The 144,179-nt window shown below is 39.3% G+C and overlaps 1 long non-coding RNA gene across 1 annotated transcript; it reads left to right on the plus strand.

Annotated features, from left to right (window-relative positions):
- Positions 1-5,193: 5,193 nt before the first annotated feature.
- LOC143443971 (uncharacterized) lies at positions 5,194-88,730 on the plus strand. Its single transcript, XR_013113429.1, has 3 exons — positions 5,194-5,243; positions 63,514-63,583; positions 86,487-88,730. It is a non-coding gene; the product is annotated as an uncharacterized LOC143443971 (long non-coding RNA).
- Positions 88,731-144,179: the final 55,449 nt, after the last annotated feature.

The following is a 144,179-nucleotide window of genomic DNA, read 5'->3' on the forward strand; positions in this document are numbered from 1 at the left end:
CTCAGGTCTTTTTTAGTGTGTGTGATGGATACTTATATAGACTAAGTCATTTTCTAAGGCCCAAGACTGTTTTTTGTTTTGTTTATTTTGAGTTATATGTTGGAAAGTAAAAATGTTGCCTTCTTATACAGTCTTGTCTTACTTCTATCCTGCCAGGCATACAATGACACTGTATAATGTTTACTTTTGTGTATTATTTTCCTCTTGAGAGTGAGGGCATGTGAGAAAGCAGTCCTAGTGACAGCAGAAGTTTCAGTCCTTGGGGTACATGTTTTCCTTTTTTTTTTCTTTTAGTCCTTTGATCCCATGTCACAAGTGTGCCTTGTACACCTCCTTTATTATATTGTAGCATTAAGAGGCAAGATCAAGATTTGGGTTTGGAAATAGAGAAGGTAGAAATTTTTAGCTGGCTAAAAAGTTTTCCTGACATACAAATTCTTTTCTCTTGCTTACCAGAGTCATAGATCAGGGCTTGAGACCAAATAACAACTAAAAGCATTATTATCTGTTAGGATTTGTCTTCTCTGGGTACCAACTGTACCTGGAGACCTTTTACATTGCAGTGCTCTAGACAGGGTGGGTGGAATTTAAGTATTGATCCAATGCCATCCTCATCTCAGCAGAACTTTTCTCTGTCTCATCTCTCCCCATCTCTCTAGGGTGATTTTATAAATGGACTGTGGTTAGGCCACACACAAACACAAAAATAGAACTCCGATTCATGATCCAGGGAATGAGTCTAAGAGGACAAACCCTAACATCTATAGCAATCAGGTCCTAAAAGTCAGGACATAATCAATAACCATTTCCAGTTTGGAAGAAATTGGAGAAAGTGAAATTTCACCCTCCTACTAAATAGTGTACTTCCAGCTTCTCCTGGACTGACACTATCCAATGGAGGCACGTGAGAACCTTGACGTACTTTTTTTAATTACAAAATTTTATCTTTCCCTGTGTGCTTTTGAGGGCCCATGAAAGGTAAGTTATGGTGGCTTAGTTTCTTTATTAAGTGATATTTATTTATCTTCATTTGAGTGGTTTCTACTTTCTCACACACTTTGTATATTTTTCTTTAGATATGAGTATATACAGAAAAGCATATGCCCTAAAAGGAAAACCGCTCAGCCCCACTCCATCTTGGGTATTTGTGTGTGTGTGTGTTCTGTTTCTATGGATAATCCTCACCACATGAAAATGTGATACTCACAGGGTATCTATATATTCTATATGTAGTAGGAAATTCTATGTAACTGGTGGGAATTATTTTAAGACTTTTATTGGGCTAAATGCCAGACCTGGTAAATGAAAAAACAGGAGTTAGCTCCTTTAGCTAAGGAATGCTATTGACAGATGCAGGGGAATAAAAAAAAAGACAAAGAATGGAATGTGGTGGAGAAAGAGGAACTTAATCGATTCACTTCAAAATAGGTTGAGTTTCAAAGAACAGCAGGGTCACCAACAGCTCATTTAATGCCCTCAGAAGTGTTCTTGGGAAGGGAAAAGCATCAGTAGGCTATAAAAATCTAATGAATTATAGAGAGGTTTGTTTTATGAAACAATTCCCTCCAGCTTGGAAACAACAGGTTTTTTTTTTTTTGTTTTTTTGTTTTTTTTTAAAGGAATGCCAGCAATTTTTAATCTAAAACAATTTTAGTTTATTTTGCCCAATAATTGTGGTCTGGAGCAGCCCACACTACTGGGAATGATGTGGAGTTGAAGTGAGCAGTTTCTTCTATATTGCTAATATTTTGCCACTGAAAGCAAGATGTAATTGTTATGCAAAACTATCCCAATTGCCAGTCTACCCTGAACTCAGTAGGTGACCCCTTCCCTCTGCAACTCTCTGGCTTGCACATCATCAGCTTCAATAGTGTACAGAGGGATTGCTCAAAAATGTTGACTGTCAAATGCGTCAACATGAACCAGGGTTAGAAAAACAGGATTAATGCCGCCTGCTTAATGAGTCTTCTCTGCTGAGTGACTCCTTGGCAAGAAGGCAGGCGTCCAAGAGCCTCGAGAATGTAACTGGAGCAGTAAGAACAGGTCCACTGGTGGCATCTCTCTCCAAGCTGTCTGATGCCCTGCCTTGCGCGGCAGTCCCTGCACACTGAATCGTTAACCTTTGGCACTGAATAGGGTTCAGCCCTTCAGAAGTGTCTTGATTATGAAAAATCTGCCAGCACTAATGGGGAACCTCTGACCCAGATGCCAGCCCAGCCTTCCAGCTCCTCAGCTGCTGTGAGTTTGATTGAAAAATGGGTCTCTGGTGTCAGGAACAAAGTAACTGGGAATTGGGCCACCTGTAATAGTTACACTTTTATGCAGACCATGAAGATTTTTCTTTTCTCTTTCTTTGCTGTCAAAGGACTGATTTCTTATATTGTCTGAACACAAAACATACAAATCACCATTGTCAACTGCCTTTTAACCATCTATTTCAGTTAGGGACCACTGCATACCAATTCCTGCTAGTTACATGGTCCTTCTGAATGAGAGAATCACAGGAACACATGTATACAAACACACACACACACACACACACACACACACACACACAGATATGCACACACATATTGATTTCATGTCTTACATGTCATATGCCTACTGCTTAGTGTCAGATAAAAGGCTGACAGAGTAAACTTGAGCAGCATGGAAGGCTTTGTAGACAAGAGAAAGGGGCTTGGAAGGTGATTAGAATAAACGGAGAACATAATGTGAGGATTTTTAAAGCTGAGGAATGATGCCTGCTGTATGGGTTAAGCCAGAATACCCACTTGAGACAAACATGGAGGTTGTCTCTGCATCCCTAAGATTATGGGTTCCCCAGAGGCATGTGTGTTTGAGTGTGTGAACTCTAGATGATGGCACTGCTTTGGGATGTTATAGGACTTTTAGAACATGGGATCTAGCTGGAAAACATGGGCTAGTAGAAGTGGCCTTTGTAGATTACAGCCCAGACCTGCTATTGGTCCTGTTCTTTGCTTTGCATTTCATGAAGATGTGAACAAGTTATGTCATAAGGTTCTTCCTCCCTAGACAAAGTCACTATAGTTGAAATAGTGAGCTAAAATAAGTCTTTCTCTACTTAGGTCATTTCTATTAGGTACTTCTTCACAGTGCTGGAAAAAAAAGTAATACTATATCTAGTAATTAGCATATGGCATACAATAAGGCTGATTAAACATCAGCATACTTGTAAATTCACAGGGTAGTAGTCAGATTGCCCTGAACCATAGAGAAAATTTTAATCCAGCAACATGAATGCTATGATCACTTCCAAAGACCTTCTAGGTCTGTATGATCTGACAGGAATGCAGACATGCCTTTAATACTATTAGTACACACCTTTAATCCCAAGCAACGACATCTAATTGAGGGGAGGATAAAATGATGATAAAATGATAAAATGAGTAATATTTGACAGAATGAGTTAGAGATAGGATATGCCCAACTCTCAGGAGAAAAGCTATTTAAGAGCAGTATAGGGTGAAGGCAGCTCAGTAAGTTGGGTCAATTGGGAGTCAGCGTAGTGAGTGCTGTGGAGTTGAGTTCTTTTGTGAGTTCATGCAATTCAGTGAAGGCAGCTGAAGCCAGAGTGAGAAGCCAAGAGAGGCCAAATTGAATCAGTTGGCTTAGAGAGACGTTTGAGCCAAAACAGCTGAACTGAACCAGCCAGCCGGAGTTCAGAAAGAGACAGGTGAGCTTATTCAGCAGTAAGCCTCTGACATGATAATTATATCAGGTGAATAAAAGTTACTTTTCCACTGAACTATTTAAACCCACACCACCACCAGTTAGAATGAGACTCAATTAACAAAACCTTTAAGAACTCTCCTAACACATTTTTATAGCTTGGAATTTGTCTAGGGGAACCTGATCACTGTAGTTTTCTCCTGAGTGAAGCCAAGATTAAAGTTTGAACAAAGCTAACTCATCAGGAGCATTTCTTAGCGCCACTCAGTGCTCTAAGCACTGATTATACAGAAGTGACAGAGACACAAAGATCCCCATTCTTGCCTAGCTTTCTTTACAGTTAAAATGATTGAGAGAAACAATATTTAAACAGAATTCATAAATGATTTATGTACTATGTTAACATGAGATGTGTTATACAGGAAGTGCAATGTATACTAGTTAATGGAGAAAATATTGTAAAGGTATAGAAGTTCAACTGTTTTCACTGGTGAGACTTAAGTTCTTAGCATACAATCTTATTGACAAATACGTGTAATAAAATTTACTTGTTCAAATGAATGATTGATCATTGCTATCCAGAGCATTTTATGACTCCATTCTCTTCAAAGAACTCCTTAGCACTGAGTAGCCAGTAACTAAGTCCTCAGACTCCTAATTCACAGGAACCACTAGCCATACTTGTATACCCTGAATATTGTGATTAATGAAACAACATAACATATAACCTGCTATAGTTGGCTTTTCCATTTTAATATGGCTTTCAAGGTTAATCCATATTATAACTTTTAACAGATGTATAATGGTGGACATTTTGTTCATCCTTCCACCAACTGATTAACATATGGACAGTTATTCTTTTTGACTACTTTGAATAAGTCTTCTAAAACATATTTCACATGGCTATTCCTTTTCTGTTTTCTTGGGTTCACAGAAAAGAGTGGAAAAATGGAATTGGTAAAACAAGAGGCAAGAGGTAACCTATATTTTAGCTTTATTTGTATATTTAGCTGTCAAAGTATTTTCTAAAATGATTTTCAGAATTTTTGTTTGTTTTTCACATTTTTATCAATATCTGTTATGGTTGCTGTGGTTGTGGTAGTCACCCTAATAATACATTCAGGTGCTATTGTAAATGAGATGGTTTCTTTAATTTTATTTTTAGACCATTAATTGTTTTTGTATAGAAGTAAAATTGAACTCATTTGTTCTCTGAAAGATTTCTGTGGATTTCAGAAGTTTGGAACCTCCAATACAATGTGAACTGAAATGGAAAGTTTAAATGCCTGTCCTAATTATTTTTCCTGCTGGTGTGACAAAATATCATGACTAAAGGACCATATGGGAGGATTTTATTTTGGCTCATAGTTTGGGGTACAATCCATTATGTCAGGAAAGTTAAAGTAGCAGGGGCTTGAAGACATTGGGCATGTTGAATCTGTAGTCAGGAAGAAGAAAGCAATGAATTCCTGTTTTCACTTCACTTTTTCCATTTTATACAGTTCAGAACCCTGCCCAAGGAGTCACCTGCAGTAAGCAAGCATTCCAAGGTAAAGTAACCTCATCAAGATAATCCCCAACAGGCTTTGACTGGAGGTGATTCTTGATTTTCATCAAGGTAACCATTGAGATTTGTCACCCCAGTGTTTTCATCTTCATTCTGATATGTGAGGACAGCAGGAGGAACGTAATTTTTGAAGTTGATAGTGTAAACTTGCATGAGGAACGGACATTTAAAGACAATTTTAAAGGAAATTAAAGCAGCGTTTTTTGGCGGTAGGGTAGGAGTCATACAACTTGGAGTAATATCCACATTGAAAATGTAAGTTTAAGAGCTATTTATGTAAAAATGGTATTTGAAGCCAGAAGACTAATGAGATCACCATGGGGGTAGTAAATATAAAGGGAGAAAACAAGAAAAGAATCAAGTAAGGAGCCATGTGGCATTGACATGAGGATTCCAGGGAGAAAAAGCACTCAAGAAAACACATATGCCATGCTTTGAAAGCTAAGTATAGATGAATTTTCCTTTTGTATGTATGTATGTATGTATGTATGTATGTATGTATGTATGTATGTATGCATGCATATATTTAATGTTTAGTTGGCATGCACAAGTAGTTGATTTTATTGTGACCTTTTCTTTTAGCTATCAGCTGTATATACTCTCCCTCTGCCCCCTGCCTCTGGTCCCCTTTCTGCTATTTAAATAAAAACATATTCTAATTACTGTTTTGAGGACCTATGTTCCTTTCTTCAGCTTCTGAAAGATATGTGATATTTGGGTACCCTTCTTTGCCAGATGAAAATCACGTGACTTGCTATTTGGGAATTTGGCTTCATTGAAATATGTCAAGGTAGGGGACAGAGCTTGAGTGGGTTGGAGGCTGACTACAGCCGAAGTTTTCTCAGTCCTCTCTCTGTGGTTCCCTTTGCCTGGAGCTTTCCCCTGGCCTCCACAGTTCTTTTGAGCCACAAATCAAGTGTGCCAGATTTTCAGCTTCTGGTTTGCAATCTCAGATCCTGTCAGTGTTATCCCATTGGAGCAAAAGTTAATTAAAGCAAGATTAAAATGTTAATAATTTTGGGGGCAATATGGCAAAAGCTGGGAATCTCTGGAGGCTGTGTGAGAAGGCTTTTCATGGAAACTGAAAGCGTGGGGCAATGAAAAAATTCATCTAAATTGTCAAGCAAGTCTAATTTCAGAGCTGAATATTTGCTTTGGAGAACAATTATGATCTTTCTCATTTGAAAGAAAGTTTATGATTTGTTGTAGCTCATTGAGTATGCAGGCTATTAAATTCATGAACACAGGACCAAATATGGCACAGGGATTTGGGGGACAATATAAATGGCATCTCTCTGAGCTGTTTCCCTAGGTTCTCTTGTAGGTAAGAGGAATTTTTCATATCATTAATCATTAAGTAGGTACCTTTCCTGCGTGATTTAGAGCTCATGTGAAGATAGCAATAAAACTACTGGCCATCTTAGTCCATATAGCTCTTTATCAGCTCCCTTCAAATACCTGCTTATATCACTAAAATGGTTTCATTGTCGATGCATAAGTAGTGGAGTCAGCTGGTTTACTGAAAGAACCTCTGTTGGGTTCTGGAGGTCAGCATCACCTTTCAATCTTATCTTCCTAGGTGCTGTACATGGCCTTAGAGAAGGCTGGGGCTTTATTTTTCCCCTTGCTATGTACTATACAGATTTAATTTCTGTAGGTAACCTTCTATCAGTTCAACAGTGGACTTGATTTCCACTCCTTGTTATCTCCTATGAGTGCCATATTCACATGACAGGACCAGCCAATCTGTCATTGACCTCTGGGGACTTTGTGTGCTGAAACATATTGTTTAGAGTTGTGAATTTGAGAAGAAAAGTCTAGATCAGATTTTTCTTGTGCCTGAGTGAGAAAATACATTATCCACCAAGGTAGCTGTTATTCGGCAGTTTGAAGAGCTGTCCTGCACCTTAGAGCTTGTGTTATGGACTGTGTTTACTGCAGTCTGATATCCTACAGACATTCTTTTCTATGAAATGTTCACCTCTGGTGTGTGGCTGCATTTCTTCTGCCTGATAAATATGTGGGCCCAGGTATTGAAGGCTCTAACCTACTTTAGGGAAGACTAAATCTGCTAAGAAGATGGTGAAAGCTCAGCCGTATGAGCATGGAAAATTGAGTTAATATGTGTACAATACTTAGCTTAAGCCTTGGGTTATCCTTGTGTCTTAGTGGCTTTTCTTGTTGCTGTGATATAAAACATTCTGACAAAAACGTCTTAAGAGATAAAAGGTTTATTTTGGTTCACAATTTAAGATGCAGTCTGTGTTAACTAATTTCCTGTCAACTTGACACAGACTAGAGTCATCTGAGAGGAGGGAACCCCAGTTGAAAAAAAAATGTCTCTATAAAGTTGGGCTGGAGTCGAGCTAGTAAAGCAAAGTTGTGGGTCACGACTCCTTTGGGGGTCGAATATCAGAAAGCTTGCACATCATATATCTACATTAGAATTCATAACGGTAGCATAATTACAGTTATAAAATAGCAAGAAAATAATTTTATGGTTGGGGGTCACCACAACATGGGGAACTATATTAAAAGGTCATAGCATTAGAAAAATTGAGAGCCACTTTGGTAGAGCATTTTCTAGATCAGTGGTTGAGGTGGGAGGGCCCAGCCCATTGTGGGTGGTACTTTTCCTGAGCAGGCAGAGTAAGCAGTGGAGAATGACCTAGTTCCATGGCCTCTGCATCAGCTCCTGTCTCCATGTTCTTTTCCTGTTTGAATTCCTGTCCTAACTTCATTCAGTGTTGGGCTACGGATGTGGAATTATTAAGTCACATAAACGGTTTTGTCACCAAGTTTGCTTTGGGTCATGGTGTTTGATTTTAGCAACAGTAATTCTAGCTGAGACAGCCCAACATGGTGGAGAAGTCATCCAGTAGAAGTTTGAAGCAGCTGCACATTGCATCTGCAGTCAGGAAGAAGAGAACAATGAATGCTTTTGCTCAGCCCACGTCGTTCTTTTTACACAGTCCAGCCCCCCAAAACAAGTGATGTCACCCATGGTGGGTATATTTTCTCATCTAAATTAATCAGACTAAGATAATACCCCATAGCTGTGCCCAGAGGCATGAATATAGATCCTATCAAGTTGACAATGGAGATTAGCTATCACACCTCATTGTTGAGATTGTCACGATGATGATGATGTAGGTGCTTTCACACATGGTCTTTCCATAATGTGTAGGCTTAATATCCTCCATACTCTTAGAGGTGCAACCTTTTCCTCACCTCTTCTTTGTATTTCTGGGAGAATTCTGCAAGAAAAAAGGCAAGTGTGTTTTAGCTAGCATTTACCTTGTATCTTCTGGAGTTACCTTGGGTTAGTTGATCTTGAGTAAAAAGGTCTTGGCCACACTGACAACTCTCTCCACACAGGTTGTTGTTGTTGTTGTTGTTGTTGTTGTTGTTGTTGTTGTTGTTGAGGGTTCCCTGTGCCTAATCTCCTTCATTGCTGATGTGGGACTAGGAGTGGAAAGTCTCACTTTCAGTCCCATGGTACTGCACTGTCCAGTGTATCTTCCTTACATTCCTATATTCTGCCTATCTTCTTGCAGACCACCTTTATTTAAAAATATATTGTTTATTTGTGCATTTTGGAGGGTATATAACAGGGTGGTGTGGAGGTCAGATAGCCTGCAGGAGTTGATTTTTTCCTTCTCCAATGCGGTTTTCAGGCATTAAACTCAGGTGTTAAGCAATCATCTTTCCCTACTGAGCCATTTCACCAGCCCTCACTCTTTTATTAATTACTTATTTTGTTACTGAGCTTGAACATGTCATCTACTGCAGGGTGGGACCCTGACAAACATGAATTCCTACTTTGGCTCTCCACTAATAAGATACAACCTGCATCCCCTTATCCCCTTTGTCAGTTCCAGATATCCTATAGATGTCTGTTCCCCTCAAAGAAAATTATTTGATGGGGCAAGTGATATGCTTGTTCTTGTTTTGAATACATTACCTATTCTTGCATTTTACCTTGAAGCACAGCCCAGATGATAAGCCATATCTTGACAAGACTGTACCTGCCATTTTGAGCCGTGATCACCAGACATTTCAGAGCTCTGTCGTTTCCAGGCTGCACACTTACCCTCTCCCCCATTTTTTGAATATGCCTTAGACAGCATTTCCTTGCACTGATGAGATCTAGCTCAAATTTTGGTGGATATATTTAGAGAATCATATTAAAATAGACTGTTTAGAGTCTTAGGTAACTCTGGGAGCCCTAGACACTTGCTATAAGGACTACAAACAGATAACCTTGCTACTCACAGGCATGAGACATGGAACCCATGGGTGATTTAATTGCCTCATGTATACCTCCCTTCCTCCTACTTCCTCTCTAAATTTCCTCACATACTTTGAGATACAAAGATGGAAGCTGTATTGTATCCTCAATTATGAGATTTGAGCAGCCAAGCTTGTCACTAACACATGGCATTATCTTCCCATAAGTATCCTGAGCGCATTCCAAAGCAATGGCTATGTCACATGGTAGTGGAGAACTCATTGAGGACACCAAGAGGTCAATCTGGGTTATCTAATGAGCATTTTCAAGACCTCATGCATTTTGAGTAGGACTAAGATGATGTTCCACATGTCTCCTGGTTGCTTCGGCATCATCACTCTGTGAAAGGAAACAAGCCTTCTTGATTATATTCAATGGGATTTTGAATATACATTGTTTTCTATATCTGAATAGGCCTTGTTCTCTGTCTGCCATGACAGACAATGTACTTCCTAGGCAAACAATGGCCAGTGATGAAGGGTGTTTGTCAAAGAGAAAGTTAAGACTCAGGAGAATTAAAAATAATCTTCCCAGTGCAGATTTTTCTCTGGGATGGAACTGAGATCTGCCTTTTTTAAATGTGAGGCTTGGCAAGAGATCTAGCCTTCTCATGGGGGAGGCAACAACCAATTCAGCATGTTAAGTAGGAAAAATCCATACACAAGTCTCTTTATAAAAGATTTTAGCCTCTATAGCATGAATAGATCTTTATTTTACATATAATATTGCTATCTGTTATACTAGCTGGGGAAGGGAATAGCAGACTGATCCTTTTATATGTGGACTTTTCTGGGCAACTGAAAGTCTTCAGCTCCTTTCTTTGTCTCTTAACTAGTTTTAATTGTCAACTTGACACAACATAGGATAACCTAGGAAGAGAGTCTTGATGATGGCTTATCTATATCAGGTTGGTGTAGGCTTATATTGTTCAAAACCTACTTTAATAAGGGTTCTTAAACACTTCAACCTCCCTCATAGCTCACCAAACAAAGTTAGGGGAAGAAGATGGCTAATAGGACAGGGGGAATGTGGACCTGTTTAGAAGTAGTTGTCAGGGAAACTCCACTTTCAGGTAGGTGTACAAACATGTCTGTATGGGATTGACTTGATTGCCTTAATTGCAGTGGAATGGCTCACACCAAGCCAGGGATGTACCATTCCCTGGGCTTGAGTCTTAGACTGTAAAAGCAGAGAAAGTGGGCATTCATTTTCTTTCTATTCTTTATTCTTGGCTGTGGCTATGACTAGCTTCTGGAGTTCCTGCTTTGACTTCCAGTAATGATGGAGGATAACCTGGAACAAACCCATTCTCAATTAATGCTGCTCTCATCAGGGTATTTTATCATGGTAACAGAAGTGAAACTAAGGCGCTCTGCTGTGATTTTGTTTGCTGTGATTTCTCTGTGTTTTTGTGTCTCTAATGTATTAATAGCAAGCATCAATGTCCAAGGGTGACTGCTTCGGGCACTTGAAATGAACAGGGGTATAGTTTCTATTTTTATTTCAAGTCCTTTTGTGACACTGTCTAACATTTGGTCAATCATTTCCCCTAGAGTTCTCTATAAGGCTAAGGATCTCCCAAGCAACCCTCCATCTTCAGTTGTATTCCATGATAATTTTCATGCTGAATTTGCTTGTTAGTGTTGTGTTTACTCCTGCAACTCACAAGTATTTACTCTTTCTAATTAGGTTGGCTTTAGAACCAAAAGACTTGCTGCTAAATGAAACACAGGGATATAACTGAATTTACTTTAGTATTGTCCATAGGCTGCTAAACAAGATTCACACTCTATCTAGCTTCTCTGTCTAAACCCTTTGTCCACTCACTCACACTCTGTGTTTCTTTCTTAAATCTAGCCTTTGATTCCTGACAAATAATTCTTTTAAATGCAAGGTTAAACCGTTTTCTATGGCCTTTGATATGAACACATCTAAGTGGCTTTAGCAATGTCTTTCTATTCATTCCTCCTTATTTACCTCATGCCAGGGTGATTTGCCTTGGAGTCCTCATTTCCAATGAAAGTGATGGAGGCTCTGCAAAGACCTGGGGACTTAAGTGAGGAGTCTGCAAAGCTAGGCTCCTTTCTGGCCTTTCCTCTAGGTTAAAGTAATAATAATAATTCGAGCATCCATTTGCTATTTTTTTGAGTCACAGTTAATTTGTGATTTTGAAAACCCAAAGTATACTTTTAAAACTTGTACAATTCATAAACTTGTTTAAAATAGAATGTATAATTTAGGATGTTAAAGCTCAAAGAAAATTGTCTTCATTTATGACATTTTAGAGCTACCTTGCTCTCCAGAGATGTCTGCATCTGTGTTTTGTGTGTCATGTGTTTTGACCATGTTCATCTGCCCATTCCTGTGTTTCAAAGGGCAATATTCCTTTGACTTAAAAGTCCTTGCCAGTTGCAGCAGTTGGCAGTAGATCCTTAGTGTGCAGATGGCCTTTGTATTGAAGACAGAGAGCTTACACTCTGCTTTATGACTCTCAGATCTTTCCTATAGCAGAGCCAGGTCATATGTTGGTTCATCAGGATTCTCACATCAAACATTCACTACAGAATCATTCTATTATTGACTTCCCTTTAAAATATGAGTGAGTGGTAACTTGTGGTGTATGTTAGGTGTTATCTATTTGGCCAGATCACCAGCATGTTTTACACAATAGCCATTCTGACTGTTGGTAGCACTATTTTTTTTTTTTTCTTTTTTCTGGCCACTCAGATTACTCTTGACTAGAAGCAATTGAGTAAGATGATTAATGCTTTTGAAAGTGTAGCTTGATTACATTCATTGTGCTCACAAGTGTTGACTGTGCTCACTGTGGGAATCCACTAAGGAAATGTAGGTGCTGAGCACAATGAGAGGCAAAGTGGTAGGCAAATGCAAGCCCTTTTCATTAATTTGGAGGCATAATAGTTGCTCCCTATCTGAAAACATGAAATCTAGCTGGTGGGGTGCCTGGAATAGATAGCTTAAAGGTGTTAACATTGGTGGTACAGTAGAGTAGGAGGAGGGAGGCCATTTCATGGTGGCTTTGTTGGGATTGTCTTCAGATAGAAAATGGAATAACAAATGAGATTTCAGGATGGGGAAAGAAGTCATAGAAGCATCATTCATGCTAGATACTACATCTGGAGCTTTACATACATATACATATACACATGCATCATACATACATACTACAATCTTGTTAGTTTCATCAGGCAAGAAATAATGACTCAGGCTGGGTGTGAAAGCATTTGGTACACTTAGAAGAACCAAGTATTGAGAGTTCTTGTCTGTCCTAGGCCTTTGCTACATGGTTTGGCTCTCTCTCTCTCTCTCTCTCTCTCTCTCTCTCTCTCTCTCTCCGTCTCCTTCTCTCCCTCCCTCCCTCTCTTTCTCTTTCTCCCTCTCTTTCTCTCTCTCTCCTTCTCTCCCTCTCTCTCTCTCTCTCTCTTTCTCTCTCTCTCTGTGTGAGAGAGACAGACAGACAGACAGACAGACAGACATAAAGACAAAGGGAGACAGAGTAACATGGATCATGGATGCACATTAAAACAATTACAGAGTTAATATACACATCCATAACCAATTCCCAAATGCCTAAGAAAATAATTTTTAAATATTAATCATAAAGGAAGAATTTAATTTTTTCTTTTATTTTGCTCACTAGCTGTTCTCTTGTCAGATTTGACAGTCATATAAAATAAATCTAGCATGATGTGTAAGCAAAGAAAGTTCCATAGGACCCTCAAGAATCTAGAATTCTGCATTAGGTGTTGGTGTTTATTTGACATTCAAGAAGAGAAACAGAACCATCAGAAACAATAGAAGATTTGTTCCCCACTCCACTACTTCTTCATCTCCATCAGTTATCAACCTGTGAATTTAACATGAGGGATAACTGTGTGGCTCGATAAACAGTTCTCAGAGACTGCCATCACTTCTGTGGCCGAAACTTGAAGCCTGTGGGAAGACAGATAGGAAGAGAAGGTTGCAAGCAGGCTGGAATTGCATGCACATACCTGAAACCCTACAAATATAAGCTGCATCTTCACAGTGATGTAATGAAACCTGCCTACTGCTTCTGCCTTTTATGAAGAAGGCATCCTACTGCACCTAAGACCTTTATTGTGGATATAAAAACATATATGTGCTCTTAATTCTGTTTTACATGACAGGGACAAATAAGCACAACAGAGACCATATGTGCATACAACAAAAGGCATTTCCCTTCCAGCACCCATCCCCAGAATTTCCTCAGTGTCTCTCTTTGGGCTTATTCAGCCACATGTATTAAAGAGGGTCAGTGGAACTGTGGCTGAGCCTACCCTAGTCAATATACCTAGAAGCCTTCATGCGTTTTAAAATGTGTTTCCTAAATAGAAGAATTTTCATTCTGCCAATGCCTGCATCTACCATTATAGGAACAGATATAACAGCACAAAAGTAAGCTAGATTTGGGGGAATCATTCAGTTTAGGGAGTGTAGATAATTAATCTTAGTAGTTTCAGGGCAGAAAAAGTCAGAGTCATCATTTGCACAAATGAAGACATTGCAGTCTATGGAGAGGCAGTTTTCAATTACCATTCTAATCACAGTGAGAATAAAGCAGGAATTATGTGCCTTGTGCCATTTGATTTGCCTGTCAGGCTAAGACCCTGGCTCCTGGGTACATTCACACTTAACTTTGCCCATAGAAAAGTGATCAGAATGATTTTCTGATGATTTGTGTGCATGCTTCTGGGTTAGAAACATAGATTTAAACCTTTATCTCGAGTCATTTCATTCTCGAGAAGACTTTGTCCATGACATTTTCCAGATCTTAGTATATAAAGAATTATAATAGCATCCTAGATGGAGACAGAGAATGGAAAGTGGGAAATTAGGTGACCCAGTCCAGGTACCCCATGGCAGTCTGTATATATCAAGCTAGAATGTAGGTTAGAAGCATTCAATACAAAGGAAAATGATGGAAATATCATGAAAGCTCTTCTACACAATACAGTCTGAGATATATACTAAACACATTTATGTATCCTTGAGTCTCATGAAATTGTCATGGCTTTTTTTTTTCAAATTCAATTCATCTATAGTCATCATAGAGAAATTAGTAAGCTGAAATCACTATTGCTGGTGCTAAAATGATGGTGATATCATAGACATTGGCAGAAAAGTGCAGGTGGAAGAAATAAAACAGATTACAATGAAAATATAAGTATCTTTGTTAAGACACAAGAAAAACACTGTGGTGCCATGGATGGAAGATGCCTTACAATGGAAAGAGATGAAGAAGCTGTCTGAACTAGGTCTTGAAGGCTCTGTGAGCTCATTGAGGGGTGGAGAGCACTTTACACATTGTTTAATCTGACTTTGTCTGGTTTAAGAGGCCAGGTGAAGATAGAAGATATGAAATTTTAAAAGGGTACTTAACTCTTGATTTTTCAATTTATCCTTCCATTACAATGATTGGGACTTAAAGTGTTTACAATTAAAGTTAATGAACATTTTATTGCTCCTGTCCCATTGTAGCAAATTAGACTCTTGCTTTTCCTTCTCAAAGTGGGAGAAGGCCCCAGGCAACCTCTCCCCAAAGCCAGTGCTACACAGTGACAGGCTCTACAGAATAGTCTATGGGCATGAAATTTGGAGTAGGTGATGTGCAGGAAGGAATCTGCTGAGAAACAAGCACGAGCTATGTGGAGGCTGATTTCTGAGAAAGACTTGGTACACATAAGGAGATGGGAGGAGGAATGCTGAGTCCCCTGGTGGTAGCCAGGGCATCTTGTAAATTCTGAACTCACTTTGTGATATAGTTCTGGAAGAACAGCAATAGAAGGCCAGAGTTCTTGCCATTGCTTGTAACTCCTGCCTCCAAAGATAAGCTCCTCTTTCCCCTTTACTTCCCCCCAACACCGTGTGTGTGTGTGTGTGTGTGTGTGTGTGTGTGTGTGTGTGTGAAGGATAGTGTATCACCCTGGAATGGTGCAGTGCCAAGAAGAATAGATAGAATAGAGAATCCCTCCTCTTTTCTGGGAGAAGTCTGGCTATCCTGGCTGGGAACTTTCAGCTCAGTGTCCTAGTCCCAACCTGGTTGTATTCTAGTCTCCCAGGTATGGGCTCCAGTATTACTATGTAAGAATTAAAGTATCTGTGTTAGCACACATGGTGTTTTGTAGATATCTCCTGGGTTCTAGCGGACCCCTTTGACTCTAACTCCAATTTTTCAAATTTAAAATATGCCTATAGTTTTTTTTTTTTTTAACCACTGTATTGAGTTTTCTTAAAAGGTCCTCTAACTCTCAAATTCCAAGATTGCATTCATTGCAAATCAACTTCAGAGACCCCCAAAGCTACCTTTTTCTCATCATACTGTCTGATGGATTTACTCTATAGAACATTAACAGGACTGACTCTATATATGCCTCTTTGTGCCCCCTATGACTAGATGCTACCATCCTTTTTTAATGTCTTCTGTTTGTTCAGACTGAGGGCTGCATAATAAAGAAGGGCTAAATAAAGAACATCTAGCTGCACAGTTCTTGGGAGACTTGTTGCAGAAGTGGTGTCAAGGAAAATGCATGTCATGCATGCCAAGACGATCATTGTCTGTCTATACTCCAGAATGACAACTTGGTGCCCACTATTGACCCACAACTGTGGGTTGTAACTGTGTAACAGCTTCCTCTTCTGGATATTTTCATTCTTTATGGGACAGTGGCTTTCTGGTTAGAGTAGAAGATAGATCCAGTCTTATTTCTATTACCTCCTCCTTTCACTTCATATTTCTACCTAATCCATAGATTATGGTAATTCTCCATCCCAGCAATTCAGTCTCTCATCAAGAATACATAGTAGGTCTCTAGGTTTGATCTCCCTTCAATCATTCTCAGTACATGATTGGAACCCAAATTTCAGAAGAATCATGTAGAGTGTCAGTAACCTGACTTGTCACCTCTGTGTTTCTGTATTAATGTCATGCTCATCACATATAGACCTTATGCCTTCCTTTCCCCTTTCCTCCAGTGGAGCCCCATCTGATCATTATGAACAAAATTCTCTCACTGTCACCATGCTGATATATTTCCCAAATATCATCCCATGATCAAAGGACTCCCTGCATCTCAGTCCTAATATGTATCAGTTCACTGGGCACTGTCAGGTTCTACTCTGTTGTGTTACTTTAAAACATTTTTGTTTTGTGGTCACCTATGACATCTGAGCAGTCTTGTGTGCAGGGCAGTGACCCAGTAAATTTTCTTGCATCCATTTCATGCCATATATATATATATATATATATATATATATATATACATATATACATATATATACATATATGTGTGTATATAAACATACTCATTTGTACTAGTGTGAAATGATTAGAAAGATACTGGAAGTGTCATAACTCACAAAGCACCTTTGCTGAGACCAAATATTACATTAACAAATGATAAATATCTCCAACCGTGTTTGCTTTTTTTTCTATTTTATTAAGTGCATTTTCTGAGAAAGTTGAAATCTGTCACAGAAAGGAATCACTCATCCTGGTGTTTTCCTAGGACCTATCATTTTGAGTTTCTTTTTAATTAGAGCACAGGAGTTATGGATGTAACATTTTGTGTGTTTTTACAGAATTCACACTTTGCTCACATAATTTATGTTTTCCTTAGTAACTGGTAGAAACATTTGAAGGGTCAGCCTAGGAGTAGCATAATCACTGGGAACAACTTTTCTAAACCTCTCTTCCTTGTGTCATTAATCAAAAGAAACACACGTAGTAACCCAGCCTGTCAGATTCACTCACAAAAGTTGCAATTTATCTCCAAGCCATTCTTGCCCCTTGAACCTGCTAGCTGATTGGGTAATGAGTAATTACACACCTTCAGTTATTACTCTGACTTAGAATTTTTCAGCTTCCATTCTCTGTCAGCAAATGGGACTAAACTGCATGCATGTTGGCTTGAGTACACAATGAATCAGAATTAATGAAATGTCATATCCATTAAAGCGAACTCAGAAAATTGCATGCAAATATGGATAAGAGGGCTCTTGGTTCCAACTTTGCAACTATAAGCAAAATTTGCAGGTCATTTCTATATGATTTGTCCACTATAGTCATTCTGCAGGTGGCAGGTCCTGGGAACAATAAGGATTAAGCAGGTGCCAAAGGCCTCTATGAAAAATACATGGGAAGGAAGGAATGTGTACTATGATGGTTTGAGTCTTTATCTTGGCACAGTGTAGAATCACTTGAGGAACGGGTCTCAATAAAAGAGAACAGATTGGTCTGTAGGCATGTTTGTGGGAAATTGTCTTTTATTTTGTCAGGAAGAGGGTGTTCATTGTAAACCAGACACAATAAACAATGAAGAACAATGCAAAACCTGATGATTTAGCATTAGAAATGAATTCTTGCATAGCAAAATATACCTTTTGACTGAGAATTTCATATGTGACATAATGTGTTGTGATCAAGACTACCCCTGATTTCTTTCTTTCAATCTTCTCTTTTTCCCCTTGCCATTTCCCCCTCTAAACTTTGTGTGTTCTCATTTGTTTTGTTTTTAAACCATCACATTCACTTAGCTCTGGCTTTGTATCCTAGAGCTTGGGTAGGCTCTTAAGGACCATATCCTTGAAATACACTGACTCTTTTGCCCCCAGCACTATCAGTTGCCAGTAGCTTCTTAATCAGGGATGGTACTTCATGAACTACTGCTCAAGCCAGGCTGGGGTTTTATCTGGCTTGATCTTGTATAGATCTTATATACACCATCAGAGCTGCTCTGAGTTCATGTGTGCAATTGCCCTATCATGTCTGGAAAATACTGTTTCTCTTCAGACTTCAGCTACCTTTAGCTCTTATCAGCTTCTCATCCTCTCCTCCATAATGATCACTGAGCCTTATGAGAACAGGTGTGATGCAGACATCCCATTTAGAGCTGAGCCTGTCACAGTCTTCTGTTCTCTCCACATTGACCTTGGTTAGATTCATGTGGGAAGATCCAGGCTCCTGCAGGTGGTCTTATTGCCTGGGTCTGTGTTCTGAGCTATATAAAACTAGAGGCAATGAAGTGAGCAATAGGCAGGTGTGTATCTACTTTTCTCTTTCCTCTTGATTGTGGCTGGAGTTAGATACTTTCAGGTCCCTGCTTTGATTTCTCTACAGTGATGGACTATAACTTGGAATTGTGAGTCAAATAAACACATTCTCGTTTCAAGTTACTTTTGACGGGGCATTTTATCATAGCAACAGGAAATGAAACCAAGACACCTGCCTATTAAGAACAGCTGTGTTTCTGAAATTCGTACTTCTTTACCTACACTGTAGGGGAGCATCCCTCTCAGTGAAAAGTAGTAATGTTGTAGGGATCCAATGGCATTGGCTCTGTCATTGCTGGCTGCTATAACGTTGAAGCCAAAGATGGGCTGACAAGCTGGCAACAGGATTTACTAGTTTGGTTTTGTAGAGTCTACATGATCTGTTTCTAATGCCAAACGCTTTAAAACTTGTAGGGAACAATATTGACTCTGCTGCCTCTTTGGCACATATAAATTGGTGTGCACCTTTTAGACTGAAGTAATGTTGGGGCAATGTGTCTGCATATACCAGAAGAGAGCAATGCGTTCTTTCATTTCTAGGTAATAATCAATATGACATTGTCAATAGCCTGCAGACTGTCCTTGTGGCTTGTAGTTGACTTCAAACCTAGCCATGTGTTATCATATACCTGGGCAGATTGATAAATGACTGGCAACCCTTTAGTTCTGCAGATTTTGAAAAATTACCCAATCAAGTAACTGTAGTGAACCATATGTCACCTTTCTATGGACCAGCAGCCTCTGGCAATTCCTGGTTTGGGCTGCATTCAGGAGACTATACTATCAGTGCTATGCCTTAGCACAACTAAACATCATTAGCTAGAGGCCCTTCTGCTAATATGTATATCTGTTGCTATAAAATTATTTATGTCAAAATAGTGCACTTTCTCTTTTTAAAGTGATGAATTCTCTCTCTGTCTCTCTCTCTGTCTTTCTCTGTCTTTCTCTCTGTCTTTCTCTCTCTCTGTCTTTCTCTCTCTGTCTTTCTCTCTCTGTCTTTCTCTCTGTCTCTGTCTCTGTCTCTCTCTCTCTTTCTCTCCCTCTCTCTCTGTGTGTGTGTCTGTACACATGCCCTAATAGATTTACAAAGAGAGAACTGGAGCTACATGACCAGATGTTTAAGTCACAAAGAAACTCGAGATTTCACTCCTAAATGGCTGCAGAGGTTGTAGCAATTTATAAGTGGAAAATCTACTCACAGATTCTCAGGGAATTCCAAAAAGCTATGTAGAAGAGCAGTTCATTAATTAAGCAGGTAGGTGCAGATCCCTCAGTAGGCCAGCCTCTCAGGATAAGCCTGGCTATTGGTCATCCCATGTTTATGTGCACTAATGACTTAGTTTCCTTCCAAGAATATTCAGGCTCTTGACCTACACAAAGATGCAGGATTTGGAGGAAACAAAGTGTCCAGGAATAAATCAGTTCCATCTAGCTTTCCAGCTTCTCCTTTGAGGTTTCTAGGCCATTCAAGTGGCATCTCATGACCCCATCTTCGATGTAAGGGAAGTCAGCCATGTATGATGGTGTCACTGTTGCTTTTTAGGCAGCAATGGTGAGAGCAAAGTGAATGATGTGCAATTATCAGATCTTCTGTAACATCCCTTTCCTAAGAAATGTAACCTCTGTGAACACTAGTTGTTGCTCTCAAATGTGTCATTGGAGTCTCCTTCACCTACCTTTCCCTGGAATTAACTGAAGCAGGAAGAAATATGGTCACACTAAGCAGCATTACATGATAGGGGATCATGCAGGAAGCATGATTTTGGCATAGGCTAGGGGAGGGCACCTGGAGTAAGAGCTAAACAGTCTGATTTGCAGGACTAATAGAACCCACACCTAATTCTTTCAGACCTCCAGTCACCTAAATGGCTGTGTTTCAACAACTGAAGACAGAGCAGAACAGATTGAGTGATCTTCGAGAATCTTCATAGCTTGTAATTTGCTTCCTTTCAGCTCTGAAAACAGTTGAGTTTTCTCTTGTTCTTCCAGCCAGGACCAGTGCATCTCTCATTTGTGCTTCTTTGGTTCTCCTTGGCCTCCTCTCTGTCTTCCTCCTGAGGCTTCTTGACATCTCACAGCTGCCTTGCTTTGTTCTGGTCACACCAGGATGCAGCAGCAGGCAGGAGCCAGAGACCAATCAGTGTCTGATAAAGACAAATCTGTGCCCACAGCCAGAACAGATGTTTCACCTATTAGGAAAGGAGTCTGTTGTTGAATCTGTTGAAGTAGTTTAGTTTTCATGTGAGGATTCAGGATTTTGTTTTAAAGTGCATTACTCCCTCTTTTCCTTCCTTCATTTCTTTTGAGAATTTGATGCATGACTATTGTATTTATTTATTTTCATCCCACTGTCTTCTTCCTCATACCCCCTAACTTGCTCTCAAATTCATACCGTCTTCTTTAATGATTATCGTTACATATATAAATATATTGATTTATACATAGGCATGTAAATACAACCTGTGGCACCTACTTTATGTTGATTATATGGATGTGAAATGGCGACCAACCACTTGGCATTAGATAACCTATAGGGAAGTTCAATCCCTAGAGAAGACTAATCTCTCTCTCTTAGCAGTATTAACTGTCTCTAGCTCTTCATCTAAGGGTGAGGCCTTCAGTAATTTCCTCCATCCACACTGGCATGCCAGCTAATTTTATTATTGTATTGGCTTTGTTTAAGTGACCATATAATTAAGATTCTATCGATGCAGCTTCCCTGCCCTGTAAAGAAGGAAGTATATTGTCACAGATGTTCTCGTCTTCAGTCTCTTAAAAATTATTCCACTCTCTTTTCTGTGATGTTCTCTGAGCCTTAGGTGTAGGGTGCGTAATTAACAATGGAAGGGTAAGAGGTTATATCATTTGCTGTAGACAACTCAGTTATAATGTACTTCAGCATGATTATCTTTCACAAATTATAACATTATAGGGTCTTGTTGCTGTAGAATGGCAGAGACCCAGGGCCTTCTATGATACTCAAAGCAGGGCTTCTACATAGTCTGATCATTTAGTCTACTGCACCTAGAAAAGTAGCCTTGCCTGCTGGGAGTCTGTTAGGAATGTACTGCAGTTCCATACCCTGGGTCTTATCTGCTGAGCCAGAACACACATTTTAATTAGACACAAATTGTACTATTTGCATGGACATAAATTTCCTGCTACAGCATTCTTGACCAGTGAATAGCCCTTCGGATATGTGATGCCATCTGCTGCACTACAAGGTATTCTATCTGCAGGTATTTCTAAGCACCACAATGTGCTTTTTTATAATGATGACATTGAGGAATATTTATCCATATCCCTGGGGAAGTTTATTCACCTTTGTGTGTGTGACTTTTAAATGCTCTACAAGTGTGTATTGCCTTGATTGATCTTCACAGCAGCTGGGTAAAATCGGCATCATTTGTTTTAACTAAACAGAATTGCAACAGCAAATCTACAAGGGAGATATTTTTTACTTTTCTTGCTTTGTTCATGAGATGAAGCAGGAAGGATTGAGTAACTTTCTCAAAGTCATATGGCTAGGAAGTGGATCATGAACTCAAACAGAAGGAGTTTGCTCAGAGGGAGCTTAGTATACTCCAGAAGTAGCTATGCATTGTATATGTACACATATATATAATATTATTTAAGTGATTATATATATTTTGTATATATTATATATATAATATATACGTAATGAATTCTATTTTTAGCCATGAAAACTATCTAATTATTATGTATATGTGATTTTACATGCAAGTTTATGTGTGTGAGTAACAAGTGTATGCAGATTTCATTCATGTGTGCACATGTGTGTGGAGGTCAGAGTCCAACCTTTGGCATTAGCTCCAACAATGCACACTCATCATTTTTGAGACTGGGTCTCTCGTTGGCCTACGTCTTACCAATTAGGCTACATATGTTAGGCAGCAAGCCCCAGGGACCCTCCTAGTCTTTCTAGTTCTGGGATCACAAATGTTTTACACTTTGCCTGATATTTTTACAAGGATGCTCAGGATTGAATGTGGGTCTTCATATTTGTAGGGAAAATATTCCATTGTAGGAAAAAATATTCTATTGAGTAAGTTATCTTCCTATTGTAAAATGTTGCTCATTATCTGTCTCTTTAGCGTGTTCTACACAGGACTTTATCATATTTCCTTACTAAGTTATCAAGCTATAGTTAACAACTAAAGTGTGGTCTTTACCATTTCAGTTCAAATCTTAACTATGTGCTTTCAATCTGGAAACATTGTAAGTATTATCTAATCTGTACTGAATAATACAACCAAAGCCCTTAATGAATACTTAAACATAGTTAGAGTGCTGGCTGATATTGAACTCAATGCCTTTCCCCTCAAAGATTGCTGTCAAGCCAACTCTTTCATAATGTATATTTGTGGAGATGACTTTTGAACTGAAAAGTAAGCATCTTGGGCTTCTGCCCACATGGAGTTCACGTGATAGCCAGCGCCATCCTCCAGGGTAGTGAGAACTCTTGGCACAGGCATCGTTTTCCAGGCCAGGGCTGAGTAGGGTGAAACTTGATATCTGTCTCTGCTAAATTTCATCTTGTTAGCTGTACCTCATTATTCATCCTGTCAAATCGTTCAGATTCTTGGTTCTATCCCTCAGCATATTTGCTAGCTAGCCCACCCTTGTGTCATCTGAAAATTTGATCAACACACCTTCTCTCTTTATTATGCAATTTACAGCCGAAAGTGCTGAGTGGGCTGAAGTTGAAGGAAGCCCATGGGATGATACAAGCTCCCAGAGACCTCCCCTGTAGGCTGACTCCAGTTCATTAATCTGCACATTTGGACAAGGCATTCAATCATGGTTCTATTTCAGCACTCCTTATAGAGTCTATATTTCTCCATTTCCTTAAGGAATGTGATAGGTAACACCCTGATGTAACTGTCAACACCCTCTAGTTAGATGACCTTGAATTACTGTGACGGAGGCAGTATTGTTTAGTTGAAGGCACCTGGAATCAGTAGTAGAAAGGAGCCACATAGGAGCATTAGATATGTCATTTACATTCAGCATGTCCTGTATTTAGAGTGGATTGGAGAAGCAGAAATGCTAGAAGAAGTGAATGTATACAAATGTGTGTGTGTGTGTGTGTGTGTGTATAAAATTTGTTTTCCCTCTCACTTATATACTCTAGATGACTTTGTTCATGTGATTTAATTTAGGGAATGGAATATGTGGGTACATGACACCTGAGTAGATAGATCTTGATATTGTATGCTGGATAGTTGAGAAGAACTAATTACAAAGAGAGCAAGAAAAGAATGAGAATCCATGATGATGTGCTAGACCAAAATAAAGTCAGTATCTTCATTTCCATGGTTTCAGTCTTAATGATGTAATTAACTAGTAGGAGAATCTGGCATCTCCACCGCATATATAAACATATATTGACTGTATGGCTCTATCTAGTATTAGAACCCCTTTCCATTATCCTCAAAGCATTATTTGTAGAGGAAGCCTCCCTTCTTTGGAATTGGGTCTTACAGATCAGAAGATGCAAAATCATGAGTGAAGCACAATCTTCTTTTGTATATTCAGTAGGAGTGACTGTAGATAAAAAAAAAAAACACATCTTCTAAGTTGTTGATTCTGGAACATACAATTTTGGGGCAGAAAATAGACAGATCTGGGGTGAGGCACTGAATTATCACAAACACAGGGAGGCAATGACTCCAATTTCAGTTGCTGATCAGTGTCATTTTATGGCTAAGACAAGACAAAACACTTCCTTGTACCTAGAATGTAGCTATCACTGTAGCTACCACATAACCTAGTAGCTGCCACACATACCATTTTTAGATGATTCTAAAGATCCTCATTGTTTAACTTCTACCTGGCAGGACCAGCACTGTACCTTCACTGTTTTGTGTCCAGGGATCGTCAACTCTGCAGCCATTTGTTACAATGTAACACTGGGTAGAAGCCTGGATCTTAACATGAATGATAACATATTGTTGGAAACTTTTGAGTTATATGTAGCAATAATGCATTTAAGAAGAACATTGGGAAATGTGTACCAGAGGGTGAAGAATAAGGTCAGTGGCAAAACAACTTCAGGCCATTGTTTTACTGTTAGGGTCAAAAGTAACTCACCTAAAAACTAGTTCTTCTAGCTCCCATGTTGTCATGTTCTATTGGAGTGTAGAACCTAGTTAAACGCTATTCAATTCCCCCCCCCCAGCTTTGATCTATTACAAGAGGAACAACAGTAGTATAGTAGTAGTAGAACCTGGAGTCTTGTTAGAAATGAGCTAACTTTGCAACCAAGTGTTGCTGCTTACATCTGCATGTTTCCTTAGGCAGCTTAGTTTCTTCCATTTTAAGATAGAAACAGCAAAGATCCAACTCCTGTTCTTATGGCAGTTACATGGGATCATCCTACAATGGATGCCCTGTTCGTATTCAGATACTTTATGAACTTGACTGTGTTTATTCTGCAGGTAATTTTATCACTTGTTAGCAGATGCGCACCAAGGTTTGAAGTGGTCTAACGTGCCCAGGCACACTGGTGGTTGGGTATAGAGACAGGGTTGAAACTCTAGTTGTTTTGTTTGTAAGCCAGCGTGCATCCATTTGGCATGTCTTCCCTGTGCCATGGCGCTGTGCAAGCTCTAAAACACCTGCAGGGTAGAACTACAGGTCTGAGCTCTTATTTCATTTGAGAAGAAGTTCACTGACTCCCTACTTCCCCATTTGCCTAGAAATTCTTTGGTCTAGCCATCTGTGAACTTTGCCTTGAATTCCTGGGATCTATCACGCTTTGCTTTCTTTTGAAAATTTACTTCCTTGGTTGTATTTTTTTCCTCTGAATATTTATACTTTACAAAGTACTTTTCTCTCTGTTTTGTCATTTAACAATCTGTGGAATAGAACACACTGTATGTCTGAGAGCCAGAAGCCATGTAGCTTAATGATATGTGAAAGCTGATCACTCACAGGCCTTCACCTAGCCCCAGGGCTTTTGTCCAGCCCTACACGCTGTTACAGAAGCTCTAAGTTCCTGGTAACTGTGAAGCCACCATTTCTCCTTCTGACTTTATAGTAGGCATGTTCTTACAGAAGTTTATGTCAGTGGGTGGATCTCACGATGTTAATAGACATTAACTCAACAATGCACCAAAGAATACCTAAAATTTCTCAGCCAAACATTATTTTATAATTTCTTCAGAAAGAATATCATGCTCAAGGCCAGAACCATTAAAACTAAACAAATTCCAGTTGACTAGGGGTAATCATATTGGCAGTAATAGAATAATGAAGTTTCTGGTTTAAGAAAACATATTTGGCTTTGTATATTATTAAGCCAGTCTCATGTCAAATATCCTGTTAAAAATGACTCAAACTCTTAATCACAGAATGCTGAATGGTATAGAAATCCATCACCATACCAGTAAGAAAGTGAACATTTATCATACATCAAAAAAGTAAGCAAAAGCAGAAACAAGTGGTAGGAAATTCCCTACACACAGCTTCTTTGTAGGGTGTTGCTGAGTTCTTTGGATACTGATCTTCAGTATTATAGGTGGAACAGGAGTCAAGAATTGTCCTCTGTTGGACTGACTCCATGTGGCCATTGTCCTAAGAGCTAAGATCTCAGGAGGGTGCATTTCAGATGTCGAGATTCTTACCAGTAATAGTTTTGTACCCTAACACTAGGTGAACCATAATGAGCCTGTTGAAAATTGTTTCCTAATGAAACTAGCAATGGCATATGATTTGAGACAATAGAAAAATGACCATTTGCTCACAATTCTGTGTTTAGTGCCTTGAATAGTATTTGGTACACTGCAGGTACTGAGTGAATATTTTGAATGAATAAAATCGAAGAGTAAGTGCAAAAGCGTACGTCTAAACAACCGTAGTAAAAGAATTCACAATGAAAATGAAGGGGAGCCTACATTTATCATCTGCCGGAACCAGAAGGGAGAACTAGGAAGCAAGGAGTGGTCTATCAGAGTGTCCATGAGTGGGATCCGACCAGACACTTGAGTACACGCCCAGATGTCTGTCGTCTGCCCACATCCTTCCTGGATTTTGTTGGTTTATTTAAATTTCTTAGTTTCCTACTCATTTGAATGGCATAGATATTAAAAAAAATTAATGACTTGGCTTTTCCTATGCTTATAACCAAATGTAATTTTCTTGAGTAATATGCAACTTCATATTTATAAGAGAAACATAGACTCCCAATTAAGAGCCCTGTGATGGGAGCTTAGCTTTTTTCCTTACAAGAGTTACTCTAGATTGCGTGATGGTTTCTCGCCAGCCCCCCTTTCTAATATTTAATCAGATTTCAAGATTAGAGATCCAATTTCCTTTTGTGTCTAGAGGTTTATTAGAATGCTGCATAGTATTGTTTCCACGCTGCTCCTCCCCAACCCCTGGTTATAGAACTAAACTCTCTGTCATACAATTACTTATTAAAAAGAAAATTATTTACTTTCCTGACTTAATGAACAAAAATAGTGTGAACTCACATCTCATGTAGGTGCTAGATTCAGAAATTAGTGAATTAGGTGAAAATCACATAAGGCTAAGACTACACAGGGAAATCTTTTTCTATTATCTATAACTTAAAATAGCCAAGGCTTTAAACGTACAGTCTTGTGAGCATTTATGTTTTATCTAATGTTCCAGGAGGAAGTACGCTAAAAGTTAAAGAGGAGCATTATCAGTAGATCTTCATTCAGTTTTATAAATACCCTCCCTTTGTGAGTGTGTGTGTGTGTGTGTGTGTGTGTGTGTATACCTGTGATGTGTGTGAATGTGTGGAGCCAGAAGTCAATGTGGGTTGTCTTTCTTCATCACTTTCTTCACATTGCTTTTTGAGATGAGGTCTCTCAAGGAACCTGGAGCTCACTGATTTGCCATCCTGTGAGCCCCAGCATCCTCCTTTCATTCCAGTGCTTCAGTTACGGGCACACGCTGCCCCACCTGGCTTTTTACATTGATTCTGAAGGTTCAAACTCAGGGCATCGCACTTGTCCTTTGTCCACTGAGTTGCTTCCATACCTCCAAGTTCTCTGTTTTAAATAAAGGTAAAAGCTCATGAGGATAAACATCAGGGTAGGCTGAGGATTCTAAAGCACCTCTGTATTCCTGAAGGGTTCATTTTGTTCTGTTGCAATATCTTTCTGTTGTATTACATATCTACATATTTCTTCATATGAAACACAATCACTTGCATAGAATGTAGGGGTAATGGCTTGTGTTAGGGTTGAGGCTTACGAACATGCAAATCTTTCATATACGGCTGGAATCACCCATTACAACGAAGAGATTTGAAGTTCAATCTAACCCCCTTACATAGTAAACCAGATGACCTCCTTCCTAAAGAAACCAGGGTTTCAGGAGAGGCAGACAGACTTATTGGGTACTGAACATGAGAGTGAATTCCAGGCTCTAGGCACTTCAGAAACAATCCTGTGCAGCACATTTCTGCTGTGAGGAGGTCAGTGTGTTCTTCCAGACAGCCCCAAGTCAGTTTCCAATTGAGATATGATTCGAGTCTAAGCATTAAAGTAATCTCAGATGTGCCAGACATAGTTTCTCCATGTGCACTCCACAGTTTCTACTTCTGAGACCAAGACTCAGAAGTGGTTTTATCATAAAGACAATGAGGCTTAAGAAAAAAAAAAAAAGGTTTTACATTGCACAGTCATTTTCAAAGTCCAGAAAGACTTGTGGCTTTGATGATCAAATGCTCACTCTTTTAAAATTGAAAAATGAAGTTATTTTAAATATAATCAACTAAAAATCTCAGTTTCTCTTTAACTACTTCTTAACACTTTCTTTTGTTTTGTTGATAATGCAACAGCTACTGAAGTTTGTGCAGTCCTGCTAAGTGGAAACTACATTTGGATCACAGGAAGTTGGAGTTTGTGGATCAGTCATCCTACTGTAGGAATGACTTATAGGAATGCTTTTGTATCTGCTGGCATGATCCACCTGGTGCTGGTAGGAACATAAACCCATAGGTGTGCTATCTTACATATTTATTCCATGCATCTCACATCAGATGTATGTGGGCAGTGGATGAGAAACCTTCGCAATGTCTGAGTTGTGGATCTTTTTTGTGTCTTCAAAGGATGATACAAAATTGTTTGTATAAACAACTAAGGATGTAAGCGACAAGAAGTGTGTTAGTCAATGAGTTAATATAATTATGTTATTTGTCTTGATTTCATGTTTATAGTACTTGTCTGTTTTTAGAACTCTACATTGTATTTTTTTTTATAAATATTCACTTACAGTCAATCAACATTGACTGTATCTCTATCTTCTTTCCATGAATAGACCAGTAAGTTGTATATAAGTTCTAGCCTTAGTAACTCTAGTCCTCTGAAAGTTGTGTTCTTGGACAATGAATTTGTTTTCACATATCCACGGAGTTCCTTGTTTAGTTGGTCTCTCTTGTGGCAAGGATTATGTTCTGTGGACTTCAGAGAACACCAAATTGGAAACAGGCAGAAGTGTTCAGAGATGGGCACCATATGAAGTCTGCTGTGAACTTGTGTATTTTTATGTAGTTGTGTGTGTGTGTGTATGTGTGTGTGTGTGCATGCGTGCGTGTGTGCGTGCATGTGTGTGTGTGTGTGTGTGTGTGTGTGTGTGTGTGTGTGTGTGTGTATTTGTACATATGGGTATGGAGACCAGAGGTCAATGTCAGGTGGTTTCCTTTACCACTCTGCATATTATTTTTGAGACACGTCTCTCACTAAACACAGAGCTTGCCAGTTTGACAAATCTGGCTGGCCTGGAGCACCGAGATGCATGCCTCCTTTCCTGCTTTTTACGTCGTCACTGGGCATCTGAACTCAGGTCCTCATGCCTATGTATCAAGGGTGTCACCAAATGAGCCACCTCTCATCCCCTGACCTCTGATCCTTGACAGTAAACCTTCCCTGTACATAGAAGTAAAAAGCAATGTCAGGGTCTTAATTTTCTACTGCTGTGAAGAGACACTATGACCAATGCAACTGTTATAAAAGAAAGCGTTTAGCTGGGGGGGCTTGCGTACTCTTTTAAAGGGTTAGACAATGATCATCATGCTGGAAAGCAGACAAACATGGCATTGGAGATTTACAACTTTATCCATAAACATCACACACAGAGATTTTGCCTGGCATGGGCTTTTGAAACCTCAAAGCCCACTCCAGTAACACATCTTATCCATCAAAATTACACTTTTTAAATCCTTCCGAACAGTTCCACCAACTATGGATTAAACATTCAAGCATATGAGGCTATGGAATCCACCTTTATTCAAACCACCATGGCCAGTATGTCACCTGTGTGTCATAAAGAGAAGCCTGCTTCTTTGTTATGATTCAGGAGACAAGACCAGGTAACTTTTCCTTCACTCTGGTTAGCTCTGTGCTTGTGTAACCCAGAGGCTAACAGAGCCAGATAGAAGCTCTTCCCCTAAACAGATGTTTTCTTCATAGCCACTAAAGCAGTGTTTCTCAACGTGTGGTTCACAACCCCATTGTCAAACCTCTATCTCCAAAAATATTTACATTACAATTCATAAGAGTAGCAACATTACAGTTAGGAATTAGCAGTAAAAATAATTTTATAGTTGTTCCCACAGCATGAGAAACTGTGTTAAAGTGTCACAGCATTAGGAAGCTTGGGAACCACTGTACTAAAGGAAATACATCTCATCTATGAGAGACAAGGTCAGGTTCTCATTCATTGGTAAAGGTATTTGTCTGAGCTTAGACTGCTGTATATAAAATGAGAATCATAGTACTTTGCTTGCTTGCATTAAAGACTAGGTTATATAACGCATATTACATAGAGGTGTGCTGACATTCAAAAGTGTGAATAAGAATTAGAAGATAGTAAGGGTAAAACCACACTATTTTGCCACTCAACTCACCGAAATCCTGTCCTGGAGAAGCTGTAGATTTCAACAGGAGGATCCTGACCGTAATGGTGAGGGGCAGTCCAAAGGTCTGGATTCTTGTATTAATGCAACCTGATTCACAGAAACCAATTGTTTCTGGCCATGTTTATCAATATAATTTAAAGGGATATAATGGGATCCCAGGACTCAGCTAGTAGCAGACCCAGGGGACAGACAGTGTACTGCCTGAGGGCCTTGGCTGGGTACTTGTTCCAGCTTGGCTGGGTACTTGTTCCAGGGATGACAGGGAGACAGAAGGGAGGAAGCTGTCTCTCTAGCTTTTGGACTGCCTATTAATCAACATCACTTTTCTCATTAATACAAAAGCATTCTTGGAGACACTTCCAACAATTCGTTTTTTCCTCGGGTTACAGCAGAATCAGCTTTCGTAATGAGGGCAGATCTGTGTTTTCCATAGAGCTACATATTAATTCTTCGTTCAGTTTGTCATTTACATACTCTTCAAATTAGATTTATTTCTTTGCAACTTATACTGTCAGAACTCCACAGCTTGAAGATTATACAATTAACACTTTTTCCTCCATGAGGGCCAGCAGGTCTACTTTGCCAGCTCAGGCTTTGTTTAGGATATTGATGAATGAAATTTAATTGGCATGAACAGCAGGCATTGGTTGTCAGACTGAGAGTAAGAGGAGCATGCCTGTTCTCCTCAGTCAGCCATTTCTACTCCCGTTTTGACCAAGGCTTTCCTATTCTGGTACCTCGTCTTCACTCAGAAGGGAACGCCTAACCTCTTTGCTGTGGAACTTTAAGAAATGATATGCTCTTTCCAATCTTTTGCTACCGGATCCAGGGACCATTTAAAATGTTCCCTCCATCCAGATGTGGTGACGACCAGACAGAATTGATGACTAGAAGTTGTCAACCAGATTTTCACTAGTGTGAGATGGCCAGTGTGCTCAGAATTCTCCCTGCTATTAAGGACTATGGACCAAGTGTTTTCTCCTGCAAGCAGGCTATACTGATCTCACAAGAAACTGCCTCTCCTTCTCTCTCCTCTGTTCCTTTTCCTATATTTTGTTCCTTTCCCACCTCCTTCACATCCTTTCTTTTCTTCTTTTTGCTTTTTTCTCTGTTCTCCTTTATTCATGTTCCTTCCTTCCTTGTTTGTTGCTCCCTTTTTCTTCCTCTCTTCTTTACCTCATTCCTCCATTCCTCTCTTCTCCCTTTCTCTTTGTCTTTTTTTCCTTTCACATCTTTCTTTCTCTCCCCCTTCCCTCCTTCTCCTTTTCACTTTCACTGTAAGTACCTGCTGGGCTGTAGCACAATAGATACCTTACTGCCTACTAGCAATACCATAAAGATGAAGACACAACCTAAAGGCGGGAGGGAAAAACAAAAGCTTCAGTGCAATCTGACAATCACTTCCATGGGAGAGAAGATAAGATTCCGTGACACAAAGAGGAGTTAGGCAGGTGGCGGTGGGTTGTCCCTGTGAAATCGGTCAGCCCTGACTGTCCCACACCCTGGGATTTCTCATTTTTTATTACATTGTTATTTACTTGAAACATGTCAGTGAATCTGCACTTAGAGAGACCAAATCCAAGATTCCTGTGTCCATTGTTCTCACCTATAAAATAGAAATGGCAACAAAACCTGAGTTTGGTTCTACAACGTGTTTAGAATCCAAACACAGCAAATTTCTTTCAGAGGCATGAATGGCATCAACGCAGGGGCTAGGAAGCTATTTAACCTTTCACTGCAATGACAGTTTATGTCATGAAATTATGTCCTGGATTCTTAGGGACTTAAAAGACCTCCTTTTAAAAGTGAAGGCAAAAATCAAGGTTCATGGAGTTGGCGCATTCTCCAGACTGCTGAGCAGCTGCATTTCTGTCCTGAATGCTTTCTGAGGTCATTTGAAGTTAATAAGGTGGAGGGGAGTTTCAGCTCTTCATTTTGAGTGGGTGAGATGAATCGGGACAAAATATTGTATCTGCGGAGCTGGTAGTTCTATTTTAGGTTTTTTTTCCTGTTTCTTTTAATCACCTGGATTGGGCATTTGGAAAATCTCCACTTTTTCTCAATTAAAGAGAGAGTGTTTCAGTGTCAAAGAGTGCTGACTCTAAGGTCAGAAAGAGCCATGTTCAACACCTCAGATTGCAATTTGCTAGCTCCATCCACTTGTGCAGGCTGTTCTATCTAGTCTCTTAAACTCAGTTTCTTTTTTTTTAAATAGAGAAATTAAACTACCCTCTACAGATCTGCTGGGACGACCCAAAGATAACAGTAGATACTAAATGTGTATGTGATATTATAGGATACAAGTGTATAATGCTAGGCACATCTTATTCAAAGGGCATGCAAATGTCTTCACATTGCACAGCATAAGGCTTCTTGGCATCCCTGATCTTGGGAAGGGGGATCTACAAGGAACATTAATTGGCAGAGTGAATGAGAGTGGTACTTAACATTGAGGATGAGAGGAATAGAAAAGACAGCCTCAAATTTCTTGCTTGGAAGAAGATTTCACCTTTTCCTTATCCAGTATCTCACTTATAATAGTCTTGACATACAACTGTCAAACATATCTTCACATACTTTTCAGTAGGGAACATACTTCCTGAAGCAAATCAAAGCGAGCATAAAGAAAAGCTGGATCAGGTGCCAGGTTCTGAAGACAGGAAACTGAAAGTCCATTTCTATATTTTCTTCTCCTTGTCTCATTTGTCTGTTCCTTATTTGGCTACCAAATCTTCCTAATTTCCCCTACTCCCCACCCACATGGAAGATACTTTGCACATACTGGAAAGAAATGTTTCCTGCAGGTTGTGCATAGCTGAAAACTTACAGGAGATTAAACCTATAACAAGCAGTTGGTAGTTTCTACCTAGACTATTCTTGTGCATAGTAAAAAGCAAACAACAAAACCAAACCAAAACATCAATTCATCTGACCTAGTTGTTTCAAAAAGAATTGCTGCTTCCCCCATTTTTCCCTGGGAGGTTATTGTTGTATAAAAATTCCCTACACATACTACTATGCTTTGATCAAATGCACCCTCTATTCTCTCCTCTCCAATTTCTCTGCTATTCCTACTATCACTTTCCCCTCCTTGCTTCATGTGCTTTTAAAAACAAATTATCATTTTGTGATAATTTTATACAATGTATTTTGATCATATTCATCTCTCCCCAAATCTTCCTGTGTCCACCCTCCCTTTATTACCCACCCAACTTTGTGTCCATTTTTAAAATCACCAAACCAAATCCAATTTGTTGTATATATGTGTATGTGTATGTATATTCTTGGGTGTGTGGTCTCCCTACAGTATGTTTCTCTTATTAGAGTCTACATCAGGATGGAGATGGGACTTAGACACCCCTTTCTATGGAATTATTATTATTATAATTATTATTATTAATTTCAGCTATGGGAGAGATAGGTTTTTTTAAAGGCATACATCAAATAGAATCAAAACATTATATAAAATTTTAAAGGAAACAATTTTTAAACCAGGCAGTGGTGACACATGCCTTTAATCCCAGCATTTGAGAGGGAGAGGCAGATGGATCTCTGAGTTTGTGTACAGCCTTGTCTACAGAGTGAATTCCAGGACATCCAGGACTACACAGAGAAGCCCTGTCTCAAAAAAATAAAATAAAAATAACCACTTAAAACAAATACTGAAGAAAGAAAGAAAGAAAGGAAGAAAGAAAGAAAGAAAGAAAAAAGAAAGAAAGAAAAGTGACTCTCCCTCTCTCACCAGCTATAATTTACTAATAGCTCCTCGGATAGGGTGGAGTACTATTCCCACTTCTCCTCCATGCAGGGATTTTTGGTCTGGCTTGAGCTTGTACAGTTCTTGTGCATGCTGACACAATCACTGTGAGTTCATATGTTTAGATTCTCGCTGTGACGAGAAGAGAAGATTTTTGTTTGTTTCCTTATAGTCATCTACCACCTCTGGTTTTTGCACTATTTCTGCACTCTCTTTCACAGTGGTCCATGAGCCTTGGGTGTGGGGGGTATATACATTTGCCACTTAGGGAAGAATATTCTACAGCCTTTTATTCTCTGCATCTTGAACATTTTGTGGTCTCTGTGTTAATCACCATCTGATTCAAATAGGATTTCTCTGGTGAGGGGTGAGAAATTTCTTAATCTATGAGAATAACCATCAGTTATTAGGAGATGTTTGATATTATGTCAATTTAACAGAATAATAGTAGTAGGTTCTCTATTAGTACCTAAACCATAGGTTCTTGACCCAATAAGGGTTCCAAGTATGAGTTTCATCTTGTGGAGTTCAAATTAATTGGTTGTTTCTGTGATTTTTCATGTTACTGTTGTGATTAGTTGTTTCTATAATTTTTTCATGCTACTATTGTACTGGTTGAGCATATCTTTCTAGAACAGTCATTATTATATCTCATTAGGCTTACAAATGGGTAATATTTATCCTTAGTTTTCTCCTCAGGTAGATTGCATAGCACCATCTATCACTATGAAAACTATGTAGTATGAAGCTTCCAGGTTGGTACTAACTTGATTTCTACATGTTCTACAGCTTATTTATATAATATCTTCAGCAATGAGGCCTTGCCATCAAGTTGTGAAGGATAAACAATAGGATTGGCAATAGCCTCCAATTTTGATGAGTATATGAGACCTCACAATCCACCAAGTCCCAAAGAGATATGTGGGCTTACATGTTTGTCCTCAATTCTGCTCCATTGATCAATGAGTCTGCTTTTTAATGCTAGTACCGTGCTGTTCATATGAAAACAAAGATATCTAGAAAACTGAAAACAATCCTGAATGGAGCTTTCCCTGATTTCAGGTTTACTGCAGAGCTATAGTAGTAAATATGACATCTTTAACTAATGGTACTGGTAAAACTCTACAGCTGCACATAGAAGAATGGACATGGATTTTTTTTGTTCTTTGGATTCTTTATTATTAAGCGATGCTGTAACTTTTATTAATCGTTATATTCTTGTATTTTATTACTTCCCATTCTTTCTTTTATTTTACTATATTTACAGCTGTTACCCTTCCGTATTTCTTACCCTGCTCTAAAGTCAACTCCAAAGAGATCAACCACCTCAACATAAGATCTAGTATTCTGAATATGACAGAAGAGAAATTAGGAAATATATTTAAATTTATGGGCACAGGAAGACAGGAAGACATCAATAGTGAAAATGCTAAAAAAAAAAAAAAAAAAAAAAGGTACAAGTTAAAAAATTGGACCTCATGACACTTAACAACTCTGTATAGCAAAGACCCCATCATTTGAGTGAAAAGGCAGCCTGCAGAATTGTAAATGTTTTTTTCCTCTATGCTTCTGAAAGAAAGTTAGCATCTAGAATGTACAAAGAAGTAAACGTGTAAAACGTTAAGAAAACAAACAATACAAATAAACATTGGGTTATAAAACTAACCAGAGAATTCTAAGAAAGAGACATACAAATGATGAATACATGTATTTTTAAAATTATTCAATATCCTTAGCTATCACTGCAAATTAGAACTACTTTGAGACTTCACCTTACCCTGAACAGAAGAGCTAAGACTTCTTTTTTAGATGACAATAAATGTTAGTGTGGATGTGAGGGAAGGGGAGCAACATTTACTCACTGTTAATGGGGATACAAACTGCTACAACCACAATGAAAATCAGGATGGAGACTCTTCTAAAGCTAGGAAGAGACCCTCTGAATGTATTCTCTAATGATTCTATATACTTCTACAGAGACACATGCTCATTTCTGTTCATTGCCACTCTATTCACAACGGCTAGAAAATGGAAACAACTTAGATGCCCATCAACTGATGGATAGATAATGAAAATGTGGCATAATTGGACTTGGGAGTGTTATGTCGCTGTAAGAAAAAAATGAAATCTATAGGTAAACAGAGCTGGAAACAATCATTCTGAATGAGGTAAAGTAGAGACCAAGAGAGATAAATGCCTCTCATCCTCTTTCATATGCAGGTGCTAGGCCTCACTCTTGCAGTGTCCAGAGAAGTGAAGAAATTAGTAAGAGGGCATAAGGTGGGAGACTTCAAGGGGAGAGAGGTGGTATGGAGGGAGAAAGAGAAATAATGGAGAAAAAAGGGTAAAGTGGCATGGAGGATGGGGGAGCATGGTAGAAGAGAAAGTATGGGAAGTACAACAAATTAAAAATACTGTACAGTTAATATAAAAGCTTTCTAAAAATATGTACCTACACATAGATAAGAGGAGTTTAAATGGAAGTTCTCTACAGTGGTGGACGTGATGTCTTTCCAAGACACTACTGGATATTAAGTAAAAAGCCCACTAACGGGTATGGATTACACCTCTTCTGTTTCTCAGTAAGAGTCCCTTACAATCCCCCATACAAAAACTGTATCTTAATAAACTTGACTTTCAAGGAGTGTCCTTTATTTCAATTATCTGTTTAAAACACAAACACACCAATATTTTAGATTACAGTTTGAAATCTGTATTCTTGTTTGTTTGGGTTTTTTTGAGACATGATTTCATGGGTTTCTTTTTTTTTTGTTTGTTTGGTTTTGTTGTTGTTGTTGTTGTTGTTTTGTTTTGTTTTTTTTTTTGAGACACAGACAGCTGTGTATCTCTGGCTGTCCTTGAACTCACTCTGTAGACCAGGCTGGCCTTGAACCAAAAGATCCTCCTGCTTCTGCCTTCTTGAGTGCTGGAATTAAAGGCAAGTGTCACCATCACCCAGATAAAATCTGTATTATTTTAACATACATTTCTTAAATCATTTCCTTTGTCTCCATCTTTTCTGCCTCTGCTTTAAGCCACTCATCATCTCTTCCTGGAGTATTACATTTGAATTTTTACATGATGACTATAAAGTTAGTTTACATATCTGCATCTTCATCAGTCTGTAAACTGCAGAGAACAGTCTCCAGGTATGTTTTTCTATATTCTCTTTCTTACCCCTCTCTCTCTCTCTCTCTCTCTCTCTCTCTCTGCATAGTCTCCTAATGCGCATACATGATCTCTGAAAATATTACCTCATTCAATCTTCTCAGCCATTCTAGGAGACAGGTAGATATTATCTTCATTTTTCAAATTAACAAATATAGTTCGAGGAGGTTAATAAAATTGTATAAAGGTCACAGAATGTATCCATGGTAGAGCCATCATTTCCTTCGAAGCCTGTCTGACTCCAAAGTCTGTAGTCTTCTTACTACACCATCTGCACTCTACTCTCAATTTTTACCTACTTACTTAAATGCTTTGGAGGACAAGCACTGGCATTTCTTGGTGTCTTTCTTTATTTGGGGCAAGTGTAGCATGTAATCCACAGCCACACAAATTGGCATTCATGAATTTTTTTGTCATTTGTGAAGCTAAATGTAATGGGTGGGATGAAGGCTGTATAGAAGCGATGTCATCGCATTTTCAAGCATGTTCTGTCAAAACTCAGCTCTGCTGAGCCCAAACCTTACCCTTCACTCTCTGAAGTGACATCAACCAGACTACAATGACCTTAAGATCTAGCAGTGACTTTGATGTTTGCTCAGTTACCTGTGTAGTTGCTGGCCTTAGTAAAAGATTTGGGGTGATTGATCAAAGGGAAGAAAAAGAAATCAAAACCAGCAGCCATGGGCTATGCCTAGAGGAGACATCTCCTCTACCTCTTGACTCCCACTTCTTGTCTTAGGGTGATTACATTCACACCTAATAACTGCTGGTCTCAAGAGCTTCTGCCTATGAAGATCTTACTCTTCCTCCTTTTTCCCTCCCTTTCTTTCTGTAAGGATATTCCTGTGGTTGTTTAAGAGGAGACTGTCAAGTTGATGAATCACTGGAAAGATAGAGGACCAAGCTGGAGAGAGAAGGAAGCTTTGTGTCTTTGGGATAGGGAAGGCCTAGAGTGGAAGTGCAAAGAATGGCTGTTGGCTTTCTTTTTTATGGAAATCTTGACTTCACCTTTCCCCTACTTGTCTTGTTTAGATAGCTATTGCCTAGGCCAGTGGGTCTCAACCTGTGGGTTGTAACCCCTGTGGGAGGATGAACAAAAACCACTTTCATAGAGGTCACATAAAACCATCCAAAACCACTGATATTTATGTTACAAATCATAACAGTAGCAAAACTAAAGTTATGAAATAGCAATGAAATAGTTTTATGGTTGAGGCTCAAAGCAACTTGAAGAAGTGTATTAAAGGGTCATAGCACTAGGAAGGTTGAAAGCTGCTTTCCTAGGTCTTCTTGACACTTCTCTGCATAGAGTTTAATGGAAACCCAAAGCAGCTACCTCTGGAAGCCACTTTTGCTTTTCTAGCCTACCTGTGTCCCTCTAACTTTTCCTCTTTCCTCTCTCTTCCTCTCCCTTCCTATCTCTCCATTCTTTCATTTTTTTCTACCCAATTCCTATCCACATTTTGTATGTCATCTTCAATATCTCCTTGAGACTTGTATTTGTTACTTTTCTTGTTGTTGTGAGCAAACACCCGACAAGAGGCAACTTAAGGGAGGAAAAGACTTGGGGCTTATGGTTATGGAGAGTGTGCTCCATTGTGACCAAGAAGGCACCGAAGCATGAGCCCGTGGCTCCTCGTTCACATCTGCATGCAGTCTTTACTCACATCTTAGTGTATCAGGGAGCAGAGAGATGGATGCTAACACCCACCTGATTCTCTACTTTTTACTCTTTTATTCACTCTGGGCTTCTAACCCATGAGATAATGCCACCCACATCAGGGTTTGTCTTCCATCCTTAGTTCCTTATAGTATACTCAGAAGTTTGCCTCTTAGGTAGTTCTAAGTGTAGTCAACTTGGGTAACATACATTAGTATGCTGTGTAGTACAGGTTAAAAAATTCTGTCAAGCTCTTATTAAAATAGTCTTTTAGTTAACACCTAAGATCAACTACATCATTCTTTATAGAGACACATATGGTTTACTGGGCATAAGATACTTTTGGGTTCAGAGACTATGTCCATTCACTCATGATTCATCTATGTCATGAAGTACAATGCTCTGTTCATAATAGGTGTTTCAAATTATTGACAGAAAGGTTTATGAATAGATGGAAGATAATAGAGCTATCTTCCTGTCTTTTCTATCTGAAAGAGGGAGATAAAAGAGCCAGATTTTTGTTTGGTGTGGGAAACAATGGTTCAATAAGAAACAAGGGATATAGTCTTGCCCTCTGGATTGCTGTTTTTAGAAATTTGGCATCTATTTGTTCACTTTATTTGACCATACTACTTATATTCCTGAAAGAACAAAGTAGAATAAATGAATTTCCAAGTGAAAATGTTAAACTGGGAGGCCAGGCAGCTTGAGGCTCTTCTATTTTCAGGAGTCAGGTAAGACAGGGTAATCTATCTTTCTTTGAACTGGCAGTGTGTTATTGAATTTTCTATTACTATTATGAATACCCAATATAGTGAACTTATAAAGAATAAAGTGTTGTTTGGCTCACAATTTGAGAGGTTTCCACTCATGATTGGGTGGCTTGTTGCTCTGAGTGTGTTATTGATAAGATAGCACATAATATTAGGAATATATGGTAGAACAAGACGCTTACCCCAAGGACCAGAGGCAAAACAGAAAGTGAGCAGAGACCAGCAATACATATCTCCCTTGAGGATACATCACCAATTAACATCCCGCTTCCCTGGGTACCACCTCTTTAAGTTTCTGCCACTTTCCAATACTTCCAGGTCTTGGATGCCAAGTTTATAGCACATGAATTTTTGGAGGACAATTCTTTGAACTGTTATCAGTATTTTCTTGTTTGTATTTCATTTTAATTTATTTAATTTTATTTATATTGACATTTATTTATATAGGTGTTTTATATGGGTGGGTATATCTAAACATCTGCTGTGTACCTCTGAAGGCCAGAAAAGGGCATTGTATTCCATGGAACTAGAGTTATTTATGGTTGTAAGCCAACATGCGAGTGTTAGGAATTGAACCTAGGTCCTGGGGAAGAGCAGCCAGTGTCCTTAACACTGAGCAATCTCTCTAGTCCCATTTATCTTATTGCTTGTAAAGATTCATAAGGTGATCTTTAAAAGTCAGATGCAGATTTTGGAATAACACTTATCTTAAGTTAGGGAATAAGGTGAGTTTTGGATCATATAAAAAACAGTGAAGGCTTATTTATATTCAATAGGCTCACAGTGTTTTGACTTTGTGCATTTTCTATATTTTAAAATGAAAAGGGCACTTCACACTCACAATATCAACATTGGGCATCATGTGTAAGGCTCTCGGCTGGTATGAAGTGTGACAGTGGCCCAAGGAGCTTTTAGATTATCATTACAGTTCAGCATGACATAGAATTTAACATTTAAATACTATAACTGAATTATTTATCCTTTTAAACCAAGACATCAGTGAGAGTAAAATATGTTGATAATTGTGAATCTGGATAAAGCTACATAAATAAGAATTATTTGGGCTGAGCCTGGACATAGGCCCATCCTATATGTAATGATATTTTGCAATGACAATGAACTTGTCTGGATACATGAGGGTTCTTGCTAAGTTAATTTCACAGCTGACAATTACTCCAGAAATTCTTACAAGCATTGACTACTTAATGTTAAGTGATTAGTGATCGCTAAAGTGAAGGGTGCTCTGAGCTGTCTTTGAAGGTAGTCTGAGCTGGTAGGCTGAAAGGGAGAACAGATGTGTGGATGAGAACATAAGCATGTATTTTAGTATTTAACTGGTTTTGGCTAGTTAATCTAGAGTAAAAATTGAAAAAGTTATTATTTGATAGGGAAGAAGTAAGTATGTGGTAAATTCTTTCTTGATCTCAGTATGTTTGTCCAGCCCCATAGCAATGCTAAATTCTCCAAAGATTAGGTTAGAACTGCTGAAGACAGTATTCCTATGACACCCTTTTCATCTTCTGTTTTGTCTTTCTTGTCTCTTCTTTCTCTCCATTCTCCTTCTCATCATCTTACTATCATTTCTATAGATTTGCTCCATTGTGCTTCAGACTCCATTCTGTTCTCCACACTGTGTATGAGAACCAGGCCGTAGGAACAAGACCTAAGACATGCTAGACACTTAGGACTGTCATTCTAGAACAAGAATGCAGCTATTCTACAGATTAAGGCTGAATGTCAGCTTCCTGTCAAGGGAGTCTGATTTCCTCTCCTCTGTGCTCAGAAGCAGTACTCCCTTCTCTATGCTCAGTAGCAGTACTCCCTTCTCTATGCTCAGTAGCAGTACTCCCTTCTCTATGCTCAGTAGCAGTACTCCCTTCTCTATGCTCAGTAGAAGCACTGCCTTCTCTATGCTCAGTAGCAGCACTGCCTTCTCTATACTCAGTAGCAGCACTGCCTTCTCTATACTCAGTAGCAGCACTCCCTTCTCTATGCTCAGTAGCAGCACTCCCTTCTCTATGCTCAGTAGCAGTACTTCCTTCTCTATGCTCAGTAGCAGCACTGCCTTCTCTATACTCAGTAGCAGCACTGCCTTCTCTATGCTCAGTAGCAGCACTGCCTTCTCTATACTCAGTAGCAGCACTGCCTTCTCTATACTCAGTAGCAGCACTGCCTTCTCTATGCTCAGAAGCAGCACTCCCTTCTCTATGCTCAGTAGCAGTACTCCCTTCTCTATGCTCAGTAGCAGTACTCCCTTCTCTATGCTCAGTAGCAGCATTGCCTTCTCTATGCTCAGTGGCAGTACTCCCTTCCCTATGCTCAGTAGCAGTACTCCCTTCTCTATGCTCAGTAGCAGCACTGCCTTCTCTATGCTCAGTAGCAGCACTGCCTTCTCTATGCTCAGTAGCAGCACTGCCTTCTCTATGCTCAGTAGCAGCACTGCCTTCTCTATGCTCAGTAGCAGCACTGCCTTCTCTATGCTCAGTAGCAGCACTGCCTTCTCTATGCTCAGTAGCAGCACTGCCTTCTCTATGCTCAGTGGCAGTACTCCCTTCTCTATGCTCAGTAGCAGTACTCCCTTCTCTGTGCTCAGTAGCAGTACTCCCTTCTCTATGCTCAGTAGCAGCACTGCCTTCTCTGTGCTCAGTAGCAGCACTCCCTTCTCTATGCTCAGTAGCAGCACTCCCTTCTCTATGCTCAGTAGCAGCACTCCCTTCTCTATGCTCAGTGGCAGTACTCCCTTCTCTATGCTCAGTAGCAGTACTCCCTTCTCTGTGCTCAGTAGCAGCACTCCCTTCTCTATGCTCAGTAGCAGCACTGCCTTCTCTATGCTCAGTAGCAGTACTCCAGTCTCTATGCTCAGTGGCAGTACTACCTTCTCTATGCTCAGTAGCAGCACTGCCTTCTCTATGCTCAGTAGCAGCACTGCCTTCTCTATGCTCAGTAGCAGCACTGCCTTCTCTATGCTCAGTAGCAGCACTGCCTTCTCTATGCTCAGTAGCAGCACTACTTTCCTCAGAAGTGTAAACTTCTGGAGCTGAAGATGAAGCTGGAGATGTCCTTTAAAAAGTCACATTCTTTATTGCTCCTTCATCTCTGAGTCTGATACTCATTCTAGAAGAGAATGTTATCATCATCTTCCAAGACATTTTAAGACAACAAATTGTTGAACATTGTTATTCTGGTCCTGCTTGGACAGTCCATTCACTTACACCTATGAACTGCAGGCTCTAATACACCAGGCCAGATCAGATAGAGTTGTATGTTCCCAGAGGAACTCAGTAGGCTTCCACTGTGCCTCCAGGATTCTATATTGATCACACAACAGAGAGGAGAAATTTTTAAAGATCTTAACCCAATGAAAAAATACTATTTTAAAGTCCAGATGATGCTCTCACAATTTGCAAGCATCTTTGTGTGCTTGTTCTAGTACTATGCTTGCAAGCCCGCCTCCACTCCCACTCCTACCTATAGACTGCCTTTACTGGGGAATCATTTGCAACCCCCTGCCTTTAGCTGTACTGATTCTGGCTTCTCTGATGAAGCTTTCCAGAGGGTCTGCCCATCACTACACTCTGCAGGGAAGTGTGAGAAACAAGGAAGTTGTCTGGGTAGTTCAATAAGAGACAGAAAAGAAATAACCAATTTTAAAACCAAAGTTTTAAGCAGCCAAATATTCTAGAGTGGAGGAGTAGAAACATCTATATATGCACATTTTGGTGATTCTAATGGAGCTCCCAGGTGATTTCAAGGAGACTGGGATGCACTATATGGCTGATGCAGAGGGTTCTTGTAAGGCAGTGTAACTGGTTTTTGTCTTAGGGAACTCCTATTATACAGGGAATATTCAATGTGTCCAGATTGACACTGAATCTAGATTGTCATTGTGATGTAAACTTTAGAGAGTTTAGAGAGTTATCCAGCGTTGATAAAATCTAGAAGACTAAGAATTCCTTTATACTTCAGTTTTCAGCTATTTGCTCCAGGCTCTGCATGACTACATGGTAGTGGACAGGACATCAACAATGGGGGAAGGGCTCCCCAGTTGCCTCAAAAATGACAATGTGATATATATATATATATATATATATATATATATATATATATATATATATCCCATTTTATTTTGGAATGGAGGAGGATCTTGCTTCTCTTGAGAATATGCACAGGATATGAACATTAAACTAGAAAATTAAGTAAGTATCAAACCCAAATTGATGCCTGGTTATAGAAGGTCCCCATTCCTGAGAGACAGGAAGGCTGGAGCATGAGGGTGATTGGAAACCCAGAGTACTAAGAACTAATTTTTAAAAAGATAAACTTTATTCTTTCCTACAGTGATGGGTCCCAGTCAGTACTTTTAAACTGTCCATTCACAAATCAGACTTTCAACACATGCTACTACACTTTTCCCACCAGGCTGAGAGCATTCTGTTTCCCCCACACTGGAGTTTTCTCAGCCCCAGCTTGGACAAGCAGACTGTGCTACATCCAAGTTCCCACTCCATATCCAATCACTGTGCAATGCTAAAACAATGTGGCTTCAAACCACGTTCTTAAATGTAGGAGATCCCTATTAGCAGATTACTGATCACTGTTCCCCACAGCAAAGGCACCTCTGCTGGAGCACAGTGCACTTTGTTACTGGAACAGGAGTAATCTCTGGAGCAGGGAATACTCACTTGCTTCCAGTTCCCTTACATAAAACTGATTAAGCCTTTAGGGATATCATGTGACTATAAAGTCTGCTGCCTTGACACATCCATGTTCTTTTTCCCTGGAAAAATCCTGGACAGTTGTGTTTTGCAAAATATTTTCAAGTCTGCTCCCAGACCTTGACATTTTGAAACAACTAACCTGCTTTGTTTGAGAAATGCATTTAAATAAATTAATGAAACTTCTGCTCCAAATGAATCCTTTCAAGCTGCTTACTGAGAACATTTGAAAGGGCAATAGTATCAAACAGAAAAAAACAGCATCTGAGCAATTTGATAGCCAGAAAGCTGAGTGGAGAGATATACCACAATAACTGGGTTTTACCTATAGCAAAACCATTAACAATTGCTAAGCAAAAGAACAGATGAACTCGAATATGCTTTCAAATGATAATAAGATCAAAGAATGTTCCTTAAAGAAACTATTAGTAGACAGTGTCAAAAGAAGAAGATGCAAATGGTTGGAAGATGCAGTGGCTGCTAAGATATACTTCTTTCTCTGGTGCTGGACCACTACTTCTCACTGGCTCAGTGGATTGGGTAGGTTGAAGAAATTAGCCAGAGCTAGTCTTCCCATGCAAAGCCTTGTCCCACTGTGAGTCCCATTTCCTTCTTATCTTGTAGGGAACATAGTTGCCTGAAACTTGAAAAACCATGTGGAGGAGTGAAGGGGGCTGTTGTTAATGTTGCCCATTGGAGAGACAATATTAATTTTTTTTTCAAAATGAAGGGGGTAATTTTGAGGTTCCACCTCATTAGACAGGTTTATGACTTGTCCATTTGTGAGGGAGCTGATGGAGCTTTCCATGCAGCCATTTGCTTAAAATTGGCTCATCTCTCACGAGGCATTTCCATAGTCCTTTCTTCACCCTCTCCTCTGCCCGGAACTCCTCTGGTGTAGATAAAATACACTTGGAAGACACACGGAAAGGATGCCCTGTCCCTCCACAGCACCATTTTGCTGAAAGTGCCAGCACATTGACAAGGCTCTGCATGACTCTTTGCAATGAGCTAGTTTCATGAAATAGAAGCACACTCCACTGCCACTGCAATATGTGTCCTGTCTTACTTCCTCACTAATACTGGTTCAGAGTGAGCATGTGTGTCCTGCCTGAGGGATAACCAAAAGGGAACAATAAACAGGCTTCACAAATTTCCAAAATATTTGAATACTGTCTCTTAAAACACAACTTTATGGTTTTATGTACAAGATTTTCTGTCGTGGACACAGTTTGCTGCAACTCAAAATAGAGCAGAGCTAAGAAATTATAAGTTGACTCTGTAATATAATAAATAGCATGCTGTTTTGATGTAGTTATAATAATGTAGCACTTTTAAATATATTATCATGACATTCTCCCTTATTTAAATGTCAGCTTCATATAGCAATGCGTCTCCCATGGCCACCAATCATCTTTTGTAGCTATGTCTATCTGTACTAGCTGAGTTCCTGCTGCTGTCCACAAATGGCATCTCTCTTTGGAACTTGCTCACACCACATTCTTCATCCACGCTTGACAGTTAAGGAATCATTATAAAAAAAAAATTACCGATTATCTAGACTCAAAGTTAGTTTACTTTGTGGCCAGAGACTGGCTGGCACCAAGAATGGATGAATGTCTTGCTCTTCCCTCTACTATTGTGGCTAAAAGACCATACAACTAATTATTGTATTCAGAGGCTTCTGGGAAGTCCCTGTTCCTGGAACCAATGTCTCAGATTTTGTTTCTCAGCCCAGGGAGTGTGGTACTAGCTGCTGTAGTATTCTCCCAGGGACATAGGTGGGTTTCTCAAACATCTCCTCATTCTATTCCAATCAATATGAACTTAAAGAATTACTCAGCCAAGCTCCTTGAACTCTTCTGGGGCTGGGTTCTCATCACCTATGATCAGATTTCTTTTTAGATTCTCATATTTCTGTCCCATTTACATTCCTCCTTTCATTCTAGTCTCATTCAGCATGGATTTTACCATGACAGTACCATTTCCAGGAAATACATTCTATGTCATGTGTATCCCAGTGAATAGATAGAACTATGGTTCTATATTTCTTTGCTTGCCATTTTAGGCCACCTTCCTTTGCATGAATTTAAAATTCACTAAGAAAATCCATAAGAGAATCAGAGAAATGGTAAAAAAAAATATTGAAAAATGAGTTTATTGATCATAAATCTAAATTTGAGAATATATATTAAATAGTCATCTATAAATTGCACCTTCTAATCATTCATGTTTATACTTTGAATCTACTCAGTACATGGATTAGATGGACATGAATAGCATAGACATGCCAAAACAAATGATACTTTCACATTGATTGTCTTGTTTCTATAACTTTATGAGGAAGGTTTTCTCTCTAAGTCATTTTTAATATACATACTGACTTTCAGAGACTGCTACAGCATGTATAAGACCTACACATGTTTAAGGTAAACAAAGCCCCAGCATGGTGTGAGGAAGTGAACAGAAAGTCTTACTCCAAGAAGCTAATGAAATTAATAGCTTATGGGAAAAGGAAAATCATGTTTCTCCAATAGAGTCTCTTAGTATATCTGCCAAATGCCAGGATAGATCTCCTGCAAAGGAATATTTGGTCAATATAAAATGGATTCCATGTTTTTGTGTGTAAATTTTTCATCATGTTTTGGCTTATTTTTGTCTTATTGATGTTTTTTAGTTTGTTTATTTTGATTTCCACTATTTGTTTGCTTTTCTATTTTGAGAGGAGAGAGCAAACATGATGTTGTGTGGATACGGAGGTTGGGAGAGGGTCTGGAAAGAGTTGTGAAAGGGGAAGAATATAATCCAAATATGTTTATGAGAAATATAAATCAAAATAAATTAATCATATAAGCAGTATGAAATAACAATAGCCATTGCTTACAAACAGTTTATATCTTAGTGGGAAGAGATGACAAGCAGAGAGTTTAAAATACAATGAGATAAACTAAATAAAAATGTAGCAAATAGAAAAGACATGGATAGATTAACTCATCTTGACTAACTTGGACCTAGAGAAATACATAAAGATATGGGATGCTATTGCTCCATCTGATGCATGGTAGTTGTATCATATATAGCCATCTTCTCTTCCTTATCAACCCATGGTTATGTACTTGATTTGGAGACACACTGAAATATTAATTACCATGGTTTGGATCATTGTATTTCTGAGATTTATTAATACCATAATGAAAATCACAGTAGACCAGACCTTTTCCTAGGAAACCTGACTATATAAGAGTAAATATAATTGTAGGACAGAGATACCAGGGGTTACTTTGCCTCTTGCCCATAAGGGAGAGATTTCCAAAAACCTGATTGGTCACTGTTACTGACAAGCCAATTGAGCATGATGATTCTTTAGGTGACATTCAGGATAATAACCATGGATATAGTTAGTTACATTCCCTGGAGAAGTGTAGACATTTGTCCTACAAACATTTTAAGGACCTTGCTGACTGTGTATAATAATTTGGATAGATGGGTAGATGGATAGATAGATGGATGGATGGATAGATAGATGAATGGCTTGTCTTTGTTCCTATCATTATATTTCTATTAAAGAACAACCAATCTATCCTGACACAGGTGTAGTTTTGTGTTTAATAATACATTTTCCAGCACCGAAACTGGAAACCTCTTAGAATAGTAGTGGAGGTTACCTGTTGATGGCTACACAACTTCTCAATTTGTTTGGAAGTTCCTTTACAATCCATCTACAGCATCTTCCATATTCTATAGAAACCATGGGAAATACTCCAGGAGACAAGCTAGATTTAAAAGCCATAAGTAAGAAAACTCCTTTTACATATTGGAATTTTTGTTGAAGAGTTTATGTTTCTATTATATTTTGTTTGTTTTGTATGTTGGGAATAAAGGTGGGGCTGCACATATGCTTGTTGAGTCAGAGGGAAGCTTTGGGGGATCAATTCCGTCTTCCTACCTACCAATACAGGGGTGGAGGGCAAACTCAGGTCATCAACTTTGGTAGCACATGTCATTTACCCACTGAGCTGGCTCTCTAGCCTTATCCAAAATTTAGTTGAAGTGAATGATTTAGAATCAGGTTTGATGGCACTAGCCCTCAAGCTGATCACCTGGGAGGCAGAGGCAGGGGGATCTTTATGAGTTTAAGGCTAACCAAAGCTACCATAGTGGGGCTTTGTTTCAAAATACCAGATAAATAAATATAAAAAAAATAACCACACATTTTTGCTACCTCATGAACTCTCCCTAACATTAGACAATATAGAGATTTTCTTTTTCTATGTCTATCTATAGAAAATAAATAAAAATGATCTCTAGAATTGGGCCAATTTTGAGGGACTTGATTCTTTTAAGGATTTTCTCAGTATATCAATAAGAAATAACCCTATGAAGATGTTGGTGAAGACTTGAGAAGTTTTAGAATGCCTTTTCAAAAAAGTTATTCTTATTTCTATTTCTGGTTCTAATTATTTCTTCTGAAAACTTGTTTACTCACTGGTATCATATCATGCTATGAGAATCTGTTTTCACTTCCACAAATGAAGAATTCTGTGGCGAAGGACCTGAGTTTTCTAGAGGACAGCCAATTACTGTAAATTGTCTACAGTTGTGTTGTAGATGTATCATCTGAAGATACACAAGACCACTCATTCTCTGCATTTTGATCAATGATGGTTTTCAGTAATTCTCTCTCTCTCTCTCTCTCTCTCTCTCTCTCTCTCTCACACACACACACACACATATGGCAGCAATTAAAATTTAGAGGCTATGAATTTGAGAACAAGCGAGGAATGCATAGGATGGGTTAAATTGAGAAAATGGATTGAGAAAATGATTAAATTATTTTTGGATAGGATCTGAGCAAGTTTCAGATAGCTATGCTAAAAGATTTTCATTCGTTGGCCGACAAGTTCAAAATAAAAGCATTGGTATGTATCAGCCTTTTAGAGAGCCTCAGGAAAACAGAGTGTTATTTAGGATGGTATTCTACAGTCTCTTCAATAATTGTTAGCATTAAAATTAATAAAACCAATAACCTCTCCTCTCCTCAAGACATGAGGGTGTGGGCACATATTTCTAGGTAACTGATGAATTTCAACTCTCCCTAAAGGTGCAGCGGATCCTAACAGTTTGATCCCTTTACTGCTTTTCCATGGAGTAATCATCAGCCTATGCTTGGGCTGGGCAACAGAACTATTTCATTAAGTAGGTGCAAATATATACCAGTGAAAATAACTCAACTTTGTTATGAACTTTTCAAGTATCATTTCAGGGTCTCAATTTTATAGTTTTGAATACAGAGTCATGCATGCATGAACTAATGTATGGTTGGTTATATTTGCATTTTACAGAGTTGCCTAAATGCTAACCCACTGTACCAAAACTTGAGAAACTCATAATTAGGTTTTATATAGACAAGGAGATGGATGGAACACTTCATTCCATAAACACATTACATTTGGTTCATGGCCCATTACTCTGCTTTCCAGCGTTTTGCTACAACAAGCATCTTTTGTATGTCTTCTGATTCACATGGGCACAAGTTCCTTGGGCTAACTAGAAACCCGTTTTTGGGGTAATAGGATGGGTTCAGTTTCAAATCTACTAGTATCAGATGTCTATCTAAGGTGATTTTTACTAAATTAAAGACTTTCTGGCAATATAGGAGAACCCTTATATGTGTACATCTTTACCAACATGTATTAACTGTTGAGGCTTGACCACATAAAATTCCTGAACAGTGTCTGTCACTTACAATAAGCTTGCCTAAAACTCTTCCTGTGACAGCTACTATTACTATTGACCTGTGTCTTGGCATTGGATGCTGAATTATGCCCATCCTTAGAGCCACTACAGCAAGTAACATTAGGAGATAGATGATCTGATAGGCAGTGATTTGGCCAGGGGACAGGGCTGTGATGAGGATTTATCCTTATTTGACTCCAGTCTGAGTATAATTTCTATGAAGATATTCCTCCACCATGTCAACTACATTTTTTGGTATCTTATTCTCTATAAAAGTCTGAATGATTGAAGCATCCACTAACTGGTCTTTCGTCCTCCTAAGCTCCATATGGTCTGTGGGTTGTATTGTAGGCATGTGAGTTTTGGGGCTAATATCCACTTATCAGTGAGTACATACCATGTGTGTTATTTTGTGTCTGGGTCACCTCACTCAGGAGGATATTTTCTAGTTTCATTCACTTGCCTGTAAATTTCATGAAGTCATTGTTTTTAATAGCTAAGTAGTACTCCATTGTGTAAATGTATCACATTTTCTGCATTCATTCTTCTGTTGAGGAATATCTGGGTTGTTTCCAGCTTCTGGCTATAATAAATAAAGCTGCTATAAACATAGTGGAGGATGTGTCCTTGTTATATGTTGGAGCATCTTTTGGGTATATGCCCAATAGTGGTATACCTGAGTCTTCAGGTAGAACTATTTCCATTTTCTGAGGAATTGCTAGACTGATTTTCAGAGTGATTTTAGCAGCTTGCAATCCCACTAGCAATGGAGGAGTGTTCCTCTTTCTCTACATCCTTGCCAGCATCTGCTGTCACCTGAGTTTTTGATCTTAGCCATTCTGACTGGTGTGAGGTAGAATCTCAGGGTTGTTTTGATTTGCATTTACCTGATGACTAAGGGGATCCATCCTGTCTTCAGATACTAAACACAACACTGTTGCTGTGGTCAAGGGGTACTTGCTGACAGGAACCTGGTATGGCTGCCCCTTGGGAGATTCAGCCAGCAGCTGACCAAAGCAGATGTGGATGCTTGGAGTCAATCATCAGACTGAGCTCAGGGACCTGGTGGGGAAGCTGGCAGAAGGACTGGAGGAGCTGAGGGGGATTGCAACCCCATAGAAAGAACAACATCAGCTGACCAGACCACCCAGTACTCCTAGGGACTAGACCACCAACCAAGGAGTGTACAGGGAGGGACCCATGGCTCCAGATACATAGGTAGCAGAGGATGCTCTTATCTGACATCAATGGGAAAAGAGGTCCTTGGTTCTGTGGAGATTTGATGCCTCACAAAAAAAGTGTAGGAAGATGCTAGAGGAGTGGAGCAGGAGAGAATAAGTGGGTGAGAGAGAACCCTCATAAAGGGGGGGGGAAGAGAGGGGAATTGTTGGATAGGGGGCTTATAGAGGGGTAACTGGGAAGTGGGATATGATTTGAGATGTAAACAAATGAAATGATCAATAAAAAAAAAGTCTGAAAGAGTAATAGTTAAAGTGCTTGCTGTCCAGCTGAAATTTCAAATCAGCACTCATGTAAAAGCTGGACATGGCATCGCACAGCTGCCATGCCTAAAGCTGGAGGCAGAGAGAGATAGACAGAAAGAAGAATCCCACAGGCTCCCTGGCCAGCCATTGCAGCAGAAATTTGAGTTACAGTTTTAGTGAAACTCTCTCTCAAAAATCCAAAAGGCAAGTCAAAGAAGAACATTCCGAACACTAACCTCTGACCTCTACATGGTCAAACATAGGTAAATTCACACACACACACACATAGAAATGTGAATGTCTGTATGTGTGAGCGCACACATTCACATGCATGAGGATGCATGTGTGTCCCATATGAGTGCATATACTTCATACACCAGACACACAAGACAGAAAACGCTGAGAAGAAGAAGAGAAAGAAAGACATTAAGGGAGGAAAATGAGAACTTATTTTAATCAGTCTGTTTCACAGAAGCATTAGTTGCTACATGACCTTTCCTAAAAGGTGACTGCTAAACAGGCTATATATGCCATGCCCTTCCCCAGCTTATCCCTGGTCCATCCTTGTGGTTTCCCAGGAAGAGCTGAACAACCTTTACAGTTACAGAATAGGGAAGCAGATGTTTACAGCTGGACTGTGGAGCCCAGGCTTCCACCTCCCACAGGCTACCCAGAAGCCCATTTCTTTTCTCACCTACTCTGTGAGCCAAGCAAGCTGCAGTAGACTCCCTGGGCCAAGCACTGCCTCATCTGACAGGCCATAATTTGGGTCATTACACTCTCCCATGGGCAGTAATGACATTTTTTCTTTTCTAGACACGACCGCTGTGCAGTTGCCTCATGGGAGGGAAAGTTGATTACTCCATCTCCTTGGCAGTCCCCCCGCAGGCCTGTAAGCACACTGGACTGCATCTGGGGGCTGCTGCCTGGGACAGGTCTAGTGGCCTGTTCTGTGGTGCTTGTCTTGTCTGCACTAGGTGGTGGTGGGTTCTCTCCAAGGGGTCACATTCTGAAAGATTGTGGCTTGAGAATAGTGTGGGAATTGCCCAGGGCCACAGGGAAGGCGTGTTCACTCAAATGAAGATGTTTGCTTTGCCTAGAGAGACGCTTGTGTGAACAGGTGCAAAGGGCTGTCATTGAGACCATTCTGCAATAGAGGAGTTGTAAAATGACCTGACTTGGGCCAGTTGTCTTCAAAACCTCATTTGGATGAACACTGGAGGAAGAGAGAGGGGGAGAAGGAGGGAGGGAGGGAGGGAGGGAGGGAGGGAGGGAGGGAGGGAGGGAGGGAGGGAGGGACGGAGGGAGGGAGAGAGGGAGGGAGGGAGAAAGAAAGGGAGGGAGGGAGGAAGGAAGGAAGGAAGGAAGGAAGGAAAAAGCTCATCTTCAGGAAAAATTACAGCATGGGCAAGCTGGAGGGTGCAGCCAGCATCGAAGGCACAAAGGTTCTAGAGAGAGAGGCAGGCTGGTGACAGATACATATAATTCTGCCTTTGCCTTCAAGTCCTGTTAGACTGTCAGCTTCCCCCTAGAGCAGTACTTAAAAGACATGGTGTGGCTCAATGGATTAATCATGCTGACCTGGAGGTCAGATAAAATGGGATCCAGTGATTATCTGCCAATTGCTTCCTTAGAAATGTTGGCAAGATGTCATATTGTGAAGCCAGTGCCTTATTTGTCAAATGAGGAACTGCTCTTGGAGTTTTTCACAACATGGTGTTTTATGACTCTAAGAAGGAGCCATATTTTTATAAAACTGCCAGAAGGGTGTGGCTGGCTGTGGCAAATACTGCTTTCTTCTTGGCCCAAGAGTCCTGAGCTACAAATGACCCTTGGTCATACTTGCATTGCTCTAAGCCCTGGTTATGGGCCTGCCATTGTTATTTCTGGCTGGTGTACAAATATTTTATAAATCATGTGATTTAAACAGCAGGTTTTATTTCTCATGGATCTGGAGGCTGGAAATGTTAGACTAGCCACTGCCATAATAGGATTCTAGGTGGCTATCCTGCTGCTGCCTCCCCGTGTGGCAGAAGACAGCAGAAGTTCTTCAGGTCCCTTTAACAGGGCTATGAATCCCATTTGTGAGGAATCCACTACACCTTCCAGTGATCTCCTTAAAGCCTAATCTGTCATTCTCTCTCTCTCTCTCTCTCTCTCTCTCTCTCTCTCTCTCTCTCTCTCTCTCTCTCTCTCTCTCTGTGTGTGTGTGTGTGTCTTGGGAATAGGGTAATTAGGATTTAACTAGGAGTTTTGGAGGTTGGAAGGACACATACATTAAGTCTGTTGCAGAAGTGACATTATGTCAACACCAGAAATCTTATATGCCATAAACCAACCAGACCCTGCTCATCCTTGCTCTGCTTGGTATAAGGTATTGAACCTGGGTCCTAGTTAGGCACATGGTCTACCATTGTGCTATATCCTCAGATCCTGTTTCTACCCTTCCTTTTGAGATAGAATCCTACTAAGGTGACCAGGTTGCTATCCTTCTCTCTCACCTTCCAGAGTAGCCAATATTGTAGGCTTGGACCCTCTATCTCTTCTCACAAACTTGGTTTTCAAACTCTTAGTAGTTTAACTAATTTAAATAACTAGTTTTTTTTTTTAATAGCATAATGTTTGGAAGCCATTGCTATTTTTTTCCTAGAGTGATTTCTCTGTAAGTCGGAAACATGGATGCAAGTGCCTTTAATATGGCTAAATCCATCTTCACTTGAGCACTAACTGGGAGGCCTTGGACACTGGGCTGGCCTCAAGGTATTCTCTCTCTCTCTCTCTCTCTCTCTCTCTCTCTCTCTCTCTCTCTCTCTCTCTCTCTCTCCATACTCATAATTGTCTAATCTCTTAAATGAATGTTTTCAACATGTTACTCTCTTAAAATCTGATCTCCAAATTTTTGCTGTTATTGGCTGAAGTTACATGATGGGTTGGATTTGGGGGAGATCATAATAGGGTACCAAATGACACCTTCCATTCCTGAGCATTGTTATGTGAGGAAGCCTACTCTGATACCATGGTTGTTTGGGCTGCTTCTATGAGATGGAATGACTCAAAGAAAAGGGGCAACTCCAGGAATGCTGGCAGATGTTCAAACATGCATGTGCTTGCACACACAAGTGCATGCATGTGCACACTGACACAGACACACACACCCTGCAGAAGCATACACATGTACACACACACACATCTTGTCCCTCCCATAAGAGATCCTGCCCCGTTTTCCCTTCCCCTTCTTTTCCCCACCAAGGACCCTCCCTCTCTCTGCTTCCGATGAATATTTTGTTCCCCCTCTAAGTGGAATTGAAGTATCTGCACATGGGCCTTCCTTCTTCTTAAGCTTCATATCATCTGTGAGTTGTATCGTGTGTATTCTGAATTTTTGTCTAATATTCTCTTATCAGTGAGTACATACCATGTATGTCCTTTTAGATCTGGGTTACCTCACTCAGGACAATATTTTCTAATTCCATCCATTTGCCTGCAAAATTCATGATGTTCTCATTTTTAATAGCTGATTGTATAAATGAAACACATTTTCTTTATCAATTCTTCAGGACACCTGGGTTGTTTCCAGCTTCTGTCTATTACAAATAAGGCTGCTATGAACATGATTGAACACATGTCCTTGTGGTATGGTAAAGCATTTTTGGGGTACATGTTTAGTAGTGGTATAGCTGGATCATCAGGTAGAACTATTTATAGTTTTTTGAGGAACCTCCAGATGGATTTCTAGAGTGGTATTACCAGTTTGCAATCTTACCAACAATGGAGAAGTTTTCTTCTATCTCCACATTCTCACTAGCATCTGCTGTCACTGAAGGTTTTTATCTTAGCCATTCTGATTAGTATAAGGTAGAGTCTCAGGGTCATTTTGATTTGCATTTCTCTGATGATTAAGGATGTTAAACATTTCTTTAAGTGCTTCTCAGACATTTGAGATTCCTCAGTTGAGAATTCTCTGTTTATCTTTGTACCCCATTTTTAATTCGGTTATTTGGTTTTCTGGAGTCTAACTTTTTGAGTTCTTTGTATATTCTGGATATTAGCTCTCTATCAGATGTAGGGTTAGTGAAGAAATTTTCCCAATCTGTAGGTTGCCATTTTGTCTTATTGACAGTGTCATTTGCCTTACAGATGCTTTTCAGTTTCATGAGGTCCCATTTGTCAATTGTTGATTTTAGAGCCTGAGCCATTGGTGTTTTGTTAAGGAAAATTTCTCCTGTGCCAATGCATTTGAGGCTATTTCCCACTTTCTTTTCTATTTGATTCAGTGTATCTGGTTTTATGTTGAGGTCCTTGACCCACTTTGACTAGAACTTTGCACAAGGTGATAAATATCATCAATTTGTATCTTCTACATGCAGACCACCAGTTAGACCAGCAGTTTTTGTTAAAGATGCTTTCTTTTTCCACTGTATGTTTTTGACTTCTTTGTCAAAGATCAAGTGTCTATAGGTATGTGAGTTTATTTCTCCATCTTCAGTTATATTCCATTGATTATCCTGTCTGTCTCTATATGAATACCATGCAGTTTTTTAAATCACTATTGCTCTGTAGTACAGCTTGAAGTCAGAGATGGTGATTCTCCCAGAAGTTCTTTTATCGTTAAGAAATGTTTTCATTATCCTGGATTTTTTTTTCATATAAAATTGAGACTTGCTCTTTCCACATCTGTAAAGAGTAGAATTGGAGTTTTGGGTGGGATCACATTGAATCTGTAGATTGCTTTCGGTAGGATGGTCATTTTTCTATGTTAATCCATCTATTCATGAACATGGGAGATCTTTCCATCTTTTGAGGTCTTCTTTGACTTCTTCCTTCAGAGACTTGAAGTTCTTCTCATACAGATCTTTCACTTGCTTGGTTAGAGCCAAGATAGTTTGTATTATTTGTGACTATTGTTTAGGGTATTGTTTCCCTAATTTCTTTCTTGGCCCATTTATCCTTTGTATAAAGTAAGGCTATTGATTTGTTTGAGATAATTTTATACCCAGTCACTTGCTGAAGTTGTATATCAAAATGTAGGAGTTCTCTGGTAGAATTTTTGGTGTCACTTATGTATACTATCGTATCATCTGTAAATAATGGTATCTTGACATCCTCCTTTCCAATTTGTATCCCTTTGATCTACTTTTGTTGCCTACTTCCTCTGGCTAGAACTTTGAACACTATATTGAATAAGTAGGTAGAGAATTCACAGCTTTCTATTGTCCCTGATTTTAGTGGGATTACTTCAAGTTTCTCTTCATTTAACTTGATGTTGGTTGTTGTTCTGCTGTATATTGCTTTTATTATGTTTAAGTATGTTCTTTGACTTTCTGATCTTTCCAAGACTTTTAACATGAAAAGATGTTATATTTTGTCCAAGGCTTCTTCATTAACTAATGAGATGGTCATGTGAATTTTTTCTTTGAAACTTTTTATACAGTAGATTACTTTGATGAGTTTCTGTATATTGAACCATCCCTCCATCCCTGGGATGAAAACTACTTGGTTGTGGTGAATAATTGCTTTGGTGTGTTCTTGATTTCAGTTTGTGAGAATTTTATTAAATATTTTTGCATGAATATTCATAAGCAAAATTGATCTGAAGTTCTTTTCTTTGTTGGGTCTTTGTGCAGTTTAGATGTCAGAGCAACTGTGGCTTCATCAAATGAATTAGGTAATATTCCTTCTGTTTCTATTTTGTGGAATAGTTTGAAGAGTATTGGTATTAGGTCTTCTTTGAAGGTCTGGTAGAATTCTGCACTAAAATCATCTGGCCCTGAGCATTTTTTTGGTTGTGAGACTTTTAATGACTTCTATTTCCTTAGGGGTTATGGGACTGCTTAGATAGTTTACCTAATCTTAATTTAACTTTGGTACATTGTTTCTGTATGGAAAATCATCCATTTTATTTAGATTTTCCTTTTTTGTTGAGTATAGGCTTTTGTAGTAAGATCTGATTTTTTTTTTAATTTCCTCAGTTTCTGTTGTTATGTCTCCCTTTTCATTTATAATTTTAATACTGTCTCTATGCCCTTTAGTTAGTTTGACTAAGGGCTTATCTAGCTTGTTGATTTTCTCAAAAAGGAAAAAAAAAAACCTCTTTGTTGTTGATTCTTTGTAGTGTTCTTTTTGTTTCCAATTGGTTGATTTCAGTCCTGAGTTTGATTATTTCCTGCTATGTACTCACCTTAGGTGTGTTTGCATCTTTTTGTTTTAGAGCTTTCAGGTGTGCTGGAAAGTTGCTAGTGTAGCAATTTCTTTATGAAGTCACTTAGTGCTATGAAATGTCATCTTAGCACTGCTTTCATTGTGCCCCATATGTTTGGGTATGTCGTGCCTTGATTTCCATTAAATTCTAGAAAATCTATAATTTCTTTATTTCTTCCCTGGCAAAGTTATCCTTGAGTAGAAAGTTGTTCAGTTTCCATAAATATGTGGGCTTTCGTTGTTTTTGAAGACCAGCCTTAGTTAGTGGTGATGTCACAGAATGCATGGGATTTATTCTTTAAGTGAAAGATTTTCTATGATGGACAATGAGGCAGCACCTTGAATACCAAGCATTGGCATTAGGCTGGATTGTCGGACTTGGCTGTAGTGTGATTAAAATTGGGAAATGAGTGAGTTGATCTCTCTTTGCCCAGGGTATCAAGAGTTCACTGGATAGCAATTAGGGTCATCGGAGTCTTCATCTCATTATCTAATTATGACATCCGAATGTCTCTAGATTAGATAAGAACAAACTAAGAGCAAGAGCTATAGAGAGAAGATCTTATTTCAGGGCTCAGTCTGGCTTCTAGACTCAGGAAGAACCACCTGTGAGATAGGGGGAAATTCTAAACTCATTTTCTGCTATAATAGTCTAATTGCAGAATTTTCCCATAGAGAAGCTATGGACATGCTAGTTCTCTCAGGTGTGAGGTGAATGAGCTCTTCTCTACTGCTCTGGAATGCTGGGAGTTCTGCTGGCTGCTGGCCTCCAACTGTGATCTCTCTCTAAGTATCACCTTTAGTTGAAAAAGACCTCCTGTCTAAGGTTATCAGCTTCTTCCCTGGAGACTCGTTTCATCTAATGTTTTCACATGGTGTGTTGATAAATTGGACAGAGAGGTACTAGCCATGCTTTATTAGACCTCTAGACCTTTCTTCTTGCAGATAACAGATACCTGATAGAAAAGATATCCTTGGAAGAAGGTTTTATTCATTTGGCCAATGATTTGAAAGAGTAGTATCCTTGATGGTGAGGAAGACATAGCAGAACTGATAGAGTAGTAAGCCTGATGATGAAGCTCTACAAAGCTCAAAAGATCATGGGGTACAGAAAAAAAAGTGCAAGTACTCATCTGACATACTACTTCACCCTCTTTTCATTAGCATAGAACCTTAGTCTATGGAATGGTGAAACACATATTTAGCACAGGGTTGTCCTTAGAAATGTCCTCATGGTCATCTAAGAGGACTGCACTAATGCCCCAGTCATCACTGATTCTAATCAAATAAACAATCAAAAGTAGTCATATACCTTCCAGAGATTATAGAAGTTATTCCAACATCTATGAGGAATATAGACCCATAAGGATCAGGAGAGTAACACTCATAAGGAGTACCTGCTTAACATGCTGAAGTTAGAGAGGTAGAACATGGAGATGGTCAAAGGACTCATTGTAAATACATAACAATTTAACGAGGTCTCTGGGACTTGATGTAACATCTCAAGGTGGCCCTAAGAAACATGGGAAAAGCTATGGTTTATATTGTGGTGGCAAACATATGAATTCTTGCAGCAGGTGAGGGATCAGAAGGTTCCCAAAGAAGAGCATGTTAGAATATAAAGTGCCATGAAATTTGGAAAACTCACCAATTGGCTATGCTTTCTAGGGAGACCCAGAAGATGATATGTTTCTCAAAGCAATAAGAGATATAGCAGAGAAAACACCAACATCTCCCTGAACTCATTAGTAGCTGACTCTAAAGATAAAGGCTGGCAGATGAAGCATTTAGAAAACTAATAACTGATAAGGAGATCAAATTACCCACATGATAAAGTCATGGCATCAGTGTTTAGTGATCAGAAGAAAAATCTTTCAAAACTACATTAATGAAGTAAGGTCACATTGATTCTTGAGAGTATCATCCAGGTAAGTAGATACATGGGTCTGTGAATGAACATTTGCAAGAAGGAATGGTGGTTTTCATCAGGCCTGATAAAATACTTGTGGGATTAGTGCTTTCTGTTTTTACAACTGTTTGTAGGTCCTGGTTTCTAGAAGGCTTATATCAGTAAGATTAACAGAATTAAACATTGAGTTTCATTGCTACAAGGCTCTTGAATGTCATGTGTGAATAGATCAGCAGGTAAGAGAAAATTTATAGTCATGTGGGAGGCAATAGATATTGATATCTCAGGGATGGATTTTGGATAGAAAAAATAGGTTTTGTATTGGATCTTTCATGGTACTCCTTTGTCTAAGTTTAATAGTAGATGGACAAGCATGGTAGCTGTGGACTGAGGAAAGCATGGGGACTGAGATCAGATCCATTAAGAGGTTCTAGGCCATGGCAGCTCCATAGTAAGATGCTGCTGGAGGATAAGGGAATTGAGGATACAGAGTAAAGATGGAGATGCTGTATCAGTTCACATTTGAGAACAGGTGCAGTTTGTCCCACTGTTTTTAATTTTTAGAAGTTTAGACTCCTGTGTATGTTGGTGGTACTAATTTTAGAACACCCTTTTCTTATTATTTTTTAAAAATATTTTATAAACATAATTAAGTGTTATTAACAAAAACAGTGATTTTCTACATGTGGAATTTTACATGTAGTTAAAATTGTCACATATTCAAAATTCACCATTTATACAAATCGTTGCAGAATAAAATGCAGGAGATTAAATAAGAAAAACAAATGATGCTGATTTTTAAAATTAGCTACCCTTTGGGGAAATTTCATACATGTATACAATGAAATATGATCACAACTAACCAATATTTCTCCCTCAAAATTTTTCCTTATCCCTGCAACATGCCTCTTCCTAAATTCCTGTCATTTTTTTTTCCAGGAGTATAACCCACTAAATCCAGTTAGTACTGTTTCTACATGTGCACAGTAAAGGACCACACCCTTCAGCATAGGAACTACCTACCAGTGGTCACATGCTCATAAAAATTCTCTGCCCCTACCCTAGCAGATAGCTGCCTCAGTAAGATGGAGCCCAGAGATGATCTTCTATCTATGGCAGTATTTTGGCTAGCTTGATTTTGTGCAGGGCTTGCGCCAGTAACCACAATTGCTGTATGGTCTTAACTGCAACAATCATCTGATGTCTGGAAAGCAGCATGTTCACAGCACTCTTCCCTATCCCCAGCTCTTAAACTCTTTCTGTCTACTCTTCCTCAATGTTATCTAAGCCATGGTAGTGGTAGGGTTAATGTATATATCTCATTAGGGCTGGCTATGCAGTTTTCTATTCTCAGCACACTGTATCCATTCATAGACTGCTGACCACTGAAAAAAGAAGTTCCACTGACCAGGATTCAAAGTATCCACTATCTGCAGATATGAAGGTAAATATTTAGATGGCAATTTGACAGCATGCTATTTAGAAAATAACAAGAGTCTATGACCTCCACAACCTTGGGCTTTTAACCACCTTAACAGTAACAGTACCGAGAAAGAAAGTCTTTTCTTTCCACATCTTTTCCAGGAAAGCATCTGACCATGGCTTGCAGCCCTCCACACTCAGCCTTCTCTGAGATTTAGCCTTCATGGCAGAGAATCTCTTTTGTTAAGGTAGTCTGTTCTGGAAGCAGTGGTCCCTGCAAACTCATGAAGCTTCAGCCGCCTGCACTTCAGTGGGCACAATCCTGGAAGAACATTCACCCCAGCTTCAGCTTGCCTGGTGGGCTTTACTGAGACCTTTGGTATAATTTCCTTGCCTCTTAACATCTCCCATTCCACATAAAGGCTTCCTTCTCTTTCCTTCAGTTACCATTGCTGAAAACAGCACCCAAGATACCCAAGAGATCTGTTGCACTCTCCCTGCCAGCCTACTTCCTGTTTGCCCTGTCCCATGCTGCACCAATCCTTTGTGAACATTTAGCAGTATGCATGCATTCTTGTTATGATAAGAGTGTCTCCATTTAGGTGATTGTTTAATCCTATTGACTGCACTGAGGATTCCCAGGATATTTTTATATGCCTGTTGCTTCCATCTCCTTGGGAGAAGATACATTTAAGCTGTTGGGTTGTAATACTAAGCATAGTCATACTAAGCAGAAAGAAAGAAAGAAAAAAAAGTCAAATCTTTATCAGAAGAAAGCAGCAGGACACTCTGGTTTTAATAGCTTTCCTTTGGCTTGCTCCATATTCCTTAAGCTAACCATCCCAACTATTGGATTATTTTCTATCTTTTTTTTTTCTGGTCATCTTAATAGAGGAGTTATATGAATTGTATACATTTTAGAAATTTGACCTATCCATCTTTGACAGGCATGGTCTACACTAGAGGTCACTAGACTTTGTGATTTTATGATCCAGAAAGTGAACCTTTTACACTTCATGGCAATACAATTTCTGTGACAGTGTTTTGACTTTATTATTGGAGGGTGGAATATGCCAGAGATGACATGGTGTGTAAATGGATGGGAGATTCTGTGTTATAATGAGATTTAATTCATAAAAATAGCTGTTGGAATACATTTAGCCAATGTCTGGCTTATATAATTCACAGAAGTTATGAACTATGACAACTACTGTCCTCTGGCCAGAAATTAATGACCCTGTATGCTGTGTCTTTGAGATATACTATTTATTTGTTAGTTCTCCATAAAATCATATGCCCTGTGTAGGGGTCTAAGCACCACAAAGATAAACAAATAAACGTCACCTTTAGGGACTAGCTGGGATGAGGCATGGCATTCTTTAGCCTTATGATGAAGGACCCATGTAGGCCTAGAACAATGCAAATGCGGAGGATGAAGTGGGAGATTCCCCATGCCCCTCGCATCTCAACCTAGAATGTCCAGAACCCAGACTCGAACCTGGTATGTCTAGGGCCCAGCACACCCGCAGGAAAGTTGGCAAAGGGAGCTATGATAAAGCGTCTCAAATGCTATGACTTCAGACCAAATGAAGTCAGAACAATAGACATGTTTGAATCAGAATTAGGCAGAGTTAAAAGACTGGGACAATTAGGGAAGGGAAAGGACTTATACTGAAGTATAATTAAAGACTTGCCATCTAGGGGTCAGGAATTAACAATAAAAAAATTGTAACTTGAGAACTCCTTGTCTTTTTCTTGTGTGTGCTTCTCTTTCTTTGTACCCAGATCTTTTGTGCTTAAATCTTCATTAAAATAAGCATCTTTCTAGCAAATTCAAACTCTGTTTTGCCCTGAAAATCTATTCTGTGGCTAAAGAGAGAGTACTGGCTCCACCTGATTAGAGGTATCTGAACAGAGCTCACCAGGCTGCTTCCGGCAGCAGCATGAAACTATCTAAGGCCCATATCCCATGGCCAATGCAAAGAGCACAGGGCAGTGAGGTTTGTATTTTGTAAGAGAGCTGGATGATTGCCTGAGATTGACAGGTGGCTGAAATAAAACCACAGTGTTTCACAATAGCTCAGACAGCCTGCCTTCAAGTTGTTTGCTTATTTGCACCCAATTCTATTATAGTGTCAACACCAATGAGACAGAAATTTCTTTCCAATGGCATGGGGCAATACTGAATAGTAGCAGATGCAAGGTATGTATTCATTTAATGAATATAATTACTGAATATAAGTTTCTCTTTCATTGCTAAAGAAAAAGATAGTAATGTAAATTTCTTTGCTATTTTTTCAAAAGCCTAGAACCAGCAAATATCTGTAGTAAATTATTTTTGCAAGCATTTGGACTGTGAGAAGATCCAAAATGACATAGATTGGCACGAGCAAAGATTCATACTGATAAATGTTAACATCACCACAGAGGTGAACTCCCAGGACTGTTTGCAGAAAATGAGCTGGGAATTCTGGTCTGTGGGGTATTTCTTTTTACTATATCTGTTTTACTTTATTCTTTGACAATTTCATGCATGTATATAATGTGTTTTGATCCCATTTGCTCTGAATTCCCCTATCTTATTCTCTAACCACACCTCCTGATTCCTTCCATTTCCTAATATACCCTCTTCTTACTTTCATGTATTTTTAAAAATAACCTACTGATTTTAATTAAAGTATTTATGTGTGCCTTGGTGTGGGATTATTTGGTTGATCATGGCAACTTACCAATGGCATTATCACTGAATAACAGTGATTACCTAAATGGCCATCAATTGTCAATAGCTCCTCAGTTAAAGATAGTCTTCTCCCATTTAGGCTAGAATATTGATGGCCTTGATCTTGTTCAGGTAACCGCAGTGTTGTGACTTTATAAATACAAAGCAACATAATATCCAGAAGACAGTGTGTAATGTCGCTTCTCTCCATCTTCTGGCTCTTGTGTCCTTTCTGGCCCTTCTCCCATGTTGTTCCCTAAGCCCTGGGATGGTTTAGTTCCAATTCCAATCTTGTACTTAATTTTGTGAGCTTAGCTGTACAACTTCTTTCTTCTTCTCATCTCAGTATAATCCAGGGGCTTTATTTATCCTGTAATGGGTGCTAAGCAAATGGTTTCAATGTTAGCTACAATGGGAGTTAGGAATGACCTAAAAGTCTACAAAGGAAAAAGCACTATAATATATTATTTCCTCCTGGTATAAAATGGCTATCATGTTGCCATCATGGTGGAACAGGGATAACCTTGGCAGCTCTAATCAATGCAAGAAAATAAGTATATTGTATAGAACAACTTTGCCTATAGTGATGGTAATAAGAATGTTAACTCTCCCTAGTAGGAAGAAACAGGGATATTCACCAGATTATGACCCGGGATTTTATGAATCCTTTCTGCCTGTCCTGAAGCTGCATGTTTGTCTTGGGAGGAATACAAGTAGTAGTGCAGGGGAGGTGGACATTTTGCTAAAGATGCAACTCAAGTATTGCAGCTTTTATGAGGTCATTACCTATGGCAGCATAGGATTTTAAGATGATACAGGTGTTTTGGGGTCACCTACACTTCTGGAAGTAATCCAGATAAACTCATTAGTTAACCAAATTGCACTTAGGTAGTATTATTTTATTGGTTTGATGCTAGTACCGCTTCTAAGTAGATGGGCATTTGGTCATATCTTCACTGAGAAAATAATGTAACTTAAGACTCGGAGATCAGAAGGTAAAACCCACAGGGTGAACCATTTCTCTTCAACTTGAATGCTTGAATACTGTGAGATCATGTCCAGAGGTCCCCTGTGCCTTCACTGCTCACCTTGCTTTGACTTTGCAAGTGTTTATTACACAGTGTCTAGTCATGGGCAAAGACATGTTGGCCAGCTCAAAGCCAGTTATAAACCTGTACCCCATTTATAAACCTGAGAAAAGTCAGCTGTTGAAACTGTATGTTTCCCAATGGGGAAGAGTTTTGCATAAAGTCCTAGCTGGATAGTCACTCCCCAGACACTGGGGATAATTTCAGATTCCCTGGAAATTCTGACTGTAGGGAACATAGGACTCCTGCTGACATGCAAATCATTTTCTTCATAGGCACTACCTTATCCTTCAAAAAGTCTTTCTCTATTTAATTTTCCTCTACCTGCTTGGGTCTTAGGCCTGGATTAATTATATATATATATATATATATATATATATATATATATATATATATATATCACACAAAGTGTTTTCTCCTCTAAACTGATAGCTATCAAAAGTGACATATGATCATTTCCATTTTTTGCAACACCTGTCACAGAATTGTGATTGACCCCAGAACAATTTAGAGATGCCTTAGGCTGTACTTCAAGTTGCCAAGGGAAAGGAGGGGACACTTCTGTATTCTTTACTTAGTCACGGTGGCTAGTACAGAAACTAAGACAAGAGAGGGTGAGAGCTTCAGGTATCCCATGAGCAATTTCTTGCATCTACCAGCATCTTTAAGTTGGCCTTAATTCCTGAGTTCTGAGGATCTAAAAAGTATGCACATAAGGTGTCTGTCCTGAATGAATTCATTTTATACCAGAAGAAAAAGAAACATAGTCATAATACCACATACCAGGTATACCATCACAGCCACCTTAGTTAAGTGCTGTGAGAGGCAACTCTCTGAGTGCATTCTGAGTCAGGAACAAACATGTAGACCTCATTCGGAAGCATGCCAATTTGAGGGTTCTAGAGACCCATCTGTGGGCAAAATAAGGAAACCTGTGAGAAAACTCATGCTGAGGAAAGAATGATGAGGTGAGGGTAGGATGAGATTTGTCTTACTAAGAACCTTCAGTCATGGTGGAGTAATATCCATTGGCCACAGAAGGGTGAGTAGAGAGAAGGGAGCACAATTTAGACTCAATGCCCCATATGTATGACTCTCTGGAGAATAGGCCACTTTACTGGAACACTCTAGAATGTTACAATGAACTCTCAATGTTTTATAAAAGCTAGATTTGGGCATCATTTTCCAGTGACACAGATGTGATATTTGAAACTGGCCATAGTAGAGGTAGTTCACCTTGAAACCTCTAACAACTGCTAGTCAAGATAATATTTTTGTCCCCTAGAAAGCTGGCTATTAAACATTTGCAAACATTCCCCATATAGGACACAACCAAGAAGCTGGAAGAAGTCTTTGTGTTCCAGTTTCCTCTCTGTTTCTGTGATAAAACTCTTACAAAAAGAAACTTATAGAGGAATCAGTTTATTTTGACTTGCAGAAGCCACAGAAGAACACTGTTTGGTGATTTGGTTCAAAAGCCATTCCATTTAGCTTTTCTTACATATCACAGAACCACCGGCCTAAGGAATGACTCCACCTTTGGTGGGATGGGCACTCCCATGTCAATTAAAAATTAAGACAACCTCTCACAGATATCTACAAGACATTGTAATCTGAGTAATCCCTCCAACAACTGTCCTCATTGATTCATTTTAAAAACACTTGATTTACGACATTCTTTTCTTCTGTTGATTTAAAGTTTAATACTTACAGGCAAGAATATGTTATTAGGTCACCTGAGTTTATGATCCTGGGACATAGGAACATACATTTAACTCAGAATAAGCTATCTCTTATTCCTTTGGGGAAAAAACATAGGGGCAATTTTTGTTTCACAAAAAACCTACGGTGCGTTAGACTTGATGAGTCCAGTGTGGAGATTTGGCAGATGAGGAGTACCTGAGGTGGGAGATGTACACTGCCGTGCTATTTGTCTCAAGCTAGTCTCCCTTGCTTAAGTGCCTACTTCTCTTCCATAAAAACTTTATGCCCATGAGTGATGTCATGGTTTATACAGGTACATGATGTCTTTTAACGAACTGCTGAAAGCACTGAACAATAAAACTAATGTTTATGTGACCTGTCACTTTATTCTTCATTATGATAACATACCAGAAAGAAACAGGCAGAAGGATATATTTTTATCTGATATTTTCTGATTGTAAAAGACCTCAAAATTGAGAATCTGAGAGATATTTTTCACTTCATGACCAGCTAGGATTAGAGATGACAACAAGAAAGATCCTGGAATAATATACTCTCAAGGGGCCCCCTCCAGTGACTTCTCTCTTTCAGCTAGGTTCTACATCTAGAAGCTTCTACAGTCTTCTAATTCTACTCTATTGTCTGGGGAACAAATGCTCAAAACATGAGCTAGGCAGAACATTTTAGATTCAAGCACAGCATTCCCCATTCTGTGGTCTGAATATATGTTCTTGAATATATAAGTTGGAATTGCATCCCCAGTGTGATGGCAGTGTGGCCATTGCAAGCTTATAGAAAAGAAAAGCAAGTTTCAGGAAAGATAAGGGATATTTGGGGTCCAACAGGGTGTGCTCCAAGTAGCACAGTGCTTATCCTCTGAGTGATGTCTCTTCTTCATTCAGCTCTACCACACCCATAATGTTTATCCCAGACACATGACATGCCTTTCAAGATACAATTTAACAAGCTGTGTTATATTTGTTCAACCTTCATCCAGAAATTGTTCCAAAATGTCTTAGACAATCAAGGAGTAGGAGAATGTTGAACTAAAAGATTGTAAACCTGGTCTTTGCCATAACTTACAGTTCAGCTTTCACTAATTATCTATAGCATTTGGAATTCCTAGCTCATTTTTTTTGTAGCCTTCTCATTGGGATCTCACTGATAGGCATAATCTCTGCCCACACTGTAATAGTACTGAGGATCACGTAGCAAGCCTCAGGCATTGAGCTTAACATCTGTTTCCATTTTGAAGTCTCACCCACAAGCTATCACCTGCCTCTGTCCATGTGAAATCAAACCCCTGTTTGTATCTTCTAGATCTAGATAACCTTTAAAGTTCAGGTGCCATTTTGGTTTGCCCATTTATCAATGGTCAGCTTTACTTGACATTTTTATCTCGATGAGCTTAATATTGTAGATTTCTGGGCGAAGGGATGAAGCCTGTGGTGAGAGCTCAGAGCAACATGGGCTTTTAATAATTTTCAGCAAAGAAGGTAGAAACAGATCACACCCAGAGATTAAAGAGCTGAGCAGTCCCAAAGTACTACAGTGATAAGGTTAGGTAGCTCCTTGTTCTGAAAGCAGAGAGAAGGAATAACCACCCAATTTCAGGGAGAAATAGGAGATTTTGTGAATAATGCAGTGTATGTGTGATATATGGATGATAACATAGGGATGGGTATTCATGAACAGGAATATACAGCTAATCCCAGGAAAGCCAGAGACACAGTTAGGAAAATCCCAGCACAACTGCAGCATAGTCTAAGAGGAAGTTACAAGAAAAGTCTATACTGAGCTGTTGTGCTGGGCACAAAAAGTAATATAGAGACAGTGGTGGGTCAGGTCCAAACAAGACATATTTGGACTTTTAGTTTAGAAATCACTGACTTTGGTTGGAAATTGATTTGTATTTAAAGCAATCGTAAGAGACAGGTGACTGGGTGGGAAGCTGTGACAGTTGTAAGGGAGAAAAATGATGAGCTCAGTCAAGGAAGTGGGGAAAGAGAGAGAATGGGCAGAGTGAGAGAGTCTTTAGGAGGTTTCCAGAAAAGGACTTGGTGACTGGTCCATCAAGGGGATGATGGTGTGGTCAAGGCTGGTGACTCAGTTATCGGACAAAAAGTTCAAGATGATGATCCATGCCTGTGATAGGGCATCTGGTAAAGGAATGAATGTTTTAGTTTTTGCTTAACTTTATTTGGGAGAAAAGTTTGTGTTTACATGAACTGAGGTATGTGACAAAGCCAGAGGTAGTTGGAAAGTTTGGTCTGAGAACCAAAGAGTAAAAGAGATCTCCAAGAATAGGTCTCAGCATAGACTCAACATCTACAGGACAGAGTTAGGTTGATGAGCACTTAGAAGGAGATGACAGAGGACAGAAGAGAAAGACTCCAAGAGAATATGGCATCATAGAAGCCCAAGAGAGGACATCTTAGGATAGACAGATCTCTGAACAGTATCAACTCTGTGCCCTGCCATGTGCTGCTCCATATTTCAGGGCCTCTTGATTTTGTTGCAACCTCAATTGTGTGTCCAAGGAACGTTAATGCAGGTAAGCTGAAAGAGTGGTCTGCACTTCTGGCTATTGTGGAACCCAGAAATCCCCACAGTTAACATTCTAGAAGAAAAGCAGGATTCTTGGGCAACTGCAAAGGTAACATCCTTTCTATTTATCATTTTACTTATTTTAAAATAATTATAGAATGCCTATTGATCTTTAGACTCTGTGCTCTTGGTCAAGAGAAGCAGTGGCAGCTTTAATTAGGGAGTGGAGAGGAAGATAAGTACAGAAGAAGGGAGAGGAAGGTAAAATAACAGCAAGGTTACTTAAAAAACTCATAAGGAATTGTGTTATTAACTATCTACTTAAAAACTTTAACACACAAGTCTGCTTATAAATAAAAAAAATATTTAAATGAAAAAAGTTTATCTGAGCTGAAAATGTTTCCTATAAGAGCCAAATACCTTCTAAAAAAAAAAAAAAAAAAAAAAAAAAAAAAAAAAAAAAAAACCATGTACCATACAATGTTTCCTCAGAGGTGGAAAGTCTTTATTTCTGAAGACACCATGCACTTCAGACACAAGGCCCAGAGACCTCTGGGCTAGAACCAGATTGGATGTCTCTTTCCCAAGAACATTCATGGTTCCAGAAGAAACCATGCAAGCTTTCATAGGAGGGAAGCAACTAACAGTCCTTTCCAACTCTGATACCTATGAACCACAATAATGACCAGCATGGCACAGTAACAGTAAGTGTACAGTAGGGGCAGTGTAGATGGTAACCAATAGCTTCCTATTAGATTTAAGACTTGCTCAAGAAGAGAGAAATCATAGCTAATATTGGAACTCAGCCAACACTCAAGAATAATCAATGTTCTTGGAGGAAACCATATAACCAGCACTTTATTAAACAAGTACAATCCCTAAGTCTACTCTGTTTTTTTTTTGTTTTGTTTTGTTTTTTTTTTGTTCTTATAACTACAGATAAGTGTATTCCTCACCTCTCATCAAGGAAAGTTCTCTTTTTAACTGATGGAGCTCATTTCAGAAATCCACAACTAATGAAAATGTAGAATTGTGGAGCCCAGTTCGAATGAACACTACAAAAAACTCTGCACATAAGACTCAGGGAACACTGAGGAAGAGAAGATGGAAAGGTTGTAGGAGGTACAGAATTAGGAAAGTTGCCATGAGATCACATCTCCTAGTGATGTCAGAAGCTACACGCATAAAGTCTCACCAGCATGACTGCCTAAACATGAGCTGAACAAGGACAATAACAATAGACATGCCAAAGTGGATTGGAGAAAGCCCATGAGGCCTCAATCCTAGACAAAGAGCTACAAGGAACTAAGAGATGGGTTAGAATAAGATAAACACTTTCCCACAGGGAAAAGTACACCAATGCTAAATGTTCATCCAATACTAAATGTTCAGCTGTGAAAACATAAATACAAGTAACATTATGCAGACTGAGCAAGTTATATTGGAGAGAGAGGGGGAGGAGGAAGAGAGAGAAGAGAGAGAGGGAGGGAGGGAGAGAGAACAATTAATATAAAAAAACATGAATTTGAAAGAGAGCAAGGAGATGAGTATATGAAAAAATTTGAAGGAAGGAAAAGAAATAAGGGAATGAAAGATGGATGTGATTATAATTTCAAAATAAAAGGAAAACAAAGGTGAGTATTGCAGGGAGGGGTACTGGAGAGATGGCTCAGAATTAAAGACCTGCTCTGGTTCCCAAGCCTTCGGCAGTTCATAGCCACACCCAATCCTGTGGAACCCTTCAGCCCTCTTCCTGCCTTTCTGGCCAGGACACTCATGAGAAGCACTTATATATGCAGATAAAACCCACTCATACACATAACAAAATAAATCTAAGGCAAAAAAAGGAGATGTGTTGCATTTATCTGGTAGTTGCTATGGAAAAGTTGTAGATTGGAGGTTTGATGGTAGAATTAAAGAAGGCAAAGAGATGTAGATCTGGGTCTCGTGTTCAATGTGAGTGGTGTGAATGGTGGGGCTTGGAGATTGCTCAGCAGAAGAGAGGAAGAACAGCCTTTTCTTGCTGGGTACAAGATGCTAAAGAAAACAGCTCTTGACGACCACTAATGATTCTCCCTGGCACACCAAATGTTAGACTTGTCAGGTGGCTTCTTTGTTCGCTTATTTAATTATTTATTACTGGTCATCCCAGAGGATGTTTGTACCTCCTCCTCCTGATTTCTCAGCAGAGCACTCAGCTTTTCCAAACTCCTGATTTTAGGGCTGATCGTGTTTCTTCTCTCCCTAGAAAAGGACTATTTGCATGTTTTTATGAGTCTTATTACATAGCTTTATGACTTGTACATGTAATAACAGAGAGCCAGACATTCATGGTATGTGTCTCTGGAGACATCATCAGCTAAACATAAAAATGTAAATCTATTTGGAAAAACACAGGCCAGTTATTGAGAGTAAAGCCAGCACAACATGTGTCCCCTGTGAATGATTAGCAAAGGCCCAGTGACATGCACATCCTCAGCTCAGACGGACTCTGCAGACCATCTGGAAACACGTGACACTTAATAATGCAGACTAATAAAATCAGCCCAGATCCCACTTACAAATGAAATAAACTGGAGAGTGAGGGATTATAGTGATCAAGAGAGAAAGGAAATGTTTTCTGCACACTTGAAGCATAGCTAGCGACTAGGAGGGAGCAAGGAAATGGCTAGAGATACATGGGCTCATTTTGTAAATCCTGAGCAATGCTAGACATTTGAAAATGAGAAAGTGTAGATGCCATGGGGTTGATTTCGTAATACTGACCTGTCAAAACCCTCTAGGAATGAGCGTAGTTTCTCTGAGAAACAGATATCACTATCTAAAAATGTTTCCTATGAAGCAATAAGACAGTTTTCAACCCAACAACATCATGTTAAATGGCAAAGGATATTCTCTGCTCTGTCACCCCTTGAAGCTACAACCAAAGAGATAAAAAGGAAAGAAAGTTGAAGTCAAAACCAGGGGTCATTTGCTGCAACCCAGTGGGACCATTTCTTCAGATAGGGCAATCAGGGAAGCTGGACACTGCTCATTTTATCAGCCTTTCCTCTTAAACTCTTATAGGACTTTCACGAGCAATTAAGGCCATTATTTGTCTGACTATAAAACAGGGAATCAAGAACCTTGAAATTTTATGTCACATATAATTGAGAGGCAATTCAGCTGGAAGGACTGTGGCTGGGAAGTAAAGAAAGGAAGAATTTGGAAGTTCCACGTTGAACTCTGGTGCTGATGTTGGTTCTGGGTGAGCTTTAGGGCTAACTGTTCTGTGGCTGATTGTTCTGCCACAAGACCAAGCAGGAACTCTAGGCAAGGCTGGATGCTTTCTCGGGGTCAGATCTACCCTTAGAAGTATGTATCTGCTTCTCCAGCTCATTCACTGAGTTCTGGGATTAATTTCTACCACAATTTCTCTGTCGTGGTGCATTAGTGAGATAACCTTGAACCTATTTTGGCATGGACTTGTTTCAGTTTGAAACATTTTGTCAGGATCAGAGTGTTATCTTAGAAGGTGCTTCCCTAGGCTTGTCTGGAAGCCTAGGGAAAGAAAGACAGATTGACAGAGGGAGGGAGAAAAGAAGTCAGGCAGGCAAACAAACAGGCAGGACGGAAACAAAGAAACAAGGCCTAGAAAGAAATGGTGGAAGAGAGAGACCATTCAGTAGTGGGATTACTCTTCCCATCTTCATCCAGAGTTACTCCATATTGTAGCAAGATGCATATAACTGTCTCATGTGCCACATAAGCAAACCATCCTCCTCATGTCTAGACAGTATCTACTAAAAGCAGAATAATCATTTGTGAAGAACAAAGATGAAGTGCACATGACCATCATCTTCATAGTCTGGTTGTATTCACGCCTGACATTGTCTGGACCTACAGCTAACACTGATCATGTTCTGAAACAAGGTTCCCACTAACTTTATTGTAGACTCATAAAGTAGAACATTGGTGGGCAGTGGCTTAGAGATTTTCAGTGCTTAGCTCCATGTAAGTATTCCAGGATCCCATGTATAACCCCAATAAACTTACTCATTTTACCAACCTGAGATTGTTTCTATCTACTTTGCTCTTGAATATTGCTTCATCAGAACTGAAGGAAAGATTCATTTGTCTACCCAGGAAAGTCTCTCAATGAACTGTCCAGGTCAGATGCTCTACTTGAATGTCACTGGAATAAATGCAAATGCCTGCAGGATTCACTCAGTACCTGTTGGGAGCTCAAAAGGAGATTCTACTTCGTCTTTTCTATCTTCTAGAGGCTACTCCATTTGTTGGCTTATAGTCTCTTCCTCTGTCTTCAAAGCCTTCCTGGTCTATCTGAATTGTGTCATGCCATCAACTCTGAAGTTTTTTCTTCTTCCATTTTTAAGTACCTCTGAGATTACTTTGGGGCTACCTAGAATCCAAAATAGTTTCTATTTTATGGTCTGTAATTTTTATCTTCAGTTATATCTGCAACTTCATTTCCCCCTTGTCATATATTTTAATATATTCACATGTTCTGAAGACCAGGTTATATGTAACTATGGGGGAAACTATTATCCTGCTTCCCACATGAGGTCTAAATTGTTTAAGTCTTCATAAAACAAAGAAAGAGAAAATAGAAATTCAAGTCCATGAAGCTAATGTCCTACATTTGGTCATTAGTATTGGCTGTCAGCATAGCTTTGTGATTAATATTGTTTGATCCCTAAAGTTTCCAGGATTACCTAGGTGTTGAGGTCCCCTGATTCCAGATCTTCTAAACTATTTTCCTGAGTTTTGTTACCTGGACTGAACTGTATACTAGACACTTGACTAGCCCAAGACATCATCTTTAATATTGTATTTCATCTCTCTTTCCTTCTCCTCCCTTCCCCTCCTCCTATCCAGGGGATATAAAAAACAAAAGTTCCCTTCATAGATCACCTACATAGACTTACCAAGTTCTTCTACAGTTGCCTTCCTAAATATCTGGACACATGTTCTTTCCTGAGTGTCATACTGTTATAATGATCACTATGGTTTCCTGGCTCCTGGCATTGACTAACCATAGCCTTTTCCCAGGCTGGCTTCTCAGATCTCTATTTCTTATATCAAATCTTTGTAGACACTTCCAGAGTACTTAGTAGCAAATGCTACTCTTGAACTATAAACAGTTGCCTGTTTCCCAACCCTAACTCTCCAACTATTCCCAGCCTCTTTATGTCTTTAAACTCCTTTGCTACACACTTTAAACCATTGTATTTAATGCCATCCAGGTGCTAACTGCCATACTCTATAACAGTGGTTTTCAACCTGTGGATCTCAACTCCTTTGGGGGTGTCAAGCAAGCCATTCACAGGATTAACCTAAGTCCATAGGAAAACACAGGTATTTATGTTATGATTCATAAAAGTAGCAAAATTAAGTAACAATGTAAATAATTTTATAGATTGGAGTCACCATGGTATATGAAATTGTATTAAAAGGTCACAGCATTAGGAAGGTTGAGAACCACTGCTCTAGAACCTCACACATGTGTGTTAGTCCTTTTCAGTGAACTGGAAACCCCTCAATGGTAGGACTGGGTCTGTAGCTCTACTAAAATTCTCTAATGTCTAGTAAGAAAACCCCACAGAGGCTTAGGAGATAATTGATGAAATATCTGCACATTCTTTTCCAGTTTATATTTCTTCTGTTTTTTTTTTTTTTTTCAGAGCTGTTTATCACTGTAGAAGTAGCTTCCAAATAAGCGCAAAGATCTGACTTTGATGGTAGCCAGAACCTCTCTGCATCTTGCCCAGTCAGACTATTTATTGCAAGGCACCCCACTCACACACACTTGGCTCAGAATGAAGGGTGTTCCTATTGTGGCTACAACTACCAATTAAAGCTAAGTCTGAAACTTCTAGTTTTCTGGAAATTACTGCCAGGCAGGTATCTTCTACAGGCACATGTTGTCTGATCTTTACAGTTTATTCTCTTGAATTTTTCTTTTTTCCAATGCTCAACTCTTCAAAGGATCACCTGACACAGCTCCTTCCATTTGTAGGTGAGTGAGCCTTGGACAAAGACTGATGTCAGGTGTGTGAAGGGTACAGCAGGGTTAGGGCATCCTACCTCCAGGGAGAGCTTTGTTGATTTTACGAGCCATTTCCATATTATCCTCAGGAGCAGAGGACGGTTTAAGATGGAATGGAAGATTCTTTTTTGTAAAACGATCCTCTTGGACTAACTCATGTAACCTTAACTTTGCAGGGATTTCTACCTTCTTTAACTAATGTTAACTCCTACTGCGAGGGTATCATAGTCCTAAGTTTTTAAATCATTAGTTTAATTTTTTTTCTGTTACAATTACAAAAATACTCAAACTTGTACTGTATAAACACTTTATAAGATGTCATTAAGTTAATTATACTTGCAAGAGGTTCCTTAATGTTGTATTACTAATGAGCCATCTTCAACATATATTATCTTCATTTTGCCTGAGTTTTGTATGTTGTAAGATGTTTTTATGACATTTGAAGATTGTGTCCTTCATAAGTGAATGTGACCACCACTGACCACAGGCATTTATAGTAATGTTCTATAGTAACAACTTATTGAGGATATTGGGGAGATGGCTCAGCTCATAAAGGTACCTTTTGTGCATCATTCCTGAAAAGGAACCCAAAACCAATGAATGTGAAGGAGAGAACCAACTACACAAAGTTGATCTCTGGCCTCCACATACATGCCGTGATAGATGTGCTTCCCCCATACATGAACACACACCCGCATACACACTTCCATATGTCATAGGAAAGCTGACTGAGTGTGAGGTGAGTGGTTGAGGAAGGATGGGCTCTACTACCTCCCTGGCAGGGTAGCCATGGGTACTAATTACATTCTTGTATTTGCAGGGTTGCATGGTTAAAGCAAGAGCTATGCCAGAGAAAAGATCCAAAGTGAGGAAGGTAAGAGTAGAGGGTAGAAGCAAAGTCCATCTCCAGACAGAGCACTGTAAGCCTGCCCACCATCCCCCAACATCATTCACAGACAGTGCAGAAAAGGATCCAGACAACAAAACAACAGTACCACAGCCAACAATTCTCACACAAGGAAAGCTGGGACTAAATTATAGGCTGTAAATCTCAGGCTTTGAAGATCAAGAGGCAGAATTTGCAGGTCTCTGCACTACCCCCACATTTCTCTGCTGCTTGAAATGTTGACAGGCATTGGGCCTGGCTGCAGGCTTAGCACACATTCAGGGGCACATGGGGATGCTTGCGTTCCTTCATCAAAGCACTAGGATTAGATTTGTCTGTTTTCTAGACAAGAGCTGAGGTCTACATTTTTATATTTATTTAGTATGTGCACTTGTGTTCACATGTACATGCAACAGCACATGTGTGTTAGTAGGAGGGCAACTTATGAAAGCCATTTCAGTCCTTTCACCATGTGGAATGGAACCCAAGTTGTCACACTTACCTGCAGGCAACCCCATTGGATGAGCTACCTTGCCAGCCCAAGGTTCAGCTTTTTAGCCATAGACTAGAACTGCCAAAATTCCTCTAATTTGAAGAGTTCCTGTGCTCAAAGTGCCTGGCTCTTTCTCCAGTGATTTAAAGGAGCTAGTGAAAGTGGGCCTCTAAGCTTTGCCCTGAGGTAAAAATAGAAGGCAACTAAATCCTGAGGAAACCTTGGTAACCGTGTGACCTTTCTCCAGGAATGGAAGGGTCAGAGCAACTTCTTCAAATACTTCATCCGAATTATTCTAGCAGCTTGAATTTGCCTTTATAAAAAACTGGCTTTTGTTGGGTTAATGCTTAGAAAACTATTAAAAATCTCCCTGGAAAGATGAAATGAAGAAAAATATAGGATGAAGGAATTCTGAAGCATTTCCTGACTACAGAGTCTCCTTTTCAGTTTTTCATGGGTGAGCCTCCAATTTGGCTCCATTCCTTCTAAAGCACAGGGGTATCACAAAAGCCTTACTAAGCTAGGGAGAATCACGAGGAAACAGATTTTGTCCATTTTCTGGGTTAAGGACATGAAGCAATGAATATACCAGGCTGACAGGGAAGTCAAGCCTGGCTGTGTCCTTATGGGGCAGTGTTCAATATATGTCAAGGGCACATATTAAATTTCCTCTCTATTCAACTCCTGGTGCTTCTTGCTAGGAGTCTCTAGGGTGTGTATTGTGTGAAGGTCCTTGTGTTTTTCTGGCACTTTGGTGCCCAGTCTACACTTCAGCTGGAAGCCCTTTAGGTGAAAGAGAGCAAGGAAATCACCTGGTGATGGATGTGGCCAGTTGGCACCTCCTCACCTTTGGAAGTACCCAAAACCTCTAGGAAAGACAATGAATGGTACCTACACAGGGAAGATGAATAATCTGAGTCTCTTTACTCACAAGTGTGGAAAGGTCTCACGCAGTGCAGGATGGTTGTGAATAAATATGCTGCTCTCTTAAGATCAACAGCCCTGTAGATCTGAAGACAGAGGCCTGCTGCTCCCCAGTGCTCAATTCATACATAAATAAAGGATGCTCCTGGTACAGCTGTCAAATGTGACATGGTGATGAATTTCCAAGGGTGTCACTCAGCAAGGTGACAATTGCAGTGCTGACAGACCTGGGCAAACAGGCTACAGGCAAAGTATATATGTTTATCAGTTTTGTATCCAGGTCCTTTGGGAGGTGGATGACCTGATATTCTGGTCACTGGCATAGCCCAGCTTGCTCATATATCTACTTGGAACACAGTAAAAATAAAACGTAAAGACTGAAGAGATCTCATGCAGGAGATACCTAGGAGAAGGTGTTGGACACCTTCAGTTTTTGGACAGGATGCTTTCAGGTTGTTGTTGTAGTCAAAGAATTGAAAAAGATGTGGCACAGATTTCAAGGTACCAAGGGAGTTTTAGAAGCACACAAACATACTACAAGGTAGCAGTGGACCTCATGAGGGAGCGAGCTCAAGCATTCCAGCTCGTTGCCTAGAAATTCTTTTATGGGGCCAAGAAAAGGAAGAGTTGTTTTCTAGGGGTGTAGCAAAAGTGGAGGGTGGTCACTATTTTGATTGGCAGGTTTGGGTTTTCCTTTCTTGTGCAGGTTCCTCCTCATGATGCATCTGATGCTTATGATACTCATACCAAATTATGCATAGGCAGGGAGTATGATATACAAAGAATTTTCCCTGAAAGTTTACTCAGGAGACGCAATTTGTCTTATTACACATGTGCTAAAAGCCAACGTAGACAAGACTGCCACACTGCCTTCCATTTCCACCTGTATCTGAAAGTATACTTGAATAGAATCTGTGCACGAAAGAGAAGCTGTATAGGGCTGTTAGGGGCAGAGAAGCTTATTTTGTTGTTCACGGTGAGATGTTTCTGCAGTATGATGCAGATGGGGGAGTTATGTTGCTAGGTGCATTGTTAGAAAAGAGGTGTGCATATAGCCCAAACCAAGTGGAGTCCCAGGTTAACAAGCTACTCCCTAGTTTATCTGCCTCAAAGAAAATGGCACAAACAATAGTTTCTATGAAGCTATTTTTCACTGCCAACAATTCTGCAAGACTCAATCTGTCCTTTATTTGGAAGGTTCACAGAGAGTTTTCTAATATGTGTGCCAGTCTTTACCTAAAGTCTTCCGGTATTTTTGCTTACTTGTAGACTGCCATTCGCTTTGCTGGGCTTGATGCACAAAGTTGTTTACATTGATGTCAGTTTCCTATGGGATACACCTCCTATTACTAGTACATGTAGGTGTCTTTATGTCCAGGTATATTGTGTGTCTCTTAGCATCCTTAAGAGGAACAGTATGATTGAGGAGCTGTCTTAGTTAAGTCACTGGCTGATTTGGTATGGCAGGTGGCAAGTCTGAACTCTGCAGAGTGCCTACTGAATGAGAAAACTCAAGTAGGATGCCTGGGATATAGTCTTGAAGCCAATTTTATTCTTCTCCAGGAAATCTCCACTTTTACTCTGAAAGCCTTCAACTGATAAGTGTGGAAAGTGATCTCTTTAACTTAGGCCATTTAAAGTCATCTTTTTGTGGTTGGAATGTGAACTGCTTCCAAGAGGCTCATGTGTTTGAACAGATGGGGCTCTTTGGGAAGATTTTGGAACCTGCAGGAAGTGCAGAATCACTGGAGTTAGAGGGTCACTAGTGGTTGTGTATAGGCTGGCTTTGCTTCCTATCTACCCTCCGGATCTTGCTTGGTCTATGTTGATATGAGTAGTCCCAGCTACATGCTTCTGTAGTATGACCTCCATCATGCCTTCTCCACCATAATGGCTTGTACCTTTCTAAAATGTGAGCCAAAATCTTTCTTTATACAAGTTACTTTTACAGAGACTTTTGTTACAACAATGAAAACAAAATCAAATTATAGCTGCCAATCACATCTGTGAACTATCTTGACATAGCATATATGCTGTTGTTTGTTCAAAGGACTGAACTCTCTAGACTAGCACATAAAAAAATCACCCCTGCAAGATGTCTGCTCTTCCATGTGCTTTTCTCATTGTTGAACCCGCCCCTAAGAGCACACATATATCCCTGCTTGTTGAATACCCCTTTCCTTTACAAAGCACAGTTCAGAAATCTCCTCTGTCATTCTTACTACTGACATGAACTCCTCACTGTTCCTAAGTGTCTTTTGTTCCTTTGTCATAGCACTTTGTGTATCTTATGCAAGTGACTTATTAGGTTTGTCTCCACGATAGATTACTAGCTCCCTGAAGGCAAGCACTTTGTCTTAATCACCTACACATCTTCTGTTCAGAATACCAAGCCTGAATGTAGAAAAGACTCAGTGAATGACTTATTATTATAACTTCCTATAAAACTTTCCACCTGGCAAATTTATGAGAGAAACTATCTTTTGTCTTTGATCAATAGCAATATATCTTCTCTGAACCTATTAGAAGATACTAGCCACTCAGTCTGGATGAGTCTGAGCTAGCTTGTGTTCAGGCTCTAATCACGTCTGGACATTTTGGCTGTGATCAAGTGTGTGTGTGTCTACTCATTTCTATCTAGCTTGGTAGAAGAATAGCGTCTGTGTGTGGGTGAGTGTGTAGGGGAAATGTTTTCTCCCACTCAACATCCCTGGCCTGTTTCCCAGCTCTTTCACATTGTTGAAGAGCGATGATTAGAATATAAGCAGCTATATTGTGGCCTCAAATTTTCTTGAACGTAGAAGAATTTGTCCAACAACTTGGACCCAAGCAGTTATTTGTGTGTGAGAAGAGAATAAGGAAGACTTGTTTTACTTGGTTAATTGCCTAGAAGCTCAACAATCCCCATGTCTTACAGAGTTACTATGTACGTTCCTCCAGGCCATGGTTTTAATAAATAAATCCACATATAGTTTTCTGTTTCTCTCTATGACCAGCAGTTGCTTCTTCCAGAGCTGTGGGCCACATTTGCACAAGCTTCTCTTGTTTCCAGGGTTTTGACACAGGCAATTCATGTGTCCTTTGTAAAGAAAAAGAGGAGACACCAGTGCTGTGCAGAAACAGTAGGAGGCAGTAGCCTGGATATTTTTCCAAGTCTCTAATTCCTAAATGTATATGCTTGTATTAGAAACAACTTTTTTTCTTTCTGTTATTCTCATTGTTTTTGCCAGATCATGAGAGACCATTTGATTTCATAGTAGACATAGTAGAAAGGGCCTTAGATTAGGACGTGTGTGTGTGTGTGTGTGTGTGTGTGTGTGTGTGTGTGACCTGACAAACATGGTGGCAGAATTTCTCACTAGTGAAACCAGAAGTTAAACTAGTAATATTTTAAAGGTCCCTTTTCAATTTTAAATGTAAAAGACAATTCCTAAATAGTGCATAATGTGACATTTAAAGTGTATTCTGTATCTACTGAATTTTATTACACCAGGAAGAGTGTTTAAGCAGGTCAATGCAGAGGCAAAACTTAATGGCTGGACCATGGGTGCAAAGAATGGATTGAGAGAACATTTAATTATCAGATCCAAAGCAAAGTAGCGCTGCAAGGGCCCCAGTGTATAACATTTTGGGGGGTGCCATAGAAATATTTCTTTCAGTACCTGGGACAGGGACTTTGTAGATGATGGGTCTCTTTTAATGCATATAAGGAAAAGGGAGGCATCCTACTATATGATAGATAGTTCATGCCTCACAGTGGCTAATGAGTCTAGCCTAGCAGAAGACATGCTAAGCAAATCGGTAAGCAAGCATTGGAGTCTTCTTCAAAATCTGATCTCTGTCCCTGAGAAGATTGTTTGGCCACAATTGTGTTTGGAGCCTATTCCAACCTAACAGTGGCAGGAGGGTTATGGAAAACCTGAAAATCAGACATGAGATACAGAGCTTACGTGAATCGTTTAACCCCTCTGGGAGGCATGTCTGAGGACACAGCCCCTGCCTCACTTAGGCTGACTGGAGCAGTGGAGACCTACTTTAGACCTCTTGCCTTATCCTTTAAGGAGATGAAGATTTTCCAAGAAAAAGATAGTGAAATCTCCCAATAACCACAAACCACTGAAGAAACAGAAGAATTTAATTTAAATGCTGCCAAGATACTTTCTTCCAGGAACCAGGGTGGCAGATGCTTAATAAATGGTGATTGTTAGCATTTATTTATTTATTTTTCCTGCAGAAGTGGCTAACGGAAAGGTCTATTGAGCTTGGACAGGTGCAATTACTCAGCACACTTGACATAATACCTAGAAATTCTCTTTGATCATATAATTTTAAAGAGAAAGCATCCATCAGGTACTAGTTTGTGAGTTCCCTGTGGGCAGTGGTTACTCCAGGTCTCTCGCTCCCTATGCTTCAGAGCTCTGTTCTAGACAGTAGGTGTTTAATGAATATTTGTAGTTGATATATTCTAAGTGGGCTGTCCAAAATTCTCCCAGAGGTGGTCAATAGCTTTTCTCTGGTTTACTAGTGAGTTATTCCTGCCTGAAGCACCACACATTGTAGAATGATGCCCCTTTGCAAAGTGTTGATTTCCTGCATAAAGCACTGGGTGTATTAAGGAGAGATTGGGTTCCTCCCTTAGGAAAAGCTTGCCCTCTGGAGATAGGGAGGTATGAAAACAGGGGTTTAAACAGCCAGCTCCATTGTTAGTGCTTTGGTTGAGAGCATCTGCTGCCTCCTTGCCTCCCTGGAGAGAAGAGCTGCAGGTGACATAGTGTTGGTTTGAAGAAACCCTTGGATACAATTGTTTGCATGTTCTCTTTCTATATTACACTCCTTAAACCCCAACATGCTGCTGTCAGTTGGCAGCAGTGAACACTGGAGTAGAAAACATACTGTGCTTCTTTGTAGACCGGCCCTGCTTCCCCCCTGGGATGGAAACGTTCTAAAATTAGACTCTCTTAGCATGACATTTCTTGATATTGAACTGAGTTCAGGGAGAATAAAGTTTGAACTTTGCATTGTTTTTGAGATATATACAGCTTTTAAAATATGCTTCCGAGTCGTGTTTTGCTCATTTTATGAATGCACAAATGTCTGCTTTTAGATAAGATTCATAATCATGTATTGCAAAGCATGCATTAGGTTGTAGGTATTTTATTCTGTGTATTGATGGTGACTCAAGCCTGCATACTGTATTGAAAGATTAAGTGTTTAAGAGATGGTGATATATGCAAGAAGTGTCTGTTGTGATGAATTCAGGATTACGGGAAAATGAACATGTGCTTTGTGTTTGCATTGCTCATGAACTATACTTCATACCAAGGAGTTAAGATCAGCAAACATGTCAGCATGCTACTGTTATCAACCTATAAGCTAGATGAGTAACTTTGATAACAGACACACAAGCAGGGGGAGATTAGTGAAGTTACTGTGGTTTCATGATATAAATACTGGATTTCCTTTGGTTCTCATTGTGCCAGGGGCACTTGACAAACACACAGTTTCAGGGACTTCTTTTCTGTCTCTTCCTCTTTCCCTGACCAGCATATTCTTCTGACATTCCTACTGTTGTTATTTTTTTGTTAATAATATATTATCATAATTAATTTGTCTATACTGTCTTGTCATTGCCAGCCATTATTCTTTTTATTGTCACTGATAGAACTTCAAGTCTAAACTTTAGAAATTAGATACTTTATTTTTTTCACTTTTTTATTGGATATTATATTTACATTTCAGATTTTATCCCCTTACCCCATTCCATGCCCCCCAGCAACCCCCTATCCCATTCCCCCCTCCTCCTGCTTCTATGAGGATGTGCCCCCACCTACCCCCCACTCCCACCTCCCCACCCTCGAATCCCCCCCCACACTTGGTGTCTAGCCTTCATGGGACCAAGGATTTCCTTTCCCACCTATGCCCGACAAGGCCATCATCCCCTATATATACAGCTGGAGCCATGGGTCCCTCTCTATGTGCTCCCAGGCTGGTGGTTTAGACCCTGGGGAGCTCTGGTTGGTTGGTATTGTTGCTCTCCTCATGGGGCCACAAACCCTTTCAGCTTCTTCAGTATTCTCTTTAACTCCTCCATTGGGAACCCCTTGATCAGTTCAATGGTTAGCTGTGAGCATCCGCCTCTGAATATGTCAAACTCTGGCAAACCTCTAAGGAGACAGGTATATCAGGCTTCTGTCAGCATGCACTTCCTGACATCCATACCAGCGTCTACCTTTGGTAACTGCACATGGGATGGATACCCAGGTGGGGCAGTCTCCAGACGGCCCCTCCTTCATTTTCTGTCTCACACTTTGTCTCCATATTTGCTTCCTTGAATATTTTGTTACTACTTCTAAGTAGGACTGAGGCACTCACACTTGGTCTTCCCTAAAATACGTAGATACTTAAAAAAATTTAAGATAGGATATAGCCTTGAATGTATAATTAAAGACCTTAGCTGATGAATATAATACATTGATTAAAATAATCCACTAGACTTTCTCATTAGTCAGAGAAGTTATATTAGTTTTTTCCTCATGAAAGTAACTTTATAAGATTATTTATTATTATTATTATTATTATTAATTTTATAGAAGGGAAATTAGGGGCAAAGGGAAAGTTCATTCATTCTCCATTGTCACTAAGCTCAGAGAGGATGGAGACAGAATTTTAACAAAGATCTATCTGATCATAGAATTACATGATTTTGTCAGTCCTGGCCTGTGAACAGCATCAAAGCTTTATAAGATTTTGAGCACACTGTCTTCATTGAGCTATATTCAAACCTCTACCCACCAGTTTGTACTACTTCTGCTGAACATGTCTAATGACAAACAACTGATGAGCCTAGAGCCATTTCCCTTTGTGGATAGATCCGGGCAGGGTCACAGCATTTAATGGGGCACTGTAAAGGAACAGAAACAACTGGGGTGTTGCTTGCCTCCTACATATGTTGAAAAAAAAAAAAAAAAAAAAGGAACTTACTGGCTTAAATGACAGAAGCTGGTAGCCCAACAATGACTACAAGTGCTGGAGAGGGTAGAGGACAGAGAACTGGAAGCTGCTCAGTTCATTGAGCCAAATGCTTTAGCAACCTTACATCAGTACCAGAGGCCCGAAGATTCCTAGAGAGTCTGGTGCTTGGTTCACATAAGAATGATCAGGAACTGGAATCTGATGTCAGCAGACAGCAGCAGCCGAAAGGAAAATACTTATCTAGGACAACACAGAGGCAGGCAGACAACTCTACATTTTCCTTGTACCACTTTAACTCTGGGCTTGTGCTCTCCACTCTGAGCTTGGGTTTTTCCCATAAGTCAATCCTCTCTGGAAATGCAATCACAAGCATGTCTAGAGCTGCACCCCCTAGGTTGATTCTAGATCCTGTCCAGTTGACAAAAGCAACCATTGCTGCCACCTTCTTTTCTCAAGGACTCTTTCCCCCAGGTCAGAGCAGTTCTGTCATCTTTTCTTATATTGCCTTTTTATCCAGTTAAACCTTTGTAACATTTTGTTTAAATGGGAGAGGCATTGGATTGGGGAAGAAGAGACCTAAGAAGCCTTTGGATGACTTTCTGTGCTATAAAAAATTCTACAGCATGTCTCCCTAACTCAGGATTCTAAGCTTCAAGGGAGGAGTGGAGCTGTGATGGCTTGTGAGGAGTGTAGGAAGTTTTAGTGATTCAAAGTGTAGTAGAACTGAGGGTATAAAACTGTGAGAAGATGAGGGGATGGGGTGGCCTGGGTAGATCCTGGGGCAGGGGCAGGGCATGGGAATCAAGGTTTAGTATGGGACAAGTCTGGTTCTGAAATGAGAGCATGCCCTAGGGAAGGGACAAAACAGTGATCCTTGAGGAGGGGCCAAAGGTGAGAGCTATGGGTATTATTACCTACCAGCCTATGATTCTCTCTCTCTCTCTCTCTCTCTCTCTCTCTCTCTCTCTCTCTGTCTGTCTTTCTCTCTGTCTTTGTCCTTTTTGTCTAGCTCTCCCTGGCTCTCTTTCCCTGCCTCTGTCTCTTTCAGTATCTCTCTATCTCTGTGTATCTCTCTATAAATGTATATATGCACATTTATATATATATATACTGCCCTTGACTCTGAGGGTACTCTACATGTTTTCATTTAGGACCTTCCTTCTGTAGAGTGCCTCCTACCTCATTTCTCCTCTCATAAGCGGTTGCTGGAGGTCAAGTCTCTCCATTTAGAAGCCATTCTTTATACACTAGGCAGCAGTGGACACTTCTACTCTGTGACACTAAGTGATAGAGGACAGCCTTCTGTGTATAGACACTATGTGTTCAGATCATTTATACTGAACAGAAATCATGGGACTAGGGGGACCTGTCTTTACATTGCATATACATTAATTAGAGGAAAAACAAAATCTGTCTCCTTCTTTGATAAGGAATCATTTAACTAGAGAGCTCTAAAATGCCTTTTAAGAACAGGACACAGTGCCCTAAACCTGGATCAAATGATAGCAATTCACTGTAAATAGGAATAGCTGAAGGGTATGAAGGTTTTCTTTCTCATCCAGACAGAGCCCGAATGCTGTGTTTTATCCAGCTGATGCTGAGAACCCCACATTCACTAAGAGGCTTTAGTTGCTTTTACATGAACAGTATCTAACTCATGGTGACATGTCTGTAGGTGTGCACTCCAACAGACTGCCAAAGTGTCTTCTCATTCTTGTTCCCAGTGTCTGTTGCATTGCCTTGGCTTAAAGAACCTGCACTGATGATCTATTACTGACTCAAGTGTTCTAGTGGCAAAGAAGCTCCAGGAAGCCTCACAGTCGTCTGCTTCGTCGGATGTGACTCCCCCCATGGGTTTCTAAGACTCCTCTTTTGGTTTCCTTCTGCTTGGAAAGAACAAGTGTTCAGCAAGCGCCTGATTGGATTGTATTTCCACTGCCCGAGGCTGGGCTTTTGAATTTTTCAACAGACAGAAGAGAAACTGTACTGGGGAATAATTTTCCTGTTGGTGGGGTCTCTGCAGGTCCTGTGGCAGCAACAACCATACCACACAAATGCTTTAAGGGAACAGCAGAGACCTTCGTTTTCATCGCTGGCAAATGATGGTGACCAGTGACCCTTGATGGCCCTTCCTGAAGGACTCAGGACTCCCTCTTTGGCTATGATTAATTCTATGTTCTGAACTGAAATGACAATCATTTATTATTCTGTTTTACATATGCACCTCCGGGGAGACCAGCTAAGAGCTCTAATTTTCTAGTTCAATTGCAGCAGTGTTCTCTGAGAAGCATTGATGGCAGGGCTGCTAAAAGATGTCAGCTCAGTGAATTATCAGGTTTTAAGCAAAATCATATGCTTATATGGAGTCAGGTAGTGCTTTCTGAAATATGATGCAGGTGTCCCTTTAGCCCTGGGCCTGCATATTCATAAGAGAACCAACAATGTGCTCAGGTGGGAATGACCTATTAGGAAAATCAATGAGGTCCAGCACCCAGCTCTCTGCCCACAATGCCTGCCTGTCTTTAGATACAGCCACAGTTGTCAATCAGCTCTGAGAGGACCTTGGCTAGCTGTCTCTTCCTCCTTCCCAATGCCTGTGCCTTTGGAAATGGAAATCAAAGCAGTTTTCAGTTGATGTAAATTGTGTCATTCAAGATCCCATTTACAAAAGTGTTTTAGCCACATGAAATCTCTTAATTCCCTGCTTAAAATGAAGAAGGCGATTGCTGAACACTGTGGGCTCTGTTGAATTTCCTGAGTGTGCAGAAGACTGCAGTGCAGCCAAGGCACTGTTAGGGCCCTCAAGCCATTACTTTGGTCAGATTAGAACTGGTCTGAGTCTAGCCTCTTTTACATCAGCCATCAGAAGGATGGAAATGTCCAAATATGTCTTTTATATGGTATGCGTGCTGGGCATCTTACCTGGATAATCTGCAGGATTTGTGCTGCTTTAGTTTGGGTTGTTTGTACTAATAACAAAAAAAATGTGAGCTTTTAACTTCTTGGTAGGCAAGTGAATTTGGAGATAGATCCAGAAAGAAATAAATGGGGAGATGTAAAAAACAGCCAGGCAACAAACAGGAGACTGGTGAAGCTTGAAGAGAAGAGAAACAAAGACCCAAAACAGGCTGCAGCCAGTAGGGGGAGCTAGACCTGAGGAACAATTATCCCAGTGCAGGGGTGAAGGAGAAAGAGCAGGAGGCAGGAATGGAAGGGGAGCGGGGATGGAAGGGGAAGAGGGCAACAGCAGAAGGGTAGAGGGAGGCTGCCAGTAGCAGGTGATTTAAGAATAATTGACTGATTAAGACTTGTCCTGGGAAAATAAAAGATCTAGATGTAAATACTCTGTGCGCCCCTCTCAGTATACTGATCTTGCTATGGTATACTGTATTCAAAAGTACTCAGATTAGAGACTTGCTCAGCTCAGTATGTTTCTGTGAGGTAATAGAAACAGTGATGCTTGGTTTAGTAGATAACCTCAAAGGGCATAGTGTGATTATTCTTTTTCCTTCTCTTCTTCTTCCTGTTCAGGAGGTAAACATGCCTTGTATCTCCATTAAAGTCATGTGGTAATAACCATGGCCTAAAACATTTAAAATTATGAATAATAATAATAATAATATAAAGCTATATACTATAACAAACATCTCAGATAGTTGTGATGACCAAAAAGTATGAGATATTTCTGAGAAGTCTTCGAATGTTCAGATATTTAGGATGATTTAGAAGAAGTGGCAGAAGGAATGTTGGGAGAAAAATGTGGAAACCTAATTCAGAAAGACCTTGTTTCCACAACAGCCTGCTTCATCTTCAACCCACACACCATAGGAAGGACTTGGAGAGAGAGGTGTCAGACCTTACCTCTTCATGCCTCCGTTTCTTCACAAGAGTGAGCGGTTGGGGTAAGCAGCAGTTGCATGGTCATTCCTACCCGCAATAACAGAAGATTTACTGTTGAACCCACTCTAACCTCTTTCCATGCTACCTGAAGCTTGCTCAGACTCAGAGTAGGGTATGGCAGCAACATCTGCTATCACTGAGCCACAATAGCGGGTTGTGTAGCAGCTGACTCTGAAATGAGTCCCATGATCAAAATCCAATTTCACAACATTGTAAAGGTTGGCATTCACTCAATACTAGTTAAATGTCTACTATAAAATATTGAAATCCTCACTTGTCTTTGGTCTCATGTTGGCCCCCAAATCAACCTGTCACTTTACATCATTCATGGCTTGGGAGACTGAATATTAGGCTTGACTGTCAAGACTCTGTGCCTGCACCGATGTCTCCATAGGTCAACAGAATGGGAATAAGAGACTAAATATTACCCATTAGGACATTCCTTCAGAAGGCTGAGTGATGCTTTTTTGCCAAGATATACTAGGGGTAAATAATAAAGGGAAGATTAATCTAATGCTTGTTTGAATTAGGTCAGAGCTAATGTTATGACTTAAAATGAGTCTATTTTGTTCCAGCATCTTTATAGTCTTCACTTTAAAATGAGACGGTTGAACAAGATCAGGGTGATGTTTAAGGCACTTTTCTGTCCAGAATCTCACTGCACCCCGAAACTGTTTCATTTGAGCATACCAGAGAAAACAAAGCATACTGTGTAACACCAAGAGATTCTCAAGACCAACAGAACATGACCCTGAACCTTCAGGCCATGCAGGTAACAGCTCAACATGGTTTAATAAAAAGCAGTACAGTGTAAACGATGAAGGTAGGAAAAGTGCTTTTTCTCTGAGAGATGAAGTCCAGCTAGGTGTCAGTCTCCAAGAACCGAGATTTCACCCATTACCAACTTGCTGAGGAAGGGAGGGAAGGTAACTTGGCTGATTTTAAATAAACCCAGAATATAGACGACAACCTCACAATAGTTTAATCTGCCAAAAAAGGCAAACATATTAGTCAAGACCAGAATACCCAAGGAGAGTCGGTATAATTGTATTAGTGTTGTGCTTAAGTAGTTTCATCTGTTTCAGACATTGCTTGTCAAAAATAATATCTCCAAATCTTATTTACTGTTCTATGCATTTTACATCCAAAATTCAGCCTTTAGAACATGCCCGTGTAATGTAGTAGGAACAAGAGGAATGAGTTGTTTGGTCAAAATGCACAGCCACTGAGTGTGGCAACTCTAGTCGGTGAATAAATTAGAACTCAAACTTAGGCAGTCTGTCTCTATAGGTTTCCCGAATTCCAAGCTATTGCATCATACTATTTATATTTGTTGATTATGGCTACCGTAACAAATTATTAGAAACACAATGAACCTTAATCTGTTCTCTTGTAGTTGTGGAGGTCAAAAGTCTAAAATGGGATTAGAAAACGAAAATATAATTGCAAGAGCTCTGTAAGTCATTCTAGTAAATTGTGAAGTCTTTAGGATGTGGAAGCCAGCTGGTGTGAAGTGAGGGCACTGTTGTGTGTTGATCTCTTTAACCTGTGTGGTCTGTTCTGACTCTGGTTGGTTAGTGCCAGAACTTAATTGCAGCAGAACAAGTAAGATAGCAGAAGGAAGCAGTGGGGAGGCTGTGGAGCAATCCCTCTGGGCTGATGTATTCTGGGCTGACATACTCTAAAAGAGAAAGCAGGAGGCCTCCCTGCCCAGTTCCTCCAATTATTTGCTTGGCTTATCTAAGTGAATATCACTAACCCCTATGACCCCTCATTTCCTTTATTTCATACAAAAAGTATGGATACAAATCTCTTACTTGAGCTGGGAAGATGACTTGGTCCACTGCTATCCAAGTAAAAGGACCTGACTTCAATCCCCTGAAGCCATGTACAAAACTGGGCATGGTTATATGAATTTATCATCCTGGCCTGATGGAAACCGAGGACCTCTGGGACGCTCTGGTCAGCCAGCCTGACAAATGGGTGAGCTGTAGAGCTCTGAGACAGACTCTATCTCAAAACAAAGCAGAAACAAAACAGTCTAACCAACAAAACAAACAAAAAACTATATAGATGTTTCACTATGGAACAATACCTGAAGTCTTCTGGTCTACACATGGGGACACATAACCCCCTTCCACATGAACATGCACATGTATGTGCATGTGCTTCTCTCTCTCTCTCTCTCTCTCTCTCTCTCTCTCTCTCTCTCTGTCTCTCTCTCTGTCTCTCTCTCTCACACACACACATACATACATACATACATACATACATACACACACCTCTCTATTGTCTCCCTCCAAACATAATTCTATGGGAATTTAACAAGACACGCCAAAATTATTAGTTAAAAAAGCACATGCTTTTTAAATATTCTGCCAATTGGCAAATATAAAAACTGAAGGAATCACTTAGTCTCTAAGTGATTTAACATATGCACAAGGCCTTTGCAAGCATCTAGAGATTTAGTTCTCATGACAACTTTATTGCACAGAATGATCCCCACCAGGTAAGGAAGTACAGAGATGGAGACACAGAGAGGTTAATTGAGTCTCCTAATGCTACAAGTCGCATAGCAGGTGAGTTTCTGAACTGAGCCTGACATGCAGGTGGTCTGGCTCAGAGCCCACTCTTTAATTGCTCCATGCTGCTTGCTAGGCAGGGACAGGAGGGCATGGAGTACATATAGAATGTGGATCTGCTCCATCAAATGCTAAACCAGGACAAGGGAATCACACGGAAAGGTCTTTATCCCCAGAGCATCAGACAGCACACATCATGAGGCCTAGGGCCACCTTTTCCACTGGCCTTGGTAGTGGTACCCTCCCTTTACTGTCTAACATGTCAGGTTAGACAATCACAAGTTGCCAAGAACTTTCACATTCTCTGCGAAGACTGATAAAATTCTTTCTGTTGTATACAGTCTCTTTGTTGCTGTTCTGTGAAGTGACATCTTACAACTCTTAGATGGTTCTGATTCAATACTCTTAATTATCCTGTCCTCCTGGTTCTCAAAACTCCAACAGTATCAAAAAAATAGAATATAAGCATTGGTAACTATTGCTCAATCCTGTCTTATTCTTGTCTATTTACCTTTGTTTTTCAATCCTGAATAACACTCTGAGCTCTGTTTTTCTCATGAACAAATAAGGTCCTAGGTAGTTGGTGGGGAGGACTGAGTGAAGTCATACGTTTAATATTTCTTGCATAGACCTTGCTTTTTCACTCTCTTCTGATTCAGTATTCATTATTAAAACACAGCCTGGCTACTTCCCTGTTTCTAGAGCCTTTGCTTCTTACTTTCTAGTATAATTTCTTGCCTAGTTATTTCTCTGATAATAATAACTACTTGTTCAACAACAATGACATCTTAGTCTATTCTGGATCTTGTGAGACTTTCTGCAACACTTTATGTCTAGGCGACATCTAACTCTATTGACTGTAGTCTATAGTTTACCTGCTTCATGGGGATTACTCTGTGGGCTTTATATCCCTTCACCTTGTACCTACTGTGATTTTATTCTTGCTCTGTGTTTCTATAGCTCCACTGTGTTGTCCCTTCCCTTATTTCTCTTCCACTTCTTGACCCTTAAATATGGAGATTCCTCCAGTCACCATTATTTTCTCTCACTCTCCATCCTTGCCTATAGTCTCCTCTTCAACCATATCCTGCTACATGTTTGTGTGTCTATAACTAAGGATTTTGCTTCTGCTCCCTAAACTTGTGTTCCTAAAGAGCCAAACCATGACAGCTCTAAAGACAGCATTCTGAACATGTGATACATGCTACTTATTATTTCCACAGAGTTCCTCAACTAAGTCTTGATTTGACCTTTCTTTGACTAATGGCATCCATACATCTCTTTCCTCAACAACACTTTTTTGATTCTTCCGTCTTTTCTCAATGACTCAGAACTAGCTCCCTCTAAGTCTTTATAGTGATTGTTTCATGTAACCTAAAGTAACTGACAAAAAAAAAAAGCCAGTCAATCATACAGGGTTTAAGCAGAAAATTAAGGGATGTCCTTTCTAGACAATTAACTCCCTGAGGGCAGAGGCAGAGGCAGAGGGAAAAATTGCCAGGGAAAAGTCAAAATCCTCACCACACATTTGAAGTCTATTAATCTTTGTGTGTAGATTTAGTTTCACCAAAGAGTCTATAAATGTATTAAAGACAAGATGCAATCTATATGTTTTTGTATGATAAATAGTATCTAATTGAAATAGAATGAAATAAGCAAACAAACAAAACCCCTCTGTGTTTTACTGGCCCTTATGGATTAAGATATATTTCTATCATTGCACTCACATATTAAAGCATCATAACACAGAATGTAACTCCATTTGGAATTAATGTCTTTAAGGAGGTAATTAAAATAAGATGAAGTCTCTAGGTGGTCCTTAAGCTGCAATGACTGGTGTGTATATATGAAGAGAACATTATAACAGAGCCCAGTGGGGCAACAAATTGAGGACACATGGTAGGATAGCCATTTGAAAACGAAGGATAGAGACCTTGGATAAAACTAACTGACAATATCTGGATCTTAGTCTTCTAATCTCTAGAACTATGACCAGATATAATTATATTCTTACATCACCCAGTCTATGAGATTTTGTTAAAGCAATACTACCAGGATGAATAGTCTAGCTAAACGTAGCTGACTAGTTCTATTAAAGAGGAATAATGTTTCCTTTGGACTTGACATTTAAAAATAATACCAGTCTTACTATTCTTTCTACAGATGGTTCAAAATCAGACAATGGGTTGAATGAATAGAATATTTGCATATCCAACCTATGGCAACGGGGGATTTATCTAAGGTTGTTTCCACTAAAATCTAATGCTTTCTTCCATCCAAGTCTATTTTTCTGTTCTCTATTTCCACCTTATTCTCTTTCTCTTCTATTCTCTCCTCTTGCTTCTTCATCCTCCTTTCTTTTCATTTCTCTTTCTTCTTCTTCCCCTACCCCCACTTCTTGCTGTCTAAATCTTATAACAATAGAGCAGGGATTTGAAATTTAAGTCCCAAGACAGCTTATGTTGACTATAAAACAAAGTAGACTACTCAGTCTCTGAAAAACTTGCAGCTTGATAGCAAAGGAGATAGGAATGCCATGTTCAATTTCAGCCCCAGAGTAGATGTGTGTGTATGGCAGAGCCCAGAGGCTGACTCTTCACACAGACTTAACAAAAGAAATGTCCAGGTATATACAGTAAGAACTTTTTTGAGCTGTTCTTGCTGTTAACAATCTGGTTTCATATACCCAGATGATTATATGTCATAGACATCAAAAGGAGGTCAATAAAATCCAGGCTTTAAACTTTGACAATAATTTGAGCTGAATAATAGTTGAATTTCAGGACTGAGTTGTCATGGTGAGAGCCATTGAAGAGGAATAATTATCTTATAACTCAGTTACTGTCCTGCTGAACTCACAGCAGTATCTCTAACCTCATGTCTAACTCACCAGGCCTGGCCTGTATTTAGTCAAGCTCAACAATATTACTTTTATATTATTTTATGTATACATCTGCATTCACAGCCAAATATATACGGAAATTATCTGAATAAATATGCATTCAGTGAAGCTAATGGAGAGAAGGTGCAGGTGGTTTAGGCAGCTATGAATTACATGTTCTGAGAGAAAATACTGAAGCACAATTCAAGTATTCTCAAGAGCCAGGTATAGAGCAAGGTTAGCAATAATTATTTCTGCAGTTTAGCATATAGGACAATGAGGCTATTTGTTTCAATTATTTTTGTGAACTAAAATTTTCCTTTCATTTCTCTTGGGTAATACCATATATTTTCCCCTTTATTAATCTGTAACAACACCATGGTGTACTTTGTTAATCAAAATTGCACGCTGCATAGTAATTTGTAATCTCATAAATATAAGCTCCCATACTTTATCAAATGTACAAGCAAATACTGAAATATGCTAGAATGCTAAGTACAAATCAGAACAGGAAATGTAGGTGGATTAAACATACTGAGAAAAATATCAAGTGGAAACACTATATTTTAAACACAATAGATTGAGGAATATTTTCAGGGTATTTTGAGAGGGTAAAGAATGTCAACCTTTGCATAAAGAGGAGTTATTTTTTTAAATGACTCTAAGAAATGAGAGAAGAGGCAAAGGATGAGATTTTTTATAATTAGTCTATGAAATGGAAGAGAAGAAAAAATGAAAAATTAAAGAGAATAATTCTGTGCTTGATGATCTCCCTCTATTGAAATATAGAGAATACAAATCACGAAATACCCTCAAATAGCTGTAGAAATAAAGGAAGCTTAGTCTTCTAACCTCCAGAACAGTAACCAGGTATAATTATGTTTTTATATCACCCAGTCCATGAGATGTTATTAAAGCAACACTATCAGGACTAATAGTCTAGCTAAATGTAGCTGACTAGTTCAAAAAATGAGAAATACTGTTGCCTTTGGACTTGACATTTAAAAACAACACTGTGTTTTTGCTTTGATTTCTTTAGGTAGTTCAAAAGCAAACAGATGATGAGCAGGTGATTCTCATTACCAGAGAAAGAACTAGGCAAGGATTCATACTGAAAAGTAGTAAGAAGCAAAAAGAACCCTAGACACACAGGAGTAGCAGAGCTGAGACTTAATAGTGAATACTGAGTTAAACGAGAGTGAAAATCAGCAGTTAATGATCTTCTATAACTCAGAGTTCTATACAAAAAATATTAAATATATGACTTCAGTTAGTCCCCCTAACTGCCTAGGGCAATATTTATCCATGAGAAAACCAGAGCTTAACAGCATGACATGAATTTCTGCTAACTAACATACATGTGGCAGCACATCTAAGATGTGTAGGAGATTAACTGTGGCTCCTCTCTGGAGAAAATGTGGGGACAGAAAATTCTCAGACTGTATCTAGAATGGAGGAAGCAGAAGACAAGACAGAATGTTCAGCTCTCACATCTGCTGTCTATCAGGACAATGGACACATGGTAATTGAATGGCAGCAGTGTCTATACACTGCAAAAGGACAAAAGTGTTGATGTTCTTGTCTGCTGGGGGCAGTCCCTACACTATGAGGATGCAATATTTAGGAGCCTTCTGAAAGAGGTACCTTAAGCCCTCTCACTTGTCATCATCTTGCTTAGACTGCTTGGGCTGCAGTAAGTTATCATATATAACATGTAGGATTTTTTTTTTTCTTTTTACAGAGGAACAGAGAAAGTGAGAAAGTGACATAAATCTCTGATGGGTCATCTCCCTCCTCCTTGGCCAACAGTTGATAATAGTTTAAATATCCCTGATGTAAAACTAGAAAACTTTTTGAGCAAGAATGTAATCTCACAGGTAGAAATTCTGTATTTCACCTTATGTGACAAATGGCAATTATTTGCTGTTTGCAAGACCATGAGTGGATCATAAAGAGAAATACCACATTTTCTTGCAAATGCGAAATTTAAAGAGTAAAGAAGAGCATGAAACCATTGGGTGAGGGAAAGGATGAAGTGAGCTGAGAGTGACAGCAAGGATTATTTCAATATAGTTGGAGTGCTTATGTGTAAAAATAGCATGGTTAACTTCCTCCTTGGACAACTCATATAAATAAAGGAAATGTAGGGGTGGTAACCTTTTGTATAAGATAACCTTCTGGATAGGTGCATCAACTCTATATAAAGCATAAATAAAATTTTTATTAGAACTTGAATCACATCCAAGATACTTTACTACATATATGCAATGATTCTAGAATTTTTTTTGTTCTAAACACAAATGAGAAACATTAAATGAACTATGAAGGTTATATTTATAAAGTATATGTACACATACATGTAACAATAATAATTAAAGAATAAGAGGCGATGAATTTGAGCAGTGAGAAGGACATGAGAGGCGTTGAAGGGAGGAGGAAGAGGAGGAAGTGATATAAATTTGAGGCACTTCTTAGCACAAGGATTTGGATGAGGAATACTCAACTTAGACAGTATTCTCTCTCCTTCCCTCCCTCTCCCTATCTTTCTTTTCTTTCTTCATTCTTTCCTTCCTCCCTTCCTTCCTTTCTTCCTTTCTTCCTTCCTTCTTTCTCTTTCTCTCTTTCTTATCTTTACTTCTTTCCTTCCTTTTCTCCTCCTCTTGCTCCTCACTGCCATTATCATTATAAGTATTATTTGCATTTATTTGTGTGTGCATGCGTGCACACACACACACACACACACACACACACACACACTCACACTCGTGAGAGAATGTGCACGCATACTCACGTGCAGGGCAACCATTTGGAGATCAGAGGAAAAGCTATGGGGATTTGTTTGTTTCTTCAACCACGTGAATTCAATCATTTCACTTTCTAAGAAAAGAAAATAGGAGACAGAATAAAAGCAGGCCTTTAGACAAATAGCATTGGTTTTGTTGTTGTTGTTTTAGTAAGTAAATAGGAAGCCAATTTTGAAAGCTAGAACAATGACTTCCAAATAAAATATGGTGATGACTCGGATGAATGGAAGCCAGGTTGTCATTATGATTAAAAGGGTCACTGCAGCCATGATGATATTGATGAGAAGAGTCATGAAGACTGTGGAGGCTCCTACTGAACTCAGAATCAAACTTACCGAATTAAAACCTCATCCTTAGCAACATATAGCAAGTTGAGAATTGCATTAACTAAAATAATTAGTTAATTATTAGAGCAGAAGAGGAGTTCAGGTATAGAATTCTTCAGGAAGTCCAAAGCAAATGAAAGATAAAAATGGTGTCTCTGGTGAGAGACAGAGGAAGGTAAAGGATGGTATTTACATGTCACAGGATACCTAGAGAGACCGAATACAGAGGACAGAAAAAGTAAGGGAAATTATGATGAGGAACAACAGTAGAGAAAAGATCCAGGCCTTGAAATTATGAATGAACACTGTGTTTCAGAGAAATGCCATAAATACAAAAAGAAAGCTGACATGGACTCAGTCCTGTGGGCTTTTCTAATTGCAAAATACAGAGAAATGTAGCACAAGTTCGGGATTGTGAAGGGTCACTGAGTATGCTGTGTATGCCTGGGGATCCCAAGCGGCACAGGCTTGTGTTCTAAGCTCTACAAAGTAACCATTTTTGGGGAGACAGGCAAGCTAATTAGCTTGTATGAATCTCAATTTATCCAAATCTAGAATGAAGTTAACAACTGCTATTTTATAAGGGTTTTTCTGATGATTAACACATAATTAACTTATGCTTGATGAATGACCATCACTTAATAAACAAAACCAAACCCCAGCAAATGCAATCACACTAATAGGCAGCAGAAAAAGCAAAGCCAAGATAATTGCTTTAAATGCATTTGCAATATTTAGCAATGACTATATCCTTTGTCTTTGAAATAGACTCTAACTAAAATTAAATAAAATTTAAAAAGAAAATAACATAATGTATAAATTGAATGACACCATTTCTATTTCTTAGCTGTCGCCCAAAGTATAAATATATGATTTAAATATTTGACACAGAGAGTAGTGAAATGCAAAGAAATAACACTTCTTAAATCACTAAATAGAAAAAAAACAAAGTCATGAATACCAAAATGAAAAAAATATTTAAAAAATGAATACAAAGAATAGGAAGGAAAACTCAAGGAGAGCTTCAGAGAATCTAACCCAGTGGTTCTCAACCTTCCTAATGCTGTGACCAGTTACTACAGTTCCTTATATTGTGGTGACTCCAATATCAGAATTATTTTTCTTGCTACTTTGTAATTAATATTTCACTTGTTATGAAATGTACTATAAACAACTGATATGCAAAATATCTGATACACAACCCCTGTGAAAAGGTTGGTTGACCTCCAAAGGGGTCACAACTCACAGGTTAAGAACTACTTCTTTAAGAGAAGACAAACGAGGATGAATTTGTCAAAGCAAGGAATGTGAGGATGACCATAGGAAGAAGGGGGGCTCGGAAAATGCTACATCAAAGAAGCCAAACCGTATGATACAAAAATGGAATGCCTTCACAGGTAATAATTACAAGAATTATATAATGATTAATTTGGGTGGATAGGGAGGCAGGGATATAGGAGCAGCTAGAAGAGATGAAATAATATGATCAAACTACCTCATATAAAACCTTTTTAAATTAGAAAAACAAAAAGTTATAGTAACTTAACAAAATCAAAAATAACTAAAAGGTATGAATGTGCCTTCCATTAAGCAAATTTTAAAGGTTGAAAATAGCATTCAACAGGACAAAGGAGGGCTATTTTTTTAAATATTGATAAAATCAATATTGATAAAATATTGGTCACAAAGAACTTACATCTGATAAGTGGCACGGATCAAATATATAAAAATAAGGGATGGAGTTTAAAAAGAAAAATGAATACCAATATTTTATAAAATTACATAAAGGGAAAATTAATTTTAAGGAAGATTTTGTAATAGGAGGCACAATGTTGTGGTCAATCACAGCTCTTTCTAATGGCCGTCCTCAGACTATCCAGTACTCACAATTTGTTCTTCTGTGAACTCAATTGAGTAAATCTCCAGATATATCTAGATATATACGAATATATGATTTCTAATTAAGGACCTCTTCCAATTAAAAAGGAGTTTATATAAACTACATATACACTTAAAAGAAAAATCATTTAGTAGTTTGAAAGCATTTTTTTTCCTAAGAGCTAACAAAAATTCAATATTACTTTCAGAGGGTAAGATCTACCTAAAAAGTAAAACTAATCCACTGGAAGAAGAGATTAGACCATTTAGAACCAGCAGGAGTTCAAATGGTGGCCAGATTAAAATAAAAAACCAATTAATATAGCAAAGTAATAAGAGATTTGCTCTCATACAAATAAACCATAGCAGCCTATATCAAATCACAAGGATAAACTCAAGCAAGAAACACAAAGCAAGGCAACCTATGAAACTGTATTGAAATTAAAAAGGACTTAAATATAAATAAAGGCAATGTCCTAAAGCAAAATTTGGAGCTAGAGAGATGACTCAGTGGTTAAAAGCACTTGTTGCTCATTCAGTGGACCCAGGTTCCATTCCCGGCAGGATGGTAGCTCGCAACCATCTGTAATTCCAGTCTGAGGGGAATCCAAAGGCCTCTTCTGGCCTCAGTAAGTACTGCAAACACATGAACCATATACATACAGGAAAAATACCTATACATATAAAATAAAAATAAAGGGGGGGGGAACCCTATCTGTTTTAGTTGTTGTAAGATTATGTTTAAAGTTGATCAGGAAACTTACTGAAGTGAGAGATACCCAAAACTTTTAGAGGAATAACGGTAGAAAAGAGAACTGAGCCTTGTCAGGAATTAAAATGTTTCAGTTCACAATAATCAAACTGGGGAGATGGCATTGTAAAAACAAGCAGACAAATAGACCAAGATGGAAAGTCCTCAGATATATCTATGCATAGATTTTTAAACTTAGAGCATAATGATTATATGTGAAGTCATCAGAAAAAAGATGAAGAGCTAAGTCTTGGTGAGAGATGGCAAATGTACGAGGAAATATTAATGGTAAAATGCCATCCATGTGGTGGGTAAACTGAGGCAGGCAGCTGTTTTGGATCACTCATAACCAAACAACTTATTATAGATAAGCAAAGTGTAAGCATGCAAGGTAGTTTTCTCAGCCAGTTACTCTTACTGGTAGGCAGAAATTTGCAGTTACAACGAAAGAAGTAATTATTTTATTATTTATCTTTAAGCATAATCTTGTAAGAATCTTAAGAGAATCACAAATCTAAACTTTTATAAAGGAATCCGTCATATCTACCTTAAATCCTCAAAACGTGTATCTATTCATCAGCAGTTCATAATAGATCATATCAGGCAGCTAAAGGCAAAAATGGGTAATCCAGTCTTGCCATTCTTGTTCCCTGACCTTAAAAGTTCCCTAAGCTTAACTACTAAGAGTGTGTGTTTCTGAACACAGTATTGTTCCCTAAGATTTTTTACATCAGAGCCAGTAGTAAAAACATCTCAACCTAGCTTCACTAACAACTTTAATTTTCTAAATGTTTTCTAAGGTGGTGGTCATTGCTGACAATCTACATCTCTAAATTCTTCTCTAGGGCAGCGATTGAATCATAATCATGCTCCAGCGGCAATGCCTGAAGATGGTCAAGCATTAGTACTGTGAATGCTGGAGATACTGCCCAGTAAGGGACTGGAAGCCTCCTTAAAGTTTTCATATAACTCTTAGATCAAGAGGGATGTGAGGGGAGCAAGCAGAGCAAAATGCCATAACAGCATAAAGTCCTCAGGACATATAGTTATCGGGGCCATGCCACACCGAGGTCTACCCATGTGGCTGTGATAACCTGTAGGCTGCATTCCATGAATTCTAAAGCCATCTGTGGTTCTTCCTGCATCACCCTTGGCACTAAAGGGCATCTATTGCTATATTAGGTTTTAAATACCAAATTACAATTAAAATTAATTACTTGGCATAGGGGCACGTGCCTTTAATCCTGGTACTCAGGAGGCAAAGGCATGTGGGATCTCTCTGCATTTAAATCCAGCCTGACATATATAGCAAGTTTCAGGTCAGATAAAGTTACATAGATAACACTGTCTTTAAAATGGATAGATGGATAGATAGATAGATAGATAGATAGATAGATAGATAGATAGATAGATAACTTTCCTTCCTGGCTAGTGAGATATCTCAGTGAGTAAGGATGCCTGTTCTCTGGCTTGACAACTGGAGTTCAATTTCTGGGACTCTCAGAATTCATACTGTAGAAAAAAGACCTGATTTCCAGAGGTTGTTTTTCTGATCTTTGCATATGTACCATGGAAAATGTGTGCATATGAATTGGCATGTGCACACGCCCCCACCCCCTACACACACCCCCCACACACACAGAGGGAGAGAGACAGAGAGACAAGAGAGAGACAGAGAGAGAGATAACATTAATTTTTTAAAACTTATTTTTAATGATGGTTCTTAAACACTTTAACCTCCCTTGTAAACTACCACCCACCAGAGGCTGTTGAAAAGAAAGGATATGGTGGAAGTGGACCTGTTTAGAAAAGTTCTTTGGAGCAACTCCTATCTGTATTGTCTGTTCAGCAACAGCAGCTTGATCCACTCACAAATACTTCACAGGTACACCAGTAGTCCAGCAGCAATGGTGGAAGCACCTAGCAGAGACAGCCTCAGCAGGAGATTCAGCCTCAGCATGAGTCAGCAGAAGGGACCAGGGCCAACAGGAATGTCAAAGAAGTTCTTAGCTGTATCTCTCTCAGTGAAGTGAAGAGCAGCAAAGACATGAGACCCGCGAGTGTTGCACAGCTCTATAAGCAAGCAAAGCTCCGCCTCGGTCACTGTCCCTCGAGTTCTACTTATACTTTTCAAATTTCATGTGTCCTCCACAGGTCTTGCCTCAGCACATGGGGCTGTCTCAGCTGAAATCACTGTGCCAGGCAGCCAGAGTTCACTGTAGCAAGAAACTACAGTATATGACCAGAAGGGGTTTTTGTTTTTTGTTTTTGTTGTTGTTGTTGTTGTTGTTTACATTTCAGATTTTATTTGCCACCCCCTCCCCTGAGCCCTGTCCATCCTCTGGCTGTTCCTCATCCCATACCTCCTCCCCAGCCCCCTGTCTCCACATGGATGTCCCCATCCCCCACCCCACATGACCTCTAAACTCTCTGGAGCCTCCAGTCTCTTGAGAGTTAGGTGCATCATCTCTGAACAAAGTCTCAGCAGTCCTCTGCTGTACATGTGTTGGGGACCTCATATCAGCTGTTGTATGCTGCCTGTTTGTTGGTTCATTGTTTTAAAGATCTCAGGAGTCCAGATTAATTAAGATTGCTGGTCCTCCTACGGGGTCAGCCTCCTCCTCTGCTTCTTTCAGCCTTTCCCTAATTCAACCACAGGGGTCAACAGTTTTTGTCCATTGGTTGGGAGCAAATATGCATCTGACTCTTTCAGCTGCTTGTTGGGTCTTCCAGAGTGTCGTCATGCTAGGTCCCTTTTTGTGAGCACTCGGTAGCCTCAGTAAAAGTGTCAGGCCTTGGGACTTCCCCTTGAGCTGGATCTCACTTTGGGCCTGTCACTGGACCTTCTTTTCCTCAGGCTCCTCTCTAAAAGTTTTTAGTGAGTTTCTCTAGATGGAGTCCTGCCTGACAAATGCAGCTCAACTATGCAAGGCAGACCAATACATGTATGTTGTTAGCAAAGAATCCTTCATCACATGTCCTTTCACATGCTTGCTTTAGCAGAACATCCTTTCACCTGTGTCTACTTCAGCTAAATGTCCTTCATGTGTTTGCCCCCAGCAAAACACCATCCAACTGACTTTCCAAAGAACCCTTAAGTTTCTGCTTTAGACAGAGAGATTAACAATTAATAAATGGGACCTCATGAAAAGCTGAAAAGCTTCTAAAAGACCAAGGACACTGTCAATAGGACAAAACAAGTCAATGATTGGGAAAAGATCTTCCCAACCCCCCATCTGACCAAGGGTTACTATCCAAAATATATAAAGAACTCGTGAAGTTGGACACCAACAACCCAAATAACCCAATTTAAAAATGAAGTACAGTTCTAAATAGAGAATTCTCAACAAAGGAATCTCTAATGGCAGAGAAACACTTAAGGAAATGTTCATCCTTAGTCATCAGGAAAATGCAAATCAGAATGACTCTGAGATTCCACCTTATAGCCATCAGAATGGCTAAGTTCAAAAATTCAAGGGACAACACATGTTGGCGAGGATGTGGAGCAAGGGGAGCTACTGTTGGTGGGCATGCAAACTTGTACAGTCACTCTGGAAATCAAATTGGCATTTTCTCAGAAAACTGAGAATAAGTTCTACCTCAAGATCTAGCTATACCACTCCTGAGCATATACCCCAAAGTTGCATTCTGCAAGAATACTTGCTCAACTATGTTCATAGCAATTTTATTCAAAATAGTCAGAAACTGAAAACAACCCAGATGTCCATCAACTGATAAAGAAAATGTGGCTCATTTACACAATGGAATACTACTCAGCTATTAAAAACAAAGGCATTATGAAATTTGCAGGCAAATAGATGGAATTAGGAAATACCTTGAGAAAGGTAACCCAGACCCAGAAAAACACACATGGTATATACTAACTTATAAGTGGATATTATCCATAAAGTACAGGATAACTACACTGTGGGGAACTGTGATAGGCAGGATTAGGAGGAGAAGGAAGGCAGATATTCAAATTTAAAGTGAATAGATGAATAAATTAACAAAAACAACAAGAAAACATGAATGAAGAAAAATAAGAATGGGACTGAATTCTGATGCTGCCTCTTGCATTATTTTCTTGTGGGGAGCAGAACTCAAGATGGCACCTGGCTGGGTGCCAGACGCCCCTGGCGTGTTGGCTCACCATTCAGGAAGCCTGGGTGGCATGTAGGCTAGGCTTTACTGGGCATGCATTTTGCTTGTTCATCTTTACATAAGATCGGGCCATGTGACGTATGTGCTCAGCACCAATCAAGAATGACTTCGTGGCAGGTTCTGATTGGAGAGGATACAGAGATTTAAGGGCTGGGAGCTAGAGCGGGGGGGTGGGGGGGCGCTTTTGCTGTACTTCAAGGTTCCTGAATAAACCGTGTTGGGAAGGAGATCCCGTGTCCGTTGTCTTCTGTCTGCTGGTTGGTTCAGGAGGCGACATTTTCTTTCCCCTTTTCTCTCATTTTTGAAATCCACTTTGCATTCTGATTGCTGCTCCCTCTCCAGGTTCCCCCTTATGTATTCCCTCCCCCATCCCCCTTCTCCTCTGAGATGATGGAGTCCCTTACCCTGGGTATCCCCACACCCTAGCACATCTATTCTAGATCCATCCTCTTCCACTGAGGCCAGACAAGGCAGCCCAGTCAGGGGAACATATTTCACAGACAGGTAATAGCTTTAGGGACAGCCTCCACTTCAGTTGTTTGGGACCCACATGAAAACTGTGCTGTATACATGCTACATCTGTGTGAGGGGAGGGATGTATACTCTTTGGTTGGTGGTTCAATCTCTGAGTTCTCCAAAGGGTCCAGGTGAGTTGATTTTGTTGGTCTTCTTATGGAGTCCCTAACCTTTTGGGGGCCCTCAATCCAAGAAAAATGGAGAGGGGGAGTCAGGGTTAGGTATGGGGAGAGGCAGGGGAGAGAGCTAGAGGTCAGAAAAAGGAATGGAAATCTGCAGCTGGCAGGGGCAGGGAGTGGGGGGAATCTTGGGGACCAAACACCTGGGATGATGGAGGCTTCCAGGAGTCAATGGAGGTGACCTTAGCCAAGACTCATAGTAGTGGGGATATGGAACCTGAAGAAGCTACCTCCTATACCCAGGCAAGAACCCCAGTGGAATAATGAGGAAACTAACCTACCCACAAAATCTTTGATTCAATATTTATACTGTCTACAAGCATCTCAGGGACAAAGATGGAGCAGAGACTGAGGGAATAGTAACAGGCCCAACTTAAGACCCATTCCATGAGCAAGCACCAATCTATTCCATTATTAATGGCACTCTGTTAAGCTTGCAGACAGGAGCCTAGCAGGGCTGATTTGTGAGAGGCTCCGCCCATCAGCTGACTGAAAGATAAAGAGACCCATAGCCAAATATTGGACAGAGCTTGGTGAATCTTATGGAAAAGTCGGAGAACTGAGGGCATTATTTTCTTTTAAGCAACATGGAAGGTGGGAAAGGAGTGGTTCAAAATATCAAGCAAATGCTACCCCTCCCATCTACCCCTCCCATCTACCCCTCCCATCTACCCCTCCCATCTACCCCTCCCATCTACCCCTCCCATCTACCCCTCCCATCTACCCCTCCCATCTACCCCTCCCATCTACCCCTCCCATCTACCCCTCCCATCTACCCCTCCCATCTACCTTGGTGCAATAAGATTCCAGGTAGCAATTTCTTGTGTAAGTTTTGACTCTTCTCTGGTGAATGAGTGTGTGCTCACTCCCGCAAATACCTTGAGTGTGTGCTCACTCTCCCAAATGTCCCTTCACATACACAGGCTCAAGTGTCCTTTACCCTGATCCATTTGCCTGCTACATTGTGTTGATAGTTGTCTAAGTTGGTCTCCGAAGTTGATTATAATTTATGTTTATCTACTAAATGAGAAATGATAATTTGCTTTGTTTTACACGGCTATGAGATTAGTTGACTATACTTGTCTCTGTCTTTATTGTTTATGTATCTCTACAGATGTTTATATCAGTTGACTAAGGCTCTTATCTACTTTATACTTAACTGTTTTGAGTTTCTTTTATATTAGGAAAATTTTCTGTTTTGTGATGTATGGGAATTTACTTAGTTATTTTTGACTCATTTTGTATGCAATAGAGAAAATTTAAATTTTAAGTATTAATACTGATCAATATTTTACCTCTTAGCTTCTGTTCTCATACAAACAAAAACATTTATGACTTCAGAACTTTGATAATATCTATGTCCATATTATGCATATATATACATATATATATATTTCTTATATGATTTTATTGGTTGTTAACTGGGTAACATGAGGAATGAAATATAGGACATAAAACATTGATTCTTTCCCTTAAAGAAATACCTCAATTATCTCAAAGTAAGTTATCTCAAATTTCTCATGAATTAACTTTAATATAATAGGGTACTAAACTATTTTAACTTTAAATTCTCAATTTTATTTTATTTTTGAAATTCTAACATTATTACAACATTTCTCCCTTCCCTTTCCTCCTGTCAAACTGTCCCATATACCCACCATGTTCTATTTCAAATTCATGGTCTCTTTTTGCACTAATTGTTCTTGAATGTATATATATATTCTTAAATATAATGTCAAGGCTTAAGTCTATTTATTGCTGGGCTTTACAGAAATTTCTATGATTATGCATATGATTATATATGTATATGTACATATATACACACACATATATTTTCTTGTAGAAAAATTTAGCAAATACATCAATATTGAAACAGGCCCTTGCTATGTTTATTTGAATCATGTAAAAGTTAAATATTATGTTGGGGAAATTTGTGCAGTTTTTAAAACTAAGCCCCTCACTTGACAAGTGTGGTACATGGCATGAGTTTAAAACCCATTACACCACATTTCTCACCATTTTAAATTTAACTTCTTGTGGATTATAAAACTGGCTAATTTTAATGTGTTTTCTTTGGTTGATTTGACATTTTAGATTTGACTTTTTCATCCATTGTGTCTTCAGGTGACAGTATTATTTTTTAATATAAGAAAACTTTATTTTACTGCTAACTTCACAAATTTGTTAAAAAATATCTTGCTTTTTAATACATTTCATCTAGATTGTCTTGAGTTTCGTGAAATAGCAAGTGTCACTCAAAAAATAATGGGAATGTTTCTTGATTTCTATCTCACACAGCAATTGTATCAAACACACCATATCCCACTAATTGCATAGTTTTACACTTGTTTAAAGGTAAGTATGGAAATGAACATTACTGTACTGTTTCTGATGTTAACAAAAAAATTTTTAGGATTTCCATTAAGCATATTTCTGGGATATATATATATATATTTTTTTTTCTTAAGAAGTTTGTATCTATTTCTACTGAGTTAATCTTTTACCACAGGTTAAAATTGAGGTATAGAACTGAAACTGAAGTCTCTTTGCCTTGAGGTCAGTGAGTGTTCCCAGAAATAGCCATCTGTAAATGACCTGCTCACTGTATTCTAAATGCTTCATGCATATGGTTTAGGTCAAAAATCTGCCCCCACCTGAGAACGTTCTTGTTTGACTTCTACAGTTCCCAATGGCAGTGAATGCAATTATCCAGTAAGAATGTAACAGCGAGCCCAGCACTTTTTACTATAGCTAGGACTTAGAAGGTTGTAAGGCCCAAGCTTGAGCATTTTGCTGACACATAGAAGGGGACCAATCATAAAATTTCTGTAGAAAATAATCTTCCTTACACATCACAGCCACATCACAGCCCCATCACAGATATAAAGTGTAGCTCTCATGAATAATTCCAAGGCTACGTATATGTTTTAAAAAGAATATTTCTATTTTTTTTTCAACTTTTGAAAGTTAAACTTTTCAAGATGTATGACTGTATGTCCGGGTTCAAAATCCATTTCAAGGAAGAAGTCAAGTGTCTTGTTATTATAATGATCAAACAGGTCACTCTCTGGGTCGGGTCCTGGTTAAACTGAAAGTATGTGAAATCCCCCATGGATGCAATTATTTCTCATGTAGCCCCTTTAATAATACCTGTGTTTTCTGCTCAGATAAGCTGATCAATAGTTGTGTTGGTAGGCTATCTCACCTGGGCCAGCATCCCTGAATTGTTCCTATGGATAAATAAAAATAAAAAAGGTATGTTAAATGTCCTCCTCCCGGATCATGAGGGCACACACTGAAGAGTAGGCAGTAGGAAGCAAAGCTTTCTACAAATGGCCATGGCTGTTAAGGGGGAAGAAGGGTACATGGACAATGGCATCCATGCACCCAGAAGGGTAAAACTAGTCCCCCTGGCAACACCATTTCAGCTTGGCCATGGAAGAACAAATGGTCTGTTGTAGAGTAATAGCATTGTAAGGGCCGCACACACCCTCCTTTTCTCTTGTGTCAATAACTTTCCCCCCTCCACAGTCCTCACAGAGACTCACTGCATCCTAGCTTTCTGGCGCTTATGGGATGGCTCTCTTACACAGTGAAAGAGGGTTGTGGCTGGAGCCTGTGGAGATTCAGGGTGTGTAAAAGCTGTGAGAATTTTTATGAGTGGCAGTCCACAAAACTCAGGGCTTTAATGAAGACCATTTAGCTGACCGTCCCAACAGCTAGAAGGAGCAAGTCTTTGTGACTGCATCAAGATCATAGGCTACCTGAAGGGGTTGTAGTAAGTTATCAGTCTAGGTACTACCTCTCTTCTATCTCACCTTAAAATATGAACTTGAAAGAATATGAGATGTCATATATATATATGTATATATACATATATATATACACATACATATATATGTATACATATATACTGTATACATATATACATGTATACTGTATGCCGATATAAAGACTTCCTTGTGTAAGTTGCTTTTGGTTCTCTCTCTCTCTCTCTCTCTCTCTCTCTCTCTCTCTCTCTCTCTTTCTCTCTGTGTGTGTGTATGTTCTCTTGCTCTTTAATCTCTTGCTCTCTTGCTCTTTCACTTACTCAACTCTCTTGCTCTCTTTCCTAGCAACAGAAAGTAACTCATGCAAGTAGTTTGTAAAATCTCTCACCTAGAAATGGCAAAGTGAAACTTGAGCCCATGTCCATCTTGTTTGCAAGGCTGTGTTTAATCACACATGGACCCACTGCATGTTGGATAGTGGGTTCTAGCGAATTCTGCACATAATTGGCCTTGAAGGTAGTGAGCCATCAAAAGTAGGCTTCTCTAAGTCCTCACCTTACTCTACCTACAATATGCTACTACTATGTGGCATGTCGATATAGTTTCCACCTTTCAGAGTCAGTGTCACTTAAACAATATTTAAGCAACACATTTTAACTCCTGGATTTGTTCTCTGGGACTACAGTCACTTCTAAGGATTACTAAAGAAGATTCCCTGCATACAGAGGGAAAGAATGGGTATTGGGTATAGCTGTGTGATGAGTTGTTCCTGATTTTATGCTGCTCTTTCTCTGCAACCTCAAGCAACTCGATTACCACCATAAATCCAAGAAAGTATGGATGTATTAAACTACCAGGCAAGGTCTGTCTGAGCCCATATACTTGTCTGTCTTACAATGTGACTCATCTGCAGATGTTCTTATTGGGCCAGTTTCTCGGGGACTGACTAGATCACTATTGCTTTGGGGGTTTTAAATCCTAACTCCATTGTGTCTTTTTTTCACTTTACCCTTCACTTTGAGGTTAGGATGCATTGAGTATGCAGAGGATGCCCTGTCAGGGATGACTTTGAATTCTATTCCAGAACTCATACAGTTCCCCATCATCTGGGGAAGCAGCAGATATCACATCCTGAGGAGCCAGTTGCTCAAAGAAAACAATTATCAACTGAGAGTAGGATAACTGGGAGGCAGCAGTGTGCTTAAACCCACACAAACATACAGCAAGAGTAAATCTGTGAACATTCATGAACAGAGGATGTAACAGTAAATCTGTGAACACATAAACAGGTGAAAGCATTTACACTTCCCTACGTGTGTATTCACATACACAAACATCTGTAGATCTCTGTCTCTTCTCACTTTCCATGCAGGATTACCTTTCTAGAACACATTCAAATCCCACCATTCGGGAATATTTTGCTGAAGATAACAATGGCCCTGTGGCTCTTTAGGAAAAATTTCCCTTTTAAAAAGCATTTGGTAGTAAAATATCATTATGTTCATAATTCATATTTAAGTGCTTAAGCAAAAATATATCAATGAATATGGTAAATTATTAAGAAGTACAGTTTTCAATAGTTAAAAGCACCTTTGCTCTTGCAGAGGACCATAATCTGATTCTCAGCACCTACCTGGTATCTCACAATTTTCTGTAACTCCTGATGCCCTCTTCTGGCCTTCTTGGATACTGCACACATATGGTGCACAGACATAAATTCAGGCAATCATAAATATAAAATAAAAATAAAAAATCAAATCTAAAGAACTACGCTTTGACTATATTTTTTGAGTTTTTACATTTTTCTTTATTTCATTTTGAAGATTTAAAAGATATAGAAGAATTCTGAATTTTCTTGTATTACCTCCTTCCTCTGGTTATGAATTCTGCTACCTAGCAGTGCCTGCATTACTGATGAGCTTGTTAAAATGTGGTTTTAGGCTCCATATTATAGCTACTGTCTGTGAGTTTGCATATATGCTTATCATGCTTATACAATAGGATTTACATGTATATTTACAGCTTAATTGTTTATATTTCCTAAAATGTATATTTTGACCTAGGTATGGTGGTATATGCCTATAGTTCTAGGAACTCAGGATACTGAGACAGGAGGATGAGTCGTACATGGGTTATATAATGATGATATATCCCATAGATTTTACTGTGATGACATTTTGAGAAGACATCTTGGGGAGGAAACTAGATTTAAATGAAGTCATGAGGGTGGAGATCCCATAAGGAGACTAGTGTTTGAATAGTAAGAAGAAAAGACTAAAATACTTTCTCTCTCTCTATCAGAAATGTATAGCTAGTTGCTGGCTGGATACCTGTGTTCCAGGAAGAGTGCCTTCACATGGAACAGAATAGACAAGGAACTTGCTTATGGACTTCAAGTTCCCTCAGAACTGTGAGGAGTAAATGCCTTTTGGTTAACACAGTTTGTAGTGTGTTCTACTGCAGCCAGAGTAGACCAAGACACACCCCAAGTTTCAGGAGCACCAGTCTAGAAAATGAAAACCCAGCTCCATTCAATGGGAGGTAAAGTAATTCATGACTGTACTTCTCTGCACCAAAGTAGGCTCATTTCCCACCTGCACTCTGTGAGACAGTGGGAGCTAGTTGTATTGTGCCCTAACTGTGGAAAAAGCATGATGTATAGTCTTCAAAAAAGGTCCATATAAACAGCAGCTGCTTTGTTCATGAAGTTTTTTTCTCTGCTACAAGTATTTTTTCTTCGTACTCAACTACCTGTTTCTGAATTAAAAAAACAAAAACTAAACAAACCATCGTACACTGCTTTATCTATTAATCCTTCCTTGACCCTCTTAGCAGATTTAGGACTTGAGCATTTCCATAACACCCTGTGCTCATTCCTGATTAGAGACTTACCATCATACATTATCACAGCCTACTTTCATCTCTCCCACCCCAAACTGAGTTTCATGGAGTGAAGGCTTAAATCTCATTTTTAATGCTTTGCCAAATACCAGGATCCTATAGATGCTTAATAAATGTTTGCTGAATAAATCAATAGATGAATGAACCCATACAATATATACTTGTAAGCAGACATAATCACATAAGCAAGCAAGCATACAAATGATACGGGTGTACACACATACAGCCTGGATTTACTCTGAGAAGAGGAAAGAAGGTCAGCTCACCATGTCCGTAAACAGATTAAAGAGCTAATCTGTTGATGAGAAACTGAAGATGAGGCATGGAGCCTGGAACACAGCTTTCTTCTCATGGGTCTTATTCTCTACCATATGCTGAAATTCCCCAAGGAAGTTTTAAAAATACCATTATTTGGGTTCTCCTATGGACAAAATAAGCCAGAAATCTGTAGAAGTAAGCCCAGGGTATTTCCTTCTTTATTTTAATTTGAGACTGTTTCTAATTTGAAAGGGCTTATAACCTTTATTTTTTTCTTCCCTGCAGGTATTCTCAATTTAATAACCAGTGAGAATAACTTATATTTTTCATAACTAATAAAATGACAAATATGTTTATTTCCCCAAGCTAACTTTGGGTTTGAAACTTTGACACCTATCACCCTATTTTTAAATTTGTTATTGAAAGCAAAGTTCTTTTAAGGCAGTGTTTCTCAACCTGTGGGTCCTGGTCCCTTTGACAAACCTCTAATGCCAAACATATTTACATTTCAATTCATAACAGTAGCAAAATTACAGTTATGAAGTGCAATGAAAATAATCTTATGGTTGAGGGTCACCACAGCATGAGGAATTTTATTAAAGGATCACAGCATCAGGAAGGTTGAGAACCGCTAATTTAAGGACTATAGTTAGGTTGGTTTTCCTGGTGCACGATGCATCTCATGTATTATACCGTAGCACATTAAGGGAATGCAGGGGAGGCTTCTTGGTAGTAGATGTGGCTTTCTGTTGTTCTGCTGGCTGAAGTGCTCAGAGATTGAAGACCATGTTGTTGAACCCCTTGAGTGAAACTCCATGTAAAAAGTTACATGTTACAAAAAGATTTGCCAAACCATGTGAGCATCTTTGGGAAATCACTGGCTCTATCTCTCTGTCTCTTTTGTTATTTCATGCTCTTCAACAAGGACTGTAAATCTTAATGGCTTCTCCTATTTGCATCCTCCCCCGCTGCTCTGTGTTGTCCCTGTGAGTGATTATGCCTCTACATTGGTTTCAGTGACCATCAATTAGCCAATGACTTCCTGTCATAGTTTCTTAAGAATGCTCTAGTAAATTTCAGCAAGCAGTGTCACTTAAAACAACAGGAACATATTTATTCTCCCACACCCTGGCCATTTTAAGTCCTGTTATCTGCTAGGATGTGCTGATGTCCCTTGGGGAGGATCTTTCCTGGCAATGTCAACCTTTGGTAGCTCTAGGAGCTGCCTGACATGCAGCCGCAGTAGCTCAAGCCTGGCTTTCCTCATCAGACTGTGTTCTGTCCTCATCTGTCTATGTCTTTGTCTTCTGTTTTTATAAGAACCCTCATTATATTGGATAGATTAGAACCTCCTATAACCTCAGCATGACCTCACCATGACTCATTATACCTTCTGTGACCCTCTTTCAAAGGTTGCCTTTTGTTGTATATAAGGTTAGTGCTTTAACCATTGATTTCTGTTGGAATTTCTTAGGATCACTGTAGAAAGTTATAATTTGGGAGGCACATTCAGCCTTTAACACTTCCAAGTCTTCATATCTGTCTGTTACTTCCCCTAAACACTAGTACACTCTTTGGACATCTCCACACAGAGATCAAACAGACATCTAAAGTGCTTCAAATCAGAGGTTAAATTCATTCTTTGTTTTCTCTGGGTCCCTGCCACAGTGAATGTCACACTAACATTGACTTAGATGAGTAAACTAGAAATATGGTTCTCATTGCTGAGCTCTTCTTTCTTAATGCCACTCAGAAAATAAAATCAGGATCTCCTAGCACCTAAAAATGTCTCACTTAATTTTCCCCTTAGCATCATAATCACTATGGATTTATTTGGGTTTTTATCACCATGTATTAGTTATACATCATGACACAGTAATGGATTCATTATGACCCTTTCATACATGTATATGATATGATGTAGTTTGGTTTTGCTCATTAATATACATTCCCAATATCTTACAAAGCTTCTTTAATGGGGTTTAGTAGAGTTGCTGAAGGGAACATTGGTATGGATTATTTACAGGAACATGGCTATCTTGCCAGCACCTACACTACTCAAGAAAGTATCTCTCTCTGCTGCAGAATCTATTTTACATAACGATGGCTCTAGCTTGGGCTCCTCTCTTAATTCTCTATGTTCCCTCCATGCCTAGTATCACTGCCAGTAATCAGTATGTAGAAATGTCTTTCAAAGCACAGATTGTATGGTATAATCATCCTTATAAGATCCTTCAATATTTTCCATTGCTATGGTATCTCTTTCTGTGTGCCTACAGAGGCCTCATAAGGCCTTAAGCAACAGCCCATTATTCTAGCTGGACTTCTCCCTTCTTCCCACCTTTGTCATCTTCCAGCCACAGGTCTTTGAACGTGTGTGATGCTCTTATATCAGAGACTTTGCACATTGTATTCCTCAAGCATTTTCTTCTTCATCCCTTATTTGGTTTTTCTTTTTCAGCTTCAGGGTGTCTGGTAGAGTTTCACTTCCTTTAAGCAGCTTTCCGTGACTTCTCATCCTGAGTCAGGTCACCATGCTACACTACCCTTTCTTATTGATGTACAATTATTATTACAAAATATTTGCTTACAAGTTTAGTCTTCAATCTATTTCTCCCATGGAAATATAAGCTTCAAGAAATATCAAAATTGGGACTGTGTTTTCTCCTCTGATATACTCTTCATGATAAAAAACATTGGCTAAGACAGTCAAGAAATCGTTCCCAAATTAACAGTTCACATAAGGCAGGGAGGGCATCTTTTGATTTTGCTCACTAATGTATGTCCCCAGTGTCTTGCAAAGCTCCCCACACATAGAAGGAACTTCACAAATACTAGTTGGATAAGATGATGGATTAGTTCTTTTTTTATCCTCAGAGCCAGAACACTCATCCTTGGAACAGCCAGAGGCAAGCATACTGGAGAGGACATGTGTGGATATTCCAACATTTCAACTGCTGTGCTGTTTAAAGTACCTATTCGGCCTCAGTAGCAACAAGGGAGTCATCCTGACAGTTTCTGTCTAGCTGGCACACACACCAACAGGAGGTCTCTCGTCTCTATATCAGACCTCTGCAGAGAAAGCAGTAGGCAGGGGTCTTTTGGGTCAAGGTCCTGCCACTCAGTGTCACACTCTGATCTTGGAGGACAAGGCTTATGATAACTACTTTTAAGACTGTTGGCTCTAGGAACCTGTGCCTGTTGCCAGTTGCAGACATGAAAATAGATCTGGTCTGCAGTTACATAGACACAGCCATATGTATTTAGTGATAATACCATACGGTTGGGGGCTACAGTACTCTCTCAGTATGAAAAGCCCCACACACATTCTTTCCATTGAATATGCAAATAACCTATAAAAGTGATTATTTTCCCTATTGCACATTTGTAGAATTAAAACTCACTATAAGGCAATAGAATGGTGTATAGATAAAGTCAGTTGCATACAGTGGAGCTAGAGGACTCGGGATTTCTGAGTGCTGAATAGTTTTCATGTTTCCCACTTCTTTCCATGGGGATATCAGTTGGATTCAGGCATCTGAGTTTAGCATGGTATTCTTTAGGTGGCTTCATACTGGAACTGGACCAGAGTGAGTGTTTTCTCCTAAGGGTTGTCTCGGATCCTCGAGTTGAATCTGTGTCATTCCTACTTGCATCAGATAACTACTTCTTACATATCCAAGTACTTTGCCAAGTTTTGTGTGTCCCTTATCTCATTTGGATATCACAGCATAAATGGGTTTGAATTATTATTGCCTCCATTACATATATAGAGATTAGGACTCAGAGAGATTAGACGCAATTTGAAGATTGTGCAATGCATCTTAGAACAAGTGTTGTACTCAGGCGATTTGAATATAGCATCAAAGCAGTTAAAGATGATGTCACATTGTCTTGGATACTCTGTCTACACCACATTCCCATAATGGATTCTTCTCATTACCATGCACTCACAGGGAAATCAAAGCTTATTTACTGTTGTTTCTGATTTTTTAACTGAACCCAGTTCTCCTGTTCTCAGTGTCTTCTTGTGATTATAGAGAAGAAAGGGGGAAAAAAAGAGTAAGAATGTTATTTGGATTAAAAAGACCATATAAAAGTGGTGTGATATTCTTGTAGGATATAAGTACTTACTCAGTGGTAGTACTTAGTGGCTGATTATAATAATTATGCAAAGCAAACAAATTAGCTGAGTTAACTTCTCACTAAAGCTCATTCCAATGAAGTGTACCAGAGAAAATGATTTCTTCTATTTATTGTTCCACCAAATGGGAATTCTAAAGGGGAAAGAGCATTCTAACAGGGATAATTCAAACAGACACCACACAGACATCACATTAAAAGTGTACACACATGCGCACACACATATAACTGCAGCTTAAGGCTAAGTGAAGAGATGTGGATTCGGAGACCAATTTCAAGGTGGCTTATTTCAAATAAAGGCAGTGAAAACTTGTGATTGAGAATGGCAGCAGCACCTTTAAAATGCTCATATTTCTGAAATAATGAGCTACTTTGCAAGATGACAGATTTAAATGGTGAAGCATACACTTCAAAATACTTGCTGTCTAGGCAAGCCTGTGATATTTCTACAAATGGGGGTTTTAAACTCTGGGGGGAATTGGGAAGAGTTTATAGAGTGCTTCTCAGTTTTAACAAGCACTTTATACTGCAAAGTTCTTCATAATCACTTTTAATAATTGTTCCTCCTAACAGCTCTGTTATTCCCATTTCACAAATACAGTAATTGATGTGGATTGAATAAAGGGAATATTTTGGAGTCCACTTCCTAGCTGATCTGAGATGTTTAATGATACCACCCAGCTAATGAAATTGAGAAAGCAGACGTACGGTTAAAAGGTTGATCTGAGCAGGTCTTGTGAGGTTTGAAACCCTGCTTTTCTGCAGTTCTGGCTGAATTAGTGCTGTGGTTAACTCTGAGGTCTCCAGAGACCTCACTGGCCACACAAAGAAGGAGACACTTAAAAAGTTAGCTTCCAGCTTGTCTATTGCCTTTCTTTAGGACCACATCTTGGAAGGAACAGCTTTTTCATTCCACTAGTCAGTGGAAACCATTTATTGAGCATCAATAAAAAATTTGTTTGAGAAGTCTTCTAACCAAAAGGTGTTTGTAACTCTGCCTCTGCATTTTGCCATTCAATTCTTAAAGTCCAATCAATCATGCTCAGGGCATTTTACACCTGAGCTATCCCAAGTCAGATACAATTTAGATGTCAAGTGAGAGGTGAAATGGTTTAGTTTCATTGTCCAAAGTTCTAAAGACGCTGTATGCCCCAGAAGATATTTGCCTAAATATCTTCAAGATCAACTGGGCTGTGACTCTGATCACTGTAGAGGCCCAAGGTCAGCTCATCTTCTCTGTGAAAGCTTTCTGGACCAGTGCACCCTCTTATCTTCAGCTCTTGGGGTTAGCATGCTGCTGGCTTCCACTGCACTTCAATTCCATTCAATGTTTCCTTGAGCATTTACTTATGGGATGCAGTGCTACAATTCTGGGAATCTTACACAGAAGCTTTTAGGACTCCAGTTCTGGGTCCTTTCATGTTTTTAATGTTTCTTTTTACTGATGAGACTGTGAGCTTCTGTAGAACCTGACAGTTTGTACCTCTGTTAAACTCCTCTTAGCTCATCTTAAAACACACACACACACACACAACACACACACACACACACACACACACACACACACACACCCTTTGTGCAACATATGCAGATGGCAAGGCTGCTGCTAACTAATCAGCCAAGGCTCATAGGTAAGTGCAGGTGTACTTTCTCAATTTAGGACAAAATCCCAATAAACCAGAGGGAAGAGATTTCATCTTCTTTTCTGAGTGATTGTTGTTATTTTTATATTATTTTGGTAGGTTTCTTTGGTGAGATGGGGCAGGGTGTTTCTTGCACTGAAGTGAGCATATACAACCCTATCACTGTGTGCATTTGTGTGGCTAGAAATGAGAAACATCCAATTGCTTGAACAAAACTTCTGCCTCCTTTTGTTGGGGGGAGTTCTACTCTGTTAAATTGGAGGAGCAGTTGTGGTGGAGATGCATGCATGTCAGGGCAGCATCCCAGGGCAGCATCCCAGGGCAGCATCCTGGGACCTCACACATACACATAAACTCAGTTATAACCAACCCCTCCCAGTGACTTTTAATTTCTGGTTCCTTAGTCCCTTCCTTTATATCATAGAAACTCACTGAACTTCTTTGGGGATCCAATTATTACCTGGCATACATTACCCTTCGTTTTCCTTTCTTGTTCAATGACCTTCTGCATAGCTTTTAAATTTGCACAAATCTGTGATAAGACAGGGAATTCTGCCACTCCTTGACAGATATTCTGTCATTCCTTGCATTTCATAAAGACAGAAGAGGCAGTAGAATTAGCAATGTCACCTCCAACGTCAAACTCAGTTAACAATCCTTTCCTGTTCATTTTCATACTCCACTTAGCCCCATTTTTTCCCTGTTGTCTTCTTTTTGGAAACTGAAAAACATGTCTACATATGCAAGGGATGGTGACAGGAGATGTAACTGAGATTCAAAAGCTGATGGAAGAGAATTGTGTTCAAATATGTGGCTTATTAGTTATATATGGAAAAGAGATTTTAGAATTCTGTCTCTATTTTTTTTGCAAGCGATAAATCTGAAATCCAAAAATATAGCCAATTTATTCAGTCACCTGCTAAGTTAATAAGAAACAATAAACTAAAATTTGGATTGGACACCTTCAGGCTGACTTCTCTAAGTCCTTCCTTATAAAATCCATCTACAAAGTACAACACACCAGAAAAGGGAATGCAGTCTTCCCTATTCCTCCCAGAGATGCATATATCACAGAGTCTTCCAGTACAAGATTTGCAGTTTGGTGTCTCTGGATTTTCACAATCAGTTTCATGAAATAACCTTGAACAAGTTAGTCTTTCTCTGAGCGTCTGTTCCCTCCTCTATAAAATGAAGATAATGATAGCATCTACAGGGTTGTTGTGAGTATTAAATGAGCTAATAGCCCACAATCTGGCATGCTGTGAGGCTGACACCATGGCTCTTACTATCGTACATACACCATTTAGAAATAATTGTGGAACACACAGATGAGTCCTTTGGCAGAGAGCAATCCAATAGCACATGTTGTTGAATCTCCCAAGTAGCCATTGGTGGCCTATTAAACTAGGACATTATCCACTTGCCAGGTTTATTCATTTATTCTTTCATTGGGTGCCTGCTTAAGTATTTAGTGGGTGCCTACTCTATCCTGACTGTGCCAAGCCAGAAATATGGAGGTGATTTAGATGTGGTGTCTGTCCTCAGAATACTGTTCCAGGAAAGTAATTGCATTTGCCTGATAAAGCCACCAGCAGAAGTGTTTGCAAGACACACCGGGAAAGGATTGAGCTTTGCCTTCTCAAAACAAAATGGGTTTTAAAAAGTCAGAGAGCTCTGTGAATCATCGAACTATATTGGTTTCAATCTCTGGGTTTCTGTCATCAGGCTCAAGATGAACCATCACTAGGAAAATCTGTCCTTTTCTAATATGTGCAAACAAATGCAGAAATGACATATTGCAAAGGTAGGTCATATCTGATTTAACATGCTGCTGGCTTGCGTCTAAGGAGTCTTCCCTTGTTTGCTTCCTCTCCTTCTTCCTTCCCTAGGGCCTGTCAGTGAAGTGTGTGCCACAAAACAATAGATACATATAAGCTGCTTGCTCTGGTGATCAGTCTACTCTTGAAGGACAATGAAGGAGAGCGATTTGGCTTCCGAGTGCGATCAGGTAGCACTTTGAGTAGATGGAGAATCGTATGTTATTTCCACTTATCAGAAAATGAAAAAGTTTTATGGCTCAGATGAAATGAAAAATGTCTTTGGGGAGGATGGAAGATGAATGTCACTAAGAGTGTTGTTAGGGGTGATGGGAAAGCTTCAGCTCACCTCTAGCCTGAGCACTGGGGATGACTCCAACTTTTGGGGCCTTGTGAAGAAGGTCATGTTTGAGCTGGTGCATGGAAGTTTGTATGGATCAGTCTGTGCTCCCTTCCTGCCCCGAGCGTTTTGTGCTATTCCAAACCTTTCTGGTTTAAGAACACATTCAGTAACTTCTGAGGGTCTTTACAAATATCACTTGAATTCTACAGCACTATCCAAGGTGCTTCTCTGTGCACATTTGTCATCTGTTCCTCGGGCCATCACTTGCTTATTTCTTGTCCTTTTTATGCTATGCTATGTTCTTTTAAAGAAAGAGTTCTTTCCAAACGCCTACAACAAATCTCAAGTTATCACCAGGGACCCATGCTTTCCAGCCTAGCTCCTTACTTCTTGACACACACTGCTCCCAGACCCTCCTGGTATATAGCTGGACATTATATAGTGTAAATCCTTCAATAACTGTCTGGATCTTTATCCTTCAAAGCAATGATTTAATAATAGACAAAAAGTACATATATCAGAACGATAACGTCACACTGTAGAGGGTAAAGCGAATGTTGGCAGCAACACCGTTAACTGAATCCTCTTTGTGATCTGTGGTATCCGGCATTAAAAGGAACAGGCTTCACTCAAAAGGATCAAGCTTGCTCACTGCTTCCCATATTGTTTTTTTCCCCTTATACCTCTGTGTCTCTGCTGTGTATCTGGGGTAGAATTCTAAGCAATTGCTAATTTCTGGTGCCTTTACAGATCCACAGGGCTTCCTGTGGCCTTGATAGAAGACTGTCCCTTAGCATGTTCACAATTCTAAAGCGCTCTGTCTTTTCCTCCCTTGGGGGTGCCTGGGATATGTAGATAGATGTGGCTCTGCACACAGCTGACTTGCTCTGCCTAGCCTGAGATTCATTCAGTACAGCATGTTGTAGTTGACTATTAAAATAAGGTTTACTGAAGCTGCTTTGAGACCTGTGGTTAGAGGAATTATGGGAATTCAATCATTGGGATTTGGGGTGACTTGGGATGACTTCAATGTGACTCTTATTCAGTCTGGGCTAACAACTCAAGAAATGGTGCCACTCTTATTCAAAACTGGTCTTCCCTTCCCAACAAACCCAGTCTTGAAATTCTTTCACAGATGTGCCCAGAGGCTTGTCTGCCAGATGTTTCTAGATCCTGCCAGGCTCACAACCAATAGTCACCATCACAACCTGGGAGTTTTGTTGCTCTCCATTTTGCTCTAACACAGCAATTCTCAACATGTGGGCTGCAACCCCTTTTGGGTTTGAACAACCCTTTCACAGGGGTCACATAAGACCACCAGAAATCACATTTACAATACAATTTATAACAGTAGCAAAAATAACAGTTATGAAGTAGCAACAAAAATAGGACTATATTAGAGGGTCAGAGCATTAGGAGGGCTGAAAACTACTGCTCTAGGGCCTCTCCAAATTTTTCCACCATTTTCCTCAACAGCTACTGTAAAGTCTAACACTGACTCCCTGATCTCCAGAATGTGATTGCCTCAGTGCCCAACCTACCCGTTCCAGCCCATATATTTTGTTTGACATTGCTACTGGTCTTTATGTTTTCAAGACCTCCTGTAATCATTTAATATCCCCAGTCACCTACTTAGAGAGGGCCTTCAAAAGGTTCACCCATTGCTCTGTCTACAGATGGCGTTTCCTCTCAAGCTGCCAAGTCATCATCTCCATAAGACAGACAGCCTTTCCCATATGCCTGTCATATGGTCAAGGACCTTCTTGGCTCCCATTGCCTTTGGAAAGGCCCTCAAGGGTTGTTTCTGATTGATGGATTGCTCTGCAAACTCCACACGGTGCCTGTGTTTACGAGGCCCTGACACAGATTTTAATGACCACTCACATTAATCTCTCTCCAAAAAGGTCTTTGGAGATATTTAATGTGCAGCCTGTGTCTCTTTCCCGCAGACAGGGATGCCTGAGAGGTAGAAGTAACTCCAGAGAAGCCGTTGAGTTTAAACAACACTTTGAATGGCATGCCTTCTTTGGGGGATATTTCTCCAAACTCATCAGCTTGCTTGAATGTGGAATGCACCTTCCTTTTTAGCATCACTTCAAAATTTGAATGCTGTTGGTGTTTCAGAATGCCATGGTGTTCCCTGTGACAGCTAGAGCAAAGTCTAATTATGGAAAGATACGTATGGGTCCCAATGCCTTTCTTTCACTGAGGATGTCGCAACCTTAAATGCTTTGTGCATTCAGATTTTGTGAGCTACTGTTATTGTGCAGGAGAAAACTTGATTTTTATTAAATCTACTCTTAGCTGTACAATTTCTTCAGAGACCTAGAGCCCTCCCTGCCTTTACACGTCTAAAGAAATTGGATAAAGAGACAATAACCTGCGAGTTTCTGGAGACACCGGATGCTTTGATCTATTTTTACTGCAGCCTATTTCTAAGGGTAACACAGCTCTGATTTTTTTTTTTTTAATCAAATGGTGTGAATCGAAAGTTGCAGCCTGACCCCTGGAGCAGACACCACAGGATGTCAACAGAAGCTGTGAATATCATGGACACCAAAAAGGAGTTGTCTTGGTCGCACTATGGGAAATAACCTTGATCCTCTACTGAGGAAGCAGACTCCTCTCTCATAGATCAGGAGTAGATGTCTTACATTTGGGACTTCTGGATTTGAATCTGCTATGCACTGTTATTGAGTCATCTGTGAAATTTGACTTGGGAAGTTTACTTCATCAGCTAAATTGAAGATTAGAACTCCCCAACTTCTGTCTGCTATCAAATTTGTCTTTATTGAGAGAGTACCACAGTTAAATGCTATTGACAAATACCATTGAAGTAGAAGGATGGAGAGCAACCAAGCACACACACCCAAAAGGCACGCTCATATTTATTTCTGAGTATCAGGAATTAACATTAACAAATTTATAAATCAAAGTCTTATTAATACCTTTGTTGTAATTCAGATCAGCATTTCTTTGTTTTGTAGCAGGACTTCTGGATTTTACATCTAAGATTTTCCATGCTTGTAAAGTTCTGAACACCATCTATGGAGCAAAAATCTGTTTAGTGATTGATTTTCCACACAAAGCAGGAGAGAATCTGGTTGAATATTTCCATTTTTTTCCCCAAGTGTTATACATCCATGTAGTAAATATCTGAGGCACCCTTAGTTCTTAGCCACGAAGTTGGAAGCATTCATCTGCTTTTTTGGTTTCCCTCCTAGAAATCCTTGAGAGGTTCACAGAAGTGGGTTACCCCCACTGAAAAGGGTAATGTCTGTATTTCATTGTTCTACAGAGTCCCATCTTCTAGGATGGATACTGACATATTGTGCACAGCTAATAAATATGTTGCATGAATGAATCAGATTAAGAACTTGTGATTTCCTTCTGTGAGGTGCTTGCAATGCCACTCAAGCAGGAAGACCTGAATTTGCTCTTCATCATCCATACAGAAGTAGATCATGGGGCCACGTATAATCCCAGCTCTGGGGAGCCAGATGTGAGTGGATCTGTGGAATGCACTATCCAGTCAACCTAGTTGAACTTATGAACTTCAGGTTCAATAAAAGGCCCTTCCTCAAAGGAGAAACTGAACAGTGACTGAGGAAGACTTCTGACATTGACCTCTGGCTTCCCTATGTATGCACACATGTGCATGCATACTCATATCACTTGAACACATATATATGAATATATACACACATATAAGCCAGACTCATGAAATATAAAAAGAACTTGTATATTTGGCATGTCTGGTTTCAGCCAGTGATCTTCATTTCCTTAGACTATGTCATCACAGTGACTTGATCTCTGAGAGCCCGAGTGTTGCTCTCTGTCCTATTGTTGTTCATGAAGTTGATCATGTTGTTTTTCATGAAGTCATAGAGATTACATAGCTCAGAACTCCACACCCACTCTCTTTTGTCTCTTTGCTTCTATCAAAGCAATATAAATCAGCCATACGTACACCCCCATGCAATAGCATAGGTTAGCTAAGAGTGAGGTCTGGTGGTCAAAAGGGGTTAGCAGATAGACTAAGGGACATAACACAAGATTTGTCCCTGGTTTTGAATCCAATGGCAGGAAGCAGATGGCTAAGGTAAAGTCTGAGGAAATTTCTTTTTTTTTTTTTTTTTTTTTTTTTTTGAAATAGGCACATGTGTAGTCAAAGAGCAAATTAGATAAGCTATATCTCAGGAGAAGTCAATTTAGAGAGTTGAATTTAGTCTCCCTTGAAGAATCTTCTCTTTAATGATTTCTGGATATTGAAAACCAAACCCAACTGGAATTTAGCTACCACCCTAAGTAAAAAGAGTGGAGAGACAGAAGTCAAAATTAGTTCTGTGAATGAAACACACAAAAAAGTGAACAAATGTAATGTACACCCCCCCCTTACATGTTATCGTATAAAGGTCCTAAGTTTCTCTTGCTAAGTGATTATAAAAGGAATGAATTAATTTAGAATTTTTGATAAAAATGAGTGGCTTACAGGTACAATCATCAGAAACTGATTAAGGGTCTTTGTGTGTCAGTGAGAGGGGATAGTTTAATTACAAAAAGAAAATAAAACACCTTCAAGAAATAGGTAGCCTGTATTGGTGTTAAAGCGATGAACACCTTAATGTCACATCTAGTCATTAACTCACCTCCATTGAACAAACCTTCCTTAATTTTCCTGTATTAATTGCTGAGGCGTGAGTGAAGAACGTAACTGTCTAACCCCCAAATAATGAGGCTTGGCATTTTCTTTCAAACACTGAACCTCTCTGTGCATAGTTTCTCACCAATAAGTTTTAAAACATTTCCTTAGAGTAAGGAAGGAAGGGTAGATAGAGCCCACTGCTGTGGCTGAAATTTTAATTTTTAGACAAGAATGTTTCTAGAAGCTTCTTAATGGGACCTTTGAATTCATGATCTTGAGGAAACTTTCTGCAACCTGCTGGGTTGTAGAAGGAAGTTATTATTCACTGGATACGGGAGAGAGGACATAGTGCCTGCTGTGTATAATCTCAGACCTTGAAATAATCACTTACTCTGCCACGACATTCAACTAGGAATCTGACTTTTCAAACTATAGCATTAAACACAATCAGCTGCTTTGGATTCTGTAGTGCACACATGTAAAGAAAGTGGGGTTTGAAGTTGGTTGTTAATTGTTTCCTGGATGTAGTGATGGGTAGCTTGAAACATATGGGTTTGCTTTCAGAAAGGGCCGCTTCTGTTACTGTGACTTGTGAAATACATGTTTCAGTCTCCAAACACGAGTATTTAGTCCATCGTCACAACTCACCCTTGCTTTGTTTCCACTCTAACTCTTTCTTGTCGTCTCTCTCCATTCTCTCAGTTTTTCATGTATGATGTGCATACAAAAATCACTTGTATCAGCTGTGCATGTTAATCACCATAAATGGCATAAACTCACCTAGGAACACTCAGTTCTTTTCAAAGCACAACCAGAGTGTTCCGTTTTCTGTGGTCAGAATGATGCCCCTCTTTTGATTTCATTTCTTTCATATAATGCTTTTTGTAATTCTTTCATATTGACATATAAATATTTTGGTCCTTTCTTGTATTCTGTAATATTCTATTGTACAAAAGTACTGGAGTTATTTGCCATTTTTCCTGTTGAGAGATCCTGGGTCTGTTTCTAGTATTTGAGTATCATGAATAAAATTGTTACAAGTATTTCATGAACATATATTGGTATGCTTTTTTGGGTAAAATCTAGAGATATGAATGCCACACAAGATAAATACATGCTTAACTTTTTCTCAAGTTAGCCAATAGGTCTTTAATGTTTCTTTTTAATATAGTTTGTATTATTCCTACAAATATAAGAGCTTATTTGTTCCAAATTTTTATCTCTATTCAGAACTCTCCATTTCTGTGTTTATTTACTTGTGTCAGTAATTCTAGCAGTTGACTAATATTCTACTTTCATGTTCAGTTGTTTTAATTTATTAATGTTTGTGGTGGGGATTGAACTGACAGCCTCACCAGTTCTACTCCTAAACTCCAGCTCCACCTTCAGGCATGTCATTTTAAACATTTATGTTTTGTGATGACCATTGACAGTCAATGTCTCTTCACTTTTATTTTCCATTTGTGTGTCCAGTAATTCATGAAACCCCTGTTCAAGTTCTCTGCCCAATTCTTATGGCACCTTTAAATGTTTATTTGTAGGAATGACTTATATAGTTTGCCCATAGCCTCTTTTTTTCAGACTTGCATAATGTTCATGTAATATTTCATCCAGATTGAATATTGCCTGGTCATTTCCTTATTGATGCCCTTCAAAAGGCAATGTTTTTTTAGGTTGATAAAACCAAATCTATGATGTTTTTTTCTTCTTTGGTTTCAGTATCCTACGTAATAAATCTTTTTGTGACTTGAGGTTGTACATATAATTTAATGATCTGTTTTTGTCTTGCTGTGTTAACAGGAAGGAGCACACTCACTCATGGAGTGTCTCAGAACCAAGACTGGGCAAGGAAGTCTCATAAAACTCTTTGAAAGTGGCTAGTTTGCAGCCTTCATTCTGATGACAATGGGGTCTTCTTCCTCTTGCTGATCCTCTTGGAGTGGAGGGACAATCTATGTATTGTTTCCCAAAAGAGGCTTGTGATTATTTAGTCTTCTTTATGTCCTCAAGTACTCAATGTGTTGAAGTAAAAATTACTCATTTTTACTCTCACTGGTTGTGGCAGTCTGGCTAGGAATGGCCACCATAGACTCGTGTGTTTGAATGCTAGGCCCATGGGGAGGGGCACTATTAGGAGGTGTAGCCTTGTTGCAGTAGGTGTAGTCTTGTTAGGGGAAGTATGTCATTGTAGAGGCAGGCTTTGAGATCTCCTATGTGTAAGCTATGCCCAGTGTAGCACACAGTCTCTTTCTGCTGCCTGCGGATTAAGATGTAGAACTCTCAACTCCTTCTTCAGCACCATGTCTGTCTATATACCACCATGTCCTGCCATGATGATAATGGACTAAACCACTGAAACTGTAAGGCAGCCCCAATTAATGTTTTCCTTATAAGAGTGCCATGGTCATGTATGTTTCACAGCAATAGAAACCCAAGCTAAAACACTAGTATAGCCTTGTCTTGTAGCTAAGGTGGAAGTAACTACTTTCTCATGGTTTATTCAACTCTACCCAAAAGCAGGAGAGTTTTCTGCTATTTTTGCCCATTTGATAACCGAAATATGTATTTCATTGGTATAAAATTAGTATTTTTAAATCTCCCAATTCCTAATACAGATCTGATGAGGTCGCCATATTTGGGGCTCTGATGCCCTCAGGATTTCAGTACTGTAAGATGGAAAGAGCTCATCCACTTTTGTTCTATTTTTAGACATGAAAAAAAAAGTTCTTGTTGGAATGCATTCCCATTCAACCAGACACCTCTCGGTAAATAGTAATTGGCAGTTAGCTCACTTGAAGCCAATCTCAGGAATGATTTCCTTTCTAGTGCCCTCCTGGGACTAAAGCTCTCATGGACGCTGGAGCAATTGAGCAGAATTAAGAGGTACTTCATTCTACCACCGAGTCCTGAGCTTCCAGCTAGCCAGAAGTTGCAGTTTAGTTTTAACTTTCAGTAAACAAACAAAAAAGAAAACCCAAGAAGCCTTGGTACATGGGGCCTAGACTCCATAAATGAAGTAGGGACACCTCAGTTTGTGAAAGTCAAGTAGAGATGACAGTGCACACAGAGGGTGAACAGCCACATGCTTGGCTCTCGTTTGGGGCAAATCAGTTGTTTGCACAGGCAAAGATGGTAAGTGGTAAAATGTTCTCAGGGAAACCCTGTGCAGTTCTTGCTGCATGTGTAACTGTAATTTATACATACTTGGGAGGGGTCCCATCATGAGTCATGTCTTCTGTCCATTGAAGGTTTATGCACGAACTAAGAAAAGGCAAGAGCTAGAAGTGTATTCCCATTTTGTGTTTGATACCATAGGAAAAATAAGTAAAAGTGTAAGTAGACGTTCAAAACAGGTTTCCTGGAAGCCAGTATTTTTTTTACACTTATAAGAATTATTAGGCATTATAAATAAGAAATTCACAAATTTTTAGCACTAAATTCCAATAGAGACAAACAACAAGCTTGGACTGGAAACTTGTGTGGCCAGCTTGGTGGTGTGTTTGTACGCACAGGATGTGGTTTCTGTAGTCAGGTGGATTATTTTCTGAATCAGGACGTAGACTTGAATAAATAAACGAAAATCATTAGACAATGTTTTGCTATTTATTTGTTTGTTTGTTTATAGTAGGGTATTATATTGCTCAAGATGACCACAAACTGACTCACCAGGTAGCTGAGACTGACTTTGAACTCCTCCTTCTGAGAGCTGGAATCCCCCCTAACATACCTCCTTTTATAGTGCTGAAGATGAATCTCAAGGGTTCACGCATGCTAGACAGACAGCCTAGCACTGAAAAGATCCACAGCCATACTTTCACTTTCCTATTTTTTATTTTCTAAAAAAAAAAAATCAATTAGCAAATAATGGCTGCATATCTATCAGGTACAATGTGATGTTTTGATCTATGTTGTCACTGTAGAAAAATTCAATCAAGCTAATTAACATATCTATCATTTCCTTCAGTGCATCCTTTTGTTGAGGTTGTGAGAACATTTTACAAAAATGTCTTCTTTTAGCAGTTTTGAAATAGAGAATACATTGTGATTAATTGTGGTCATCATGCAGGGAAGTTGGTCACTGAAAATTATTCTTCTGTTCTAATGGAAGCTTTACGCTTTGATCAAACTGTCTCCATTTCTGTTCTCTCTCTGCTCTATGACCACCATTCTGCTCCAAAAAGGACTTTTCAAAGCTCCGTGAGTAAGTGAGAGCATGTAGAATCAGTCCTCCTGTGGCTGGCTTTTTTCACTTAGCATAATGTTTGAAAGGTGTCCAGTAAATGCTTCAAAGTGTTGCAGGAGCTCAGATGGGGGAGCAGTGAGGAAGGTTGTGGGAGAAAAAGAAATGTGGAGGACTTCACACAGCAAGGGACACTTTAGTAGGGTTCTGAAGTCTGTGTAGCAGGCTTGGATGCAGAGACCCCTTTGTAATGTGGTTGGTCACATCAAAGAATTGGAACCATTGAGGAACTTTGTATAATTTCACTTAGCTTCTTACTATTCCCTATGGAAAGGCAAAAGAGTCTTGAACTGTCAGATTAATGAACTACTCCATGGCAAAAGGATTTCCACATGTCATACAATTACAAAGTGCAGACATGTGGAGGGAGCCCATTCATAATGTCTTAATATGAAATTGTGACATTTGGCTAGGATGGTGACATCATTAAATAAATCTAAGCACTTATTTCATTGACAGAGATGGTGTTAAATAGTCTACGAAATGAAGTACTAGGAGCATCCTTCCAATCCCATTTTAGAGTTACTTGTAGTCTTATCTGTCCATAGATTAGAGACCAGGACTTTTTTTCCAAGAAGTCTTTGGAGATTTAACAATGCAAGTGCCTAGAGAGATGGCTCAATGGTTATGAGACTTACTGTTCTTGAAGAGGACCCGGCTTTGGTTCCCAACACTAATGTATCAGCTTACAACATATATATATATATATATATATATATATATATATATATATATATATATATATGCATATATGTGTGACTGTGTCTGTGTATGTGTGTGTGTGTAAAAGTGGAACTATGAGTCAGGATGATATAGTGACAGGACACCAATGAACAGGGACATCTTAGCCCTGACATCATCTTGGAATGATGGGTTATGACAGCAATAAAAGGTGGACTGATCTTTTTGGTCTGTCTTCTTATTGTTTTAATTCTCTACAGACAGTGTTCCCCTTTATTACTTGTGCTGGTGGAGTCCTTATTCCTTTGCTCTGTCCTTGGTATGCCACCACCTGAAGCTACAAAGCTGTTTTTTTTTTTTTTTTTGCACATTATCTGCTTTATTATGGCCACAAATCACTATTTTTCAAAGGGAAAAGGGAGAAGAGGAAATAGACTTCCTAGTTCAGAAATTTCTACAAAGACCCCAGAGACTGAAGATTTCTAATTCTTGGAAACTGTATATTCTGTCTATTCTTCTATGAGGCGAGCCATTCAATGGAAGCAAAACAGCCACATTTTCTTAAGGCACTGAGATGAAAGAAAAATGAAACCTGGAGTTCAAGCCAGTGTTGTCCTCCTTGGTCTGAGAGCCCTGCTACAGCATGCCCCAAGACATATCCTCTCCTTTTCATTCTCGACAGTTCTGTTTTGTGCTGGGGGCTTCTGGCAAGAATGTGCCAGGAAGGCAGGAGAATTTAAGCAGAGTGCACTTTAGTGTATTATGTGTTGGTTTCTGGCAAGGGAACACTTGACTGAACAAGAAGCCCTGGATGCCATGTCTCCAAGGTGACTATGTAATAACTTAGGTGGCAGTAATTTCCTAGGAGATGGCCATAATTATATCCAAACAAATTGCCTGAACGGCTGCAGATTTATTAACATGAGATTAAAACTCTCAAGTTTGAACAAACCTGGAGAGTACCAGCGGTAGTAAAAGCAATGTGAGTTTCTGGAGTCTGTCCAATTGCCCAGTACCAGAGGGTGGTCAGGAGCCTGATACTGGTTGGAGCCTGTAGTTAGGCCTCTGAGGCCCCACTTGCAGGTTCTAGAGATGGTAATTATAGTAATTAGGTATTAGAATTTGGAGCTGGTATCTCTTAGGTAACTAAAATAGAGCAAGTCTCTCTGAGTTTCTAAAAACTTTAAAAACCATCTTTTGGGTGCTTTGAAATTTATGGTGGATTCAGCTCTGGGCTCAAGTTGACCTTCAGATGTACAGGTAAAATGGGCAATTTTTTTTTCTGGGGGATTGCCCTATCTGTTGGACCCACAATGGAATGGTGGGATATGTGTGACTAACCCCTCCAGTCACTGGAGCCAATCTTGTTCTTACTTTTGTGATGTCCTTCTAAGAGAACAAGCCAGCCAAGACTGGGGAAGTCTTATACAGAACCAGCAAGCCTTACTTTCCACTGGGATAGATTGTGAAAGCAAATGTAATGCTGGCACAGAAGCAATGTGTACGTGTGTATGTGTGTTTGTTTGTGTGTGTGTGTTTGTGTGTGTGTGTGTGTTTGTGTGTGTGTTTATGTGGGGTGGGGGGAATAGATGATGCCACTAGTTAATCAGAGAGGCCACAGTGTCATGTGACAAGGGGCATGGGTACAAAAAAGAAATGAAAGACAGTAGATTTTGACTTTAGAGACCTAGCAGAGCCTTTGAAAAGACTAATTTAAACCAAGAAGTACTACTTGGCTTGGTAGAGGTATACACAGAGCATTTAAGCTAAGAATTTTCTTGACTCAATATCTTTTGTTCAAATAAATTAGCATGCAAATATTAAACACTATGTTTGTGACTGACTGAGAGATCAGGTTAAAAATGAAAGAAAAGGATAACAGGGAAGTATCTTTGCTGATGTCTAAAAGCCAAATAACAGACCAGACTTTGCATGTTTGCCAACATTGTGATGTTTTACTGTACGGGATATGAAGAAGAAGAGGATTGGATGAAGTTTTGAAGGTGTCAGAGTATAACCTTGTTGTTATACAAACTGGGCAAGAACAGATTGGTGAGGTTTAATGTAGCTGGTGGGTGAGGTTACGCTGAGGAAAGCTGAGGTGGCCCACTGTGGAAGTATTTCTCTAATGAGGCAGGAGCTACTGAAAGGGACCAGACAGATGTAAATGTGATTTAGCCTTTAGAGGGTCACAGAGAAATTGGATGAGCCCACAGTTTGATCAATGGGCTTAATTTACCAGACACCACCTACTTGGTGCTAAGATGGATGGAGGAGATTGGAGGATGAGAAGCAATAACACTGGATAACAGCCCAGATAGCAGCATAAGGAAAAGCTACAGAGGGGATCTAGTAGCCGAAAAAAAAATCAAATAAGCACAACTAAAACCCTTACAGATGAATAGTTATCAGTGGTCTGGGATTAAGGCATTGAACTTTGATCACTAGTATAGATCCTGCAAATACACACTTAGATTTTGTGTTAGTTTTCTGCCTTTCTATATACATTCACTGGCTTATTATATTCTAAGAAAGACTTGACATTCTGTAGGGACCTCTCATAGACTTTTCCTTTTAAATTAGCAGATGGAGGGGGTACCAAGGCAAACGTGCTTTTTGTACTCTTAACACTTATTGATTGGCTGATTTCATGCATCTCAGCCTTACAGACTGGAATGTTATAAAATACCTACTGAGATATTAAAATTATATTCATTCTGGCAATGGTGCTGGCACCTGTTATTCCAGAGCCACGTGTAAATTTAAGTTCTTCTGACTTAGAAAGGAACGTTATTCCTTGAGCACTCAGGTTCTATGATGTCAAGTTTTTTGGCTTTGGTCTTATGTGGTATCACAGGGAAAAGACTCTGAAAAGACTAAAGAAACCCAAGAGATACTGCTTGGGCTGGTAGAAGTATACATGGAATATTCAAGCTAAGAATTTACTTGACTTGGTATGGTTTTGCTCGTGTGAATTAGCATGCGTGTATTTAATATGTTGATTAAACATAGGCATTATCCAGTGTGAGCAACAGCTTACACAGTACTCTTAACAGAGCTGTTAGACTCAGGTTTTCCTGCTCCAATGACTGCTTCATGGCTCTCTCCTTTTCCTCTCCTGCAGTCAAGAGCAGGTTACTTGGCCTCTGTGTGGCAGATATTATCTCTAAAAAGAATAAGAAAAGTACTTGATTCTGGGTCTTGTTGGGAGAAAATTAAGTGACTTGATACATAAACCATGTCTCAAAAGACTGCTGGGTATAAAGAAATGGCTGCCGCTCCCAGCATGCTCCATGATAAGTTTTTTTTTTTTTTTTTTCTATTGTGTACTACGTACTCATTGGATTGGTTTCTTTTCCTGTTACTGCGATAAGATATCCTAACAAAAGCACTGTAATCAAGAGTTTATTTGGGCTCAGGGTTCAAGGGTATAAGCCCATCCTGGAAGTGGTGTGAAGGAGCTTGAGAATACAGCTGCTTGCCATCTGAAGTCTGAAGCAAGGAGTAAGAAATACCTGGACTCAGTTAAGTTTCTGCTTTTGATTCAGTAGTACCATGGAACAGTGCCACCTGGATTTAGGGCCAATTATATACAAAAATAAATATAATCTAGCCAATCTGTCCAGATGTGCCCAGAAGCTTGTCTCTTCAGTTATTCTGGAACCTGTCAGATCACAGTATTAATCATTACCATTATGTACTTTTTACTGCTCACACGATACAAGAAGAAACACGATGCAGTTTTCCAAGGACATAAATACATATGTCTGCATATGTGCCACACACACACATATTAGTCTTTCTATGCATATATGTACATATACACATATATAATCTACAAACATGTTCTTTTTCATTTGAGAGAGAGAGAGAGAGAGAGAGAGAGAGAGAGAGAGAGAGAGAGAGGAGAACAATCTTAGGCAGGTGTGCTATAAGCTTTAAAGAGATTAAGACAGGTGCTGAAACAGCCCAAAGAAAAGACCAGATTATCTGAGGCTCAGGATGTGGCATTAGACAGGAAGGGAGGTTAGAAAAATATATACGGTGAGGAATTTAGAAACAAAGTCTGAGGCAGAAGGAGAAAAGTCACTTCAAGGCTTCTAATTTAAAAGGAGGTCATCTGTCCATATAATTTTCAGCTACATGAGAGCTCCAAGATTCAATTCTTTGAAATGACACTTGCATCCCTTGGTGAATATATGAGAATTCTGTAAATGTGTTGTTGCATCCAAAAATTTTAGCTTCTGGGCATGGAGTTTATCCAGTATCCACAGCAACCCAGATTCCTACTGGAAATTTGAATTAGAAAAAATGCTGACACGTTAGAAAATATAATTTGTACTCAATGGCTTGAAAAAAAATAGAAATACCCAGTAATTCTGCAGTTACTAAATGGGGCCTAATGGTGCTTTCACTTTTTCATCTTGGCATTTCAAGGTTGTTCCCACAAAGCTCACCTGGGAAGAAGGGCTTTTAGTAAAACGCACGCTGGTGCTTCCTCTGATACCTCCATTGAAACCTGTGCTTTCAAATCATTTAGATACCATAAGTGGTAGTGTTCTCATCAGTTAGGGGAGTGGCTTGCCAATTTCATTGTCTATAAGGATCATGTGGTGGCTTTGTACAGTAAATACAAATTCTAGGAGCAATACCACCAAAGGTTCTGATGTGTCGATCTCTGTGTGACAGGCCCCAGGAGTCAGGATGGGTGGTAACTCTGATGTAGCGGCATCTCCAAGGGACATGGCTGACACACTGTGTGACTTGCTTTATTTTCTCTGTGACTAGAGTTAACCAGAGATGGTTAGTTGGGAAGTTCCTGCAAGAGACTGTATCACGTTTTCCCTGATGGGACTGGCTGGAGTTCCAAAGAAATAAGCAAGGCAAAAGCCACGGTGTTTGGTCCAGTACATTTATTAGAGGACTCATAAAGAGATTACAATAGCTGTCTTTGTGATGAACTTCAATAAGAGGGGAGATTCTAGGCAGACAGCTCTCAGTGAGGGTATGGAGTTAATATGAGGCATAATAGAATTCAGCTTAGGAATAAAACTTATTTCTGTAGCAATATAGTTGACTCCCCACAACCCATAATCTTTGTGGCAAAAAAACCCTAAACATGTTTACTAGTGCCTGATAATGTGTGAGGCCCCTCCTCAGTCAATTGCCCTCATTTACATCTGGCTGGATTGTAGGGTTAAGATAATGTGTTACTGGATCAGGACCCAGAGAGAAGTTGGTGTGGGGGGCTACTGATAGGTCCTATTCACTGAGTGAAGAGCGTGGAGAGTCACTGAGTAATATTTAAACCAGTATGTGTGTTCTAGGAGCAGTTTGTTTTTAAGTATTAAGGAAAATTGGAAAGGTGGATCTACTATACAAAGAAGACTCAGGAAGAAAAGTGCAATTGAAGCTACTACTCAATATTTGGGAACTGTAACTTGTTTATTAAAAAGCTTCAAGGCCAATGTTTGGTCTTTGTTCCTTCTATCCAACTTCCCTTGCTGGGCATCCCTTAGGTACTCTTATCTTTCAGGGTGTCCAGGAGATTCTCCATGTTGCTAGCTTGCCCTCTGTATCCCCAACTCAAGTGTGTCCTGGAGCTGAGACCTATCCTAGAATGACCTTTCAGAGTGGTCAATTGAGATAAACTAAAGTAACCATGGGAAAGGGTCCCAGAATTTGGTTAGTATAGGGGGCATATGTCAATTTGTATAGTACTGTATAACTCGGAAAGGTCTGGAAATCATACTGCCTCGTCTTTAATAAAAAATAAGAGAAAACAGAGTTTAGAAGAAAAAAAATCCCATGTAGGTGGACTTTGATGCTTCTTGTTAGGACTTAAGACAGACTGAGAATATAAAAATTCCAGTAAGTCAGGCATGTATACGGAGTTCTGTGCTAAAAACAGCATGTTCTGCTTCAGAGCATCAGCTCCAGTGTAGGCTGGGACTTTGAAACACATGCTAAGCCTAGAGGTGATCAGCTATGTTGGAAACAAGAGATGTGGAGGATGACTTCTGTTTCATAGACTTCCCCTTTAATGATAACTCAATTAATTTTAATAGCAGTGCCTACAAATTGCCTTATAAAATGCTGTTCAAGGTGTCCTATAAAACCTACGGTTTAACCGACAATTTAGAGTGGTGAGAAATTTTAGAGTAAAATACGATGTCATATTGAGATCTGAAAAGAGCCTGCGCTGTTTCTTTCTGCAGCTGCAGAGCTCAGGGAAGAAAATCGGTTTTTTAAATTGTCCTTACAGAGGAGGGTCCATGAAAAGGTCAGTCTAGAAGGAAGGAGAAAAAGGGTAAGACGTTCAAGTGAGAGAAACCACTAGAGGTCAGACTAGAGCTTGATGGGAGACAGTAACTTTCTCCTGCAAATGGTCAAAGCCACTGAGACCTGTCTACTTTGGCATGCAAGTTCAGACAGCACAGTCTGTTGAATTAAGTCTCTACAACTGTTCTCACTAAATATGGGAGGATATGCACGTAAATATGTAATTCTGATACACATCTCAACATGAAGGGATGGAGGTCCAAAACTGATGGTAAGTGTCTTCCTCAATCACTTTCCCTTTATTAGTCAGGGTCTCTTGATAAACCTACTCAGTGCTGGGCAAATCCAGTCCTGCTTGTCTGGATAACTAGCTTTCTTTTATGACCCAAGTCCTGTGTGCTGGGATTATAGGTGCCCATTACTTCTAGGGAGCCAAACTCCTGTCTTCCCACTTGTGTGGCAAGTGCTTTTAATACTGAGCCATCTCCCTTCCCGGGGCAGATATTCTTTCATCTCCACATAAATTCACTGTAGAAAATACCATATAAAAGAAGCCTTTATATTAAGTTAATATTATATTAAAATAGCAGGATTTATATTTTGAAGCCCTAACACATGGCTGTTCTAAATAATGATGTCAACAGAAATGCATACTATGAAAAGATTATTTCCCGTTGCAAACTTGCTTCACTGAAGTATTTTGCACATCTCCTCGGGAGGAGATAAACGATCACTATAAGCTGTCAAGCTGGCTCAGCAGAACACAAACAAGAGCTCCCGTAGCTGGTTAGCAAGACCCCAGTCTAGAGCCCTGTGAACTCCTTAGGCTGTATCTCACCCAGTGGGATCCCACAGGGATAGCAAGGCTCTGCAGATGAAGTGCAGCATGGAGACAGCCACATGGGCTCTACTGCCTGCCCCCATCCTGAATGATCTGGAGAATAAAAGCCAGAGTTCCATTACAGACCAGTCTGGAGTTTCAAGCTAATTCTCCCACATCCATCTACTGCCTCTGATTTTGCAAGCATTTCCCTTCTTTCAAGACAGCTTAAAACACTCTGACCCATCTTCTTCCTCGTGGTCTCTCACTGTTTAAAAATCCTACATTAGCCAGCATACTGCAATGAACAATTCCATTGTCTGCAGTTATGTATGATTTTTCAGGTGGCTCCAGATGTGAGACCCTGTTTTCTTAATGACACTGGAGGTGTCTGGAGGAACTCAACATCTGCTCTGTTGAGCCTAGTCAGTCAAACACACAGCTCTTTAATAACTTGCTCTTTGGTCCTTATCATTCATCCAGGGACCAAAGTTTGCCAGGCAAATCAATCAGGAGACAGAGAAGCAGTATGTTACAATAAAAATGCCATAGAATGAATGAAAAAAAAAGGCTATGGCGTTTCATGCTCCTAACGTTTAACCAAATAAGGACCTTTGGATAGGCCAATCTCTGTGGCTACCAATTTCCTCTCCTTTAAAATTAGAACAAGGCTTTCTCTGCCTGTCTAGTATAAAAAATTATGACAATTGAAATGATGGAGATTTCAAGAGAAGCAAGCCCTTCTCTAAATGATGGGTACTTGGTGACAGAGAAAAAGAAAGCATGCTCTGATCCCACCCTCCGGGAGAGCTACATTAAGGAAAGAGAATTCACATCTGGAGTCGCCAAAGGAGGCACACATGTGCTCAGGGGCAACACAATTGTTAACTGTGGAGTGCCAGCCTCAGGGGCTGTGCAATTTTTAGACAATGGAAAACAATGATAAAACAAGTCAGAAAATACTGGTGCGGGGCCGCAAGGGCACCTGGAAAAAAGAATTAATAGAGAGAAGCTGGTGACCCACAGAGTTTGATTAGATGAATGTTCCTGGACTGACTAATGAAAATTTCCACCATGGGGACCAACTCCCTCATTGCCTATTTCTTGGGGTGTCTTCTATAAAAATGTAAAGACTTTCACTGATGTCACCTACTTTCCTTAAGCTTCCTGTGTTTGCAAATGGCCCAGTTAAGGCCATTGAAATGTAAAACACAAATGGCCTTAAAATTTCCAGGGCCTCCTGCTGCAGAAGAGAAAAGGTGTGGAGAGCTACTACTGTGCTGGAACATTCCTGCTGTAGGAAGGAGATGAAAAAATGTATTCACCTTGGGCTCCAACCGGCTGAGAACAAAGTCTCTGGTCTGGCTTAAGTGTGAAGCTTTCAGAAAAGGCCTTGTCCTGGAGGCATCCAGCTCCTGGGGTTGAAGCAATTGAGGGTTACCTTATTTAGGCCTAATGCTCAGGCTAGATCTGGGAGCACAATGTCTCCCTGGGAGGTTGGAGGATTGGGCGGGGAATGCTGAGTAGCTAAGAATCTTAGACCTTACATCAGGAAACCTAGGGTGCTTTTGGAGTTTTGCAAGCTACAGAATTTGAAGCTGTATGGTAAACAAGAAAAGAAATGGGCTGGATATTCGTAAATGATGGAACTCTGGGCTACACTGCCTCCTGTGGAGAATCACTTGGGGGCATGTAGAGATCATATACCGGAAGTGAAAAGTTCCATCAGATTAAGTATTGGGGTGAAATCTTAGTTTGGCAAAATATGTAAATGACTTCAGGAGATCCATCCCGATCTTGGTTGGAAACATTCTTCTTTCTTATATTTAACACAGAGCTAAAGGTTGCTTGTCCACCACGAGCATCTTGCAAAGAACCAGGAGATAAATACCCATAAGTTTGACTCAGTTTCCACAGATTACAAGTTAAATAAATCCAAACCAGATGTGGTGGCCCAAATCTTTAATCCTAGTGTTCAGGAGGCAGAGACAAGTAGATGTCTGTGAGTTAGAGGTCAGCCTGGTCCACACAGAGAATCCCAGTCCATTTGGGGCTTCATGGTGAGACTCTGTCTCAAAATAAATTAATAAAATTAAATTAACAACTTAAGTCCACTGTCCTCATGGTTGATACCATAAATACAGAGCTCCAACTGTCATTTTCAGACTGATGGGGTTTGAACCCTTCATTTGATAAAGAGCTACTACTGCTGTATCTGGCACCATGTGATGCTCAGCAAGTTTAGATTTGTAGGTACGTCGACTTCGGTGATAAGGAAAAGACTATAGGGGAAGAAATGGATCTCTGCCAAGAAGGATCGCCAATGCATGTGTTAAATATGCTTAGTGTGTGTCTATCACAAATGAGGCAACTAAAGGACAGTGAACGAAGGGAGTTTGCAAAATTGCCCTGTGATGGACAACTCCTCTTTAGCTTGTCCCTTCCACCTCTGACATGGCTGATGCTTACTGACTCAATGCATAAATCTTCGAATTGATCCCAGACGACTCTATCTCTCTCAGTAGCCAGAGCTCATTAGTCATAAAACCCTATTAGTTCGTAGCTCAAGAAAGTTTGTCAGTGTCTACAGATAAATTACATGAAGTAATAAGAGTGAACAATAATAAGAGTGAACATTGAGACCAGCATGCAAAGGACCTTGGATTTCCATATCCACAAAAGATAAAGGCGAAAAAACCCACACTTTTCTAATATTGCTCTTCTTAGTTCACAGTATCTGTGAATTAACTTCTTATGTGCTGTACATACTGCATGCACTACTTCATTTTTCTGCTGCTCCAAGTATGTGTGTTAGCATGCTAACAGGAGAGGAAATAGAGAAGGTTAAGCACTATACTTGATGCTATTCTCCTCATCGAGCAGGCATGGAATTCCACGTTAATTAATAGCAGCATGTATGTATTGGCTTTGCCATTAATAACATTATAGAAAACTTTAATTTTATGGAGCTATATTTTAACAGCAATAAAAATGTGTTATTTAGGAGGAAAAAAACTAAAAGGAGGTAGAGCACACTTTTACCTAGAAAGTGCTAAGCCTCATTAGACAATCTTTAAAATGACCTACATAAATGAAGAAGATATATCATACTCAAAGACAGTTTTAATATTTCAAAGATATCCAATCTCCCTGAATTTACCCATAGTTCCAATGCTATTTCAATAAAAATCCCACAAAGAATTTTTATGCAATGTTACAAGGTCAATCCAAAGTTTATATGAAAGAGCAAAAAGCCCAGAATAGGTAAGGCATTCCCGAAGAATAATTTGGGGGCTTTTGCTCTTGATATTAATATTAAAGCATCATAAATTTGTAATAATGCTATTCAATGGAAATGTAATGAGAAGGGCCTAGGACTATGGCTCAGTGGTAGAGCAGTCACCTGACAGTAGGAAATCCATGTGTGATGATGCCCAGCACTACCTCAAGCAAAATAGAAAGGAACAAAAGGAAAGAAAGGAAGAAAGAAAGAGGGAAGAAAACATGCCCAAACCATGGCACCATGCCTGCAGCCCAACCCTCCAAAGATATATCCAAAAATCTAATGAGTTACAGAGGCAATTTTTAACAATAAAATAATTTTTTAAAGTGATAGAAATTTTAGTGATATTTGTTTCAATATATATCTAAATACTATTTCAACATGTAATCAATATAACAATAGAAAAAATATTTTATTGCCTTCATTAGTAAGCCTTCCAAAAGCAGCAGTTCATACTTACATCTCATTTTAGAAGATTCACATTATTTATTAGTGCTTATTAATCAATGTGTGTGTGCTGTATTACTGTTACTGTAGAGTAAAATGTGACACAGTGTGATCAGGGATTGAGTAACTAGTTATAAAACACAAGAAAAAAAGCTAAAGACTGATGGGTGTATGAGGACCCCACGTGTGAAAGGGTAGGCATTGTGGTTTGTTGCTGAGAGGACAGTGTTGGGACAACTGGTTAGGCACTCAAAAGAAAATAAAATCGGCCAATCTGTCTTCTTACAATTTAGTCCTTGACATAAAGACATAAGTATGAAAAACTAATCTGTAAACCTTGAAAAGAAAGTACATAAGTTATAGAAATTGGATATCTTTATGACTTTAAGGAATAGCTTCCTAAAACATAAAACCATTAATTATGGAGGGAGATACTTTGAGACTTGAATGTATTGAACTTAAGAAGCACCGATTATTAAGTGATCCTATAAAGTAAGTAAAAATACAAGCCCAGTATGAGAATTTATTTGCAGCACTTAATCCTGAAAAGCATTATAATTCAAAATAACTAAATAACTCCTAAAAGTCAATAATGAAAACCTATAAAACCCAATAGAAAAATAATCATTTCAGAGAACATAAAACACCGAAGAAAATAAAAGGGTAAAAGGATTCTAAGCCTCCTTAGTGAGCAGAGAGACATAATTTAAGCAGAGAAAAATGCAACGTACGGTCCTACTGATGGTCAAAACTAAGGAAGATTACTGTTCATAGGAAAGTATGGACTCTCCTCGGTGCTCCTGGAGAAAGGCTATGTGATACAGGCACCATGAAAACACAATTTGACTTTGTCTTTTAAATAAAGTGTGTACATGTTGATGAACTTGTATTGTGTCCTGTATTACATACAGAAGAAAAAACACTCAGGGAAGAACGCTCATAACCTAGTATTCCTAACACACTAAGGTAGACATGACACTAATATTTATTGGCATCAAAAACAAATGAATAAATGATGGTCTGTTTGTTTTGTGGAATGTTTATATCTGGGAAAAATAAATGTATATTGGTCTAATAGTGTGGATATGTATAATTTTAATGAAATGTAATCAAATTTTAAACCAAAGGAAAAGTTATGTAAGACAAATAGGATGCCATGATTTTTGTAATCTAGAGTCTTTACTGAAAGATATTTATATCTTATAAAGATTACCTTTTTAAATGTGTAATTTGGTACCCTTTAGTAAATCTGCAGCATTGTGTAACTATAATTATTATTCAAAAACTTTCAGGGTCTAGAGAGATGGCTCAGCAGTTACGAGCATTCCTTGCTCTTGCAGAGGCCCTGGGTGTCTTTACCTGCACACACATGGCATCTAAGAACCATTAGTGAATGCAGTGGTGGGAAGGATCTACCACCATCTTCTGACTGCCTCAGCTACTGTACATATGTGCTACCGAACATATATGTAGGCACAGCACCCATACACCAATAACAAGAAACAGTAATAATAATAATAAAATAATTATAATGATGATGATGATAAATGAACATTTTGATATTTCATTATACTTGTGTTGTTGGGCTGAATCCACAGAGGGAATTACCCCAACATGACAATAATTCCTCCCAGGGACTGCCCCAAATTGCTCTGTGAAAGAATTAGATGTGACTTTCATGAGTGCAGCACTATACAGAAGTTGGCCACTTGAAAGCACTAAACAGATTTCTGTCCTTGCAGCAGAGAGAAGGACAGGAAACCATCCCTAAGAATTGCTACAAGGATGGCTTGAGCTATGGGGCAAGTATGTGGCTCAGGGGCTAGGCTGTCTTATGTGTGCTTAGCAGCATTGCTGATCTTTTCCATGCTTTAGAAACGACCTAAACATGTCATAGAAAACAGAGAAAGCAACCTCTGAAAAAAATATGCAGTTATCAGCCACTTACCTTTCCCCACTATCAGTCCATTTTATTTCCTGTCTTTATGGATTTTCTTATTCTGTATAACCTACTAAATGGGGATAAGACAGAATATAGCTTTTTGAGTCCATTTTTTTCCACGTTAGTGTAAAGTTTCCATGACTTATATATGCTATAGCAAGTACAGACACTCCCCTTTCTATTGTTGAATAGCACTGCTTTGCAAGTATTGGCTGGGATTGCTTATTTGGTTAGTGGATTGGAATTTGGGTTGCTTACGACAAGACTTCAAACACACAAGATAACAGAAACCTCTCTACCACCCTTTATTTACTTTTCATTCTTTACCGACTAGATCCTACCCTTAACGTAGCCCTCAAAATAAGCTCTAGGAAGTACATATTGCTGTTTAAATACTTTTTTTATTATCACCCTATTTAAATAAGAATATAAAAATAATAAGCAAGAAGTTAGTGTTATGTTTTTGATATGGTTTATCCTAAATATAAGTTTGGCAGTAATTGTCTCAGCCCAATTGAACTTCAAATTCGTTGGCAAGCCGACCATGTTTTACCATGTTTCATACTTCTGTGCTTTTGCAACTACTGGTCTCTTGCTCCTAATTTCCTCTCTCACCTTTAATTTCTTGTACAAAAAGAATTCCTGCTAATCTCCAAAGAGAGATATTACCTAAGATTGTCTAGGTATCTGCTATTTATTTGTATAAACTATTATAATCCTTATAGTTTATAGTAATTCATTTTAAAATATGCCTATGTACTGAAACAAAATTGCTTCTTGCAATTCTATATCTCTACTTCTTTCTGAATTCAATATTATTTTGTTCAAGTACATCCTTGATTGGTTTTCTGGGTAAGGTTTGATGAATTCTGAAGTTTGTCTTAAAATGTCTACTATGACCTTTAGAATAATAACTAATCTAGGAATCAAATTCACAAATGAAATTGTTTTTCATCTATTATACTGTTGTCATGGATTTATTTTCTTTGATATTTTTGGTAACAATACAACCAGTAGTTTATATTTTGTAAATATTTTGCCATTTGATATTTGACTTGTGACAAGTTTGATGAAAACTATGACAAGAGCCTAGTGTCACCTGAGAAAAAGGGATCCCAATTGAGAAATTGCCTCCATCTTGTCTGATTGGCCTATGTGTATGTTTCTAGTGAATTTTCTTCATTGCAAATTGATATGGGAAGGCACCATATATTGTAGGTGTTTCCAAACCTGGGCCAATGGGCCAGGACTGAATGAAAATAAATGGGAGCTGAACAAACAAAGAGAAGCAAGGTTGTAAGCAGCTTTTTCCATTCTCTGCCTCAGTTCCTGCCTCTAGTTTCTTGTCTTGGTTTCCTTTCATGATGGACTACAACCTATAACCCATACAGTCCCTCCCTTTCTCTCCACTTGCTTTTAGTCAATGTTTTATCACTGCAATAGAAAAGCAGGTTAGGATAAGTCTCTGTTAATTTGGGGGGTTTTACGATTCAGTGGGCATGTGTCCATACTTTTGGAATGTATCTTTGTTTATATTAGAGCATTGAGAAACCACATCTTTCACCGATGGTTATGATTGATGTGTGAAACATTGCTCACAGGCTCATGTGTGTGTGAACACTAGCACCCAGCTGCTGTTGGCTTGGGTAGGTAGAGGAACCTTGAGGAAGCCGAGTCCTGCTGGAGGAAATGGGTCATTAGCAACCAGCCTTGAGACCTTACAGGCCAGTCACACTTGCTCTGTTCCCAACTGTATGAGAAAGTGTAAGTAAGCAGTCTACCTTCCCTGTGTGATGTCTTGTCCTCCTCACCATGATGGACTGTATCCTTGTAGGTATCCTTAAATTCATCTGTCAGTCTGTTTTTCTCCCTCCCATCGCAACACATAAGACAGTAAAACACTAATTCTGAAAAATAAGCCCCAAACAGCCTTTCAAATGTTGCCTTGTCAACATTCACAACATCTAATAAGAATGTGACAAGTGTCTCTCCTACCTCCAACTTTGTTTAGTTTTTTAATTTTTTATCAGTAGAAGTTTTGGTAGAGGTTTGTATCTTTGCAATTTCCCTAGTCTTAGCTTCTAGTTCTATGCTGGAGTCTCTAGCTGTGGCCTTTGCAGAACATTTAATTTCACTGAAAAATTCTGGATCTATAATTTTTACACATTACATCTGAGCTTTATCTTCAGAGTCATAATTCTTCTGCAGAGTCTGTAATAAAAGG

Source organism: Arvicanthis niloticus, chromosome 11, assembly GCF_011762505.2.
Source record: "Arvicanthis niloticus isolate mArvNil1 chromosome 11, mArvNil1.pat.X, whole genome shotgun sequence".
NCBI classification, from domain to species: domain Eukaryota; kingdom Metazoa; phylum Chordata; class Mammalia; order Rodentia; family Muridae; genus Arvicanthis; species Arvicanthis niloticus.